Below are 121,896 nucleotides of genomic sequence, written 5' to 3' on the forward strand. Positions count from 1 at the left end.
AGGAGAAGGACCAGCAGGAAGGAAATGATGCTGCTCGTTGCCAAAGGGAATTACTCAAGGAAAGTCACCATGTGCAAAAATACCTAGATGCATGAAAAGCCACATGCTCCCAAAACAGAGAGTCCATCAGAAGTGTTGTACAAGTGCATGCTATGTGATTTACATATAAACCCAAAGAAAGTATATAGGGAAGTACTACGCATTTCTTGCTGTGTGAAAGATTAATATGAGACAGAAAAGAAGTTAGTCAGCAGTTTCACAGTGATTGCTTCTCACGACCAATCCACTTATGTGTTGCTCAACTTTTATGCTACTTTACAGCTCATACAAACCAAGAAACAGCAAAGCCCTACAGAAAGCTAAAAGTGACCTGTACATACCATTTTGTCTAAATGCTTTTAACCGTTCCAGCTGCTTTCAAGAACGTGTTTCCATGTCTGGTTTTAGTTAGCCTCCATATTTTTCCCTTTGTTCTCACAACTTGACAACAATAACAAATCTCTGAAGCCTTTTAATGACCCTCTGAACTTTGAAATTGTATTTAAATCTAATTCTCTGGCCACAATATGGTATCTTTGTCAAGGACCTTTTGTTTATCCTGCCACAACTTGTCATCATCCAAAAAAATTTCTTAAAGCAATTTTTCTTCTGGTTAAACATAGAAATGCAAAGAAAAAGCCGAATTAAGCTACTTAAAAATTAATACATTTACTTGGAATGTTATTGAATAAAAGCATTGCTAATTTTTTTGTATGTATGGTGTTCAAGTAAATTCAAAAGCTAATAGAGTAAGAATTCCTTTTTGTGATGGTAACTGTGGTGCTGGATTCCAGTGCCATGTCTCATCATATTTGTGTTTCAAGTATATGTATGTGCAGAGAAACACCTGTGGTTCTAAGGGAGAGAAAAAACACATTAAAATTACTTAATGCTTTTAATTTTAAAGAAGCCAATTGAACTAACATCCTCGTTGCGCAAAGATGTAAGTCAACAGTGCTAGCCAGTGCTGCTTTCCATGATTTCCCCACTCTGCCCAGCTCAGGCAAGACCTTCCCAAATATTCCCAAACTGGTAGCCTGGACAGCAGATGTCTATGTTGTGCTGCGTCTCTTTCAGGAATTTTATCTTTTTTTCACAGGTTAATAATCAGAAGAAACAAAGGGCCACAATGGAAAAGGCAGGATTACTGATTTTAGATTTTTTCAAAGCCCCAAGCATTTGTACCTGTCATACAAAGGTTTTGTGCCTTGATTCGTCACCTAAAGTAGAACTAGATTGTCGTTTGTATATATCATATTTTTAACACTTTCTAGTACTTTTTATTGCATTTCTTCCTTGCACTAATCAAAGATCTGAAAGGCTCAAGCAGTCTGACTTTGGAATGTGCAGTCTTAATAGTTAACATCTGCACTGAAGGAAAAATTAGCAATTAGAAAAAAAAAAATTCATATCTCTGGTCTAACACCTGGTGCAACATGGCCCAGTTTTCTGAGCTGCATGTTTGATTTTCTCTGAATCACAAATATAGCAAGATAGAATGCAAAGCACTGCATGTGCCATTTCCATTTGCTTTCTTTTTTTCCCCTATGAAACTGGGCACATAATTTCTGCCAGCATGCTTGAGGCAACAGGACCACAGTGTTTACTTAACAGATGGGCAATGACAAATATAAGTACATCTCATCTGTTCCTCCCCTACCTTCCATTATCAGGCATTATATAACAATTCATAGACAGGGGAAAGAAGTGAGTGGGTTTTGCCACACTAGATGAAATCAATTTTACACTTATATTGCTGTATTAGATATTGCACTATGTATTGACATTTAACTGGGAGCCAAGATAGCTCATTAAAATTAAATATTTGAAATAACAAAAAAACCTTGTGAACATTTAAATAAGCTATGTGCATAACTTTTCTGCTATGAATAGTCTCCCAAAATCTTTGAAAATTATTGAGATAGTTCAACATTTGTCTTAACTTCTGCAAGGTCAGGTCTCCAATACTTCTCAAAATCCACTCTGATGATATCTGCTGAAATTCTTACTGCTCAGCTGATGCACTGAGTCCATAAATTTCACAATGAAGATGCATACTGAGGGCAACATACCTCAACCTCCACATCGGAAAACTCCCAAAACCAAACCAGATTGTGCTATGCCTTTCCAGAGCCTGGCACAACCAAGGCATGACCATACCAATGCCAAGCAGTAGGTTTAGTTCTTTAGCATAAAAAGAAAGCACAGCAATGGTTTCAGGTAGTCTGAGCAAGTGATAAGGTCTGTCCAGTGGGCTCCAGGTTGTGTTTACCATTACGTAAATAATCAAGAATTAGTATAAATTTAGAGAGCCTAGAAGTTGTCTGTAGCATAAGGCATGGGCCACACTGACTGCCCAAATGCTCACAACCTGCTGAAAAGATTAAGCAAGGCTTAGCTGCCTAACCCAGCCACTCCAGACTTTGCTAGATAAGAGGAATTTTGTCTTGGTCTATTTATCTCATAAAAAAGCAGAAAGGAAAAGAGGAGAAAAGGGGTGGAGACACCCTAAAGTGAAGTGATATGTCTTCTTAGGGCTTTCACTAACATTCAGTTTTATTACTTTGATTGTAAGCTCGGTAAATATGGTCCACAAACAGTGCAGATTTATAGAAATGTTTAAAATACTGTAAAAAGCTTCTGCATTGTGTTTGCATGTTATCTGTCACAGGAATCTCATACATCTCATCCCTTGTATGACTTAAATTTTTTTCCTGAGGAGTTCACTGTGCTGCAACTGCCTTTGGCTTTGGCATTCCCTGGTTCACGTGAATACAGTAACACAATGAATCTACTCTGTCTTGTCATAAGGATGTATGTGTCATCCCCTAAAAAGACAATAGCCATTGACTTATTCCGTTGTGCCCTTTGTAGCTGTCACCCTACAGTGTAGGAAAATTGGTGTAGTTTTGAACCAAGAACCTGAGCTAAGAACAGTAATAATGTAGGCTTTTACTGAACTTCCAAGCAGCCTGGAAAGAGAAATAAATACTAACACAGGCCTTTTGAAATAAAAATTAGCAGAGGACTTAAGGAAAGAAAGATTAAAAAAAGGAAAGGTAAAAGTAGATGTCAGTTATTAGCAATCAATATTTGTATTTACTAAGACCACTTCAGTGACCTCAAATTTGAGATTTAATATATAGATGGAGGAGACTCACCATACATAACCAAGAAGTGGTGGAGAAAACTTCACACCTTAGTGCAAACATGACAGCGTAAATATCGCTATAGGAATGCTTGTATCTTTTCTATTAATTCACCAGTGTTCTACAGAGGCAGAAATTATAGAGACATTTGGGGGTTTGCTGCAATTATGTACGCTGTAGTTTCATGATAACAGAAATCTAATATAGCTGTATAGCTACTGTGCACACTTCAGTCTTAAACATCAAGTACTTGTTAATCATTAAACCTTCACCCAGTTCAGTCCTCAATCTATGTTATCTTTTAGCTTCCTTCTTCAGGTACCTTCCACTAAAACTTTTCCCCTGACTGTATGCAATTGTGTTATCACAGTGGTAATGTGATAAGTCAAAAGGCATTGAAGTCTAATCTATGTTTTTGACCTTGGGAAGTTTTGAACTTGTTCCAAACCAGGAAGCTGTAACAGTAGCTCAGTTTACTTAGTCACAGCTCCATTACACCTAAGAAAGTTAGTCACCTTCTCCAGTATCCTAAGCTTTTAAATCATAGAACCATAGAACCATTTAAGTTGGAAAAGACTTCTAAGATCATCAAGTCCAACTGTTAAACACCACTGCCAAGGCCACCGCTAACCTGTGTCCCTAACTGCCACACCTACACCCCTTTTAGACACCTCCAGGGCTGGTGACCCCACCAGCTCCCTGGGCAGCCTGTGCCAGGGCTTGCCCACCCTTTTGGTGAAGAAGAACTTTCCCTGCCACCCAACCTAACCCTCCCCTGGCGCAACTCGAGGCCGTTCCCTCTTGTCCTGTGGCTGGTTCCCTGGGAGCAGAGACCGACCCCCCCTGCCCACAGCCCCTGCCAGGGAGCTGAGAGCCATCAGGGCCCCCCGAGCCCCCTTTTCTGCAGGCTGAGCCCCCCCAGCTCCCCCAGCCGCTGCCCACCAGCCCTGTGCCCCAGCCCCCTGCCCAGCCCCCTGCCCGGCTCTGGACACGCTGCGGCCCCCCAGGGTCTGTCTGGGAGTGAGGGGCCCAGAGCTGAGCCCGGCTTCGAGGGGCGGCCTGGCCAGTGCCCAGCGCAGGGGGACGGGCGCTGCCCTGGCCCTGCTGGCCACGCTGCTTCGGCTACCAGCCAGGGTGCTGCTGGCCTTCTCGGCCCCCTGGGCACACGGGGGGCTCATGCCCAGCCGCTGCTGCCCAGCCCCCCAGCCCCTTTCCCGCCGGGCAGCTCCCAGCCCCTGCCCCAGCCCGCGGCTGCCGGGGGCGGCTGTGCCCCACGGGCAGGGCCCGGCATGGACCCGGGGTGACCCTCACACCGGTGGCCTCGGCCCCTCGGCCCGGCCTGCCCAGGTCCCTCTGCAGCCCCCTGCCCCCCGGCAGGTCAGCGCTCCCCCCGGCTGCGTGTGGGCCGGAACCTGACTGAGGGGGCACTCGATCCCCTCACCCGGGTCATCGATCAGGAGATTAAACAGAGCCGGCCCCAGCGCCGAGCCCTGGGGAGCACCACGTGTGACGGCCGCCGGCGGGGGGTGACTCCTGTCACCACCACGCTCTGGGCCTGGCCACCCACCAGGCTTGTACCCAGTGAGGGGGACACCTGCCCCCGCCAGGAGCAGCCAGCTCCTCCAGGAGATGCGGTGGGGAATGGTCAATGGCTTGGCTCACGCCTCGGCAGACAACATGCACGGCCTTTCCCTCATCCACCAAGCAGGTCACCTTGTCACAGGAGGGGGTCAGGTCAGTCGAGCAGGACCTGCCATTCACAAACCCACGCTGGCTGGGCCTGATCCCCCGGTTGTCCCGTACGTGCCGTGTGACGGCACTCGGGATGAGCTGCTCCGTAACCTTCCCCGGCACCGAGGCCAGGCTGGCAGGGCTGTAGTGCCCCGATCCTCCTCCAGCCCCTCCTGTAGACAGGCGTCACATTTGGTAACTCCCAGCCAGCTGGGCCCCCCGCTCAGCCAGGACGGGACAATGATAAATGATGGAGAGCGGCTCGGTGAGCGCTGCCGCCAGCTCCCTCCGTGCCCTCGGGTGGATCCCATCCGGCCCCATGGATGGTGTGTGTCTCAGTGGTGGAGCAGGTCACTGACCATTTCCCCTGGGGTTGTGGGGGCTTCACGCTGCTCCCCATCCCTGTCTTCCAGCTCAGGGGCTGGGTACCCTGAGAATGACCGGGTTTAACTTTTATAGACTGAGGCAAAGGCAACACTAATTACCTCAGCCTTTTTCTCATCCTCTGTCCCTATGTTTCCGCCTGCATCTAACAAAGGATGGAGATTCTCCCGAGCCCTCCTTTGGTTGCCAGTGTATTTATAGAAACATTTGGTACTGCCTTTTACAGCAGTAGGTAGATTAAGTTCTAGTTGGGCTTTGGCCCTTCTAATTTTCTCTCAGCATAACGCTGCAACTTCCTTGTAGCCATCCTGAGTTGCCTGCCCCTTCTTCCAAAGGTCATAAATATTGCAATGAAGGTACCAAAGGTCTATTGACTCAGGTGGTGCTTACCTGAAAGCAGACATTGAAGCCCATTTCCACCTGCCTTGGCCACAGTCCAGGGCTAGCCTTGATCACACACAATCTGGCTCTAAGGATTAAAATGCACTTTTCAGAGACAGCAACGAGGGCTCTGATGAAGGGGCTCCATTGAAGGCTTCGTTACCAACAGCATCATTCTCTGCCTCTACTGTGCCTTGTGTTTCACCACGGTCATCAGCGGTGCAGCAGGAGAGTAACCCAGCTCACACAGGCAGCCACAGGCAGGGGACAAGGAAACATACCACTTGTTCAAGGCACCAACTTCATCAGAGTTCTTTCTAGAAGCTGCTTGTTGATGGCCTGACAAATGAGGATCTCCCAGTATCTCGACCCAGCATATACCATCCACAATATTTATTACTGTTTTGTAAAACAGGAGGTAAAGTCTTGCGGTTGAGTTGACTGATGGTTGTGATGGGTTTTGCCTTCTGGAAGCTGCAGTCGGATAGTCAAGACTGATGCTGCGTCAATTTATACAGCAGTTTGCTCTTTTCAGAGCCAGTGATGACCAGATGTTATGTGCAACAGTTACCTGAAGGGACAAACCTTGCTAGGTCACCTCTGCAACAACTATGGCACTGACCCAGCAGAGCTGTGCATGCACTGAGGAGTCTGCAGCTCCTTTGCAGCCTGGATCAGAAGCATTGCAGCCAGGCATCTTGCAGTGATAGCCCTTTTGCCATCCTGCAATCACTAAGATTTTTGTGCCACACAGTACTCCAGGAAGGCATTATTACCCCTGGTGATGTTCACTTATTGCTGCTGGTAGCTGGTTGTTTTTTTTTTTTTCCTGCAGAAATGTAAGCAGATAAATTGACACCTTTGCCTGATATGAAGTAGAGCTATGGTATTACCTAAAAAAGTTATACTGTCACCATTTGACCTAATTTATTAACAAAAAACAAAACAAAACAAAAGCCAGAAAAACTAGACATGGGACTTTTAAGTTGTTTTCCAGAATGCTTTTGCCTGACGGTGAAGTGCTAGGTTATGATGTAGCAATAATTATACCGTTAGAGTAATAGTATAATAAGGATTTGTATAAATTTTACAGAGGTGCCTGGCTTAGGCAGCAAGTCATAGACAAACTATTATGCAGGGCTGATCTCACAGCAGATCTTGACCACAAATAAGATCTTCCTGAATTTTTCCAGAGCTCAAGTATGTGATATTCCGGTATTCTTGCAGAATAACCCCATATATGGACAACATATTGCTTGGAAAAAATTTTAATTACAGTTGATGCTCTTCAAGACAGGGAAATTTTGAGTTCAAATGCAGAGCCACTTTCAAGAATCAAGACAGAAATATCACACTAGAAATACCGTCTTCCTGGTTTTGTAATTACATAATTTATATTGGAAATCAGCCATAGATGAAAATAGCTCAATAGCTAATTTTCTCAATAAAGACCTCCCTAAAGAACAAGTCACAAAATATTCAGACATTATGACTGAGGATCCATATGTAATCAGAAGAAAAATTTTTCAGTCATGCATGGTTGTCTAGGTATTTTTAGCTACATAAAACCTTCTCTATTTGAAACATTTCATTATTTCATGCAATTTTTGTGCAAAATTTGATGTCCACCTCAGAAAATTGGAAGTGATTGATAGAAAACAGGACTTCATAAAAGGCTTATGAGAGTACAATGGTAGCACTTGCATTCCAATATTTTGCTTGCCAGCACTGACTGCAATGGAAACAGAAAACTTTACAGGGCAGTTTCAAGCCTGCTAGCCTTGCCTGAAGGGTAAATACATACATTACATCACACTGAGATTTACTGAAGCACCTTTCAGAGGTTTGCAGGTGGGCTATCACTCAGAACACATCTTGTGATGTACACACAACTTCCTACAGGAAGGAACAACTCTTCATCTTAACATACAACCGAAAAAGTGGGAAAAATCCTCATGTTTGGTGTGGAGCAAGAGCTGGCCATCTGGGTTCCCCACAACCCAGGCTGTACTTTTCACTAGCAGAGTCAAGGTAGCCGCCTTGAGAGGAGGAAGCTGATGATTCAGGCACTGTGTTAAGATCTGAAAGCATAATATTGCAGGTGGCAACTACTTTGAGGGTTGTTTTTAGGCTGTAAACTTTCCCTGGTCTTCTGGCTTCCTTCAATGCTGAGTTGTTATGTCAAGCCCACCTTTTTTTCATGACATGAGCCATCACCACTGAAAAAACCTTTCATACTTGGATTTTAATCTTGAATTGTCAATGAAATTAGTCAATGTGAGGAAATTACTCAACCCATCAAATTGCTCAACCAATGTGATCAGCTGCAGTTGTTTACCAAGGCTTACAAGATCTGATATGGAATTAGTTTTTTTGCTTTATGTTTCAAAAGAAACCCAACAAGCGTGAAAACAGCAACTGCCCGGGTCCTGACAGCAATAATGATGCATCAGAAATATCTGTTGGAGCAGGAGCTGAATTCGTGTTCTCCTGGATGACAAAAGAGTCCAGCTCTGAGAAAGATGAGAGGACCTCTTCGCATTTGATCCCTCATCTTGTTATCTCCAAAATATACAAAAATAAAAAAAAAATTAAAAAAATGGTATTCTAGATCAGATTTAAAGATTAATCAATTTCTTGTACTCTGATACATCCAAGTTCAGGTTTATAGAACTTAAACTGCAACTTAAAGATTTCAGTTTTACCATTAAGAATTTAACAAACAAAAAGCTTAGAGATTGCAAGTTGGTCGGGGAAGCTTTCAGACGCGGTAGCTACAAGTTGCAGGCAGTTGGGGACCAGCTGAGTTCCACAGAGCTGCCTGTGCCCTGTCTTACCAAACTCCCCACAGAACTGCTGAAGTGGCATTTTCGTTGTATGGGGATGAAGACAAATGATGTGAAGTGGGATTAACAGGCATAAATCAGCCAGCACATTCCTAACATTTGTTGTAGAGCTGCTGGTAATCCAGCAGCAGCATAGTTTCTTTCAGAATTAAATTGGCATTTAAAGATGCTGCCAGTCAAAGGAGGCAGTTCTATTTAAAAATCATGTGCATTCCTATTCTCAGCATCAGCTTCCTGAAGCTGTATTGGGTCAGCAACAACAGTCACACTTTCTTGGCCAGAGCTCGCTTCTCTCTTGGACCTACTAATACAGCCTTGGTAGCATCTGGAAGAATAGTCGTAGGCCCTACACACCACTAGTTCACCCTGCAGGTAAACCAGTGGATTGTAACGAATAAACTGGAAGGCATTGAATTTAAACTGAACTATGTGTCTGTAGGGTGAGTTATACATTGCATAGGTAGAATCTCAAATACACCTAAAAAGAAACAAAAAAGCTCTCATGAAGGCAGATTGCAATCAGTCATTTACATGCAATATAACACATAAAATGAAAAGTGATTTTTAAACATGATGACAGTGGTTCAGAAACCTGCAATTAGGAAAAGCAAGATGCCCTTCTTTGGCAGCATTGAGCCGTGTTACCTCCCCTCAGCCTGTCATGTGTCTGGATACCTAGCATTTGTATGTTTTTCTGAAGGTAAATTATCCTTACCTCAGATATGTCACTGTTAGCTCTTTGACAATAACAACCCACAACGAACTGGCAATAACCATTTAGTCTATTTGTCATTCCAAGCTGGGGGGTGTGTGCATGTCATATTTTGGGTCAATCCATTCCCTTTACCCCAGTAAACCCCCACATGCCCATGTTCATTAATTTGTTAGAAGCTGACATGAGTGTACGCTGTATTCACACTATTCCATTTAAAAAAAAAAAAAAAAAAAAGATGGAGGAGTTCCAAGGCGGTTCTAGCTGCAATTGTAATGCATAAGAGCTTACCCATTTCTGATTATACCACAGGTTACTGTCATAACATTGCTGGGAGTGGGAGATGCCACGCGTGTGTCCACAAATAACACCAGGTTTGGATCAGAGCTGTGCAGGTAAGCTTCAAGGAACAAATTCTGGTTGATATCAGCATAGTATGGTAAGTCATACACTGGCCGTGAGAAGGATGCAGAATGATAAAATGTGAGGTTTACATCATATCTGCCATACTGAGTCTCATTGACTTCAAAATTGTCTTCCGCAACACACATTATTTGTGCTTACGTGTTCTGGAGCATTTTGCAGTTGACATGCACGTGAAGAATTTTATTTCTTGTGATTACAGTGCCAGAAGAGGATCCTCTAATAAGGTTGGAATAGATTATTGTATTGATATTTCCCTGTTTGGCACACAAAATAAAATGCAAAATTAATTCATACAGTTAGATTTCCTATTATGCATTCTAAACTTTGCTGTATCCTTAGGGCAATGTGCACAGTAAATGCATTGTTTCCCAGAAATTCTTCCACGGAGAAGACCGAACCTTAATTTCTGTTCTCAAGATAAGAATCTATAATCTACATGTAATACTCAGTGCCTACAATGTGGGCCTAGAAAACTACTTACATTAAATGCAGACATAAAATTACAATGCTTTGAACACTAAGAGTCTGAAGGTTTGGATCAAAGTATTTAAACTGAAATCTGGCTTAAAACATGATGGGTCATACTCAGTAAAAGCTCTGAGACCTTTTCAACCACAGCACTCAGCTTGGGACCTTGAAAATGGTAAGTATTTGCTTCCTTGCACACTTTATTCCTTAGGAGAACAGTAACAGGCTATAAGTGAATATTCTGGCAGCGGATGCAGGAAATGCAAGTGCTAATAAACCTCATCCCTCAAGAGAGGGAGAGGAAGTCCATAACCACCGGGACACTTCCAGTCCCCACAGAGCCCAGTTTGTGCTGGTTTTGAAAGTGAATTCTTTGGTTTGAATTTTTACACGCTCACAATTTTTGCACTTTTTTTTTTGAAACATTTAAAGTCATACTTCTCTCACTGTGCCGCAGCGAGCGTATGGTATGTCGAATGTAACATACTCTGACGTAATGTTGGGTTTGCAATCGGGATCATTCAAGGTGAGATTCCAAGCAGAGTAGCCTCGTGGCTGAAGGTAGTCTCTACTCACAGCTGCACTTATGTAGTCTGGCAAACCCGGCAGTACTAGCAGATGGCAAAGAAAATGTCACAAGCTCATTGAAGTGACCCAAAAAGATTACAAGTTGTGACTTAAACAATATCTTTTACAGGAGCAGTGGATATTGCAGAAGGAGCTCAGAATCCAAACCATATATATTGCATGTCTATGAAATGCTACAGATTTAAATTAAAATAACATGAAATGGGTGATTCATTGAAGTGGTAAAACAGATTAACAATCAGTGAATTAGCAAATAATTGAGAAGCAGGTTTCTGCTTTAAACGTGAACTTACTACTGTTCTGATCCACTGGAGTGGAATAATAGTCAGCCTGAAACCTTCTGTATGTGTATCATGAGTTGCTGTGAAATCAGCCAGCAGGTTTGAGGAAGATGTGTATGTACAAAAAGAACCAGAACAAAATTTCCCAAGGAGAGGTGAGGTATGAAGTGGCCCATCATACACTTCCACATAGTCAGATATGCATCTGCCACCTTCCATCCTGGGGAGCAAATATGACTGCTTAGTTAAATGTTTAATTTTTATTTTATTATTTATCGTACTTTTTTTTAAACTCAGATTAACTGTTCACAGCAAAAGACTAGTAGATTTTACTGATTTGACTATCAAATCTTTGAAACAGAGAATCCAATTTCTGTGTCATTAGATGCCACCCACATTATTGCCTAAATAAACAAAAATTAACAAATATTTCATCTCAGATGTACTAAAAGCTTTGAAATAGACCCTTGAAGTCAAGCAGCTACCTGCTTAGTGAGTCAAAGATGTCAATCCCATACATTCATCTTCCCAAGTAATACATTTTTACTTACTGAACATCTCTAAACATGAGTGCGACATGAAAATTGTTTTTTACTTCTATTTCCCAGACACAGTTGGCATTGTTCAGGTAATTTCTGGTGTAAAATGGACTTTGTAATACACCAGATGGAGAAGAAAGGAACCCATCACAAGATTAATCTTCTGCGGAGGAAACTATGAGAAGAAAAATATACATATAGACCATTTAACGTTGCTTTTAGAATATGTCTAGATAGAATTTTTAAGTCTAAAATTTAGAGGCAGTAACTTCTACCAGCTTCAGTGCTCTGCTGATTCAGATTAGATTGCTATATCATCTGAATGCAGATTAGGATATGCTAAGCACACTGAATGGCTTTTATAATGCTGATCTTTGGTGTCTGCACTAGCAGGACATGAGTTTTTGTCATAGAACTGCAAAATTATTGAGGATGGACCCCTGGAGGTCAGCTGTTCCTTGAAAAAGTCACAACTGAGCTTGGTTTGCCTTTATTACAATTGCTAATGACCAAACGGAAGGGGAAAAAAAAGAGATAGTATTATTTTGTTTCTGAATTAGAGTGCTGACAAATATCCAGTTCATAAACATGACGATCTTATGTTACAGTCAAAAAATTATATGAAATTTATATATAGATCGGTTGAAACCTAATCAAGTAACAAAGGAATATCTAAGAAAGTTCAGAAGTAAAATAAAGTAATGGATTTATAGGATACTTTCCAAGGTACTTTCAAGCCCAAACTAGTCCAAGAAAAGAGAACTATGTAAATGGGCACAATCTTTTGAATTATATTCTGAATTAGAAAAAATGCACATTTACTTCTTTTAACCTAAAGAATGAACAAGAGACCTACTCAGGCCCAAGCGATCTTTTATTTTCAGCTTCTAGCAAATATGAAAAAAACCCCTTCTCTCACTGACCTAACATTTACTATGTGAACAATTGCACTATCCTCAAATGATGTGCTTGAACAAACCAAAACAGGAATTGGTGGAATAACAATGCATATGAAGTGGTCAAAAAAAATGCTTCCTACGCGCTTATAAAATTATTGCTCAACTGCAAAAAAAAATAACTACACTGGGTGTGAAATTACTTGCACTGCTATTTTTTTATTATTTCAGGTGTTGTTCTTTTCTTACTAAATGAAGAGGAGTATGCCTCAAAATTATGAGCAGTAACATTCCTCTCACTGGCTACAACCAAGACCAAGCAATTCCTCTGCCTGCACTTACACACACAGCCCCAACACAGACACAGGAACCTTTCCACCTGGGGACCCCATCTCAGATGTTCCATATATATTCGGCCTGAAGATCAGGAAACACTGTTTTACTGGGAGGGTAGCTGCGCATAATGGGTGCCGGTTGCCCACAGAGGTGGTGGATTCTCCATCCTTGGAGACAGCCAAAAGCCATCTGGACATGGTCTTGGGGAGCCAGCTCTAGGTGACCTGGCTTTAGCAGAGGGGTTGGACTAGGTGACCTCCAGAGGTCCCTTCCAACGTCAACCATCTTGTCATTCTGTGATCTGTAACTGGGAGCAGAAGTAGTCAGACCCGTCACCTCCCCTGAACCTCTGGCAGGAGGAGGGGCTGGGAACAACTGTCTCCTCCTCCCTTTCTCCATACCTCAAGAACAACAAAGCTACCCCACAAACCTAAACAGAAATGAAGATAACAGAAAACTATTTGGGGAGATGGTCAGAGCAAGGCCAGTGGCAAGGGAGGCTACGCAGCCCATTATCTTCCTTCATTCTGCACATCTGCAGGCAAGAGAGTCTTCCAAAAGCTACCCATGACAGGTTTTGCTCACATTCCCACCACATTCAAGCGACTCTCATTCCCTTCCCCTTCCAACACCACTGATTTCATCCTACCTTGCTGCTGACCACAGCTGGTGGTATGAAGTCTGGGTCAAAGAAGGGGTTTTTGTTTCGGGCTCTTGCACAGGACAGTTGATGGTAAGCCCTCCAGGTGGTACCGACAGACAGTGTTTGTGTGACCTTTTCCTTTCATCTGACCTAGAGAGTTAGGTTTTGAGATAGGGCTTTGTGGGTTATTGAAACCCGGGGAGAAGGACAGCGTGTAGACCACCATTACCCTTCTGTGTCAGGGCTGACAGCTCTCCAAATATCCTCAGAAGATTATGCAACATTCTTTTTAAGAATTGTCTCATTCAAACTCAGCTACACTCAGGCAATTACATGTCCTTGTTAAAGTGAATATGCATTTTATGTACTGGAATATTTAATGATGTATTTCGGGATGTAAGTGTCCTTTGGCAGACAGCTTGCATTGTTAAGAAAAAACGGCTTTAGCTGGGAAACTGTCCTTCCCAAAGTGCCATTCTCTCAGCACTAAGAGTGTCTATGTACATGCTACTAATCTTAACATAGGAATTGTTAAGTTTGAAGAATCAAGCAGTTATCAACTAAATACTAATTAATAATTCAGATGATTGAAGAGAAAGTGTCTGGAGACTATTATTCACATCATTGGTCACACATACCAGTGAAAGTCAACTAACATCTCCAAAAGCATAGTTATGAGTAAACTTACAAAGACAACACCAACAAACTCAGCAGGTACCTACTAAAGGTAGCTTTCTCTACTTTTGTGCATAATTTGCATATTACACTGAAATCTCACCTTTAGGAAAAAACCCTACAATTAACAGAGGAATGTTTAAAAGGATTTTAAATAGATGAGTTTGGCTGTTTACAAACTAGTTTCAAAATATAAATGGATTTGATCCAGTGTTTGACTTCCTTTAATAATTGCAGTTACTGAAACAAAACTGGTTTCTATATTGCCTCGATCACAGTGTCACTATATTACTTTGTAAGAATTGCAGTTTTGAAAAAGATGAGCCGATGGGTCTGGTGAGATGAGAGCGAGCACGGCAGAGCATGGGAAAATTAGGCTACAGGATCAGGTGATAGGATCAGTCCTATAATCTAAATGAGTTTCAGAGGGGCTGTGAGCTCCTTGCTCTGTCTCTGTATAGGTCACTGGACATACCGGTATTTGGTTAAAATCTGTCTGTTCACACTGTGGATAACTTTTCTCTGGGCTTGCAGATACTCGGAAACTGCTGCATTTATACAGGCTCTGTATTTTACGTGGCATTATTGTCGTAAGGTTTTAGCCCAAGCACTTAAGCTCTTCACTGCAGGAATGACTTGCGTGCTTTCTTGAAAAGGGGTGACATATTCAATTATTAGATGCTGCAAGCATGCGTATGCTACCGTATAGATTCTGTGTGAGTACTTTCAGTATCTAGAAGCCCAGTCTGAAGGACACTAAACCCCTGACTATACCAGTAGGTTGGCTACATGGACTACAATGGGACTAGATAAGTTTTCAAATGCAAGCATCAGCTTGGAGGGGATATTTAGCAATGCCAGCTCTATAAACAACATACATTTTTATATAACTTCTAAGCTACCTGTTGTTAGAAGCGTTTCTGTTCTAGAAGCTTTTGGTGTCCAAATTGCTGATGTCATCACAAGCAACCAAAAAAAAAAAAAAAAAAGTTGAAATAGCATTACATGAATTAAGTAAAGTGGATGGAAAGTGTGCATGTGCAGGATCCCCTGGTGACGCTGACAAAGGGATGTCTGCTGATTTACAGGGGAGCGGATTAAGTCCAGCTACTGTTGGTAAAAAAAATCCTGCTCCACGGACAGCCTGAGAGGTGGGAATATGCCTTCACTGACTAATAGATCATGTATGACAAGACTTGTACCATTGGCCCTTAAATACTCATTTTATGTATTTAAAGGAATTTCTGGATGTAGAAGATCCTAACAGGGAGATGTGTCGTTTATTCAGTGAATAGGGAACTTCCTGACACATCCCAACACACTGCTCTTCATGCATGCAAGGCTTCAAATCTAAATTAATGAGAAGATTAAACAGTAGCTCGGTATTTTCCAGCTCAATATCAACATTCCAGCTTAGTTTTCAATATCACTAATTGCACCTCAAATATTTATGGAGCAAGTAAACAATAAGAGCATTAAAAATGTGAGCCCAGAAACAGCCCTTGTACATGTTTGCGTACACGTGTGGCAGGGGGAGCACAGAAAGGGAAATCAGGTATTTTCTTTTGTTTCATTAGTCCAAGCCACGTTCATTTCAGAAGTTTACATCTGAAAGAGGAAGGGATGGAAAGACAGCAGCTATGGCAAACACTTTTGTTCTTATTCTGTTCCCTGCTCCTGCGTAAAGAACGTCATAGCAGCTGCTTATAAAAAAAAAAAGAAGAAAAAAAAAAAAAGCGCCTTGTTTCTCACAGCACCATGCTGGCACTCTGCTGAGCCAGGGAGGACTCATCTGAAAAAAGGGGAAGTGTTTTCTGAACACTGGATGAGTATTTTATCCTGTTTGAAGCATCCTCCCTCCCATCAGACCCACTGATATTTGTATGGTTCCCCCAAGGAAGAAAGCGGCTGGGCAGATCACTGCCTCTGCAACCAATTTGAATCACACTTGTAACAAGAATGATGGGAAATTAGAATCATATCAAATTCTAGTGATTTCTATTATAGTCTAACAATAAATATAATAGGAACAGAGATGTGTGCCATACTTGTTTTATCTAGGGCACTCTGTTATTAAACACCAATGTGTTAGTCACAATATACTTAATCAAATACAAAACACGTGGTTCAAAAAGCATCTCATACTCTTTAAAGTAAACATGCATTTCATCCAGAAAATACTTATTAGTCTTTAAATTCATTACTCCAATACAAAGATTCAGAAAATTGTATCATTGACTTTCGAGTATATTCATCTGAATTTCCTTTACTAGCCTTTTTACAAAAACTGGTGGGAACAAAAATTTTAATTCATTAAGCAGTTTCAATAAAAGCTTTTGCATTAATGGGTATAACGATGGATTTGATCAGCTCATAGGTTTGACCTACTCATGGTTTTCAAAAGAGCTAAGCCGTGCTGCTAAATCCTTTTACCCTTAAATCTCAGCTTTAACTTGATGTGAAATATAGCCATGAAGGTGATCAGAAGTGAGACTCTACCTGCATCCACCTGAATTTGAAGACCTGTCATTACCATCCAAGACAAGACCGCGGTGGCAGCCATCTCCCTGGAGCCCCTGGTACAGGAGGGCACCAGAATTTATAGGCAGAGATGCTAATGTAGCTCAGCAGCCTAATCTGTCCCTTCAGTAAGTCAATACAACATTCCTTCACTGCTCTTACTTCCCTAACTTGCATAACTGTATGTTTGATATGTACCCAACATTTATAGCTTCCTGGTTCCAGAAGATGACAACATCTGACATCTTCCTTAGGGAATGTAGAGCTCAAAAGTGGTTGCGATAGCTGCTATCATTCTGTCCTGTTCTTCTTTCAGCTGTGAAGTTCTGTTGCTGTCCCTAGTGTAACATGTCCCCTTCCTGGGTTTGTGTTGTATCTGAGCCAAAGCTGCTTTTGAAGCCTGTGCAGCAGAGCCTTCCTTTCTGTGACTGCAGATGTGTAAGGGTGAGAGCATGGTGGGAAACAATCAAAGGGCTTACAGAAAGCCTTCTGACTGGCCTGGACTCCCTTGGGGAGACATACCCACCAGCTGTTGGGAGGGCATCGCTCAGAGACAGCTATCATGTCTCCAGTGCCTTAAAGTTTTTCTGAAAGTAGAGTTCCAGAGACTGAGTCAAATATCACACATAACCTACTGTCACTTATTTCTCAAATATTAGTTAAGCGTTAGTTAACTTTCTGGAGGTAGAAGCATTTGGAAGCAAGATGCTGAGGTGCCTTGAAATCCCCTAGACTGCTTTTTTAAGAGTATTTCTGTCCTAATAGACATCATAAAAATATGCATTAGAAAGTGAGTACATTCTTTTTTTTCGGTTCTCCCCGTTTGTCCTTCAACATGCTATATTGTCACCAGGGTAGCAAGACTCAATATGGTGAACTTCTACAAGTCATCTACTGCAAATCTGAAACCACCAAAGTAATCTTTTGACTTTTGTCACAAACTCAAGTCAAAATTCTGTGGCCATACACCGATCACTGTTAAACTGCTCAAACCTTCCCAAAGAACAAGGAGTGTAAGTCCAGGGATAGGGGCAAGTATAGAAAATAAGGGAAAATCCCCCCCAAATTCTCTGTTTCTGAAGCTTTTAAGAACTTCCTTTTCAACACAGTCCTCCCAGTGGGATTTACAAGATATTTAAGACAACAGATAAATAATGGGATCCAATGGAACTCCATGATAGATGTTTACAAAGAGAAACTAACTCAGGTCATGGTCAGGTTTCAGCAGATCCAAGTGCCCATCAGAGAACCTGCATTTGCACAGCACTGTTAAATTTGGCAATTTTGAACAGTATATAAAACTTCAGGATCACAGGTACATTCAGCCTGGAAGGGCCCTCTGGAGGCCGTCTGGTCCTACCCCCAGTTCAGGGTTATCTTCCAAGTTCAACAAAGTGGCTCAAGGTCTGATTGGTTCCTGTAATGCAGAATTCTGTGGGGTTTTTTTCCAGACAACTGTGCAAGAACTTCTGGTAGGTAAAATTTTGGTTGTTCCTGCTGCTAGTTGTAGGTGGCTTTGGATTCATTATCGATGGGTAAATATATTACTTCTCAGGAACTCAGAAACGTGTTTCTTGTGACACATGAACCAAGCAATGCACCTGTCCTGGCCCAGGACAGCCAGCACCCAAACTCAGCCTCACGCAGCAGAGGAGGTTCAAAAGAAGACCAAAAGGAAAAAGGAATCACAAACTCCATAGTGGAAAGGGGAAAAAAGAAAGAATTACTTGTTAGACATGCAAACAGTTTGTTGACTCTGAAAACACTAGTAGTTTTCTCTTATCCTGGTTTTGCAAGCCAGATGGAAGAAGTGGTCATTTGGAGGGATTGAAGAAAGTAAGGGAGGTGGCTCGGTAAAGGGGCAGCTGTTGTATACCTGGAGAGATGAAAGAAAAGCAAAACCAGATGAACAACATTGAAAACTCAACAAAAACCTTTTAATATTTGAATGCAAAAGGAGCGCACGTAAGGCAAGCTCAGCATGGCTGGTCCACACAGACCCTAACAGGTCGCACTGGCAAGCATCACTGCATGGCCATCGTGCTCCGGGACTGGCACTCACTGCATGGAGCCCAGCATCTCAGTTCCTCTGTCCCTGGATAAAAGGAAACAAGTGTGGTGGACTGACCTTCACTAGCTGTAAGACAGCCACCCAGCCCCTCTCTCATTCCTCCTCCTCAACAGGGCAGGAGGTGAAAATAAAGTGGAAAAGGTCATGGGTCAAGATAAGGACAGGGAAATCACTTCTTGTCTCAGGGAAAACAGACTCAGCTTGAAGAAAAATAAATGTATTGCCAATTAAAATACATTTGGATAGTGAGAAATACAGACAGATTAAACCAACTCCTCCTCCACTCCCTGTTCTCCCAGGCTCAACTTCACTCCTTCATTCCTGACTCCCATACCTCCCCCCTGCCTGAGCAGTGCAGAGGGAATAAGGGGAATGGGGTGCTGCCAACAGTCCATAGCAGTCAGTCACTGCTGCTCTGCCCTCCTCGCTCTTTTCCTCTGCTCCAGCGTGGCTCCTTCCCACAGGCTGCAGTCCTTCAGGATAAACCTGCTCCAACATGAGCTCTCCGTGGCCACATCTCCTTCAGACACAGAGCAATCTCAGCTCTGGCACCTGGGGCACCTCCTTCTCCTCCATCTTCTCTAAACCTGGTTTGCAGGGCTGTTCCTCACAGTTTCCCCTCCGAGTTCTAATTCCCTGCATGGCATTTTGTTCTTTCTAAAATACATTTTCCCAGAGATGCCACCAGCGTGGTTTGGCTGTGCCCTGTGGTGAGACTGCTGCAGAGCCGGCTGGAACACAGCAAAGCGCCAGAGACGCTGGGTCAGAGATGAAGACGCTAGTTGGCACATAACAAAATCACCCCTTTCATTTACCGTACTGGATTGCAGTTGCTTAATATGCAGTCCCTCCTTAATTTGCAGGTCCCCGATACTGCAGAAAAAAACCCACAAACAAACCTCAAAGAGGCAGGAGCAAAATATTACTCTGGTACTGACCCGTCTTTTGCACAAACCAACATTTCTTCCCACCAGGTAGGATGGCTGATGGGGTGGGGGGATGTTTATTGATTCCCGGCTCATTTTGCCTGAATTGGAACTTGATGAGGTTGTGTGCAAACATTAGCTTCAGTTTGGATCCATACTTGCTTTAAAAGTCAAGTATGCGATAAAATGTTTGTCTTTTTGGGTGGGAGAAAGGATGCAAGTTGTTCGTAGTTTTTTATTTATTATTATTGATTGATTCCTACTAACTCCTTTATATTTAACTGATACTATCATTTCTGTTGCAGCATCAGCGGTGTTTCCCTAGCACAGGACACAGCAGGGACAGGAAGCACATACCACTCACTCACCCCAAGCTGAGGTGGCCTCCATGGCACACACCTTCCCCTGGTCCCCATCCTCATTCTCCATTGGTTCACTTCCCTTGCACGTCTGTCCAAACCTTTATTTACCCGAATGTTATCAAAGCAAACTGCAAGGCTGGAATGGTTTTGTTGCAAATGGAATCAAGATTTTTGATTAAGTTATGTTTGTTTGGAACAGCGAAGATTAAACGGTTCAGTCAGCAGCTGGCAAGAGCCATGCAGCTTGGCCATGGGAATGCTGTCTTCCCTCCTCGGAGAGGCCTCCCGCCATCCCTCCGTTGCACTTGCTTCCACTTGCTTTGAAACAAAGCCAAAAACAAGACCGAGAGCAGGGACCAGGACTGAGGCTCGCACGCTTTCAAGCAGCCTTTAGCAACTGCTAAAAAGCTGCTCCTTACCCTGCAATCTTTTGTGTCTGGTACCATGCAGGTAGAAGCACAGCGACGTCTCCTATCCTGGCCAACTGACAGTCAAGTGTTTAGATTGTTTTCTGGGATGAGATAGATGGATTCGACCCCTTCTCACCTTGGGCATTCCCTTGCTGAACAGACTAACTCTTAAGCCATTTTAAGATGGGAACGACCCATGCTCAGAGAGAAAACAGCTTCTACTTTCCTATCTGTAAGCAGCCTCATCCAGTCATAGCCCACATGGCACCCACCGTTTCAGACCCTTTAGGCAGATGCTCAATGTCTGAGTCCCAATAACCAAATTTAGGTATCTCCAAGGCTGGTGGCAACTGATGCCAGCAAGAGATAGGACGGGCAATTCAGCTTCCATCCGTTCAAGATCTCCCTTGAATCTTGCTTTATGCTTGTTGAACAAACCCAGCAAACCAGCAGCAGCTGAAAAGGCAAGCAGGAGAAGGATGGGTCTGAAACAATCTTACTGTTTGCTGAATGCAGAAATAAAAATAACTATTTTTTTATATATACCGATATATATCAGTAGAATGATCCGTTAAACCACAATCCCATAAAATTTTACTGAAAAATAAAAATGTTACCATAAACTTTACAGGTAAGCGGAAGCATTTGACAGATACCAGTTTGAAAATTTACATTTTCTTGCAACCAAGAACTCCAAAACCAAAGCTGGTGCTAAAGTTCACAACCCATCATGAATTGCTTCACCCCCCAAAATGCCAAACCATTTTGTTTTGTCATTAAATAAAGTTTAACACTGCTTTTAAACAAATATTGACAATCTTCCCACATTGTTTACGCAATAGGAGAGAAACTAGCAGTGCTATACATTATTAACACCTACTTTTGCCTATACAGTTTGGCCAAGTTCCTAAACAATCCATCCCATGTAGTTTTGAATTTAGGGCAACAGTTTCATGAATTCAGCTGGGCTGGGCTAGTCACTGTTAATTCTAAACTCGACAGTTATGCCTCCTTTTCCCAATATGACTTGTAACTGCATCAAATACTTCTGCCATCCTGACAAAGTAAATAAGCCCACAGCCAGACAAAAAGTCAAAGCCGAGGGCATTTCTATTAAAAAGGAGAGAGACTGTGCCCATGAAGACATTTAAAAGAAAAAAGGAAACCACAAAAATACACTGTGTGAGTGGAACAACTGTTTGACCAGCACAAACATGACTGAATTCTGCAGTTGTGCCTTTCTTCATCATTTTAACATGTTTTCCAAAATACCACATAATACTTGCCAAGTGTCCTCCAGCCCAGAGAGTACTCAGGGCAATATCCAGGGGCAAAAACGACTTCAAACAACAAGTGCCAGAAATCGAGATGTTTAAGGCTGTACCTTGGTTGCCTCCCACTCAGAGAGGTCCAAGTGCTTACCAAAGCCATGAATGACCAGCAATACCTGAAGGCAGGTCCCTGCTCCGAGGGACCAGCCACCAGCCACAGCTCCAGCCTGGCACCGGTGCTCTCAGTGAAGACAGCCCCAGCCCTTCTTACTCCTGTACTGGCCTTCTGCAGGAGGTTTAGGATCAGATTAAGGCACTTTACTTTGGGTTTCTGTGCCACTTCATATTCCTTTTTCTTTAGAGCCACTGCACAGTGTCTGGAAATATTTTTTTGTGGCCATTGTTTTAAATAAGTTGGTTATATTTCTTTGTTGAAACAGACTCTCCTGGAAACACAAATTCCCTGCTGTGGCTGAGGGTTGGCAAGGGTGTGATTCAGAAACAGAATATCCCTTAAACCAGATCCCAACCAGATTCCCTGCAGGGCAGCAGCTGTAAGAATTGCTACCACCATTTTATAAAAAACATACAGGCAGCCTATCACAATAACGAGGTGCCAGGCAAAACTTAAGAGGCAAAATCCTTCCAGAAAACCACGTTGCTTACCAACACCCAGCCCTACTGACCCTTCAAATGGGACTTTGAGTCCCAAGGGAACTCCTGGGCAGTGCCACCCCACTGCTTGCACCAGCCATCAGGCCAGCATCATGCTGAGCTACTTCACTTCCAATGACACCTGTGACAAGGCACTTTTAGCAAGTTCCCATTCAAGATCTCCAACAGGATGGCTCAAGCAAGATAAAAAGGGGGAGAGGGGGAAGTCCTAATATGATGCACTTTTATAAATACAAGGCTGTCCGCCTCCTGCAGAGCCCGCTCCAGACTTTACATTGTATGCCTTTCTGACCAAAGCCCACTTCCAAAGAAGAACCTACACATGCTTGGCTTGGACATCAGCTCATCTTAAAAGACTGTATTAACTCTTCTGAGTTCTTGTTGCCTGGGAGAAATGCAGGCAAAGAAAACAGACTTCAGGAAAAGACCTGGTATAAAACAAACGTTAAAGGTAGGCATCCCGTATCCAGGAGCTAACTGCTTCCAAAAGACTTAATTCTTGTTCAGAAGGTTAACTGTCTTGTTAAGTGCAAACGTTCGGTAGGTTGCTGGAATTGTTTTCCTGTAATGAGTGCAAATTTCAGGTTTTAGTAGTAGCACCATAGTTAACATAATATAACGTGGATGTAATTTTGACCAAAGGGGATTGCACAGGCAATTATCATATTTGAACATAATAATTAACGGTTTATTCTAAATAATAGAATTCACAATTATATAAAATAAGTGGTTAATAACATGTTATAGTTACTCGATGGTTATATGAAAGTTACATAAAGATTTCCCTATGGTAACATCTGGATCATGACATCTAGAACAAGACAGATAAAACAAATAACCCTTTCCCTTTTAGAATAAAGCTTCTACCACTTCATTTGTTCAAGCAAGTTTGGCACTTCTGTGACAAAGATGAGAAAGCACATGTTGCTTTGTTCAGTCTGGTTTATCTGATGGCCACCCACTGCATGGTATAGCTGCAGCAGGAAGCCTGTTACATATAAAAGTTTTCTAATATTGGAGATTTTGTGTGATGCCCTAACCTGTGAGGGGAACAGAGGAGGAAAAAGTGAGTCAGAGCCACAGAATACCAGTTCAGTCAGCACAGCCAGCCTGCAGAAGTACCTAAAAGCAGATAGACTACCAAGAAACAGAACTATCCCACCAGAAAAAAACATGTTATTTGTAGTAATATAGGTAATATAATTCTATATAAATATACACACCGCTTAGTATAGTGTACGTAATTTAATATGGAAGCTATGTAGGGTTGTGCAGTAAACGTAAGATGCTTTGATAACATTTTACTACTGCGGTGACGTGAACAATGAGAAATGAGACACAAAGGCCTCCCTGTTCTCATGAAATCACACGTGAAATAAAGCGTGCAATAGATCTGATTGAAAATCGATTAATAATTTATTGAAACAATTTTAAATTGTATTATGCATTCATCAACTTATTACTACATACCCACATTAGATTAAAAAAAAAACCACTAAATATTTAGCATAAACAAGATAAATCTAGTTAGTTAGTGCTAATAGTCAGTGGATGTGTTGCCACGGATAGGCAGGGTACACGAGTGCTGTGGGCAGGGGAGCCAGGGGCCAAAACCAGGCTGCATTTTCAAACCCTCACAGACTGAAGTCAGAGTTAAAGAATAAATATTACCCTGTATAACATCACTCCACTGCTAGCCACAGAGAAATGAACTGTCAATCTCTACTGAATTGCTAGAAGGTGCAGCTGGACCGCTGCATGTGGCTTTACTTCATCCCTATGGCTGCAAGCGATGCCCTTTGGCCAGGCTGGGCACTTCAAGAAGGATTTGAATCAACTGAAAAAAGCTCAGTAATGAGGACAGGTATAGAAAATGTGACCTGAGATAAAACAAGATTAAAATAATTGCTGAGGACAATTGTACTCTGTCTTCAGAGGAGGACAACCCAAAGGGAGGACACAATAGCAGTCTGCAAATACACAATAAATTCTGGAGCAGGCAACGTGCAATGTCACGCTCACAGCAGATAGGGTAAGTAGCAAAGCTTTTCAGTAACAAACTGGAAGATTTTTCAGTATTAGGAAAAACCCTAACTGAAACCTCAGACAGGATTGATTCCTGTGCAAATGACTGGACTGCACACCGGCGATGCGTCACCTCCAAACCACATATGCCGTGGAGATACTACGTGTGGTTGCGGGAATATCCCTAGCGGCTTGTCCGGCAACACTCCTGAAGTTGTTCTGCTGTACAGTAAGGACTGTGCTGGTGACATGAGGCTCCAAAAGAGAGTGAAAGCAAAGGTCAGTTAAAGTTGGTCCTGCTTCCTATCTCAGGTTGTGCCAAGAGTGGAGCTGCAGTATCTAACATGTTTAGTAACACATCAAATGACACTACGAACATCTGTGGGTTGGGATTTGCTCTTGGTTTTTTGCTGTGGTTGGGGATTTTTCTCCAGGACAGAAACAGTGTTGAGCAGAGGGCTTTGGCAGACTAGCTTTTAATTAACAAAACCAACCAACCCACCAACCCACTGCTCTGTTCTTCAGGCAATAAGGCACCCTCGCATGTGGTGGCAAGGTTTGCAGTGTCCCTCGGTGCTTGCAGGAAGTCATTGCACAGGCTGAAACCGAGCCCAGTAGAGCTCTTCCTTCAGCACAGCGCTCCTGCCTTCTCTTGGCAGGGGCTGTTTTGTAAAACAAACCAAACAAACCAAAAACCAAACAAAAAACCCCCACCACTTGAGGGTAAATGAAAGCATAACTAACAGATTGTAAGAAAGAAATAAGGTGCATATCATAGCTTTACTGTATTATTACCTTTTACGTAAGTTTGCATATGCAATTGTAACATGTACACGGTTGTAAACCCTTTTCTGTTACATCAACAAAATATTCGTCTCCCACTAACCACGCTGGTGAAACGCAGCATTCTTTTGCCAATTCCCCTTCAGAAGGAAGGTTTCCTTTCATGATCCCAACCTCCAATTCGAAGGAGACGCACTCCCTCAGCCACAGACGACCACTAACCCTGCTGCTGCCCTTCCACAAGCCCTGTCTCAGAAGCAGAAGAACAACGTTGTGACTGTGCTGCCAACAACTGCATCCAGCCATGCAAACTGCACGTCACCTCTCCGCCTCCCTCGGCCTCGGTGGTACCCTCCTCTTCAAGCAAGATACTGTCTCTGCCCCTGCTACCCATTCAGACATGAGGAAGCTTACTTTTATTCACCAGTTAATTACAGGTGTGTTTTATTACAAGTTTGGTTTGCACCAGAGGGTGACAGCTAGAGCTTCTTTTCTGCTCTACTTGCCCATTTCTTGCAGGTTTGGCGTGGTGGTTTTTTTTTTTTTTTTTTGGTTTGGTTGGTGGTTTTTTTTCCTATAAAAGCAAAGATGTACCGGATTGTAAACCAGTCACAGCATCCTGAAACGTTCTAGTTTTCCAATCCAGAATGTCAACTCTCCTTCCTTACCAGACACGGGAACTTATCCAAGATGCAGACACAATCTACTCTTTCCTCGCCAGACCTGCCCAGCTCCCTCAGAAAATCAGCATCAACTCCGTTGTAAGAACAACTTTCAGCTCTTCTTTCTGAACAGACGCTAAGTTCAGAGTTCCACGGCCATCTGCTTATCCCCCCTGCATCACCCTCCTCCTGCGAGAGGTCACCCCCACTCAGCACCGCCGGAAAGTGCTGGATCATCACAGCACCGAGGGTGGTGGTGAGTCTGTAGCTTCAATTCGCCCCCTTGTGGATTTACACACCTGACCAGAGACGTTATAAACACCTATTTCTCCTGGGGGGGTCACCCCACGGGCTGCTACTCCTCTCACAGCTTTTGGGGCTTTGGGAAAGGGAGGTAGTTTCCGTGTTTAGACATGAGGTTTTGATTAGAAAATCCTTTCTAAAAGAAAAAAATATAATTACCTGACACGGTGTTCCATAACAACTCCTCATCTTAACCTACTCTGAAAATTTTTCTTTTTGTCAGTCAGTTCTGGGATGTTGCTGCATGGAAGAGCTCCAGCATTTGAGCCATGTCTGCGCAGAGTCCAGCAACAATAAGTTCCGATCAAACCCAGCAGTAGCCATTGCCTGGTGCTCTAATCCCATAGCCCGAGGCAGTACGGTCCCTCCTTGATGCATCGATAACTTTGTCCCCATCCCCGTGGGTAAGATGATAGCTCACATCAGCAACAGTTTTCTAGCAGGTTCTGATGACTTAATTGCAACCGCTTAGAGCAACAGCCACAGAAACCTCAATACACAGATACTTACATGGCAAACTGAAAAACTCACTGCTCGCTGCATGAACACTGAGCAGAAAAGGAATGAACAGAAAAAAGATTTCATTTTCCTCTCCAGCATGTTATGCAGTATTTCCAAGCTACCAAAGTTAATTTTTTATCAAATTCTGTAAATTTGACTGCCATGCTTCAGCTCTGACTCATTTTCTCTCTAATCAATTCCTAATTAATTATCCACTTTCTCAGAGATTTTATGGGGACAGATAGCGCAGTACCATGACTACTAAACAAAACCATGAGAGTTGGAGGAAAACTTCCCAGAAAATGCAGATGTATTAAATTGATGAGCTGCTCTGGTAGCTTCTTTCCTCACTTTCTCTGTCCAGTTAGTCAAATTACATATGCATTGCTTCTACCAGTAACTTTGTGCAATATATAATACAAGCTATTTCGTATTCAAAGAATAACAGTACAAAGAGACTAGACTGGCTGAAACTCTGAGGGCCAGCGGGTCCAGCCCCAACTTCCCAGCACCTTGCAGGAGAGTATGGAGTTTGGGGGTTGAGGGCAACAAAATAGATGGTGTGTGTCAGACATCTGTACAGCACAGCTGGACCCACAGTGCCATAAGTACAGACATACAGCATACACGCATTAAGAATGTAAAACCAGCACAGCTTTCTGCTACACATTTCTATACAGTCAAGAATGACCACAGCCTTCGCGGTACGAGCGATGCTAACAATCCCTTCACCCCCAGGTAACTTTGTCAGATGCTGGTCAAGTTTTGGGGTCTGGATGGGAGGTTGCAGAGCTGAGGTTCACATCCTGAAGTCGAGGGTACAGCAAGATGAGGCAGACCTCTAGCCATCGCTTCTCTGCCTGCATCCTTCCTGGCTCTTAGGGACATTCCCGCCTCTCGGTGTGAAGAAAGCCTCATACCAGCTTGCTGACATTAACTTCAAAGTCTGACTTAAGGTCAGCCCAGGGTGTAGTTTTGGTTTCCTTTTGCTGACAGTCATCAGCAGTACTAATGGGGAGGGAGCTACAGCAAAGGAAGGGGGCAAAACGGAATAAAGGATCCCAAAGTCACATCCACATTTTCTGGGTGGAAGAGAAAACAGTGGGAAATAATACAGGAATTTAGGAGCAGCAGGAATAATCATCTCAAATATAACTCAGTCAAGGAGATCCCTGGAACCTCACCTGAACATTGCTTTATTCTCACTCTAAGGATAAAAAACTCCTGCAGTGACCTACCATTGTGTGCAAATAAATACTCGGTGGCACTCACCCTTCACTGCTTGGGTTGGTACCACCATTTCTCCTGGCTATTTGCAACTGCAGTTTTAATCACCTCTACAGTGTTTTTGTGATAGACAATAAGAACATGTATACAATCTAATGCCCTGCTAGATGCCTCTCTCACTTTAATTTGGAAAGATGTAGTTTTAAAAACATCCTCAGCTTCCTGAACAAAATAGTTACGGGGGGGGGTGGTGTGGTGGGGGGGGGGGGGGGGTGGTGGTGGTGGAAGTCCTCTGGTATTGAAACCACAGGACTTTACACTGCTTGGCATATAAGCCACAGAAACCGGACAATTGCTAGTCATGATCATTTCTTCTACACCTCGAGACATTTCCTTCATGGAATAAGTGAACCAGCTTTTCAAAAGTACCCCTGAGTGCAGCCACATGTAGCCGTCTACTCTGCATCACATACGCAGCAACTCCAGTTTCCATTTCAGACATTCCAATATAATGAAAATCAAGCCAGAATGTCTAATTTCACTGAAATTGTGTCCAACACTTGCTAAAATTTCCAGGAAACTGATATTTATACAAACTGGGCCAAAGCTATTCTATGCAAAAGTATTTTCAACTGCACTTTGGAAAGAACTGTGCGTTGAAGCAACAAAGAATAAAACCCATTCCAAACCTGTAACCAAGAAATACATCAAAAATACGTGTGATTAGTTGTGTAAAAGACAAACTTCGCTTCTGTATCTCTGCCTATCAGTAATCCTATTTTAAATGCTTAAACATGTAGAGACAATTTTGATTGCAAGAAACCATCTGGGTAGCTGCAAACATGGTTGGATACTAGAAAAGCAAATTCTAAACATTTTTCAGGATATGCATGTGGTTATGGATATCTGATGCAAAGAAATTAATTATAAACAAAAAAGATAAATCATAAACCCACTTTCAAATATATGAAGGAAAATGCCTGTCTGCAATAAGAGACCATGTCGTATCCCACTAGATGGAGCTACGGGCTCGAAATCTGGTCAAATATTTCACCATTTACAGAAATCGTTTGCCCCTTGCCTAATGCACCCGCAAAACCCGAGCCATTGTCCCGAGGCATTTCTGCCTCACAACAGTATCTACGTAAAGCACAGGCGTAAAGATGTGCTGCGCTAGCTGTCATTGCAAGGACGTCCCCGCTAAGCTTAGAGCAGCTAGCTAGAAACCATGCCAAAAAAATTAATGTTTTTGCATATTAAGAGACCACAACAACAAACAACAGGAACAAAGAGAATCAACCAGCTCTGTAAATTATGCAACCACCACTTGCCTGGAAATAAAAAGGCAGATGAAAAATAACTTCTGTTTTAAATGTAATTTCCTGACTTTGGGGCTTCAGGTTAGTTTTTACTAGTTGGGTTAGATGCAGCAGCAGAGAAGGTTTTAATTAATTTTTGCCAAGAGCTGTATGTCACCACACTACTATATAGGGCACGGATGGTCTACAAAATATAACATCGCTTCACCAGGAAGCTGAAACATTAGTCAACGTCAGTAAGATGAACTTGAGGTGCAACTGTACTACAAAGCAACTCTGCAAGACCATTCCACTTCGGATCTTTTCATGCTAGAAAGTATTGCAGACCTTGAGCACTTGGCATCGTACCTTGGCAGATTTTCAGACACGTGTAATTTACCGCAGTGATAGAACAAGTAAATCAGTAATGAGGTGTTCAATCATGTCAAGTGTCAATACACTGCATGCTGTGTAAACTTACAGTTTGAATAAGGGCAGGCACTAGCGCTCAGGGGTACAGAGGCTCCCTAAACTGGGATAAACTGGCTGAAACAGAACTGAAATACAGATGGAGGGCGGAGCAGCACTGTCAGGGATCCAGGTCTAGAGGATTTCTTGCTGTAATTGTGTGGAATGCAGCCCTTTCTTTAAAAATTGTACACTGCCAGCTACCCAGTTGAAGAGTTTTACTAAGAAGCCGTTTCCAAAAGAAAGGCATGTTTAGGAATGACGGTCACCACAATTTGTCTATAGCCCTTCGGTTTATTCTCTGAGATACATATTTCAACAGACGAAAGGAAAGGCTGCTTAGCCTATCATTTACCCAATGAGTAATTACACTGTAAATAAATTGACTTGTTGTTCTCCTTCACAGTAAGACAATCCCATTTGCTACCCAAGCTTCAAAGGGCATTCATAAATACATGTATAAAGAATAGTCACTATGGTAGAGGAATGTCCAACATCCCAGTCAAACCCAGGTCCATCATACGCACACCAGCACTCAAGAGACTGGGAATAAAACAGCCTGTTTGAAAGAGCTTAAGGCCAGATCCACAACAGTTACAAACATCCCAATATCTGAACTAGAATGGTATAGGATCTGTGATCCACAGTATCACGATTTCTACAGTGGGCAAACAGATTTCAGGTATTGGTGAAGCTGTAATTAAAACAATAAGGAAAACATATTAACATCTGGAAGACAGACAATCTGTGATAGCCAATATGACAAATTCGAGCCAGTCACACCAAGGAAAGCAGATGCACGAGAGCACAAATGCAAGCACATAGTGAAAAATAAGTGTTTCGTTATAGGATGATAAAAAGGAGACTCAGGACATCCTTTCAGGCAGCTGTGCTGTTCAAAGAAAAACACTCCACAAGGGGAAGTAAAATGAATCACTCACAAGAAGTAGTACTGTTGAATTCTTTTAATAACACTAGGAAAATATCATAGTATTAAAATCCTGCACGGGATCCTCAAAAGGTTATTTTGGTTGGGATTCCTCTGTGTTTATAAACCAAACTTTTTTTTTTTCCCCAATTATGTTTTCTTTTAAACCAACTACTCCTTTACAATGGTATTTCCAGTTAAAACACAGCTAACCTATAAATACCTGAATACCACAACACACATTGTGTGCGTGGGGTTTGTTTAAATCTTAGCGGAAATAATGGTAAATCTATTCAACACAGGGAAGCAAATGTCGATTTGTTAAGCAGGGAATGTAATAGCCAGTAAAGAATACATTGCATACATAATACAGAAGGAAAAAATTATCGTCTGGAGTATGTGAAATTACACTGATTTTGCACCTTAAACCTATCAGAAGTTACTCTGTTGGCCAATACTAATCCACTGAACAAGCAGAACGTTGGTCAGAAGTCTAACGTTTCCTGTACCAGCACAGAGAGAATATAAGCAGTCCAATGCTGTTAAAAGAAAACATGAAATCCAGCTCATGTTTCTGGTTAGGGATCAATTTCTTCAGGAACTACTGTTAACATAACATCTTCGTTGCCCCTGCGTACAACCATGTTCAATGTACTGTCCTTTTTAATAATGTCACTGACATCACTGGCTGAACTTATCGACTGTCCATTGATGCTTATAATCACATCGTTGTCCTTCAGGCCACCACTGAAAATACAAAACAGCAATGTTTTAATATAATTGCCATTTTAGTGTCTTTACAATATTGGTTAAAGAGATTGCTGGTTTGTCCTATTTCCCACCCAACGGCAGTTGCACTGAGACACAGCGGGCATGCAAAAAGCAATCAGAATTTATGAAGCGGTGAAGATTACAATAGAATGCAGAAACCTCAGAAACTGGATAGATGCACAAGTTTGATGAATCCCATATTTCACAGCCTTCAAAGGAATTCACTGTTGCAACCAGTGCCGTAATTCTGCAATAAGGATCCTAGATGCTGACTCGGTAGAAGAGATAGAGACATGTTTTTTCTTTTAAAATAATTGTGACATGGCACTGATCTTAAAGGGGAAGTCCTCCAAGCTTTTATTCATGTATCCATAGCAAAGCAACGTGAGTGGCACTACGTGTTAATCCATGAAGAACTTCAGTCCTGGATCCATGCTGTTCTCCATACATAGCTTGCTGGCAGCCTTCACCTTACCTTTGTGTTTTAAACCCGAGCAGAATAACTCACACAGCAATCCAGCCCAGTCACCAAAAAGCATGCAAGTCCTTCCTCCTGCCTGCCTGCCCACAGCCCCCAGAATCCCTTCTCCTGACCTCAGCACCGTATGCAAACTGAAAACAAAACCTTCCCGACTCAAAGCAAGATGGGGCAGAACGAGAGCCGGCACCGCAAAGCTCCCCCCTGCCCAGGGTCACGGGTCTCTCCTCGAGCTGGCTGAGACTGCTGCCGGGACCAAGAACCGGGGTGGTGAGGGATACCATTGACTACAACATCTTGCCTGGTCTTGCACAACGATCTGGCTCCAAGTTATGGAAATACTAACCAAGTAACCAGATCAGACATGATTCAACCCTTCAGCATAATCCTTGTTCACAAAACCACAGAGCAGTCATCACCCTCTTCCGCCCGCAGAAAACGTCTTACATGAGTGTCTCCTGCAAGCAGGATGTCTTGGCCAACGTTTGCAACAAATCTGGTCGCCTACCGAAGGCATGGCATAAAACATTTTCATGGGAGAAACCATTCCGGATTATCTTGGTCGCTCATGCAGCCTCTCCACGCAACTGATAGCCAGGGCCGGTCGCTGCAGAGCTGCTCTGGTCCCCTACCAGCATGGCTACATGATGCACACTGGAGAGGGTATCGGCAGAACGGGGAAAGCCATCGGCAAGGGGATCAGGAGTGGCAGAGGCAGAGCAAACATGGCCTGCATTTTAATTGCCAGGCCAGCTTTCAGGTGAAACATTCGGGTCTGAGTTTGCCTTCAAGTTATGAGGTCACACTACCTCGCATCTCTTCTACCTCTCTACCGTCCTTCTCCCACGCTTCGCTATCCATTATCCTTACCCCTACAATGATTTTTCTGCACCTTCAGATCGGACCTGTGTGTCAAGGCAGTAAGTTCAGTCCCACGCTGCAGCAGCCATGTTATTCCTACGCTAACCACAGTGTAATTTCACATGGCAGACATGCACCGGCACCCTGCGCGAACAGCACTGCCAGCAAGAATTACCTACAAAACACGGCAATAATTTAGAGAGCACACTAGACAGCTGACACTGCGTATCTTACAGTGGCGTCCGGACTGCAACAAAAAGACACAATCCAACCATCCTCACGGGCTTCCTGAGAGATAACATATGCCTGGCTCCAAGCAGCTTTCTGCCTACCTGCCTTTGGTGCTACATACACCTCTGTTGGCACAAAGATTTACTCTTCTCTTAAACGATCTGTAGTTCCAGAAAATGAATAAATGTTTCCCTGGATTACTGAGCAGTTTCAAATCAAGGAAACTCTGAAAGCGTCTCCAGCAAGAACCAGCCAGACCAGTGCTGGTGACCACAGACCAGATGCTGTACTTCAGCCAGGCATCTTGTGAAGCATGGTAGCAACCCGCAGGTAAGCTTCTGGGCAAACACTGAGTAATATGAAGAAAAAGATCAGTCATCCAAACCCAAAAGCTCTTCCCAGTAACGTGACTCCTGACAAAGTTCTCACATCAAAGAGCGTCTCCTGCCAAGAGAGGATTTCACCCCTGACGGAGGCATGCCAGGAGAGCTGGTGGGTTTGCCCAGCACTGGGCTGAGACGGACACATCTTCATGAGGAGAATGCAATGTTTCTCCCTCGCCTTCCTAAGCAGCGACCAGCAGGGCCGTGAGGAGCGTGCACAAGCAAATCACTGGCATCAGTACAACAGATGTGTTGGAAGCAATCGTTGAGAAAAATGAAAACTGAGTTTTCACGCCCACTGAATCCTTGCCCTTTCAGCTGGGAAGGCTGCAATACCCTGATGCGTTTACAGTATCGCCCATCAGGGACCAGACTAAAACCACAAACCAATTTCCAGCAGACAACCTAATAGCTATCAGATGGTTGTAATTTTGTTAATTTAGCATAATCAAGATAGCCAGTTAAGCAGGGAACATTTTCTAACATTACCCCCTTAAGTCAGTGGCAGCGGTTTTGAGAAAAAAAGCACTTCAACTTACGCTTCAGCTGGTGTTTCTGGAATAACTTCAATAACATAGGCCCCAGAGACAACATCGGGAAAGTCTTTATGGCGATCCTTCAGCTCTCTAGCTTTGCTGGAAAATGAAGAAACAGCAACAAAAAATATTTTGACAAGATGGGGAAAAAAAAATAAATCACGCATTTTTACTTAGTTAAGTCACTTAACATTCACTAACTGAGGTGTTTTACACATGTTTACGTGACACTTCACAAATCCTTTTAACCCTTACAAGTATTCCAAGAATTATTACACCTTTTTGCACTCATACAGCTTTTTAATGCCTATTACTGGTAAAGGCAATCAGTTCAATAGATACAGAGGATCAGAACTAAAACACTTCCAAACCTAGTCACGACTTTAGAACTAGCAGATCCTGAACACCTAAAAAAGGTTTCAATGCTTTGTTATACCTGTGATCTTGCACAAAGGAAAACTTCTGGTTATTTCTACACGACGTAGTATCACCTGCTCACAAGTCTCTTCTGGTTTGAGTACAAATAAGCAAGTCCACACAAAAGCTTCATTTTACATTAAGTGAGTTGTTTAATGAAAATAATTTTATAGAAATGGAAACATGCACGTAGCTGCTGCAGTTCTTGACAGCATACAACAGTAACAAAGCCCCAGGACAAATTAACAATCGCTAGCTATTCTCTTCTGAAGCATTACGGAAAAGAAAAAGCCAGGCAGTTGTTTAAAAACTAGCTCATGCAAGAGTCTACAGAAGAATTCAACCACGTAGCAGATGCAGAGAAAAAGGGAGCAGAAGTCGGCTGCGAGTTGTCACCAGCATCTACAGAGGTTCAAACCTCCTGGTTGTTTCTGCAGATCGTGAGCTTGATCCAAATGCATGCAGTGACCACACTTCGGAAAGGGGAGGAACCAACACTTTCACTTACCTAGGAGTTAGAGACATCATTCGTATGCCAATGTATTTCTTTTTGGTTACAGCTTTTCCTGCAAAAAGGAAAACGGGTCTCGATCAATCGCTTTTACCAGAAGAGCCTCAAAGGCTGTTGACTGTCTCGTTTATCGCTATTTTCATGTTTTTCTCTTTCAAAGCAGTGCAGCACAGTACCTTTAGCTTGTCTGTCATGGGATTCAGTTAGGAACTTCTTTATTTTATCCGATGGGATAGCAAATGAGATCCCTGCTGTAACTTTTAATGTGTTAATTCCAATGACTTCACCATCCTGGAGAAATATGAAACTGTTATTAGTAAATCTGAAACGTCTCAAAGAGAAATGGATGATTTCTTCCAAGCAATCACAAAGACAAAGTCACGCAACACGCTCCGTAGCTGGTTTACAGTTTTCTAAATGGTTTCTTTAAGTCTAATTTTTTGAGTCTACTGATAAAAAAAACTATTCTACAATTCTGGAAAACTGATGTGGCTATTCATCTTTCCACTAGCAAAAGAGAAATCGGAACTGGGCAGCTCTCCTGCCTGCAGCAGACAAGTAGCATATCCTCCAGCCACTTTTGGTCTGTTTATTTCAGCAGGCACCTTGCGAAGCATGGCGCCAACTGCTTGTAAGCAAATATTGCATAATAATATAAAGAAAAATGTCAGTTCACCACAAGCAAAAGCTTTTCCCAGTAATGTGACTACAAGAGGGAGTTTCAGATAAAACATCTCTGCTGTCACCCGATGATGTGAACGCTTCCGAGATCTCAGCAGCTTCCTTCCCTATGTATCCCAGACAAAAACTATCCAAACACAATGTTTTAAATGGTGCTGAAACTTGTACTGTAAGTTGGGTGAAAAAAACCTGCCAAATCTCCAAGGCAGAAACCCTGACTAGCTCTTTCTTCAAATTTGTGCCGTCCCTCACTGAGGACCACTGCCTCTCCTCTGTTCGACCCCACGTGCCCATCCAAGGGCTCTCACACAGCAGCTGGGTTTTCCAACCTGCTCTGGTTGTTCTCTCTCGGGCTTATCCACAGCTGCTGCAAGGTCAGCTCTGACTACGTTCTAAACCATCAGCAAATAAACCCTAACGTCCTGATAAATACATGGGTTTTCAAACCCCTCAGTGTGATTCAAAATAAAGGGGTAGGTATGTTTTTGAACCATTAAGCTGATATTGCTGGCTGCATGGCATATAGTGAGGGCAAACACCTCACCTTTAAAATGTGCTTTTTACTTCTTGCAAGGCATGGGCAAAAAAAAATTGGGCATTACACTTACTCAAAACTATGCAAACTGTAAACACCTTAAATATTGAAATCCAAGCGTATCTTGTCATTTGCCAACATAAATAGAGACAAGTGATTAGTAAGAACCATGTGAATTTTGTGTAGTCAGCCAGATATTGAAAGCTCTGAATCACATTTCTGGTGTGGGGTTTTGCTTGTTCATTGGTTTGGGTTTGGGTTTTTGCTTTGTTTTTAAACTAAAAAGTGAAAAGTAATAAGCTTGACACCAAGCAAACTTAAAGAAACTCTTACCAGATTTACTAGGGGTCCTCCAGAGTTTCCATACTGAAAGTAAACATAAGGCAAGAACACGTTTTAGTATCTACCTCTTCATTCATGGCAAGCAAATTTTTAAAATATCTGTAATCTTTTCATTGTCTATTAAGTATGTGCAACAGAACAGTCTTAACATCCAAACCCATTAACTACGCTTAACATCACCCCTTTTAGCTGAGCTTGGTAGGTGCTTAGTCCTTCTCTTGCCAGAGTAAGTTAAGAAAGCCAGGGTTCTTCTTTTGTTTTAATACTACCACACGAGCAACTTGGAAGGCTTTTAGGACAGCTCTGGGAGCTCTTAGTGAAGATTTCTTACAAGGCCAACAGTAGAAGTACAAAACCTATTGTTTTGCCTTAATGCAGAAACAAACTTGAACCCTTAAACTAAGCTTGGCTTCTTTTTTAGAAAACATGATGGATTTCGAAAAGATACTTATTTGCCAGAGAATATTGCCTCCTCCCTTGTAATTTGTAAGATTTTTGAAGTGAAGGCAGATATTGTACTTGGTGTGGTTCCTTGGGGGATTTTTAAATAACAATCGAGTGCTGCTGCGGCACAGATGTCCATATTTACATGGATGAAAGAAAAGCCAGCTATGCTCAATGTTCTTAAGAACTGTATCACGTGAAATTTTCAAAGCAACTATTTGAGAAATTTCAGAGCTGAAGGGAATGAGGCTCAGAGCGGGACGTACATTGATGATGGCATCTGTCTGAATATAGTCCATATCGGAGTTGCGGAGCCCCAGCTCCTTCCCTCCACGCTGAGTGGTACTAACGATCCCTGTTGTCACTGTGTTTTGAAGGGAAAATGGACTTCCAATCGCAACCACAAATTCTCCTGGTCTCAAGTCTGCAGACTGACCAAGCAGAAGAACTGGCAATTTACCCTATGAAAAAAACCAAAATTAAATTAAGAAAAAGAAGAAACAAGAAAAATTCAAATGTTAGGACACTACTACACCAGTAGAACAAACTCTACAGAAACATGAATACATTAGTAGAGCAGAAGAAAAGCGAGAGGCTTTTATCCCCTTGGCGATTTCGCTCGTTCTGTTTTCTTTGAAGATTTCATGTGGCTTGCTACAGAAACACCTCAATGAGCTTCCGCTCTAAAGAGTGGGCTCTTTGGACTGCAGGAGTACTTTTTCCACAATAGGTACCCATTAAATCAGAAACAATTAAAAGACCAAAGGAATATTTATGCTCTGCTGTACAAAGCAAACATGACACTAGGAATGAGTTGTTTCCAGCAGCTTCTTGAAATAATTGGCCAAGAGCTGCTGAAGTAACAATAACGTATTGAGAGTGAACACCAAAAAGTCATGAAAAAAACCAAAGGGTAACAAACATGCACATGTATTTTATATTTTCATAAGACACCAGCTAATGTTTCATCTTTCTTTTTTTAATTCTTCAATAGAGCATCTCTTTGAAATAATTATATTGCCACCTACATACACTGATGTCTTCTTCCGAAGATCTTTGAATTTAAAGACTTTATGGGATTTTTCTTTTATGACAGTAGGGGATACCATTACACTTCCCTTTCAAGACCTTATCTCTAAACATATTCAATGTTATTGAAGACATTCCCACTAAACACAAAACATTCTTAAAATCCAGCATCAATAGAGATCACTGCAATTTACAGCAATTAAAAAAAAAAAAAAAAAAAAAAAAAGAGGAGGGAAGGTTGAATCCCTAAACCCTTCCCAATGCAATGGATCAAGGGAACAGAGTTTCTCCAAGACTGAACTGGCTGGATAACAGAAGATTCAAGCTGGACCAATAACGCCCCCCCTGCAGCAATCAGAAAACAGCTGGGAAGTTCTTAAGGCTTCCTGCTCACCAAGTAGTCAAGAAGGGTTCTGAAACAGATCATGTTTCAAATAAATACATCGCCTTTATTTATCACCTGCCTATGAAATACACATTGAGTGCCATTTCTCCTTTTCTTCACGTTTCTACAAATCAGTCTTTACCCTCTCAGTGATGTGACATGCTTTTTAATCATTTTATGTTTAACCCGTTGACCCAACGATCCTGACCCTCCCCAGCTATTTGACTATATGTATTTAATCATGTCACTAGACTGTGTCAGTTAGCATCAATGGACCTGGACATGTATAAATTCAGGTTCTGACTTAGGGATCTGGAGGATTAGGAGGTTACTGCACCCCAACTCAAACCAGAAGTCTGAAGGGATGTATCTGCTTGGCAAACCTAACATTAACCTAGCTTTCCTCCAAGCTTGCCTCACTTCAAAATTCTTTCCTTTGCTCAACAAACCCGGTCCCAAAAGGAAAAAGGCATTAGTATAAACTTTCAAAACAGGCCAGTGATTCTAGATGCAGTGGAAGCCCCACCTAGAGACTAACTTAAACCAACTTCCAAGGAGTGCATAACATAGTCAGTTCTTCATTAAAAACCAGGGTACCTTCAAGGTATTCTTGAGCTGCACACCTGAAGTGGAGATACAAATTGGCTTAATACCCCTTCTTGTAATTCATTCCTTATGGAAAACTTGTAAAGATGCCTTTTTCATCCCACACCTGTTCCAAAGCACACAGATTTATGTTCTATACTTGAAGAGACCATAAAGCTATATACTAGGTGCTCATGCAGCAAAGAAACAAGGCGGTATTCAGTATGCCCTGATTATTTGCACCGATTCCTGAGTTAGTGATAATTTTGTTTCAGAAACTAATAGAAGCTGAATCATTACTGAATTTTGGCAAAAAGGGAAAGTATTACATGTTTAAATTGGAAATCAAGAGCTAGCTCTTTAGTGGTCTTTTATCACCAGCAGTTTGAAAGCCTGTATTGGTTAGTCACCCTTAGGGACAAAAACGCACTAATGTCAACTAACGCAAATGCCCATCACCTGGTATTTTTCACCTACAGTTTTATTTCAAATATCCTAGCAGATACACAAAGTAGAAAGTAAAAAATAAAGGCATCAGTCATCACTGTATGCTTCTGCAAATACAGAAGTTATGGTTTTAATATTTAACAAGCCTGGTCCTGTGTATCCTTTATCCAACTCCTACAATTCCACCAGCAAAATCTTATTCAGATGAACAGATTGTTTCGATAAAACTCTGCTAAATCCCAGACAGGATAAGATGCTTTATGGAAACTTTATCTTTCAGTCTCCAGACAGCAAGAAATAATTAACCAACTGCTTGTTAAACGGAATCAGTTGCAAGAACAACAGAACAGGCAACACAGTAAGGACAAAAACATTTCCCTTTCTAATTATCATTCAGAGGAAAGTTTTCACAACCAGCAATGCTATTAAATAATAATTACCCATGGCCCCTATCAGGGCCACAGCCATAAAGCCAACCAAGTCTGCGGCTTAATTCTGGGAATACCAGCATTAATACCCAGTTTCCCCATCGTGATTGCAGCATGGCAGACAAGCAGCAACATCCCAAGGCAGCACTGCTGAGCGCAGAACACAGACCTCACTCCAAGGGACCTCTCCAGCACAGAGGGAAACAGGCAGCCACAATTAGCTGTGCTGGGAAGCACGCAGCATATGCAACACAAACAGCCCCATATGGGTATTGTTTGGACAGAGCGCGCAACCCTGGCCCTGCCTTCTCTCGCCAGATGCTGTTAAGCTTACGTAGCACGTGTTTTCAAGATGTTGTTGGTCAAGAGCAGTATCTCTTTTTGGCACTGGTCTTCCTTATTTAAAAAAAAAAAAAACAAAAACAAAACCAAAAGAAAACACAAAACCCAACAAAACACAAAAAGTGGGGTTTGTTGATATCCCAGCACATGGAGAATGGATACTTTATAGAGAAAGAGGACATTTATCAGCAAATGAAACAACGGACATCTTTCTTTTTTTTCTTCATTAATAGAAAAAAAGACTGGTCGTGCACAAAGTTAAAGATTTATACAATGTTTCTGAGTTATAAAAACATCCACGAAGCCAAAATTGCGTTTGGCAGCAGAAAGAAAATACATGAACAATCTCTGACTAATACAATTACTTTTGATTGTGCTGGGTTTTCAAGCCTGTGCCTATATGAGCTAGGCTCCAGTTCAAATGCTGTATGGATTGGCTGTGGGGCAGCCCTGTGATTCAACATGCCTTCTGGAAAGAGTGGCTAACCTCTCCTTTGCTAGGAACAAAAATCCATTGCAAATATTGCCTTGTTCTGCACACATTATGAAACATAGCTTTGGGAAACATGTTCTTTATTTCTCATGATTTCGCAGCATGGTGCAGAGCACGCTAGCAGCACTGCATGTAAATACTCTCATTAGTGCCTCTACAAGTAAATGCCAGCAAACATTGGTTACAATGAATATATGTACTCTAGTGGCTTTAAATGTGGGGTTTTCTCTCTAAATAACCTTAAAAATCACATTGCCACATTCAGAACTAAACTTTCTACTATTTGAATTGCAGAGGTGGTTTCAGTGAAATCACTATACAACCAGTCAAAATCCCAGGGCATCAAGTGATCGAGTGGGAAGTACGTCCTGCCGCAGTCCGTACGAGGAGCACTGGAAATGCAAGGCAAGCACTTACAGCAGCGTTGTAACCAGAACCATTTCAGGACACCCTGCCTGTGCCCTCACACCCTTCCACTGGCAAGCTCTTGCCTAGGATGTTAAGGCAGTCCTTGTACACTAAGTTTAAGTGCTTGGGTCTAGGGCCCTTCGTAACTATATTTAATAAACGGGCACTCTTCAATTTTTACATAAGGTCTGACGGTCATCGGGATGACGTAACTACTGTTATAACTCGTGATTCTCTTTGGTTAACTATAGATTTGCCACAACAGTTAATTGAAATCCCAGGCAAACAAGCATGCCTTGCAGCACAATGAAGAGGGAGCCAGAAACACCCAGCACCTAAAACCCCAGCCTCCCCAGTGACTCACTGCACGACCTTGGGCAACACGCAGCGTCTTTTCTATCCCTCCATTTTTCATTTGATGAAGCCTCGGGGCTCTGCTGGGATCTGTGTTTACTCAATAAAACAAATCTGCAAGCAGGCATTCTGCAAGTACACAGAAATAGGACTAAACATGCAAAACCATAAGTGGCACATGACTCACTGTTTACAGCCAGCCAGAGAAGGAGCCATTAATTAGCGTTAATATTTTAAGCCTTTCTCATCCCGAAGGGCTTCAGACATTTTTATATATGGATTTGACTCAAACCCTGGATAAACAAAACTCCCACGAAATGGACAGCTGCAGACCACCACAAGAAACTGCTTCATCCAACAGTAAGACGCAGCTATCGCGGCACAAGAGGCTAGGACAAGTACAGAACAGCATCATCAGCCAGGAGCCAGCTGTTCACCTGATGTACGTTAGCAACATAGATCCAGTTAGGTAAAATAAGTGGAGCCTTGGCAAATCAGCTCTGAAACTAAAAGAAGAGACAGCACGTAACCACCACCAGGCACAGCCAGCACCACAGAGAATTAAAAGGCAGAGACAGACGGCCATAACCAGTAGGTGTTTCAGTTGGAACTTTTTCATCCATGACATAAGTGAATCTGTCTCTGTGTTGGCACAGAAAGCCAGTAAATCCCTTCTCTATTCTGTAATCCCCTTCGTTTGTGGATGGAAGATCATGAATTTGCAGGAAGCAGTTTGCAGTTCAGTAAACTGTCAAAAGAGGATACAAATGTTCTGAGTTCAATTTGCGTTAAACAGCGACAGATCTCCTTCATGCCTTTTATTTTTAGGTGGAAAAGAAACAGATGCTTGTATGGTACACTAATTCATCTGTAAGTAACTGGCAAAACATGTATCTCCTCTGGGAACTGCATTTCTGTTCTCATTAATGAAACTATTTAACTTTCAGAATACGTTATGGCAAAATAAAAACACAGGCCATAAGCATATAAAAATGTAGAGCATCATCTACAATCTAGAAACCACTTGACAAAACGCCAAGGAAAATTAAAAAACCAAACTGAACGCATTACAAGCCTCTGAAAGTATTTCATCTATAGTTACAAAAACAAAACTGCGTCTCCTTATCTAAATATGGAGCATGGGAAGCTTGCAGGAATTAAAAAAAAAAAAAAAAAAAGAGATGAAGCATTGTTTTGCTATGTCACCAGGATTTCAACTACCTGCCAAGATATTGCTGTTCTCCCTTAAAAATCAAATACCCTGGTGCTGGCAGACTTGCCCCAGAGGTGTGTGAGGATTTTCCTAAATGGGGAGCTGGACAAGCACATCATCCCTGCAGCAAGGGCTGCTAGGAGCTGAAGATGGCAGGAAACCACTGCTGCCTAAACTGCGAGTACGCCGGAGTTAATATCCAAGGTTTTTACAAGCTATTTCATTTCTATGGGTCCTGAAGACTTCTGGAAGCAATATGTGGGCTTCCTCAGGCTCTCGAGAGGAAGCAACGTAATATCCAGCAACAGATTTCAAAGTAAAATAGCATTTTAGAAAAGGCACTTACATCTGGTATTCAAGTAGTTTGTTTTTTCAAAATGCGGGCTATTAAAATATTGATACATAAACAGGAAAGTTTGCTTTCCTGCTTCCTCCAGTTTGTACACACAAGGGAAAGAAGCAAATCCCCTCTGACCACAAAGATACAGACGCTGCATTGCCTCACAAAACCACGGAGGGAATGAGGGAAGAAGGTCTTGTTGATTTAAAAGTGTCAAATTAAGTGGTTATTTGCAAGATACAAGAAAACCCTTAAGGAAAAGGGCTGAAATACCACCGCAAATTAGAGATCGGTCACAAACCCACCACTGCTGTACCATGTGGATGCCAAATCCTGCCTGGGATACAGCAGGCAGTAACTGGTCACATTGAGGAATGAAAACCTTCAGACCCTGGCATGTCCTCCATGACATAGGTGCCATTTCAGAGTGGGTGGCAAGTGTCTCACGGCCGGTTTTTAAGCACCTGGGAAGAAGATACACCTCAAAATAAAGCCATTCACCATGCTCCCTCCTTCCATACTCCCTGCCAAACCACAGGCACCTGCCACAAACGATTACTTCTGTAGGCAAAGTCCAATTTCCAGGGCTGAAAGGGGTCTCCAGACAAAAGCTGCCTCCACCTTCCACCACTCATGGCTTCCAGCTTCGATCTGGGTGAGGGCACAGGGCGCTCTTGTCATTCTGCCCTCCATTAACCCTGACACTGTCCATTAAACTACTCTACATTTTTCTTCCCTCCTCCTGGTGTTTCCAGTTTTCAGCAGCTGTATCACACATTCTCATTTAACAAGGTAGTTATTTGTCTTGAGATTAATTTCATAATCAAGCTCTCCAGCTGAAAAGCATCTGCTTGCTTTGGAGCGTTGTACGACATTTTGATGGCTTTCATGCTCACTGCGGCATCACGTGTGCCACAGAGGATGGATTATTTCACCAGCCTCTGCCTATACTGCCAAAGTCCTAATTTTCCTAGGTCAGTTTTATAAATTTTGCATGTTTCTATCCAAACCGTCTGCAGCTGCGCTGCTTCTTTCTAGTATTGCTGTCTGCTCAAAGCTGCATTAGGGAGGACAGGACAGTTACCCTGCATTCACATTTACCACCCTTGGCTCCAATCTTCCTACTTTTAGCACTTCAGCAAACTGCTGTGTGCAGCTATGGACACAAGAAATACAGTTGCTTTCTTTTATAAACTGTAAAAATAAGCATGGTTTAGGATTAGAAGAATAACTCCAAGATTTCTGTTCCTCATTGACTGCAGTATGTTTTTCCACAGAGAAGAACTTAATCAGGGAAATAGTTCATCCTTACTGGTGCTCAGATTTTACCACTCTCTTTCATTTCCTATTGCACTCAGCAAAGCCAAATTAGTTCTAGTAATGTCTTTGGCCAGATGTTCACCTTAAAGAAAAACAGCGTACAGGCGGCTGCAAAATCTTAGCAGTTTGCGGAATAGCAGCTGACAGCTTAAACTCACACTTCAAGCCCAGCTCTGTTCCTAACCACAGAGGCATTCTTCACCCTTCAGATCCTGCCTTAACATGTCACACAAAAAGAGAAGAAAAAGAAAATTTACTGCATCTTTGATGTCACCTTCCAATAATTTATTCAAAAGAAAGAACTTCACCTGTCACTTGAGAAAAATCCTTAGGGATGGTTTTCATGCCATATCCATACTTTCAAAGGGTTATTTGTACTGTCACATTGACTTCTTTAGCCATTGGATATATTTCAACTTCAACAAATTATTACCTCTGTGATTTTAAAAAGCATTTTATGAATCTGCATGATTACAAGGCATTTCAGTACAAAAATGAAAGGTCAAACACTGAACTTGACTGGTTATATAAAAAAGTCCCACGAAAGCTCAGTCTGAAAATCAACTTCTCAACTGACTGACTGTCAGTTTTAACTTTTTTGTGAACACTTACAACTTTTGTGTTTCTAATTCTCCAAGTGCAAAGCATCGCCTGTCCTGCGAACAGAGGTGTCTCAGGCCTCACCTTGGATTGAGACTTCCCAGTGCCACGTCACTAAAGCTAGCTGGAAAACTAGTCTCCCATAAAAAAAAAAAAAAAACACAAACCCCCACCACCAACAACCAATAAGCAATACAAGGTTTCCTCAATTCTCAAAATCATCCTTAGATGCAACGGGCAGGAGCCAGGGGAACAATGCACGAGGTACAGGTTGTACAGCTGATAGGACACTTACAAGATCAAGTCAGACCTGAGTTTATACCCGTATTCTGATTTAGAGCAGAGACATGAAATTTCATCTCCTGCTACCCAGATGGATGTGCTATGCTGACATTACGTGAAAGACAGCAGGGACCTGCTCACCAGCTTCTGCAAGAGCTCAGCCTCCACGCACCAACACGCTTCCCAACGCTTCATTAGAAGCAGCCCTTTTTCTCATACACAGTGGAATATTAACGGGTCAATCCCTCCCCTTTCCACCCCCCAGAAGAAAAACGTAGCTGATTCGGCTCTAGATAGTTCCAAGACAGAAGAAGTTTCCTGCCTTACAGCATTTGCAAATATATAAAAATCTATTAGGCTGCAATGCCGATATGCCATTTGCAAAGCAGGGTCACAACTATGTTCAAAAATTAAACTGATGGAAGAAGATGATGACTTATCACTTAATTACACAACAGTAATTTTTAAAAAAGAAGACTAACTGTCATCTTGCAAGTTGTAACTAGAATTGCCAACCCCAGTCCTGTTTAGCAGTGGTTTCCACTACAGGCAACTCATCTGGCTGCACTCTTTTTTCCAAGCTGCTTCCAGTCTTCCAGGTTCTCCCTTCCCGCAAGCAGCTTACTAGCAAAATTCTGGAGTCATTTCTTTAGGGTATCAAATAACATAAAACTTAATGTCTGCTCTCTTCTTAAGTCCTCAAAATGACCTGGGACATCAATGCCTTCCCTCTTTGACTCACCAGCTTCTCTCTTCCCCGAAGCTGACCATCCTATTGCTTGAAGTCCTCACCTTCCTGCCGCTGTTTTCTGATCTGCTTTCCCCACCATGCTGTGCATCCAATTCTAAGTAACTTCCAGTTGCCCTTCACTCCCTGCCATATCCTACTCAGCCTAATGCTGCCAGTTCTTATCTTGGGGATCTTTCCCTTTACTTTGTTACTGCAGCTCTGCTTTCACTTATTTTAATATAAAAATGAGAAAATAAGCAATTGGTAAATGCGTAAATAGGTTACCTCAGGGAAACAGAAAAAAAAACAATACCGCAAAAAAACATTCTTGGTATTGTTAAGGTTTTCTTCCATGTTGCTGTTAAGACGCTTTTAAATAAGAAAAAAAGAATGAGCTGTTAAATGACAAAGGTGGCAAGGGAGCAGCAGGAGCACTTCATATCTTGGGTCATCCAAGAGTTCTGCATTAGACGTCTGATTTAGTCATGAACTCTGGCACAAACACTTTTGACCTCACTGGGGAATAGGCTTGAACTCAACAGCACTGCAAGATCTACATGTTTTTGAGTCATGTGTTTCAAATGAAACATTCTCGCCTGTTAAAATTTGGAGGTCATTAACTAACAGGCCAAACAAGGGAAACCAATAGGAGCAACACCGTGAACATGTATCTAATTGCATCTACATCACACAGTATTTGACACGATATTTCACTTGTGCTGTGTTGTCGACATTAGCAGAACTGCATGACAGCTCTTCTGAAATAACGCAGAATAATGCTGGAAGCCGTGTGTTTGATATGGAGGAAGACTATGGATGGGAAGTTGCATTCCCATTTGTTCAGAAAACCGCTTGCAGTCTCAGGCCACCTTTCCAAGCTGCCTTTAATTTGCACGTTCCAGATACTTCCCAAGAGATTTTCCCATTTTAGTACCTACATCAGTGTGGTATAGCCCTTCAGAGGGACAAACGCATCCTCTGAAAGCAATTTGTGACTTCAGCATAGGCACACAAGAAGCCTCTACCAACCACAGAGGAACACCCTCGCCTCTTCTCAGAGGGAGAGTTATATTAGCCAATGTGTGTGTAAACCAGCCAGCAAATTATGATGTTGCTTTTTATTTTGAGGATGCATACAAAAGTGCTGCCTACTTGCTTCCATTACACTGAGAGGTGATAAAATTAACCACTACCAACCACAAACTTGGCTTTGAAAACATGTACCCACCCAGCTCAAATACAGTCTGTAACTCAGACCACTAAACTACTAGCCTTTCCTTCAGACAAGAAAACTAGTAATAGCTTTGGGAAAGAAAGGAGTATACTAAGCTAAGAGGAATAAAACACATCCTGCTTTAACGACTCACCTGAGAATCTATTTTAATTAGTGCAATGTCAGCTTTTTCATCAACGTCTTTAATTTTAGCTTCATATGTTTCCCCATTCTTCAGCTCCACCTTCACCCGGTTTTTATTGGTGACGACATGGGCGTTTGTCACTATCAGTCCATCTTCTGAGACAATGAACCCTGAACCACTGGCAACAGGAATCTCCCTTTTTGAATAAGGAAGTCTAAAAGACATGGAAAATAAATATTTATCGCTGCAAAAAGCTGAAAGATCACAAATCACTCCAAAGAACACACAGCTGTCGTTTTTTAATGCTTTGGGATATCTGCTGTTACTATCATTAAGAAGATAACACACATGCGTTAGTTTAACTTTTTTTTTTTTTTGCCAGGGCTCTTAAATTATCTTTAATTCTTAAGCACGACAAATTTATCATCCCAAAAACCTCTTTGCTATTACATAGCATCAATCAACATTTCTGGCACACTGGCAGCTGTTTTCAAGAATACAAAAATCAAAACTGGGTGTCTTGTTTACTTGCGAAACAATTCAATGTGAACCACAGCAGGAGCTATCTTCTCCACCACATCTGCAATAAAGTTGTATTTGTGCCGCAGGCTGTTAGGATGTTCTTGGCCTGAAACAGAAACAGAAAACATGTCATGAGTTCTTCAAGTGACAGGAGAAGGGTCATTGCAAAACACCTGAATTAAAAAAGAAGCTGCAAGGGGATATATTTCCCCTTCTTAAGAGTCAGCTGCAGCATAAGCCTTGCCCCCAGATTTCCCTTCAGCCTTTTTGCACAGAAGCGGCAGCATGCATTACCGTCAGGACAAAGGGATCCATGAAACCTTCTGGTTTCAAGTGTGCGTAACTGGGCCACGGGGCAGCAGATCCGCTCGCGGCACGGCGGCAGCGCAGAGCCCGCTCAGCACGCCCCACACGCCCCGCGGCCGGCGGCTCCCAGGCATGAGGCGCTGGAGGAGCGCAGGGCTTCGTCCATGTCGGCACCGCCCCGCTCGTTCTCGGAGGGTGGGATTTTGTACTCAGAAGCCTCCATTTCTGCTCTCACCTCTTTTCTGGATGGTCTATTTAGCTCATATGGTCCTCTCAGATTAAACAAACAGGCTCTGTTCCTCTGCAAAAATATGCCACCTTGGTGGTTTTTGAAGCCTCGTGCTGCTACATTTGCAAAACGCCGAGGACAACGAGGTCTTAACCCCAGTGTAAGCTGATGGCAGCTGCTGTGAAAGTTTAACTCAGGTACCCACTGGTCTCCCCACACAGCTCGAACCACCAGACTCTGCCTGGCACCCAAACTTGGGTGCACATCACCTGTGCTCTACACAACCACACTCAAGGCATCCTTTCCACCGATACCACCTGTGGTCCCTCAGCTCCACAGAGGAGTGGATCCCATGTACTTTGGAGTTACTGAGCCACCCTCAAGGCTATAAAACAGATACACACATGAAAACAATGGGACCACAAAGCTCCACATTCTTGGGCAGTGCTGTAACACAAAAGCTCATGGTCACTGAGTATTCAACAGAGGTCAGTGGGATTTTCAAAAGCAACTGGATACTAAACTCCCATTGTGACCAACAGAAAATCTGTCTGCACCATCAGATGCCTAAAAATCTCTGGAAAAAACTCACAATTCTGACACAGCTTCCCCTTCTCAAATAGTTCTAGGGCAAAATTATTTATTTTTTTTTAAAGTGGGAGCAACCAAGCAATTGGAACACCCCAAAAAGATACTGTGTATTTCCCTAGGGGCAAGAAACATCCTTTGCTTTCATTAGTTTTCCAGTTTTATCTGATACATCCATCTCATGATATGAAGGCACAAGCCAAATCTGTAATTGACTTTCAGATGAATATTAATGTGCTGTGCTGCTCCCTTGCCATTCCGCTTCTAAATCCATCCAGAGATTAAAGCAGTAAGCAGATTGTGGATGCTGTAAGTGCCTGTGGTGGTGTAACAGGATGATTTATTTGCAGAATTGTAGGAGAGACAGAACTATCCCATAAAATCATCCCAATACTGATACCTGAATGACCTTCGTTATCTGAAAACCAGACTGGAAAACTATGCAAATTTTTAAGTACATACTGGAGGCAAAAACCCACAGCAGGAGATTCAGAGGAAAGGTTTGGGAACAAAACATAGCTGCTTTTAATACTAACCAGATACTGGTTTGATTCAGGGATGAACAACAGGTTGCCTCACCAATGCCAACTAGCATACATTGCCCTCATCAGAGGGGCAGATGCTCAACCCAAACACTATCTGATCACTCAGGGATGTGTTTTTTCCCCATTTATAGCCTGTGAAACGTTTCAAGGGCTTTTACATGCAATCAGTCATGAACAGCAGCCACAGCACTAACCACATAATCCGCTATGCAGTTTCACATCACAGTACGGCAACGTTAATCTGCTTTATGAAGCAGGAACGTTGATCAGGGAACTTTGTGTCCTCACCTACTGTCTTCCTCAAAAGTATTCTGTGCTTTCTCTGATCTACACATAAACCATTGCCCTGGGATTTTTATGCCAGAAAGGTCTAAGGGCTTGCTGATTGACAAACATCAATTTACCAAAGGATTTATGCTCTCGTTATTAGAAATATTCAGTATCAGATGAACCATGCCATCCCTATAAAGCTGACAACTATAACGGGAGTGCTTTTGAAAACTGCTAGGAGAATGAGCACTGCAGTTTAAAAGTATTTACTCACATTAAATAGGAGCTTTGACAGATTATCAGATTGGAGTAACGTGATGTTGGGATAAAATGCTACAGGGCACCGCTGTATCCATCAATATGGTTTTTGATCATTGCTTATAAAATGATTTCATATCAGCTACATCCAAATGTAGACTTTCAAGGGCAGGATCAGACCTTTGGATAAGAGAGCTCCCATGGAGGAGGGCACTGCACGGAAACACAGAGCTTTTTTTATGCCTTCAATCTTTCTTGCACTTAGCTATTCAAGAAGAGAAAGGATGCCTAAGCTGTACATGGTGAGACTACTAATACTTCGTCTCAGAGAGCTGCCTTCACTTTGAGTCAGAGGCTACAAACGCCAGGATCTCAGAAGTGACTGCGTTCTGCATAGAATCCACCTCCTTGCACAGCCCCAGACTAAGCTGCACAGTTAAAAGGTCAAAATCCCATACCCTGAAAAAGTTAGATAATAAACACTGATTCATGGCATACTGACCTAAAAAGTTTACAACAGCTTGCCACGCCTGCCTGTTGCTTATGTATTAGGAATCTTGCATTGTGTAACACAGTTTTGCAACAGCTCTTGAACAACTGCCCATTTAAAGGCAAAACATACCTTTTTAAAGCAAATAAACAAAAGTAAATACCACTCAGATGAACTGATGAATGCTAACAAAAAAAAAAAACCTCTTATCAACAGGTCTTCACCATCATGCGATGACATAAAAGCTGAAGGCTACAGCAAAAGTATTAATATGTCAAAAATTTCTTCCATCACTGAGAAAAAGTATCCTGGGGGAGTGGAAAGAGACACCAAAACAGACATGTGTGCATGCATGCCATTTGCCCGATACGTACATACTTAATGCTCATCGTATCTAATTGCTCTTTAGGATTACTGAGCAAGGCACGTGGGAGCCGAGAGGTGCACTTATCTTTCCTATAAGCAACCACCACCACAAATTTTTATCTTAGACTTGACTCACCAGTAGTCACAGGCTACCAAGTGAAAGCCTGAATTGCCATAAAACCACCAATAACACAAACCTAGTATTAGCAGATACTCACTCCTTGACCGCCGTACAGTAGTTTGCAGCCATCACCAGCCACTGTAGAAGACATTGGTAAAAAACTTCTCAGGAGATACTTTCCAAAAGTCCCCAAAATGCAGTTTCTTCAGTTGAAAACTGCTTCTTTGGTACAGCAGTGTTGAATTCATGAGGATAAAGTTTCGCCATTTTCTGGCCTTTTTCTTTAAACCAGACTTTGTGGAATTTTGTTCTTAGTAGAGTCTTTTCATTATTTTTTTGGTTTTGTGTTTGAGGTTGGAGATTTTCTGTGGGTTTTTAATTCATTGAGAGGTGGGCTTGAATAAAGCTCTAGCTCCTAAATACCTTCAGGCTTTGATGTTCAGATCTTTGCAGACTGTTCCTCTTTCTATTTATATGCTGTGATTATTGCGTTTTATAAAGTTTTTATTGAACTACTGCACAATGCCCTAAAATGCCCATGAGCATGGTTAAGAAACCTTTATTAACGACACCATGAGGATGATTGTTGTGAATTCAGTTAATGATCAAAAACTGACTTAAAAAAACATAAATAGGTTATGGCATGAAAAATTCCCAAGGCAACTAATTCTTCCAGGACTTCAAAGGTATGCTGGCTGTCAGCCCTCAAATGAAGAGAAAAATCTCTGCCAACTGACATTAATAGGGCTCATATCAGTAAACAAACTGCTGGGAGGCAAGACAGAATACCAAGCCATACAAAAAAGCACACCCAGGTGTAAACAACTGAAATAATTTGGTTTCATAAAGATGAGCCAAAAAAGAATATTAAGATCTAGGTTCTGATTAGGTCATTACTCAAAGTAGCATCGATGCTTTCATGCTTACAACTCCAACTCGCATGTGCTGCTTTGGTAATATTTTGAGCTGAACTGAAAAGATGCTTTGGAGATAAAAATCTCATTAAAGTAACCTCTCCCCTTCAGTTATGAGAACTGTATCTGCAGTTCTGGAAGGTCTTCTCTCAGCTTAGGTCCACCTCCCATGAGAGCAGATCTTCACACAAAGCTTTAGGCACATCTTGGTCAGAAATGGCTCTTGTTTCCCCTCCAGTTTCCGTGTATTTTCCCCCTTTCAGCCAAGGTGTCCTGCTCTCATCCATCAGGACCAGCTCAGCTTGCTGCCCATCCTTTCTCCTCTGCTTCCCAACGCAGCCAGCCCATGCTCAGGCACCCCCAGCGCTCCTGTGTCTCCTTTCCGCTGTCTTTAAGTTTAAACCAGCACAATTATCTCATTCAATGGGGCTTATCTTAAATAGCCGGGGGGGGGAAGTCACTCCCCAGCAAAGCGCAGCAAGCCTCTCCCTCCCACCCTCATCACTTGGTGTGACCTCACCAGATATCCTCAAGTCCCAAATCAAAAAAGCTCAGATTCAGTCTGGAAGCGAGCCTCCCATTTCTTCAAAAACAGCAAGAAACTTCCATTCCCGTTGAGATTAAACAAACAAACAAAGAAGCTTCCTATGAAATAGTAATCATGCAAAACAGCTTCAACTACCAGGATTTGCAATTTTATAACTGTTAAAAGAGGATGTTTATATGCGAATTGCAGGGAGAATGGAGCATCATCTCCAGGCTCACCATTAAAGATGCTTCACACTGGAAAAGTGCAATGCCCCTTGTCCTTCCAGGGAACCCAAACTGTAATATCCTTTGGGTTTGCTTCATGCTAGCGCCTGAGCAGCAGCACGCTCAGCCACGAGGGCTGCTTCACCCCGACTCCGTTCATCAGACCTAGTGTTAACATCCCACCTGGTGCAGTCCCCATGGTCTGCTAGCATCAGGCCAGGACCAGGAGAAGAACATGGGGCTTGGATCCAGGGATCTACGGTCAATCTGTCTTCTCCTGTCAACTCCATAACGCTCAGAAGTGTGTCTCTGAAATCTCTGCACAGCAACAGAGAGTACGAGCAGAGCGACCGCCACCTGCTGAAGTTTATGGGCTAACTAAATGTATTAAGCTATCCAGGCTGCTGAAAACAGATGATTACTACCCTCCTGTACTCACTGCTTACTTAACGTAAATACGTTCAGCTACACAGCGCCAGGTCCATACACACACTAGGGTCTGAAAGGACAGCTTGGGTTTGGGTTTCTCTGCAGAGCAGAGCCAGAAGGGCTTAAGTACTCACGAAACCCCTGGGCTGGCAGAACCTGTGACTACTAACGCAAACCACAGGACTGTAAAGTTTAACTTGGAGGACTTCCACCCTCCCAAACAGAACTCCAGCCGCTGATGTTTGTACAAATTCCCATTCATGTCATATAGGAATACGTTAAAACCTCTGACACTACTATGGAAACAAAAACTCCAGCAAATGTGCTTAGCTCACACTGCAAATGGTGGTATCAGCAAACTCCGCTGGAGAGACACAAGGAAAAAGTGATGTATGGGAATCTGCTGCCACGCTGCTCTTTTTCTTTAAAAAATTACATAAAACTGCAAGCCTAAATACTCCCTTTCCCATTCAAGGATAAATTGCTTAATACACAAAAAAAGGATACTACACAATGAAACACTAAGAAAATAAGAAACAACATTCCACGTATCATAGATGATTTGCTAAAAAAAAACACCTTTAGATCAGTAGAGGGAATTTTGAGAGGAGGCCTAAACCGCAGTGCCTGGTAATAAAGCTACTATTACATCAGTTATTTTTTCCCTGTATAACCCAAGAAGAAACTAAAGACACTTCACAGATTTCAGAGAAGAAAATCTGTATTACCATGGCATCCCTAAAAGCAGAACTATTTTCATAGCGCTAAGTAACACAGATATTTCAAACATTTCATTCTACCAAATAGTGAACTGCACAAATCTGGTATTCACTTAAAAGGTTTCCTGCAGCAAGAACCGCTACAAGATTAAAGTGAGGATTTAAAGTAAAACTTGCGAAGAGAAATATTTCCATCATCATAATATTTAGATGATCAATTATTTCTTGGCAACCTTTAACATGGACTCTGTCACGTGCATCAGAAATCTTGCAACAGGCTTTAAAATTTATATTTTCCCTGCTAATCCAAAAGCCTGAAACCGTTCATTTTAATCACAGATATTAACCAAATAATAATTAAAAAAAAAAAAGCTGCCAAGCTAAACAAAATAGGGAATCTATACAAAGTTTGTACAACAAACCAGCTCTCTAATTAATGGTAACAGAACAGTTTTCAAACCAGCATGCAGTCACCCATACAACGTTGCAAGTTTGAGTACAAAAAAGAAGGTGAATCAATTGCACGTTTACATTGATGTTCTTGAGAACAAAAGCTGACCTTGCTGATTTTCAGGGAAAAAGGTGTGAAAGGTAGACAAACCCCACCGAGCAGCAGGATGTTCCTGCTGGTGGTGTAGGGGCTTCTGCAATGCACTGGATAGCTCGATCTCTGCCGCACCCTACTCCCCACTACCGGCCAAAAACGAATGCTTAAGACTCTGATGAGAGTTTAAGAGGGCAACTTACTGAAAATGCAAACGTATGAATAAGTGAAAGCAGATACTGGCAACACAGGAATGACTAGGCTACATGAAGACAACGACTACATACAGAGTTCTGTGTTCATAAAACAAAGAGAACAACCAAAACGAGTATTTGAAGCGAATTAAATTGTAAAGCACAGTGTCTTCAGAGAACTTTGGTCCAGCCTTTTTGGTCCAGCTTCCTTCTTAGTATGAAAAAGACCTCTTTGGCATCCAGTCCCAATGTAATTCAAGATTTTCTTGGCACTGATGACGGTCAATGGGAAACATCCTTGGGCAACACGCTGGCAGCTTTCCTGTAGCAAGTTCCTATATAACTTCAGATTTAAACGTAAATTTTTAGCCAAACAGGAACTTTTCCTACTGCTTGCCTACAAGGCAGAATACGTAGTAAACCAATCAGATGCCTTTTGTATCTTCTGTTGCAACTCCGCATAGCTAGCTAGGTGCCAAATGGCTGGCGTGTTCTGCAGAAGGAGGAACACCCAGGATGTGTGCATCCTGGTCTAAGCTGTGTTACACAGTCTCTACGCAGCTTGTGAAAAGTGATTTGAATCCTCAGTGTCTTGGATTGATCTTTAAAATGGGCATAACCCCTATTTTATCTCACAGGAATAGTCTCAGACTTTAGCAACCCTCGCAGAACCTCACAGGGAGAAAAATATGTATATGAAAACTCTCAGAAATGCCAGAAATTCCTCTATGAACTAAGTGCACTGGCTGCCCCGGCAAAAAAGATCTCGTAATTATAGTAGCAGTGAGCAAAAGCAACAGACTTCCAAGCTGATGAGGTTCAAAAGCAATTCAGCGTTAAGCAGGGAGGGCAGGAATCCAGAGTGGAGCGACAGCTCCATCTAACACAACAGGAAACTGCGATTCCTTCTGTAAACAGCAGCGGTGAGGTGGGAGGAAACCCAACTTCTGCATAAACAACCAGGCCTGGAGCCCCAGGCCGGAGGAACGCAGCCCTGCGAGGAGGAACACGCTGTTCCCGGAGCAGCATTGCCATATTAATACAATGCTGAGCCTGGGCTCATCGGAGGAGATGACAAAGTAATCGCAAGTCAGCAGCCCTCCGACGAAGATGTACGGCTCTGGGCGGCTGTGCCAGCAGCGCTCCCCACGCTTGCAGTGCCCCACACGGGCACACCGGCCCCTCCGGGGGGTGAGGAGGGAAGGCAGGGCGCAGACAGATGCTCAGACACGAAAAAAATAAAGGTGAAGAGCAATTCAGGACAAGGGTAAAGAGTGCTGAGCTCGAAAACATCGTTAACAGTAGCCCTGCCTGAACTGGAAACATTAAGAAATTATAAGTCAGGTAGTTATGGAAAAGAGTCTGCCTGATTTCCTGCAGGCAGATGAAAAGAATATTTCAGTCAACAGGTTAAAGCAGACATGGTATTCTCTTCTCTGCAGAAGGCAGAAAATATAACAGATGAGTCAGGAATAATTTCTCCTCTCCTTTTTCCAGCCCTGCTCAGTTTATGTCCCTTCCAGCTCAGGTTGTCACCCTGCTCTACCTCCCAGCTCCACTCATCGCAGGCAGAGAACCAGCAAAACAACCTCAAAACGCCTATTAAGTAACAACGATGTGGTAATTCCTATATCTACATGTAACCGACAGCTGCCTGATCTTGAAAATTCCTCTTAACATTATAAAACCATTAAGGTCGCATTTTAAGTATGTGAGAAACTTTCACACTGCATCTTTAGAAGAAATCCCTGCTTAAGAGAGACTTAGTTCAACTTCCAGGAACCCTGCTATGAAGACACCAGGGAATAAAAACAAGTTCTTGTTTTCATGCTTTTACAAGCTTTTTTTCTCTAATGAGAAACCTAAAAAAAGTCTCTTAAGACACAAGCCTAAATAAAAGCCTCCTAAGATGCTGCTTCTCTGCAGCTGGAGAAGGCACAGATTTCACCACTTTGCTGTGGCAGGACTTACAGTGACACAGAGGTGATACACAAAAAGATCAAATCTATAGGAAAAACTTCAAAACCATAGTAAAATGTACACACCCCTCCTACTCCAGGGCTTCATAACTGTACAATACATAACCACAGCATAACTGTATCACAAAAGCCACAGTATCTACATACTAAACAAATCCCTCAGCCTCTGGCAGTATTTTCTACATCTGTCTTAGGAATCACTCCAAGATTATCCATATTTATTTTAACGTAGATATCAGAAATCAATGAGCATTTGGGAAATGAACCTGGAGTAATGCAGGCCGTACTTCTGCCATCCTGTTTTGAGAACTACAGAAAGGAGGTGGCACTGCCACTGGTGAGACAGCCACTGTCCCAGTGCATGTGTAGTTTCCCCTGAAAGGCTAAAAGAAGAACAGGTTTCTGTTTCACACTCTTAAATATGTATATTTTTATGATATTTAGAGTTCTAGTTATTATATTCACTCCTCCCCTATCCACCTTGACTATTTACATAGTGGTTTTTTTATCCACACGGGTATTCTGCTTTCTTTTATGGATCATCTGAATATTTTTCCTGTTTTAATTATAAGTGGTTTCTGCTCGCCCGCTTTCACGGTCTGAATACATAAGAACACAAGGGTTAGCCAAGCTTTACCTTCAGAGAGGTCTACGTACAGATCTCTGATACAGAATGGGCAGGGATGCCAAACGGTGCATACGCTGTCCTGGAAAAAGGAACGAATCATCTCTTTACCACCCCCAATGCTGAAGTATGAGACTCCTGGGGGGTTGTGTTTATTCTGAGGGTGGGATGATGGGAGGGGAAGAGTCATCTGGGTTTCTCTTCCTTACTGGCACTCAGCCCACCCACTTCTTTCCTCCTCCAAAATTACTTTCTACAGCTGCAGATTGACAGATTATCGATGCCGTTTGCGGAACGAAGCCAAAACTGCAGCCTGCAAGTTTAAGAAATAGAGTAATGGAAAAGAAAAGTCATGGAAAATGGAGAGGCAATGCGGGCAAGGGGCAGAAAAAGGAGCAGGGACTCACAAAAGCTCAGTTTGCTCGCGGCTCTGCTACTGGCTTACTGGCTGACCTTGAGCAAAGCTCTTTATCTTCCCCTGCCCTAGATTCACTATCTGTAAAATGGGTAATGACATCGGCCTCTGGAAAAATATTGTGAGCTTCTCCTAATGCTCTGCTGGATAAAGAATTTGAAATTTTAGACCACTGGATAGCTGCTATGCACGGTTCCTAGATTTAATATGCATTATTTTATCCATCAGTTTTTTGTCAATAGAAATACGTGCAAATCCAACTGCTACCAGAAACATCAAGCATTTTTATTTCCAACCACCATAGCTGTCTCATTGGTATTTCCAGTAACAAGCCTGCAAGACTGGATATAGGAACTGTTCACTGCATATCCCTCTCTCCCACCACACCAAAAAGAAGGCTTTACAAGAGCAGGGAAATGGAAAGACTGAGAAACCCTGACAGAATTTGACACGGGATAAAAAATGCCAGACAAGAACAAGGTTTGGTTAACTACTGACGCAGAAAATTTTGCTGGGGTGCCTATAGCATAGCTGCGCCACACCACGCGGCACAGCCCCACCAGTGGTGCCATTAACACGCCAGCCTGCAGAGCTAGTGTGCAGTAACAGCAGAGGCTAATGGATCTACTCACACGTTACGCACACGTACGTATTTTTTTCGCAGCATGCGTGTGCATACGCGCGCACACTGTTATCCCTCCGCAACAAGCTCCTGGCAGAGCACTCGCAGCGCACTGCACAACGCAGCTGGCTTCCAGCCTTATCAGTGCACCAGGCTATCTGATGTGAAACCAGAAATTCAAGAGCTACTCTGTCTGGCTGCCCAGTTCATCTCATCTCTGGTCACTAAAATATGGTACACAAGATCTACTCAATTCACTAAACTTTAAAATAAAATAACTAATCTACCTGTACCCTGTCCTACAAATTTAAGATACTATAAATCTCCTGTTACCTACAGGTCAACATCATCAGTTAGTAGAAGATCGATCCATTATTTTATAGCCCTTTGAAATAGAGGAGTCGAGATTTATTTTTAGTTATATTTTTCTCTTTGAGGCAGGCAAACCAATTCGGGAATCACAATAACCCGTATCCAGAAGGCAAAGTCTTGCTTTCCCCCCTCCCCCCCACCCCCACCCCCCCCCACCCCCACCCCCCCCCACCCCCCCCCATCCTGGACACAGCCTCTAAAATAACTCTAGATATTCACTTGGGCCTGGCTACAAATGCTGTGGGACTTTCTGCCAAGTCCAGCCAGGGATCCTGGAGGCCCCAGCAGTTTATGTGAGTGAGGAATGACTTTATTTACAACAAAAGTTAAGTTTCACAGTACCCCAGTTTCTATTTCTAACATTGCTTTCTTTCACTCCAAGCACACGTAAATTCACATTTGAAAAATATTTTCCAGCTTCTCCTATTTCTTGGACAGCAGAGTCTTTCCTTTAACTGCTCAGGATATGCTGCCTCCATCACATCCAAACTCTACTTAATAAGGCTCCTGCTGCTTACTCATGGCTTTAAGTATTCCTGTCCAGTCCACAGGTACCTTTAAATTTCAAAGCCCAGAAGATGAAAGGACTGAATCTTTCCTTGTTCCAAATCTGTATTTAGTGACTCGACTGTTTGAAGTCTAGAGACTACAGAATTACTGCCGGCTCCCCGGGAAGGAAATCTAGATGTGGAGAGGGGAAAAGGTGAGCTTCTTCAGACAAACCACTTCTTACAGTTCCCTTCTCTCAGAGCTGAATACTTGGCTTTGGAAAAGCTTTTTAATCCCACACTTGGGAATTGGTTCTCTTCTGGAAATATGTTGCTATTTATTTCCATTGCCTTCAGCTGCCTCTTCCCTCCCTCCCCTTCTCCTGCAAAAGGGACTGAGGAAAGTCAGAAGATAATGACTTTCAGACCACCCAAACACAGCAACTGAGAGAGATGAAGGCAGCTAAAAATCACTAACAGCACTGGAGCGCTCACTTGTGCGCCCAGTTCCGTAGCACCTGGTCCTCCCAGGTCATTTCTAATAGACTTGACACGTGCCAAGTAACCTGCAAAGGTCTCCCAGAATTTCTTCAGTGCACTATCGTGTGCCTGTTACTCTATCTTTCGGGAAACAGCTGAAAGCCTAGTTCATAACAACAATACCAACTTTCCTCTTGATAAATATCTGGCGTAGTTCCCAACCTTCCCAGATTTCTCTGCTGAGTCGCTCTTCCTGCCCCGATTATTCATTCCTGCAAGGCTCAGCACTGCCAGCCCGGCAGCCCTATCCCTGCTGCAGGCAAAGGAATTTGGGCAGGTCCACCTACTGCTCTTTCCTGTCTTCCCCTGCATGGATCTCCTTCTCACACTGGTTTTAAAGGACTCAGTTAATGACAAACGGTTTATCGACCGTGGAGGTCCTTCCCTTCTGCCAGATAATCACACAGTCACTTGGATGCAATTTCACCCGGTGCATTTCAAAATAGAAAGTCGGCTGCTTTGCGAGAAGCTGAGTTTGAGTGATGGAATTTTTTTTTCTTCCTCCTCATCCCTGGAACTATGAAATGATAACGTGATGAAAATAAATAGCAAAGTCTCTGTCTGTTACTGATATTCACCTTTCTAGAACTGAGAGTTACCCCTCAACTCACCTCTGCCTGGCCCCAAAGCATGCAGTAATGACCTGCTTAATCTAAACCAGAAGAGCTCACATCAGCCTCCAGATCTGCTGACCATCATGGTGTGAGCACACCTGTGACAGAGAAGCATGAACCGCCTGTGACAGATGCTACTGCGCTGAGGACTGCTGAGGTTACTGGGATACCACACTAGACACAGTAAGCCTCATTAAAAAAAATGACAACATAAAAATCTGGTTTAAAAAAAGAGGCAGAGGAAAGTAAGGAACTGAGAGCAACCATGAGGAACTTTCTTATTCTTTCTCTGGTTCAAGGTGAAAGGGCTAATCCAGGTTAGTTTGTATTTTACAGTGTGAAGACAGCACGGAGAGAAGGGCACCCTGTGTTCAAACGCCTGCCAGCATTTGCTGGGAGAAGCGAGGAGGGGAAGGAAGACTGGTTTAAACTGCGTGTTGAACATCCCGTGCCTCCTTCCCTTGGTCAACTGAGGGATTTAAGAGCACCTAAAACGTATTTGCAGAAGAAAAAGAAAACATCCTCCCAGCATGCTGAACCTCATCACACTGAATACCGAGGTCTGGTTGCACTGACCTTGCTCCCAGCTGTGGGATGGTCCTTCCACAGTCATACTTTCTGCTCAGAGGACCTTCACCTTCTTTCTTCACACCTTTGTATTTTCATCGGTACCAACCCACACCACGCTGCACCGGCACATGCTTCGCAGGTCTGATGCCCTCCACCACCATCTCTCTCACGTCTTTCATGGAAAGCAGAGATTTCTTTTGCAAAAGCTGCAGCCCAGCAGCCATGCCCAGGCTGGTGCAGAAACGACTTGCTGGTGCTGCCAGCGGTACCGGTATGAAACCAGGGCTGTATCACCCGCCAGAGGCAGCGGGAAGATCTGCCCAGGGCACACTGGAGAGGCTGCTCACCGCTGGTTACGCTGCCCGTGGCCATGTTGCAGGAGGGGAGAGCTGGAATCGCCCCAGGACAGGGACACAGCAGTGATGAAAGGGCTCCACCAGCCATCGCACAGCGTGTCACCCTGCTCATCCCCTGCCTCGCCCGACGCGCTTCAGCCCTGCTCCCATCCTGTGCATTCACCATACCAGTTTAACCAATGCACGTCCTGGCTAAAGGCCCCAGCTGGGCTTTCCCCTCTCCCCTCGCTGCTCCTGGGGTTTCTCCAGATAGAGCCTGTTTTGCCCTTTCTGCATGTCTGGCTCACAAAGCGAGCTGTGGGCTGATCCTGCACCCCAGAGCACATCACCAGGGTGCAGGAGACCTGCTCAGCACCTCAGTGCCACACGGCTACACCACCAGGGTGCAGGAGACCTGCTCAGCACCTCAGTGCCACACGGCTACACCCTGCTGCCACCTGTCCCCTGAGCAGTGTTTGGGGCCAAGGCCAGAGTAAGCTCCAAGGCTTACAAAACTTTTCCTGAGTTTTTGTTAGTTTGTTTTTTGTTTTTTTGTGGTTTTTTTTTTTTTAAAGACACACAATTCCCATTTTGCATAGGGAAACCTCCCCCTTACACACAGAGACCCAGAGCAACCTTCCCCTGCCTCTCCCGCACTCTCTTGTAAACATGTTTGTTATTTGCATAGATGCACCAAGAATCACTGAAGGACAAAAAAAGCTGCACCTGGAGTGGATTGCAGTAGATGAAAATTGAGGAAGACAGAAAGTTTTACTTTATTTTATACAATATACACAATATTTTACTTGACCAGCTACTAAAGTGATGTGAAACTTAAAAAGAACAACAAAAGAGTGCTTTCTGAATACTTTCTCTACATCCCCGTTCCCTTATTTCCCTGGGCCATTGCACTGTATTCACCACGTGATTTATTTATGTTACTATGAAAGCATAAAATATTTTACCGAAAATAACTCCGTCTCTTAAGTAGCAAATGCACTCCTGAAAATGAACTCAAAATTAAAAATTAAGAGCTTTAAGGAGCCAAATATTAGGCAATGGCTTTTCAAAACAGTGGTTCATCCTGCCTCCAGGGAATAGTGCTTTACAGCCTGCTCTCCATTTCTTTATATTTTCAGTTCTTCCCATATGAAAAAAAGCTTTGCTTGTAGCAATGTTTGCTCTGTTTTAGGGATAAACGTGTGCTACTGGTTGGCTTCTCTAGCACCTTCCTTTTGTCCCTAGAGATACAGAAAATGAGCATCGCTCCAACCAGAGGTGCAACAAGGCAAAATGATTGTCTGGATGTACACATGATGTAGCTACTACAGTGGAGTTTTCCTATACAAGGTCTATATGCAGCCTATGCATTTTCTGTACAGCCTACCGGAGGCATGTATTACTCGCCAGCTCAAACACAGCCTGAATTCTGCAAACGTTCAGCAGAAAAGACTGAGAAAACAATATCGGTTTCATTAATTGAGAATAAAAATCACAAGGCATTATATTATACTGGAGATCAGGAAACTGTAGCGTGAAAGCTTTAATTGTCTCCCAGTGTCAGTAAATGCCAGCAATGTTCCACAGAGCACAACGCAGCTTTGAAACCCAGGGGAAAACCAGTGGCACAAAAAATCAGTTGTATTGATACCAGAGTTGTGAGTTTGATCTGCAAAGCAGGACCGGTGTTTTGCCCAAGCCGAGCATACAGTCGCTATGCATCAGAATATTCTGCTGGAAGAATGATGGCTACATCTCCAAAAAAGATTTGTTTTTAAAGAAAGATGTGCAGAAATGGCACAAGCTACACCAAAAGAATCAGTCCTCAGCGAAACAGCGCTGACTTACTAAAAAGTGACTACCACTGCGGAAATACAGGCTTAATTCATGCCAGTTATTACGCATTCCCGTGCTGAACGGCTTGGAAGAAATATGCAGCCTCAGTTTCCGAGGTTTAAGGCAGGTTGTATGAGAGGAGGCACCTGGTAAGGATGATCCCCAGCTCATCCCGCCCCTGCAGGACCGAGCGCTGCACCGGGCGCTCAGCCCGCCCCCGTTTCATAACCCTGCAACGTGCCCGTACACGGCTCACAGACAATTAGCATCCGTCCATCCATCCGGGGGCTCAGCTTACATCCGACTCCGCTAAAATAACTAAGTAACAGTGATGCTGAAGGAAAAACACGGCTAGCTGCAGTGTTGCTTCTCGACGGCCACTCCCATCCTCCAAAAACCAAACAAACCACCAAAGGCTAAGGTCAGCTAAACGCCCCGTCTAGTTACGAGCACCCCCCTTCCCCAGCGACTCCGTTACTGGTAGATCAGAGCGGATCTGAAGGGGCCGAGGGCAGCGGCTCTGGCTGCGCGGGGGCTCCAGCACCGCGCCGGGCTCTGCCGAAGCCGCACGATCGGCCTCAGGAGTTTTGCAACCCGTTTGCCCCAATTTTGAGCCCGGCATCACTTCTCTAGGGGGCGGGAGGAGATTTTGGGAAGTTGGGATATCAGGTTCTTTCTCCCCCGACGCTCGGCGGACAAACACTGCATTCTTGCTCTAGTTTCTCACTGAACTGGAATACCAAACGTGAGCCAAGGCCAGCCCTTTCCTCTGCTCCGCGCCTCGGGGTGCCTGCCCGCTGCCGCCGGCGGGGGACGGGGTGCCTGCCGGCTGCCGAGCCCTCCGAGAGCCCCCCGCCCCTGACAGGGCTGCCCCGCTGCAGCAGCAGCGCCCGCGGTCCTCACCCGGGCGGAGCGGGCAGAGGCAACCGCCCCTGCTGCCCCCCGGAACCCTGCCGCCCCCTCCTCACCCTGCCCGCGGGGGGCTGCCCCCCGGAACCCTGCTGCCCCCCTGAACCCTGACGCCCCCTCCTCACCCTGCCCGCGGGGGGCTGCCCCCCTGAACCCTGCCGCCCCCTCCTCACCCTGCCCGCGGGGGGCTGCCCCCCTGAACCCTGCTGATCCCCTGAACCCTGCCGCCCCCTCCTCACCCTGCCCGCGGGGGGCCGCCCCCTCCTCACCCTGCCCGCAGGCTCCGCGCTGGATGGCGATGATGGGCGGCTGGCGGAGGCGCTCGGCGCGGCGGCTGGCGGCCCGCAGCTGGCAGGGGCTGGCGTAGGTGACGGCGTCGCTGCCGCAGACGGGCTCGCTGCTGGCGCACAGGCAGCGCCCGGCGGCCGCCCGCTTGCGCACGGTGCCCGAGGCGGGCAGGCCGCCGCCCGGCGGCACGACGCACTGGAGCCCCTCACCGCAGGGCGGCCCGCCGCCGCCGGGCCCGCCGCAGGGCTCGCCCTCCTCCGCCCCGCAGACGCGGCAGCAGCCGCAGGCGTCCGGCACGGGCCCGCCGGGGCAGGAGGCGGGCAGCGGCGGGCAGCGCGACCGCTCGCAGCGCTCGGGGCAGGCGGGCGGCGGCGGCGCGGCGGCGGCGGCGGGGAGCAGGGCGGCCAGCAGCAGGCTCCAGCCCCACAGCGGCATCGCGGCGGCGGGGCGAGGGCAGGCGCGGGGCGGTGAGCGCGGCCCGCCGGGCGGGCGGCTTTAAGCGGCTGCACGGAGGAGGGGGGGGGCGGGGAGGGCGCGGGGCGGGGCAGCGGCCGCAGCCCCCCCTCCTCCCCCGGGGCCGTAACACCCCCCTCCCCGCAGCACCCCCCTCCCCCGGGGCCGTAACGCCCCGTCGTTCGGGGTCGGGCACAGGCTCCGCTGCTGCCGCGACCTGCGGCACTCGGCGCTGGGTGTCGCGGCCGCGATGCGGCACCGAAAACCCGACGGGGGACGCGAGGGCTGACAACGTGCTGCTGCCAGCGCGGGGGGGTGTGGGTGCTGAGCACCCTCCCCCCGGGGGGATTACGGGAAGGGCGGTCTGAAGCCAACGTCGGTAACGTGCTGGGCAGATAAGAGGGGGGGGGGGGGGGGGGCAGGGCCGCCAGCGGGTCCCCGAGGAGCAAGGGGAGAAGCGATCCCTGCAAGCTCGCCCCCATCTCCCGCCCTTGCCCCCGAGGGCCTCAGGGCGAGGTGGATACTTGCAATTAGCAGAAGGTTAAGTCAACCGAAAGAAGAAAGAAAGAAAAAAAACCTACCCAAACCCCAACCTCTTCCACCACCGCAGGAGCAAGCTGATCCAATTTATCTGGCAGCTGTGCGACTGCCGGACCCACGGACCCGTATGGCCTCTGCGCCACGGCCAGGGTGGTGTGAAGGGCAGTTTAAATCACACCCAAGCACCTTCCGATGGAAAAGACAATTTCCAAAGCTAGTAGGGAAAGGTATAATGAGAACTCATAGCTGGAAATTGAGCACAGCCAATATTTAATTACCAGCCGATTAAACTTTTGAACAGACTACCAACCCGTAATTATTTAAGTGTATCTATCAGACATGGGATAACCAAGGACCTAATGAACTTGACAGCATTTTGTCTTGCCTAATGGTTTGTAAACTGTTAGGCAAGCTGCAACTGAGAAATCGAGGATGCCAGCAACCACATTAATACAGAGAATACAAAGTCTTTTCTCCTACAAAAAGTGGAATAGGCTTTAACAATATGCCATCTGAGCAGGTGGAAGCAGCATCCCAAGTGCTGGAATTCAAACCTGATATGTTCCCTGGAACATCATAAAAATCTTATCAAACCATGACCACAGAACCACAGATGGGCAAAACTTACTGAACTGCTTGATTAGTAGCTGCAGATGGAAAATCACACAGACTCCAGCGTTCCCAATAAAAGCTCCAGTATGAACCCCTTAGATCTGTTGTTTTCCAGTAACTCCTATGCTGTGCAGGAAGAGAGGTTTCAGGAGAACTACTTGATTTCAGAAGTGACCAAAGTAGTAATCTGGAACAATTCACAGCAAAATGTCCTTAGTATTAAAATCATTATGGTGTTAAAAAGACTAGGAAAAAGTTTGAAAATGTTTACAAGTTTAAAAACATTTAAATATATGCATATATATATACACACATTTATATATATAAAGAATAAGGATAGAGATCATGGTAAAGTGTTATCAAATTATTGTTTATCCATTACTTATTAAAAGTAGCCGATAAGCTTCAGGGTGTGTTTTGGGGTTTGGTTTGGTTTTTTCCCTTTACTCTTAAATAAAGACAAGTCTTTAAGATGAGCAGTTTTAAGTAAATAAACAAAACAACCCCCCCCCCCAAAACCCCAAACCAACAAAAATATACAAGTTCAGAAAAGAACTTGCAAGCTCCAATTTGGAAGCAGGAGCAAAATATTCAGAGACCAGTGAATTACCGTGGGGTTCAGTCGGGCCACCCAGAAGGGCTATCTGCTTTTCTGTCACGTTGCCTTGATCAGAGAACTTAGGGTCTGAAGCCACTGGAGCCTCATCTCTGTAGGTAGGAAAAAACACACATGCGGTGGGAAAGTTCCTCGTTCAGTCTTTCCTCTCTCCATGGGTGTTGCCTAGCTTGGTGTCCTTTGATATCAGTCGTTCCAGGGAGCAAAGGCAAGGCATGAACGGAGGCTCAAAATCCATGAACAAAAGCCCTGTTGACAGAAACCCACTTGTTACAATTCCCACAAGTTACAATACCTGTTATAAGCCCACCATTATAATTCAGTCAGTGCCGTCATTCAAAGCCCAAGTAAGGTGAATGAATCCTTGCCTCAAAAAAGGAGTAATTAATGAAAATTTAGTGTTTGCTTAACTCTTGAGCTTATAAAGTTTGCAAATCTTAAGCTAAATATTTAACTACTTCAAGAACCGCTGCAAGTTTAATGTTCTCGCACAAAAAAAACCTTTGAAACATCGGTTGTGCATATTTATCTTTTCCATGATGTGTGATTCTTTTTTTGTACAATTAAGCCAGCACTATCAGCCTCAAGCTCTTTTACAGACTACTGAGAACGTATAATACACCAGCTAGTATTTTTTCTTCAATAAATCGCACAGAAATGGGATGTACATTTGCTGATAGTCAAACCCTGCAAAGGAAATAAAACACATCCCAAGGTCTCATGTGAAGACCATGAATTAGCAGTTCACTTCCAAATAAGTGGACTAGTATTGAGACCTTCTCCTGTTATGTTTTTTGTTTCTTAAACCTGGAAAGAACAGGAATTTTCTATTGAGTATTAAAAATAATGTTCTACTATATGAATTTGTTAGGTTGCACACAGTTGCACACAACTGAAAACAAACATCTCGCTTTCCAGAATAACTGCGATAAGTCTTTGGGAGTGATTTAATAGCTTTGTTTACTGAAAAATGTATTTGTTAATCTGTGCAGAAGTGCTTTACACCTGAAAGGCATCATAAACCCAGGAATTATTGTTTCTCCCCCATCATAACGTTTTTCACACGGGACAGCCACCCAAGCCAGCAGACGTTTATCCTCAGGGAGGCCAAAAATGTGGTCTGAAAAATACTTACACGTCAGAGACTTACTAGCAAAATATTCATCTCCTCCTCAAACGAACTCGATGATAGCAGGCTCCATCCAGAGATCACATGCTAGAAATTCTTCTAAAGATAGGAAAGTTTGGATGCCACTGTGGGGATTCCAGAATTTGCGGACATTCAGCCTCAGCCCTGCTGGCGGGAGGGGTTGGGACAGAGGAGATGGGCCTCCCCTGCAGTCTGACAGCACGCTCTATATTACACCTGAGTTTTCAAGTGAGTTTTCCCAGATGCCCATGAAGATGTCGCAGCGTTACCCAAGATGTATCATTTACCGCCTTTGGAATCGCCACTTTGGAAAGAGCTGCTTCCAGGGCAAAGGCGGGAGCGAGAGAAGCCAGCAGCGCTTGCTGCAGGGTTCTTGCATTACTACTGCATGTGGAAAGGGTGGGAAGCAAGGAGCAAGTAAAGGATGAAAAAAAAAAAAAAAAATGGTTGGCAGGAGAGAAAGGTGTTAACAGGACAGTCTGGGGCTACAAGTATCCTGGCCAGAAAGGAGGACGGGGAAAGTTTGAGATGGCCAGAACACCTGTATTCTGAACCAACTTAAACAGCTTGGACTTTACAGAAAGCTCTAGGTTTATTATGACTGTGTTTATCATTTTGTTTCATTCATTAATTGCTTTCTCCCACATTTTCTGTAGGAAAAAAAATTTGTCCTGCATACTTTGAGCCAGGATGTAACATCCCTACCCCATTCCCCATTCCCCAAAAACCTAGGACTTCTCTACTTTGTAGGGCTTCTCTATTTTGTTAAACAAAGATTTACTTAAAGAAAAAATATCCAACAAACCCCAACAACTTTTAAAAAAAACATACGCTGGAATCATAGCTACATACAGGAAAAAAATGCTGATAATTTGAAAGAGAATCAAAGCCAGGGAATTTAAAACTACTTTTTTCTTCCAGATGTGAATTCAGCCCCACTGCTTGACAAGCATAGCTGCTGGCATAATTTACAAAATAAACGATCAGGGTGTCTTTTGTAAAGCCTCAGGAGAAAAGAGGCCACCTACCCCAAGAAACAATTGCTAATCTGAACAAATTAAGTATGTATTGGTGTACACCTGTTTTTTCCTTGATGTCAGAGGGCAATCCTACAACCAGGAGTACAAGTATTACACTACAGGCAGGGTCTGTAAAACAAGCGTTGGAATTTCCCAGTTAAACTCGCAGAAAACAAACGCGCTGCTATGCAAACATGCAGCTGACACTCACCTACTGGGAACAGAGTTACTGAGGTGTTGTGATGCTCTCAGTTATCATTAGGAAAATGGGGGCAATAGGAATGCAGTGTGACAGAGTGGTTTAAATTCTTCCGAGATGTGTTCACTGTGCATATTGATATGCAAAATCACAGTGCCAACAGTAATTTTAAATGCAAATCCCTAATTACAGTGTCAAAGGTACCACTTTGAAGAGCTATGTTCAAGTACACCATTCCATAGTACCTTTACAAATGACTATTAGTTTCTTTTTCTCAGAGAGGCTGCACAGAAAAACTGAAGTGAAAACCCAAGGCAGACATGTGGACGCGATGCAGTTACAGAGGACTCATGCTTAACTTTTATAGAGTTGCCTTCATTACTTCAGTGGAAGATCTCAGAAGTACTTTAGCAACTTACCGGCTTGGAGCATCAAATAGTTACATGGGTTGTGCTGCAACATTAAGACATTAAATAAAACTGATAAAAGGTACAACTACATATAGTACAGAGGGCTTTTTTTTTTTTTAATTATTTTAACCATTAGACTAAAAGTGCCCTGTCTTAATTTCCCCTCCTTTCATTTCTTCCCTCTCTCCCACCTCAAATTAACATGGAGTCTTCATAAGAACAGTGATATTTGTCCCACATCTTCAGGGTGCACCTTTTTGGTGTGCTCCTTAATTTCTCCATCCATTTAAAATATAAACTTCTTACAAAGCCTAAACGATCTGCCTTTGAATATCAACATTTTCTACTAATACAGACATTTTTAGGATAGGAGATACTCTATGATGCCATATGCACTTTTAACTCATTTCTGTATAGTGTTTTGACTTCTGAATATGTAATTGCAAAGCCTCGGAGTCAAAAAGTAAAGTTATTAAAGTAGCAGCTCAGTTACTAAAGAATGAAGGCGCAAACTGGTTAGGTCCCCTCCTTCAACCTGCAGCTGTGATTAACTCTGGTCTACCTCCAAACAGTGTCTTTTGTCGCATTACTTTGCCTACCAGGTGCAGCAGAGATGCTTCCCTTCCAGTCCCGTGGCTGCCGAGACTGTACTCAGATGAGGTATTTTAAAGGCCCCTCTGACCAGCAGCATTGCTGTAGACAGCCAGTTTCCCAGGTACCTTCCTGAAATTTTAAACTGCAGTAATTGACAGTCAACTAGCCCAGCTCAAGACCTCTTAGTACAGAAAGTTACTGCTTTATGGTGCTAGATATATGCATGTCATTCAAGCAATAATTGTTTTGAGCCTGCACATTTTATACAAACACCTAAGATACATATGTGTGGTTGTTTTTTTTTAAAAAAAAAAAAGGCTACTCTTAGGGGACTGAATTACCACCTAGCTCTGAGCAATGTTTCTTCTTGTGTTGGCTTATCACAGTTCTTTTAACATCGATATATTTCATTACTGTTGCAGCTTGGGTTTTGCTACTTTGGAGAATCTGCTGTTTCATACTACAGAGTGCCAGTTCTTCAATTTCTTCTGTTTCAACTATTTTTTACTATCCTCCGATTGCCTGTAATTGCTTTCCACAGTCAGCAGTATCACAAGAAACCTCACACTTTCATTATTCACTGGGCAAGTTAACAAATTATTCGCTCTTTTCCTGTAGCATCATAGCTTCCTTGAGAGTAAAGCTGTATTGTAAGCAAAAGCAACCGGGAGAAAGGGATGTTTTCTCTTCAACCCATTTGCTGTCATTGCTATTCAAAGCTTACAAGGAGCAAGAGGTTTTTTTTAAAAAACAAACCAAAACACACAACCAACTTCCGAGTACTCCAGTGACTTGACTTAAATGGAGTTTCAAGATGGATTTCTTAAGACTCAAATATACTTAAAAAGTAAATGCCTGAATTGGAGTAGTTTTTAGAGTGTGACCTCTAGATGGTGCTGACAGCCCATCATCCCATGAGGTTAAAGGATATGCCAGCTCATAAGCTGCATGTCAGACCATTACCCCTTTGGCAGTTACCTGCAGGCACATGGATTGCAGATTTAGCTGTTACCATTCCTGCAAACTTCTTATTGTAACACAGTGGGTTTACATCTATAACCATGAAGAAAAAAAAATCAGTTCCTTCTTCAGTAAGGGGCAACAGCAAGGACACAAACGGAAACACACAAGACAGCACGTAGTAAGGATAGCCAAGTCATTTCAGTGACCACAGTTCAGGTCGCAACAGGCTGTGAAAGATAACTAAGATTTTTTACAAAAATAAGAGGATAAAAAAGTTGAAAGCTAAACAACAGATGCACGCGATAAGACAGGTGAACTAGAAATCGTATTGTCGGCTCCTTTAAAGGAGTTTGAGTTGTAACCAGTAATTTCATTTCATTCTGGCAGTTCTTGCTAGGAAGAATAAGCTCTATAGCTGATCATGGGTCAGTATCTAACATGGTGTACTAAGGACCTTACCGAAGCATAACTCCATACTGCTGCAGTCAAGCCGCTTTTGGAACTTCGTGATGCTACGACAAAGCTGAAAACGCCTACTGTGAACTGAGATGGGCTACCAGAGGTACAGTTACATACACGTTTCATGCCAACTCTGGTAGTGACGTAACTGGTTAAAATGGAAGCTTCAAGGCGCTCAGTGCAGCGACTCCTCTAGAAATCATATGTTAGAGTAAAATGTATCAAAATGTGTGTGCCGTTGCCCCCAACTAGTGTAACTGCAGATGTGTACATACCTGAAACAATTAAGTCACAGAAGATGTCACAGTCAAACTGGAATTTGGGTAACTGTATACAGCCTAGATAAAATCTTTTATTCAATTACCATTCTTTATCTGAAGCTAGCATGCTGTTGAGACAAGACCTATGAAGTGTGGCACTTAAAAGGGAAAAACAGACTTGAGAAATGCAGTCACCCAAGTATGACTGGGTCAGACTGTCTACTGCACAGACAGCGAGGTGCTTCCAGATGTCATATACATGCTGTTATTTCAGAAAAGCATTTTTGATTTTGCAATTGCTTAATGCAATGACAAACCCAAAAAACCTCGCATGTTACGTTTTGTTCTCCTGGGATTCTTTTTTTCCCCTCTTTCAGATGGTGCCTGACTGTTTCCAAATGGTTAACTTGACACTGCTACGTATCATTTCTTCCCTTCCATGGATGGAAAAGAAACCTGATCAATTCCCTTTGCGTAACATGTAAAAATTCCACAAAAAAAACTTGGAACAGCGAAAGAAAAACAGCTCATTCTGTTCAATTTCTTTAACTACACAGCCTGACCAGATTTGAAGAATTAAAAAGATGTTCTAGCTAGATAAAAGAATCTGAGCTCTTACATGCTAAAAAGGAACATATTGTTCTGAAAAAATATTTAATACAGTGCAAGGAAACTCAGTCAGATGTTACTTTAAGTTATCCAAACTGATTTATTGACAATTTAAATGTGACATATTTACAGCACTGTTTCTAAAATAATTTAACATTTTTCATAGATTTATAAAAGTACTGATAAATAGGAGACCCTGACAATTACCAACCACAAATATTTCCCTATGCTACTGAACTACAACAGTAGTTCTTTACTTTTTTCTTTTTTCTCCTCCCCCCCCCCCCCCCCCCTCCTTTTTACAAGTCCCATAATGGAGCTGCTTTACCTCCACCCAATGTGTAAAATTGCCAATACCAAAATATAATAAAATGAACATGCAGTGTGAAAGCTGTACCAGAGCAAGTGATTTCAGATGTTAGACTACAGTAAAAATATTTCAATGCAAAGTGTCTTCCACACAGAATGTACTTGTGAAAAAATAAGCCTTTAAAGAGCTATTGTTTTATCTTTATAGAAGTTAAAACCTACAATACTAGTACAGACATTTACAGTAACTTTCAACTCTGTGCTAGTTTTCACATATATCTAAAGAGTCAAACAAAACCAGTAATTTACAAACACCACTGCCTTAAGACTGTGGTTAGTTAGCTTATGGATAAAAAACATGAAGGTGCTGATACAATTTAAGGTTTTGAAATTGTATTTCACTCTTACATGACACCAATCATTCTATCCTTGGATCAACAAATTATTGCGGTAAAGCCATCCGTATCTCTCAAGCAGGAAGTCAGTTTGGAAGTTGGAGAGAAGATGGACTTGTACGATATGTATCTTAGGTTCTAGCAGACGAAAGTATCACGAAGCTGGACAATCTGAATCACAATAAGCAGCAGCACGAGATATTTGTGGGGGTTTGATTAAAGCAAGTATTTCTCAAAAATTATGAAAATTACACAATCTAATCCAATACTTGAAATGTAAAGGTTCTTTTCATTTGCATCACTGAAGCCCCATAACAGTGTACACAAACAACAAATACTCTTTTTTTAAAAAACACACACATATTGCACAGCTAGTGGGTGTGCTACCAGAAAACTGGTATCCCTAGCATAAGTTTTCTATTTTACATAGCTGTTTCAAACTATGCTAATTCAGAGCAACTCCAAGCCAACGGTCAAAACCATTAAGAATGGTTTGTGTACACAACTAACCCAGAAGTGTTTCAACAATGTGAGAAAAAACACAGGCACTTAAGATTATTAGTGCACCAAAAAGTTACAGGCCACAACTGCATGACTATGAACAGTTCAGTACCAATAATGACAAAATGAGGAGGTTTTCCACTAATTCATACAGAAACAAGAACTGTTCACAAAGCACTGGTAAGGAAACCATTCTCAAAACAGTAATTAAACAATACATTTGGAGATCTAAGAAAAATAATTGCTGCAAAGCCTAATGTAACACAATAAAAACTCTACACTCAGTTCAAAAGATCTAAAGTGTCCAAATTCAGAAGCCAAATTTCTCTTCTCCCCCCTCCAAAACACCATTACATGCAGTCCATTAAAATCCAAATGTGCAAAAAGTTATAACCCACCTTTATGAGTGCATCAAAAATAGGCTGACTATTCAAAGGACTATTTTAGTGGAAATTTTACAGCACCATAATTAGAATTCCAAGGGAGTTCAGAATTCATGTTCTGCTAACAAATCGGTTGACACTGTTGATCCTAAAGAACAGAAGAAACATTTTGTGCATTTCCTGGTATCTGAAAGTCATGGAGAGAAACAGTTCTCAGCTATGCCTAAAATCTTACTGTAGTTCAAAATGAAATTAAATAATCACATTTGTAAATAATCGCATCTGTTGGCATTAAGTTCTCTGCAATATAGCATTAGTTGTAAATTTAGTAGTAAATTTGCCAGCTTAGGAATGAAAAGTTGCTGGTACCTTGCTTACTTGCAGAAGTACTTCTTTGTTTTTGTCTTTTTTTTTTGTGGGGGTTTTTTTTCTTTTAAATTGTGCAGTTTGGCCCTTCCCAAGTAAGTGATTTACTATCAGGCTTTGAGAAAATGCCTAAGGCCTATTTCTGACCCTCAGCTGAAAGGCAATATACAAAGACATTATATATACACATGTGTGCACAGAAACACACACATACATATATATATAAAAAAAAAAATCAGTGTTCCGGTTTTTTGTTCTCATTTCCTATAATTTTCTTTGGTTAGAAGTCCAAGCAAGGAAATTAGAGGACCGAACAAATGGATCATTCTCCAAACACTTCCATTGCTACACATCACTAACTGGAAGGCTTGCATCATCCAGATCCACAAGACCAGGATCCTGTTCCTGAGTGCCATTTTTACTTTGGGGTTCTGAGAGGCCCCATTCAGTCACTTTGGAAGCTGATTCTCTTGGAGCGACAACCTGGATCTTGTAGCTCCCTGGCTTGGCCTTGGTAAAAGATTCGTGAAATCCTCGCTTCTCCAAGGCAGGGTATTTGGTGTGAGGGTTTGGGACCAGAGGGCTGCCGTGAGCGGCTGTGGAATGTGAGGTGGCTGGGGCTGGGATGGCAGAACGGACAGCATGGTTGGGTTCGGAAGAAGACTCTGTATGCTCCTGGAAAAGAAGAGCATGTGTGAGATGAAGTCATTGACATCTTGTTGGAAAGATTTCATGTTTCAGATTTCACTCTCCAGAAAAAAAAAATCAAGACAGAAAATACACAAAGTGAAGCATCAGCCACAGCAGCAGAAGGCAGGTGTTTTCTCAAGGCGGTATATTATTAAATGTGAGCTTACAGCAGTATGTGACAGCAACATCAGTTTCTTTATTTGAAGAAACGGAATTTCACAAATCAAGCTCAGCAGCTCTTTAGACTTTATAATATAGTCCAGAAAATTGAGGCTTCTCGTTTTACTAATAAGTAACCCTTTGAAGATACACACTTTAAAGGCCATTGAAAGTGACATCTTTCCAAGAGAAATGTATTCGAACATGTTCACATACATTAGGATTTAGGCTATGAGTACCTGAAGTAATGCACATTTTACTGTTCCCTCTTCTTAGACTACTAATCTCTCCTATTTGTTATGGGGATCAAACAAAAAATAGTAACTATTCTATGCTATCAAGTCTCTGTAACAGTTTCCAAAGTTAATGGACCCAGAACAGAAGCTGATCTTCAAGCTGCTCCTTTAAATTGACAAGCTTTTTTTTGTGTTTATTATTAACTGCCATTCTTCTGACCTTTACATAACTATCAGACCGATACAGTGAAAATAATCTTCCAGTATTTACTTTCGGATAGAAATAAGTTCCCTAACTACCTAGGAATGATTTAGATGTCTAAAGCATAAGCACAGAGTGCCATTTTAGATGTCCTAGGGTATTCTGCTTAACCTACAGCTATAGCTCCAGAATAAAAAATTGCTCAGGCTCTGGACTGTTGCTCTCAGTTCTGTAAGGATGTCTCAAATACCTAGGGATACCTGTAACAGCGCTGGATACAGTGTTAAATGGTATGGTCAAAATGACGTGCGATGATGCAGTGACTACTGCACTCTGCATGCATTAGGAGCTGCAGCTGCTGCCACTTCTGCCATCACCAGGGTTAGTGCATGGACTACAGGAATCTGCAAACCCGTGCGTGTACACAAATCAAGTCACTTTTCAAGCACGTTTGTTAGCCAAAAAACCATCACAGATGTGTGTCCAAGATGCAAATATAGAACCTCAATGAAAAACTTTTCACGGCAGTTTTCCAAGTTTCTTTTAGAATGCTATGACATGACTTCATAAATGCATATCATAATGGATTCTGCCAAGCACTACTCTATTTTTTACCAATTAATATTATTGTGTGAAGGAGCTGTGCAACTTTTTCGGAATTCAGTTTTGCATTCATTTTCAGTGAATTATTTCACCTTATTTACAGTGGCTTATTTCATACTTGACTTGATACTCCACTTTAAGAAAAACATCTGCTTTAGGAGAACATATGATTCAGTGATTTATCTACTGTTCTTCTCATTAAGAATTTTAGTTCAACAAATAGGACAGAAGCAAGGGATATTAGAACAAGATCTTTTTGCTAAATTGAACTGAAGGATGCTCAGGTTTTACTACCCACACTGGCTGTAATTTCACAGTTAAGAGACTATGCTGCTGTATTACTCCTAAGGTGTACTGCTTTGAACAGTGTACTGATTATACATTATAATGCTTCTACATTTGAACTAATAATTTCATGCAGAGACTTACAAGCCATGCAAATCAGGCTACAATATTATCCTTCCAATTACTAGAGTTACAACGTGCATTTTTTCGTGTGCACGCATCTGTATTAGTTTGTGGGTAGCTTAAATTTCATTTTGCTTTTGCGCAGTTTCAAAAAAATGTAAAGTAAATGGAAATATGAACTCTCATGCAAATTAGTTTTAATACTTTCCTATTTAAATTACATCACAGAACTTACATTTAAATATATACTATGCTTTGAAGTATAAATACATGTTTTTGCCAATTTCCAATTATTTTAAAAGTAAGAAAAAATAGTGAAAACCTGTAAGTGAATGACATAATTTATGAGTTAGTTTTCAGTAATAGTAATGACAACAGGTAGCATTATTTTTAGGGTTTTATAGTGCAAATTAGTCTTTAGTCCTAGCCCTCTGTTAAGAAGGCAAGTTTACATGAGAGCCCACATACGTGCTGCATTCACCAGTTCTTGATGTATACCTCTGTATACAAGGATTCGACAGCCTTCTGGCCTGCCGCATCTGGAACACAGTGCAAAGCTAAGATTAGAGTAACCTATACTTGGGGAAAGAAGAGAAGAGAGGGAAAAAGAAAGAAGTGATGCAGACACTAATAGCTAGATTGCTCCATTAGCCCCACACACACAAAAAAAAGCATATCTGTATATTTTCATTCCCCCCAAAAGAAACAAAATTTATGACAGAAGTTCTATTTAAAAGCATGAAGCAGCTCCCAGCTGCAAAAAATAATTGAGAACTTAGATTGAGTTAATAGAAATACAGTATCAATGCAAACGTGTAGTCAAAAGCCAGATTTACATCATTTCGGATTATGGGGGTAATGATATATTCAGCTTATTACAAAACATCCCACAGCCAGAAAGTTAAAACCACAGCTTGCAACATCTGAACTGTGAAGTAGTCCATTTGTTAAATCTGGATGTACATACTCGGAGACACTGTGACACCGCAGTAATCTTCACTACTTTTCACAAGCTACTGTACTTTGTACTGAACATCAAGTACAGTTTAAATGCAAGTATGTATGAAATGTTGGTATCCACAGGGCTTCACAAATGTTAAGATTTGTCACAGTGCCTCAGTTCAGTAATGCTAGATGGTGTTCACACTAAAATTCCAACAGTAAAAACTAATTCATGCGAGCAGAGATCTCTTAAAAGAAGTTACTTTAAATTTGAATCTCTGTATCTGCATATACAATAAACTATCAACAATGGAGAATGACAACTTAGCAGTGAGTTGTTAAAAACCAATTAGAATATTGCCATTTGATTGCAACATTCAGCGATTAGCAGGAACACCTCACAGGAATTAGTTTCAATTTTACTTCCAAACTAGTAGTAGTGACAAAGATCACACTGAACTTAGGAGAATTTTTTTAAGTTAGCACTTGCATTATCTACATGTTCAAGACAATACAATGCACAAAGTTACATACAGGCAAGACTAAGGTAAGCGCTCCATTAAAAATGCCAGTCTGTATGAAAGTTCATGCAAAGATGCCACATTACTACAGGACAGGATAGAGGACAGGCAAAAGGAAAAAACAACTAGAACTTCATGTGCACAAGTGAACATCAGCTAATCACATTTTCTCTGAAGTTCAGAATAACATACGGAAGCTGCTGATCTTCCAGGTCCCCGTTGTGCTACAATGGCCCCAGAAATTGCTTTTATCCAACTGTGCATGTCTTCTGGACTGTCCGCCTGGATCAAACGATATGCATTAAATTTAACATAATGAACTCTCAACTTTCCTGTTCTCCTCACCACCTGCATTAAAACGAGAGCCTTAACCTACTTTAGTTATTTAAAGCCACAGAGACTTCCATTTCTTAACTCAGGCATTTCTTAACATCTTACCCCGAATTTACTATTACATGTACATTATTTAAAGTAGTAGGCAAGAAGTAAGTATTTTTATACTATTTGAATACTCTAGACTCAAATATTTACTACCAGCAAGCAAAAAAATTAAAGCACCCACAGAAATTCTTACAGGAGATATGCTGACCCCTCTTAGCAGACTCTGGCCAATGACACAACTTCTATACTTTTCAGTCACTGTTGCACTTCTATGATGTATTTACTGAAGAGTTGCAGTCAAAAATAAGTCACTGTCGGGGGTCAGCTGTACATCTACTTAGAACAATAATCCAACAAAGATGCAAAAGATTAACAGTGAATACCAAGGGTGTACATACCCAGGATAAATACAGATAAAAAGCTAAAGCCATCTCCTAATTAGGTTGCAGCTTTAAGCCAGCACTTCGACCCAGCAAGAAACATCTCCAACATGTCACTTAATTAAGTTCAGCTACAGGACAGCTCATAACTCAACATCTGGCATCACTGCCTGTATTAGACTATATAGGCCTTTCTGATCCGACATGTGAAACTCAAAGATTACTTCCAGTACTACAAGCATCACATTCCTACACAGCTAGGAAAAGCATGTCTTTGATTTTTATTAGTTCCAAACATTTAGAAGGTGACATGGTAAGGGTGCAGTGAATAAGTGCATGTGGATACACGTTACCAAATCTGTACTGAAATCTGAATGTTGCTGTTAGTGGGTATTTTAATGTGGCAACTAAGTTGAATCTGAGAATTCAATTAATACACATAAAAATTCAGTACTTCAAAATGAAAGATTTATTATATTGAGTTCATCCCAATAAAAAGCACATTAGGATTTATTGTTTATTATTTTCATATGCTACCAACATCACACTTGCTGTTGCGTGGAATATTTCTTATATGCACATTTCTGAAATACAAAGACCACATTCCCTCTGAAAATCATGGCATAGTTAAATACAACTTTAAAAGCAAAACAGCAGTGCTTCTTTGCTTTGCCTATGGTAGTTTCTTGGTTTTGCCCAAAGTTTAAAAAGAGAAATTACCTGTACATAAAAGGTTCGAGAAGTTGTTACAATTTCAAAGAGATTGTCTCTCATCATTATATCACTGTAAATGAAACAAAAATATTTCAACAGCAAGTACAACTTTCCCACTTACTCTATTTGAAAAAAGACTCTAGGATGTGCAGAGAATCAGAGCATTTGTTGTCTGAAGACCTTTGCATTTCTTTATCACTCTATATTTACAAAAAAGCCTCCAATAAAGTAGGAAAAGAAAATCAGCATGTGTTACTCATTTTATTGCTAAGACACTTTAGTTTGTGGTATGTGTGCTACTACATATATTTTTAATTGGAACATTCTAAAGCATATGTTAAGTTTAAAAACTGTTCTAGTCAAATTTCTGTAAAATTTTACATTTATATTTTGTTAGGTCTTTGCAAAGTAGTAGTCCTAAACAGTAGCCTGCTAAAAAGGAAATTGAATATCCATCATAACTACTAAAAAAGCAATTATTTCCTTAGTAGATTGCCATTTGGTGGGAGGGAAGCAGCAGGAGGAAGAGTATTCTCATCTTCATTCAGACATGTAACATAAGGTAATGTTCTCTAAAGGTTTAGAGATTGTATGAGCAGAATACAGACTCCTAAAATCGCTGCCAGCACCCATGCATCTCTAACTCATGATTACATGATATTCCTGAACCACCCTTGTCCAATGCATTTACATTCTACTGAATGTTACAAGTTTGAAACACACCAATACAGAACCCTCAAAACTAGTTTTACACACAAAGCTACCTGCTGTCCTTTAAAGAAAGGATATCACATCACATACATAAACCAGAGTTATTAGAAAGTTCTCCACTGTTTCCAGCAAGCAGTCCAGCCATGACAAAGCAGTGTACTACAGCCCATGTAACAGCATCAGTGCTTCTCTCCTCACCTTTGTTTGCATTCCTGAACTTTGTGGACCTCCTTAAGTGGTATAACCCTGAGAGGTTCCTTTTCCTGAAAACAAGGCAAAAATATTTCAGTAGAATCTATCTAAACTAGATTACAGTCAGAAAGTCAGGGGTCAGGACAGTTGACAGCAGCAGATGTACATAAATGAGACTTTCAAGGCAGTTGCTTATGCAAAAGGTGGCGTCAACCAGAATTTAATTTGCTTTTGTAAGTAATTAAACCAACCATGAAATTTGCAATGAAAAGGACGCCAAATCAAGAAGGAAAACACCCCAAAACATTCACTCATCTTACCATAATGGAGATAACCACCCCTTGTCCCCTTCTTCTAACCTGATCAGAAAACTGAATCTGGCCTCAAGCAGCTTATTTCAGTAAAATTATGACTATATTCATTTGCTATGAAATGCTGTAGGATGCCTTGTTAATCGTATTGCATGAAATGATTTAAAATAAAATTGTACCCTATACTCACTACAACCAAAAATAATCCAAAGAAATCAGTCATACCACAACCTGTAAAAAAGTATTCCTAGAGCACACAAAAATTCTGTTACTGTAACAAAATAAGCGTCAATTCTGTAAAAATTTTACACAACAGGAAAAAGCGAGAACATTCATACAGAAATACTTTCACTTTTGCCAAAAACGTAGTATCATAGATACTATTGTTTTCCTGTGGTTGTTGCAGTAAAACACAAACATACAAGTTATTTTACTTCCTAATGTGTTTTCTTTAAGCAATGTTACAATGGACTTCAGTTAGCTTCAGCTTATAGACAAAACAAAAACTGTCAGCTGTGGAATGACTACTTTGCCTACACTCTCTATTACACATATACTTAAGTGTTATGTTGTTATAACAAACAGTACATGCCACCCAAATATAACCATCCTCAGATGTCAGATTTTATCAGATCACTTGTCTCTATATGAGATCAAACATAGGGAGTTTAAAACTCAGTGTTTTCAGTTATTTTGCCCCTCCTGTAACACCTGCTGCAGGGAAGATCTCAGCTCAGAAACTGTAATTTTCCTAATTTGATATTGCCTCGGTTTCACTATGCTTCACCTGAAGGCTGACACGGGCTCTTCCTCAAACTGAAAAGGAGATCACTGTGGGGGGAAGACACACAGTACCAAATCACCACAACAAAAAAATCTCCAGGATCTACATTTTTTCAATTAAAACAACCCCCGAACATTTTTTTTTTTTACATTTTTGAGAACAGAGAACTTAGATCTACTCCTACAGATGCAAAACAATTCCACCTCAATATCCAGTAACTCATCTGAAGTACTGGTGAGCAGGCTGGCTGACAAGGCAAACTAGCTTCAAGCAAAAGCCATAGCTGACTGAAGATTGCAGCTATTGGGAACTGAAGTCCAATTGAAAGAAGTGCTCCAGAAGCAGAAGCCTGATGCTACACGACCTCCATCCCACAGCCTTCTTAACCACAAAGGCATGAAAAACAATCGCTACTGAACTTTTCCTGTCTTTGTATTACTCTCATTAGGAACAGATTATTAGGGAAACTGAGATCACACACGCTGCTGAAAGAAATTCAGCACCTGAGATCCTCAGAAGAGAGCACTGCCCTTTCTGTGTTTGTAGGACATATGGTTAAGTCATTGCAGGTGTTTTCTTCTTGGTGGGCTGCGCTCCATGAAAGTTTCACTCTTTCCAGTATAGATTAAGTGTCCCTCCAACATGTTTCAGACAAGGCAGGTCCTTATTGTTTAAAAAACTGTATGAAACATTCTTATCTTGATTAGGTCTCCTAACAATAGAATTCTTTGATTAACCACTGTAGTCCAAGGAAAAGACACTAAATTCTCTGTCTATTCAGTGCTTCCTGATGTCTATTCATACCTCCCTGAAGGATGACTCTCATAGCGGAACCCCCCCCCCCCCTAATTTCAGTAAAAATTGTGAAGCAGGATCTACTTCCCCATTGTCTGGCTGCTGGTCAAACCAGTACCTTCCTCACACTGCAGCCAGGGGATATTAGCCTAAAGAACAGAGGACACTATTCTAGGCTCAAAGTAGTTGGAAAGGAGCATGATGAAACTCTAGAAGTCTATGCATTTCTACCATCTTCCTAGTATACTCTCACACAGTACAATTCTTCACTGAGTTAGAATTTACTTGTGAGCAATCTGCACTCAAGACTTTAAAATAAAAATAGAGGGTTTATTATAGACAATGAGTCAGATTTGTGTTATGCTGACAGTTTAACAAAGATAATTATGCAAGATCAAACTCCTGCTGATGCTGTATACTCCCTCATTAAAAGTAAAGTAGAAGTTCTCTTCAGAAACACCCTGAAATTCAGGTTCCTGACATTTCACTTCTTACAGTTGGCCTGTAAACTCAATTTTCCATGATTTATAGAGCTCTACACACAGGCTTCATTCCTTAGGTAGAGATTTTCTCATGTTTAGTAAGTGTGGGACTGCCTTTCAGGAAAAACAGACTGTCTCCTGCACCAGCCACTTCATTTTTAAATGAAGCCTGAAGGCGCTCAACATTTGGTCAAAATGTTGAAAAGTGATGAGTGAGGAAGAAACATCATGAAACCGAAATTCTGTAAGCATTGCTTCTGAACAGCAGAGCTCTTTGCCTCTCTTGGCTGCCCTGTTGAAAGAAGTACCCATCATTTGTGTGATAAAATGCTCTGTAATTCTTAAAGTTAGAATTGCAAGGTTACAGCTTTGTCTCTCCACATAATGTTCAGCTATTTCAAGACAACTGATCATTTGCAAGTACAAAGTGGGATACTAATACAAAAATCAGAGTGATTGCAGAATATAGCCTATTGCTGTTCTTCAGTGCCCTACAGACAGGCTCCCGAACAGAAGACTGAAGTCCGAGTTAACAGCCACCCTGCTCATCTTTTTGTTCTTCTTAATCATGAAAAGTTATTACAGTACAGAGTTGAGAGCTGCAGGAGCAGCACAGCACATTTTTCAAATACAGGCATATTTCTCCAGATTTTCTTGCAATTAGCACTAGAAAATAACACACAATGGGAACTTACCAGTTCAGACTTGAAATAGCCTATTGTGTTTTCATCTAACTGAAAGTATCTTCTCTTCCAGTTCTTCATCTGTTGAAGGAAAAGACATCAGTATTTATATATTTTATATAAAAAAACCACACACTTGTTACATGTACTCATAAATATATGAATAATATAACATGTAAGTCTAGTTTCTAATATGTGATATTGTATAATTCATTTGTTTATAACTATATATTTAGAAATTTTATTACATACATTTATATATAGGTCTGTTGTGTATATATATAGCGCCTCCAAAATAATTCTACAAGACACTGCCCAATTATGGTTTTGAAAACTGCAAAACCTAAAAATTCTGGAAGCTACTATTTTGTATTATAAGATTTTTTTTTCTCAACAATTTCTACTGAAACTGCAACAACTTATCAGCACACCGCAAGAAATGGTAAAAGACACAACATTAAAGGTTTCTAGCTTATTTTTAACAAAAAAAAAGAATGTTACAAAAAACCTTTGTAATCCAAGATAAAATGAGTCTGAGAACCCACAAAGTGCATCTTGCTTAATCTGAAAGATCTGTTCCTTTTTTAGCAAGGCGTCATGTGAATAGTTGCACTTGTGTTAGTCTGACAATTGTACAATTCTTCCTCTGAACTGAAAAATTAACTTTTTATACATTTCAGTGATTTTAAAAGCATGCATGAACTTCTGTCTTAATTTAGATGCTTCTAGCAAGCAAAATGAGCATCTCTACGTAATCGTGGAACAGAATTCCTAGCTGCGTGCACTAACCATAACGTGAAAGTCTCTGTGCACACACTTTTCTTCTCCAAAACACCTCCAACACTGTAACACTGAAGAAAGTAATGAAAAGTAGTAGTAATACAGACATTTTACATGCTAGTGGCAGACAAGTTTTATCTTTAGCCAGCCTTAATATTGTCAGCAGTGGTAAATTTACTGGTAATTATGTCTTTTTTTTTTTAATCATCTACTTGATAAGTAGAACTACCACCTTAGGACCTTTGTTATCGATTACGAAACACACTGATCTCAAATACTTACCACTGCTCCTTGTTTTACACAGTAGCCAGCTTTGATAATAGCATTATCTGGGGGATGCTTAGCAGTAAAATAAGGAAGGTGACTTTGTGACCGTTTCAAGTAATTCCTGTCACCCCCTTCACTGCACTCACTGATTTCTTCTTTCTAGAAAAAAGTAGGAAAGTTCAGAATAATCTCAGTGTTTTTTAAAGGTCAAGGAGTAACTATACTAGTTATAATAGGAAACAATTGTATCATCCCATGCTCACAAATTCATTTCCAATTTGTTTGAAAAGAGAAAATACTTCAACTGATTTCTAGAGAAAAAGAATGAGACTCTCCCAGGGCTCTGGTTGAGTACTTGCAAGCTCTGTCGATAAACTGAGCTACGAAAGTGCCGAGTATTCTCAAACAGTATTGACAGACAATTAAGAAAGCTGCAGACCTAAACCCAAGGTACGTGCACGCATTCAGTGCCAACTCGTGACTTTAAAGGCCAAAACACTAGAGGTGGCTACTGCAAAGAAAAGGCTATTTCTAGGATGGTAAGATACATTAGAATTCACCAACTTTTTAAATGCAGTTCAGCTGTATACATACATTTACAGGATATTAACCCAATCTGTAACTCTTTTCAGCTCAAGGAACTGCCAGAAACAGATACAGGTGTATATCTTTAACATTACATAGGTACTTCTTCCACAAGCTTGTTCAGTCTTTCAAATTCAGGAGAGTTTCTTGCATCTGTACCATCTTTTGGCAAGAAGTACCTTATGTTTTATTACTCACTGAAAGAGCTCCTCCTTCCCCTTTGTTTCACCCTAGTTACACCATTAGCTTTGTTTAAAAGCCCACAGGTCTCATACTGGAAAAGACAGTTTGCACCATCCGCTCCTGCCAATCGTGATTCTGCAGAGCCCTTACATCCCCCTTTAGTTACTACGTTTGTACGTGGAAGAGCGTTCCTTTGTTCCCCACATGGAGATCATTCCACATAGACCAATCATCCCTGAAACCTTTCTCTGAACTTTTCTGGTCCTAGTTTTTAAGATGAGAACAAAACTGGACACAGGTCTGACAGGATTTATACAGCAACAAAGATGTTTTCTGTTTTGCTCCTTATTCTTTTTCTAGTAACCCGTAATATTTGTGGGTTTTTTCCTTTACTGTTACTGAACAGTAAGATGATGTTTTCATAGTATGACTGTAACTCTTACTCCTCACTCAAAAGGAAGTGGCTATTTCACAATCTAGTGTTTTCTATAAAAACCAGGATTGTTTTTCCCAGAATCCCTTACACCACACACCGAATTTCACTCGGTATTTTATTTGTCCACACACACCATTTCATAAGTCCCTTCTGCAATAATTTAATCTGCTATCACCCCCACTACCTCTAGTAACACAGTGTAAATATAAACAGCTGTTTTTCAGGCAGTTGAAGAACCACAAACTTTGCTTTGTTAACACCAATTTCACACACACACAATGTTTTCAGCATACTAACCAGCATCTGTGAGCAAACAATCGATACTCAAGTAATTCTTTAGTCTACTATAATTCTCTATAATCTTGTATAAAGGGAATAAAATCCTCAAAAAAAACCCCGAGTCAGTATTAATAAAAGGTACATATCAAAGTAAAGTCCTCTGAGCAAGGCATGAGGCTGACAGCTATATTATGATACATGTTTTCTCATCTGTCAAACAACAAAGCTTCCTCTATCAAATAGCAGCCCGCTTGTTCTAAGGGTATTACCTGGGTAGGTGTAATGATAGGAACACCACCAACTATTTCTGTCCTGTAAGAGACTTGTTTCTTTCCACCTGGGCTTTCAGCTTGACGATTTGCATTGTCCATTTGACAGAGAGGATCAGACTGCTTTGGTACCTGAAAGTGGAATATGATAAATAATGTACGTTTTATGAAGACCTCAAAAAAGCCCTAATCATCACTCAGGAATTTCTGTCCTCAGCAGGATTTAACCAATGTTCTCTAATTGTAAAAGGCTAGACATAGCTTACACGCACATTTGCTGCAACGGCTATGCTTCAGTTCTCAAAAGAATACTGGTGCCGATGAAGACATTTCACCAGGCGTCTTGAAATCTAAAAGTCAATTCCCAGCTTTGCCATAAGCACTATACTTTGTCTTCAAGAAACACTGCTAGTGTGTAGAACTGGTTCTTTACTTTTCACTTGATTCAGTTTTAGTAGTAAGCGCTTTAGACTGGAGACATCCCAGCACCTGTAGAGCTAGCACAGGCAGAGCATAAACACAGGGCTACAGTGAGACTTCTGTCAAATAGGATGCCTTACCAGAAATTTGCACTTACACTCCAATATTTGAGAAGACTCCCTACTGCCTCCATTAATCCTACATACATTGCTAAATTCTGTCCAAAATGACCCTAACTACCTATTTCTAACCATCATTAACTGTTAGATAATTCTCTCAAATGTGCAACTGAAGCAATCAAAACATCACAGGAATTTAATTTCCTCAATAAATGTTTACTCAAATTTCTGAGTTTGTGCAAGTAGTAAACAAAAAAAGCAGCACTAACTGGCTACCTAAAACATTGTCATTTATAATCTCCTTTTACCTCCAATATTAATACAGTAAATTTGAAGTGACTTCAACAAGAAGAGATCACGGGTCTCACACCAAAAATATCCTAATCAGCAACCTATTGGATATTTACATAGGACATTCAAATTACTTCAGAAAGAAGGGGCATGCAAATTTGTCTTCACACACTGAATTACCACCCGAGACTATGGCACATTCAAAACTTGAAATTGAACTCATCCATAAAGTAGTTTTGTTTTTGTCTAGTTTGCTGTGATCCTAGTTCCTATGCCCAGGACTGCTTACTTAAAAAAAAAAAAACAACACACAACCACCCACACCAGCTTGCAAAGTAGTGCAAACAGTCCCGAGAGCACAAATTCCTCCTGGGCCAGCGAAGGTGGCACTCAGCAGCTTGCTCAGCTGCAGTGTCAGGCTCATTCTCCCACTTCCATCCTCCCCTCAGCCTTGCGCAAGGCCCAGCTTTGCTAGCACAGGTGAAAGGTGACCCCCGTCACAGACAGGCCTGGCACTGAAGGGTAAGACATTCGCCTAGTGCATGCGGATCATGGGCCTCAGACTTTCAAGAGAAGGGGCCTGTCGCTACAAGCTTTATGGGTTAAGTGCTTGAGCCAACAACTCCTACTTAAAATGTTACAGACCAAACCTACAACCACCACCTGATACAAATGTACAAACAGTACTCAAACAGGTACACAATGTGCTGGTCTGCAAAGATTCGGAGTTATTTTGAAATTATCAGCACTCAGTACTAAAAAAAATGCAATGAATCTTGGACCATTACAGTGAGTAATGCTTATATGAAAATTAATAACCGAATTATCTTCATTGATTAAATAATTAGCCATACTAAATAACCTCTGAACAGATTAACAGTTCAAAGCCTTGTTCCTTCAAAGACAAAAAAAATACTAATGACTTCACCAGCCATTTAGAATGCAAGTTAAACATGTGACTAACAGCTTCCAGACTAGATTCTAATTTGATGCAATTAAATTTTTTATTCATTCTATTTCTTGACCTGGAAACAATTCAAGCTGGCTGTGGTGCATCCTCCTTGTGAAAAACCCAAGTAAGAAGGCTTTGCATTTCTGGAATTTTTTTATTTATTAGTAGTTGTAATGGTTTTATAACTCCAAAGAAAAGGCTACATTAAAACAATGCAAACAACTCATGAAAGCATCCTTAGATAACCTAAAACCGAGAAAGTTATCGACGATAAATATGAATGTGCACACCCATGCTCAGAACCCCAAAGGGTAATGCCTCTCAAAACAGTTGATATCATCGCTTCCCCAAAACTGGAGAGAAAACAAACCCTTAACTTCTGCCTCCTGAAAAGACGGAGGTAATACGTGGGGTTTTCCAGTATGTGATAAAAAGCTGTCCTGGTACAAACCACAGAAGTAATTTAACACTCATCAGAAGAATGCATTAATGGCTTTTTCAATGGATGTCACCTAAAATCAGGAGAGCACCTTTGGAACATGGCATGTTGTCTTTGCTCATTATTTTAGCAATACTTTACAAAATACAAACTTTTGACACCAGCCAAATGTATGTGTATCTCTTCATTGCTTGCAAGTGTCTTCTGGATATCTCAATTAATATTAAATGTGTATGGTTAATTTTAAATTACTAGAAACAATCATATGCTTTAATGAAAGCATCACATTTTTGGCCAATTTCCAAAGCAAAAAGTAAAATAAACTCAAGTTTAGGGCAAGCTCTGTAGGGTTTCTCCAAGTCTTGGAAAGCCAAACCAAGACTAGTTTGTAGAGATACCAGGACTACTCTAGTACAAAAACTGGAGGCAAAGTTTAAGCATCTTGAGACAGTCACCATTTGAAAGCATTGCTAAATATCAACTAAACCACTTACTGTGATTTTGGTAGCTTTGTTCAGAACATTTACCCATTCAACTAGGTCCTGCTGATCATTGGCTTGTAGAAAGTATTTTCTCATCCCTGCATTCATAACTGTTAAAAAACATTATGAAAAGTTAACAACACTGAAATTTAAGAGCAAACTTAACACCATCATAGAAAGATTTGATTTCAGATGGAAAATCCAGTTTAATTATTTAAGCTGTCTGCTACATTTCTTTTTAGAAAATCATCTTAAGACACATACACACACTTGACAGGCTTATTTAATTCTTTAAAAAAGCTTATTTTTAAGCTTTCCACTTAAAACAGCACCTTACAGAAATTGTTAAATGAATTTTATGACATAAAAATAAAGCCTTGAATTTTATCAGAATTTTCTACAGTTCAATTTCCCCTTTTCTCAATTTCCCCAAGCAACAGAGTTTTATACCTGGGGATTTCTACAATTTCTCCTTTTAATCTTCTGAGCAGTATCTGCCATCCTTTGCAACCAATTCATTAACATGATTATGATCAATGATTTTTTAGCAAAACAGATTTGTGGAAAAATCAGTATTAATAAGTATAGAATGCTCAGGAACAAAGAACTTGTAAAATAAAGTTTTATGGTCTGGCTATTTTATTCAGTGACTTGGCAGAGAAAGCATATTTTCAGTAAGTTCATATATCTACCCCACAACACCTAGCATACCTTTATCCAAAAAGGACAAAAATATTATTTCTATGTAACAGTCAAAATAATCACAGCTAGTTTTCTCAAATTCTAAGAATTTATCTTGAAATTAGTTTTAAGGTGAACAGTGACTAAACCCTTCCTAGAAGTTCGAAGCACTGCTGCTAAAGTCCGAACAGATTTTGCTGCTCTGCCTCTAACATTACAGTTCTTCAGGTCCTCGCTAACAGCAAACACATACTAAAAACAGATAACTTTGTACTCTTCCATCTTTCACCCCAAAGTGAATGGTTTGAAGCAAACACTATTAGAAGCAAATATAAATTCAAAATACAGAACTGTATAATAGGGTGACTGAAACAACAACTCCTGGTATTTAAAAAACAAAAATGTAAATGTTTCTTCTAAGAAGTAGCAAAACCATTTTAAATAAATCAGAAATACTAAAAGCTTTCAGCCAGCATCTTTGATCTTTTTATCTATCTATCTTTTTATCATCTAAGGCTTTTTAGAGTGGCCCAATGTCAAGAGCAACTTTACAACTGGTAAAGACAAACACCTCTACACATGCATGTGCAGAAGAATCTGTAGATGGCACCGAACTGACACACTAGGCACTAGTCTAGAATCCTTGAGGCCTTACACACAGGGGTGATTTACCAAGTGTTTCACAAGCTCCAACACAGAAACTGCACAAATTTGCTGGAGCTGCCTTCTCCAGGCCTGTACAACACTGCACATGGCAAAGGACACCTTAACTAACTGTCAGAAAACCTGCAGGCATTTTCGGTACCTTCATCTGAGCTAAAACTCTTACAAGAATGCAGCCATAAATAATGTTTATTCATAAACAGAGCAGAGGCTGATTTCTGTGTCTAACACATTTTGTGTATGCCAATTATTTGCAAAAAATATATCTGGAATTATGGTAAGTTCTGGACAAATTACTTACAAGAAAAATATAAAAAGAGACTGACCATAAGGGGCTTTTATGATTACCTAAAGCTTTATTCAAGTTTAAGTATCAATAACCCTAGAAGGTATCCCAAGCAAATTCTTTCTCTTTGGTACAGCAATAGAGGCTGAAATTTAACATCAGAGCATTGGCTGACCGTATTTTTAGATCAACCAGATCAACTCTTATCAGTAATGCAGATTAAAATAGTTAAATTACTTGTCTTCATAGCTGACAGGCATGCCATGTTTCTGAAAACACCCATCATTTTTCATTAACTTACTAATGCCTCAAATTCCACGTCTGAAAAACTGCTCACTTACTCCTCATTAAGCTGCAATATGAAAAGTCACAAAATATCCTTATGAAGAAACCAGCATACTAAAAAAAGTAATACAAGCTTTTTTGAAAAAACACACTACCAGCTGTATCTAGTAACAGAATTGCAGATCATCTCTGTTACCAATTTCTGAAGAATATACTTTATGCACATGCTGCACACAAGAACTTACCAAAACAGAATTCTGCCTTTGGCCTTAGCTTAGTTGCATCGCTAACCTAGTAGGGAAATTAAGACTGTAAATATCACTGTGCATACAAAATATATATCAGCTATCACTTTTTTCTTTCATGTAGCTAAATCCAAAGATTAGTAGCATAGTAAGCCTGTTTGTTCCATCTGTATATTTTTATACCTAAAAATACTATATAAAAACCAATTCAGGATGTGCAACCTATGGTTGCTTAAGCCATATGTTCCCGTTCCTTAAGTTTAAGGATTTTTTACCAGACAGATGTTGAAAACTGAAAGCATAACTATTCTACTTGCATTTTGAAGTTCTACATCTCAACTGAACTAAAAATTCAAGCACATTTTGTAATGACAAGGACATCGGTTGTATTTTGTTCACTAACATAAAAAGAGTAATAGCCACTTCAGCAGTCTCTAAAATGTTGCAGTGTTGGGGCAGGAAAGTAGTAGTTGTTCTGTTGCGAGAGGTGCTGACATTTTTACATTATAGAGCACTTCTATCAAGGGCAGGGTAGAAGGCAGGCAACATCTCACATCAAAACCCTTTTTTTGGCCAGAAAAACCCCACAGGTACTGCACAACTAGAACTATGGAAAGTTAGGCAGAACATCTGCACAGGACGCCCACATGAGCTGCCTTCAAAGGTGCACACAGGTGCAAAGGCACAGGGGACCACCCCTGTTCCCATTAAAAGTCAGATGCAAGATTTCAGATTTCTTAAGGTGACAACTGTGAGGTTTGGAGCAAAGTAAGCACAGGAGGAGGAAACCAGGAAGGACATAAGCAGGTCTCCATAGGCATTTTCATACTCATGATATAACTGGCATCAATGGTGTATTTTACAAGAATACAAAAATACCAAAAAAGGTGGGAAGATGCAGTATGACAAGAAAAGCAAAGGAAGGATGAGAAATGAGCAGAAAGACAGGGAGGTCAATTATTTTTCTCCATTTCTTTGTTAATGTGTTATATGCTACAAATTTAACCATGAAGACTTTCTTACTTCAGTTTTCTGTCAGACATATTTGGAAGTGAGTGTATAGAGTATAACAAACAGGGCGTTTTGTAGAAATTTTTCTATTCTATCTATTTAAAACCATAATTACTTGCAAACTAGCACACCCAGAGACTTATCTTCCACTTTATAAATGATGTGTCTCTTCCTCAAGACTATTTGGAATTCAAAGACTTACAAAGAACTGAAAGATACAGTTCAGAAATATTAATTCTATGCAGCACGAAGACCTGCCATTTGAAATCACAAAACAAACCTAGACAACACGATAATTAGTCTGTTCTTATTTTAACCTGATACTATAGAAGCATTTGTTATCACTTCTCTAAAACTCACAAGCAGCACATTCCCATGCCCTACATAGTGGGCATTTAACATTGTCTAAAGTTGAGGCCCTCAGAAAAGGCCCTTGGCAGTTACCACCGAAAAATTAACAACAAGTGTCTTACATTATTATCTTACCTTTGAAATATAGGTAAGTTTAATGACTCCAACAGGTGGAGATCCAGAAGGAAGATTCTGAAACAAATCGTATGTTATAAAGTGAAACTAGTTTATTCTTATATCACAGTGTTTATGCATAAAAAGCAAATAATTCCACAAACAACAAGAAAATTCTACTTGTTTTTATAGACAATACACAATGTATGTTTGAAACCGGATCTAAACTACTTGTTTATTATACACACATCTGTTAATCAACTAAAAACAGAAAGACTGCTAGAAACAATACAAATAGTGATTGTTTCAGAGGTTTATACTAGAGGAAAAAGGATTTTTGCAGGTCTGCATCCAGGAAATACGGAAAGAATACTTTTTCCTTAACAGATGTTGGTGTTTTATGTATTTTGACCAGGGCAGACTGAAGGAACAAGAAGTGACATTCATGTATTACGTCAGATACTTCAAAGGCCATGTCACGTATTTCCAAAATGGATGGAAAAATCATAGTCTTTTCATATTAAAGTTACTGCAGGGAAAGGCCATGACACTTAATTTACAATCTCTATTACAAAGATCCCTAAAATATATTTACAATCCAAAAAGGAGCTGTCCATTGTTTTTATCTCTTGCTTAACATACTAGTCTTAACATTTATATTACTGTCCACAATTAATTAGCAGCCTAGAAATACAAGTTAAAGAACTGAGCCTCATAAAACACTGTTAACTTTTATTAACTGTTTCTAATGAAACAGTCTTCCTAATTTTATGCCTTTGAATAGAGCATCGTTTTCCATATGCTTTTTTCCATTACAATTTTTACTTTCAGAATGACCCCTTATGTTACAGTATCATTCTTCCCACTACAGGCCTCCCTGGAGACCATACTGCATCTGCTTGCTGATCCTTTCCGCAGCTAAAGTGCTCTCCATTACACCATAGTGCCTTATGAACTTCTACATCACAAAGAAAAGCCTAATGCTACCCACAAGATCAGACAGGCAAAGAATTGCTTTATATTGCATTCATATTTCAAAGGTAAGAAGTAGGTTAGCTTTACTAGAGACTGGTAACACTGAAATTAAAGTCTGCCCATCCTGCCCAAATAAATAAATTTTACTTTATCAGCACAATTTTGATCCCAGCATACATCAGTTTTATAATCTTTATATTAGGATAATAATGTGTTGTTAATGATGGACTTAAACTATTTCTTTGAACAGATGAACTGATGTTCACAAATACAAATAGAGCACTTTATCAGCAACAAAGGGCCCAGTGAAGTTTTGTACATACTGTAGACTCATCCTATAGGAAGTTTCATCACTTCAAGATTAAGAACGGTCTCCACATAGTGGCTTTACAAAAACCCTGTTGTTCTTCAAAACTAAAGCAGCAGACCACGAAAATCAAGAACTCTCAACTTGCCTCTTGCAAGGCATGCTTTCATTTGTGCATGAATGCTAACATCAGAAAAAAAATAAGGAAGTCTAAACTAAAGACTCTAAGAGATATGCACTCCAAATGTCATTAGTCTTGAAATACTGTAGAAATTGCAATTATTCAGAAGTTTTAAGTTTTGCCCACATGCCCTGGTTATATCACAGGAGAAACTGAAAAACAGAATTGCTTTGTATCACTCATCGAGATCAAACGTTTGAAGTCTCTCTTACTTCCAGAAATGGTCTTTTTTCTCCTCTTCAAAAACTGCTAAATGCTTCAGTCACAAGTCACTTTCATCAAGCTGCACATAGTTCGATTTTTTTCGTTGGTTCCTTTGAACACTAGACTTGTACGGCATTTTAACTCTGGGCTCCCCAGCAGAGCAGTACATGAAAATTCTTCTGGCAGACAATTGTCAGCTGACCTAGATCCTATGCTTTCACTGTCTTTGTACCCAAACCGTAAGCAGTTATCTGTTCTCCCCTTTGCTAGAAAACACACTGATGTGTGTACAATGTGAAAGCAGCTTTTATACAAAGCACACTCTCTTTATTCCTATACCACTCATGCTGTATTGAAATGGCAAGCATCGTTAGAAATTGCTTTTCAGTGACTGATTCTGTTGAGGCAAAATAATATGAAACAGCTAACTGACCCACGCAATGCCACAATAACGAAATCCTTCCATGTAAGGTTAAAGGTGAATTAGAAGACCTGTGTAGTGAAACTAGCATTTGATTTGGCTCACCTGGTTATATTATATAGCACTACCTAGTACCTGCAAGAACTTGTAATGCACACTCACAACACTTAATAGAAAATATAGCGCATCATGATTCAAGAACTAATGACCGATTTATAAGTGGGATCAAATTCAGATTCCCATCTGATCCCTAAACTTCCTCTCAATACTTAAGATTCTATATATTGGCAATTCACTGACGTTCAGGTTGCTTTTAATGTTTTACTATTAAGTGCAATGGATAATGTTTTAAATAGAATACGAACTCTATTTTTTCCTTTAGAAGACTGCTCATATCAGCAAAGAAGAAACACTGATTTACAATTATCTCACTTATGTAAGTAATTTTTTCCCCTAGCTTCCAGGTCCATAAACTAATACTAAATCCCATTTTTCTTAAGTAAATTTGTTCAAAAAACATCTGAAAGTGGAAATTGACAGGAGCCAGGGAACTATTGCCAAGAACATCTCACCTGTGGGTTATCCATGTACCACACCAGACTGTCTTCTCGTGTGTCCAGAATGAAGTACCGCCGCAGAAACTTGCCACTATTCTCATTTTCTTCAATATCTAGGAAACCACAAATGCGATTCTGACGATCCACATAAGGCATTTCTGACCCTGAACATCACACTGCAGAACAAGAAGCATAGAAGTTAAGCAAAGTTCCTTGTTACTAATTTTAAGACTGCTCCGTGCCTACCCACAACATTTTGAGCAGTTTCAACCAGTAGCTTAAATAAGTTTCTACAGAAGACTGAGGCATAGCTGTTTCCCCCCACTACCACCACTGAACTTTTAGCTAGGTCTTTCTTACTACTTTGAAGCATATACTTGGGATACCTGATACCCTAAGTGCAAAGATACAAGTGGTAAATAGATGAGCACCAAGGATAGCTTGTACAAGATCACTAAAGAATAATCAAAGAATCTCCCTCGCAACTTGCGCAAAGTTAAAATAATGCTAGGTTTATACTTCCTCCTTTGACATTGCCTTTCATGGTCAAAAAAGGATCTTTGTCAGCAACTCTACTGTCCAACGTGATTTTTCACATTTTGCTTAAGCAAATTCAACAAAAAGGCTTTCAGAAACATTGTTCACATTTTTCTTTTCTCCTACAAAAAAGCACTTCATGTCCAACAATATCTAAGAGCAGACACCTTTTCATCTTTATACATTAAATAGCCAAATTGAAGTTGTATGCGCAGCAGAGATGTGAACAAACTTGCTAGTCCAAAACCGAAATCCTAAATATCCATGCGGTACTAAGTTTGAGGCTGGCAGGCTTTTTTAAATCTTGGGTTGAGGGATTTTTTTTTTTTTTTGCCTTTTTTTGTTTTGCTTTAATAAATGAAGAACTGTACTGCTGACCACCTATACCCACTTTGCCTGCTTCACCTTTTATGGTTCTGTCTTAGTGCAGGCTATTGCATCATTTATTTTTTTTTTTGATTCCCTTTATTTTATGGGACATTCATTTTACCTTAAGAGCCAGCCTTGTAAGACCAAAGACAAATCTGCATGCTCATCTAAAAATGGCAATAAACATTATTTTAAGTATGAACAAAATCAGGTCGATGCTGATCTTTCCAGAGCAGGAAAGAAACAATTCAGTCTTCTTTATGCTTTGTTACAAAACTCAGAAATAGCACATATCCAAAAATATTAACATGAGACATAGAAGGTTTAAGCACTTCATACTTGCTCTTTCCGTAACATCTTCCAGGTTTCACTGTGTAATATGGAAGCTTCTTTTTAATATTTCTTGAAGTTGCTTACCTTTACTATTTCCTTAAAGTTATTTTATTTAAATATAGTTATATACACACACAATGAGGCAGACCCCTGACAACCATCTGTAGCTAGCTGTTGATAAATCACAGTAAAACCTGATATATGGTTACATTTTAAAGTGTTTATTTTGGGGAAGCAGATATACAGGTAAGCCTACATTTATTTTGGGGGGTCACATATTCAAACATGTATATATAAGCTTGTATTTACAGCTGTAATTTTACATGATTAGAATATTAGTCAAATTTTGCTTCCATCACTGAGAAACATTTTTTTTTAAATTATCCTTATTTTGATACCATACTAGAAGAATTTCTAGTAAACAGTTTTAAGCCATTTAGCTCAATCTGTAAAATAACTAACCGTTTTTGTGCCCAACGCCAAACTAATTCTCTGGTGCAAACCTAAGTCTGATTCATTAAGTCTGGCATGACAGACCAGATCTAACAATCTCAATTCAGCAGCATTTGCAAAAAAATGAAGAGATTGCAATATCATAGTGATGACAGACTATTTAAAATGTTATTTTTTTAACTATAAGAGACTAAGTTATAAAGTTAAATGCATTTGTGTGTATAACAACATTAACACACTTTTGTTTGGGGTGCAAGATATTTTCTATATAGCTACAAGGACTTTAATGTAAATAAGCCTTCCATTAAGTCCTTGACCAATTTGGTTTTCTTTCTGCCTCCAAAGGTAAGTCTCCATATTTAAGTTATACAACAATGGTTTAAATCTTCAAAAACATACATTTGTTCCTCAATAAATTAACAAAATTTACTAAGGCAACCTAAATTTTATTATTATGTTCCTCAAAATTTAAATATCACAGATCTAAAACAAGTTCTGTAACGAAGTTACAGAGTAAAACCAAACACTTGAGTACTCTTAAGACAATGTCATAATCATAACAAACATTCATCAGTAATTCACATGCTGACTCTTGGGATCACTTTACACTGAAACAACATCTCACTATAAACACATCTGCAGCTAGGGGCAAGCTTAAGAGTAGTTGTTCTCTAAATTATACCTCTAAGTTCGCAGAACTCTGCATCACCCACACCTTGTTTTCATTTAAATGAACATATAAGCTGTCATTTACTGGTATTGTCTTAAATTGTGCCAGGTGGTCCTTCAATAAAATATGCAGCCCTTCTGGGACTCCACTTTATTTTAATATCAACAGTTTATGAAGCCCAGAAAAGCTTTGTGCCTTAAAAAAAGCAAATACTGGTGGCTGGTTTCCTGTCTGAGCAGGCTTAAGCCGTGTTCTCTGCAGATGTGAAGAAAATGAAACAAGGAAAACTTGTTTTTGAAACAAGATACAAATTGATTAAGAATCCTTGCATAAACCCAACTGACTTCTCAACACACTTTTCCCCCTATAGAAGAATCTAAGTTTCAAAAAACCTTTTAAGAAAAGTGGAGAATACTCATAATGCTCCATTATGACCATACAATTAGCTAAAGCTGAACTACCCCAATACTTTTAATTTTTTTCTCCCAGGGCAAAAGACAAAACTCAGCAGCTTTCTCTTATTTGTCAATAAATCAACTTTCATAGGAAAAGAAAAATCCCTCAATTCATACAGATATTCTATTTCTAAGTACTACTAGTTAATTTCTAGCCTACAAAATGATATTATTTACAGTTCCTTTGTCCTCTGATGAAAACACAGGATAAACTATCACTAATTTAAAACTTAGATTGTGTGACTACATTTTTCTTCACATTAGTTCAAAATTTCTCATGGGCTTACTGACCTCCACCAGAGCGATGCTCTTAGAATAACAGATAAAAAATTCTTTATTATAAAATTGAAATCAAACAAAATCATCCAACTGTTTTTTCCCATTTTAAAAGTCTGCTTCCACCATATTACACCCTGGCAAGATTCCACCATAAATTAATACCAATTCTATTCATCATTGATTAATGAACCACAATTTGTAGTGCACGTTAAAAAAAAATACCAATTTGTGCCTTTCTTCCAGTTACTAAAGCAACTGAACGCACACAACAAAACCACCACCACGATACCCTTCCTGGTAACTCCAGACAGACCAGAACAGCAACCATGACAGAATTACCACATTACTTCTAAAGATTCATAAAAAGAACTGCAGAATTCCAACATCAATTCCACAATGTAGGAGATGTGGCTGAAAGGCCACCAGCCTAACAATTCACTAGAACCTCAACTTAAAATTGTCTTCAGAATATGGATCTTGCCTTACAGAAATATGATTTACTTTTCATTATTATTTCAGATTATTATAAAAAATCTCTAACTCTGTACATTTTATAACTCTATTACACGCAGACTTGGTGATTTTCTACAGCAGAATCTGCAGCACAATCTAATAACTCTTCTTCCCACTTTTAGAATCAAATATTATAAAAAGATTACAAGCTCTGAAGAGAGAAAAGCTGAAGGCATCAAACCTGTAACAGATCACATACAACTGCATTTTATTTTGCCTTCCTTCCCGGGGGGGGGGGGGTGCGGCGCGGGGCAGGAGAGGGAGGAGACAGGTCAATGACATAGCACTACTTCAGAAAATTTACCCCCATGGCCCATTTCCTTTGGTTCTCGCCATAATCCCCCAGAAGCTAAAATATTTTTGAAAACCTGTTTTGTGGCAATATTGATACTCATATGTAAGAATTTAGAAAACTCTCAGCTCCTTAAAATTTCCTCTTGGAGGGCTGTGTTACAATCCAAACAAGAGGTCTCACTTATTTTTGAAGTCTTGCATCCCTCTTTCCAGTGGCAGCGTACTAATTTAAGTAGGTACATACACCTCATCAGCCCAGCTTCTCTCAGATTTCCCCTCTCACCGCTCTTTTCCTCTGAGGTATACCATATACCAACATTCCTCAACATTTATATCACAAACTGAAAGCTGCCTGGCCTCCCGGCCACCACTATAAATAATAACAAAAAAAAAAAAAAATCACAGATCAGTCTCCCAGTCTACAACTGTAAATGCATGACTGCACAACTAGAACCTGCAGAAGCACACAAGCATCTTGTTTTCACCATCTGTAACAGATTGCTTAAACTCTCCTACATGAGTTTCTATTTTTGGTTTCACAGCAGCACCTGTTCTTGAGTTCACCTCTTCTACAGTTTGGTTGCAGCCTTCATGACTTCAAGTACAAAGTCTATACAACACTACTAGAGTGGTATGCAAGGCAATGTATATGTGTAGTGTTATATTTCTACAGCCCAGCCTCTCCTTTGACAGAATGTTTGATTTCCACAAGTAGGCATAAACCACAGACCGCCGCCTTACTAGAGAAAGTAGAATTTCATATGAATAAAAGGACTATGCAATAGGCTTTGCACTGTCCACGTGAAAGCCTGATTAAGAAATCCAGCAAGATAAGCACTTCTCCTTAATACCTTTTAGCTTTATTTTACATGTGTTTTCCCCAAGTTTTGTGTATAATTATTATTCTTATTTCTTTAATTTAAACTAACACTTCTACTTCCTGCTTTATTAGTGTATGGACAGTTTAAACCTTGGATTTAACTTACCACAGGAGATGACTTTGGGGTTCTTTTCCTATTAGTAAGAAGATTAAGAAACATACATTACCTACTTACTCATCTCGATCAAACAGTGAACAACATTCATAAAGCTACACTTGATAAATATAAAATGATGCTATGAGTCATGCCCATACCTCCTCCCCACCCCCGTTTTTAAGCTTTACTAATAACACTAGCTCCATCGCCGCAAAGGGAGTGTAAGCAGCATCCCCAGCGAGCTCCAGTCTTTTCCGCAGTTCCAGGGACAGCTTCATTACTGAGTGCTCTTGGCTTTTGCCTAGGCAATTACTATCAGCTTCCTGTTGTAAATCAGCTCCTCTCCAGTTGGTTGTCTCTTTTGCTGGCCATTTACTCCATTTACTGATTCCCAAGGGTAAGGGATGAGTTCAGAGTTCAGGCTGTCCTGCTTATACCCTGGAGGACCCAGCAATGAAAACCTTCCTTCTTGCATACGTGCAAGACGGCAAGCAAAGGTGGTGGGGTAGGGGGAACCCCTACTCTGACACAACGTTTTCAGACACTGTTCTGAACTTAAATCACAAATTTTCAGGAAAGTTGTTCAAACTTCTTTATTTTCAACACTTTGAAAACCTTCCAGTAGAGGCAGAACACCATATAGATAATTTAAACTGAGCAGATTAAACTCTGCTCATCTTTCATAAACCCCTTAAAGCCACGATTTCCTAAGTACCCAAAACGTGACAGAAAAACCCTAATCCAGGAGCTAGACAGATTACTTGGGTATGATTCTGATGACAACCAGTAAGATAATTTAGGATTGACTGTTTTAAAATTACACGTTGAGCTTTTCTGTTTCCCAAAGAACCTTCACTAATTCATTTTTGTTCTGGAGGGCACATGCATGCTTCTGTTGAACAGAGAAGACACGACTACAATTTGGGTATGAAGCTATTAGTAATATTTTAACTACATGTACAAATAAGAACAGGAAGTCTCCAGAATATGCTGCTCCCTAAATTTAGATTCCTCCTCTAAAGCAGTCAAGCAAAAGGAAAAAAGCAGATCCAAAAGGCCACTATTCACCTGGAAGAGAATTCCTAAGCATAAGCAGTTAGTCTTTGAAATTAAAAAAAAAATCTGAAAATAGCAGCAGCAGCATCGACCTCTCCTATGCCTGAACAAGCTACAAGGCATCTCAAACACCACATCCCTCCCCCAGCACCTAATCCAACTTCCAACCAGGCCACAATAGACAAGAATCATCATTTGCATTGATGAATCATCCAACAACACAGCAGTCTTATCTTGCATTTTTAAGTCTTACTCAGTCAACATTCTGTCTTCAAAATGCATCTGATCTGCTGTTTTCCAGGAAGACTTGTTAAATCAGGGTAAACAGACTATTCCCTTCCTTTGCAGTGTACCTCAGCAAGTCAAATGACTATAATTTTATTCCATACTATCTACTAAAGTACTACAGCATTAATCCCAGGTGTTTTCAACATCCATATATAATCAACACTTATTAAAATATACATTTTACAACCAAAATGCAAAGCATGCACCCTCTCTCAGTACAGATTGAATCAGGTAAAACCTGCTACACCTCAAGACCCTTGATATAATAGTATGTGGAAGAGCAACAGTTTGCTCAAACTGACATGTGAAACAACTGAGATGAAGTTAACCACAAAAGATGCATGCAATTAAAGAACACAGACCACCACCTGCCTGCCTCCTTCCCTGCTACACTGGCAATTAAGGTTTTCCACAGCCATTCTGGTCTTCCTCCCAACTCCAGACACACTGCTCACCAGAAAAGCACAATCATTCACCACAGACAACACCACCAATCCATGCATAAGCTCTTCTAGGCTAAACTGCAGTAATGTTACTTTTGTCTGGGTAAGAATTTCAGTATGTTTTAGGGTGAAGACTGGAGTTCTAAGGAAAATGTTTGGAAGTTACCCGAATCCATCATGCACTTGCCTACTTCAAATAGTGATCGATCTGTTCCATGATGGAACAGATTGGTACTTCCACAAAAACTTTTGCAGGAATTTCTGTAAGTGATGTTTCATGCTCTTAATATAGCGTTTTCCTCCATTTTAAGGTATTTACAATAGCAGCCAAAGGCTTTGGGATATGATGAAATGAGGAAATGCATTGTACAGGATACAAAATTCCTCTCTGTTACTGATCTCTTAAGACAGCCAAAACAAAAAGCTGCACCTATTAATCATTTTTTCCTAGCTAAAACAAGTATTTTAATTGTTCCTCTAAATACATTGAGCTAATACAAATAAAAGGAAGCATTCTGTGCAATGAGGCCAAGACACTCTTGAAATTCACCTATTAATAACTTAGGAGTGATGACTCGCCTAGAAAGAAATATAGCAAAATTCACAAAGTTAAAAGACAGTGAAAGAATATGTTCAATAACACTAAGTTTTTACAACAGTCAGAAGTACAGTTTTCATCACTTCACATAAAGTCTAGGTAATACAAAGTTACTCAAAATGAGACATAACCAGAGAAAAACAAAATATAGTTATACTAATTCACTTTAACTTATCTCATACAATCCTCAAAACAATTTTTTAAAAGCTTATTTGTGTCAGTTAGACTAGTTAAAATGCTTAATAATGCAGATTCAGAGTTGATTTTTTACAATTATTTGTCATGTTACTATGGGCCTTCTCAATTTTACGTGCTCTATGTAAAACTCCAAATATGGCATATTAGGTTCTTGTTCTTGAAAATGCTTACATGCATTGGTCTATAGATTTTTCCCCATTAATGACACCTAAACCAAATTAAAAATTAAGAAATAAGCACATTACTTATTAGGATTACTTATCATTACTAAAAAAGCTGTTTAATTTCAATTCCTAGTAACTGTTCCATCTAGGGCAGCCACTCCAAGAACTCCAATTCCACACACTGCCAGCTGTTTCAAACTCAACCCAAATTAGTCTTCAAATACGAAAGGGCAAGAGTCTCAAAAGCATCACAATGACTTTGGAGCACAAAGATTATCCCCATCAAACCACAAATTCTGGTGAAGCTTATTTGACCTCATGAAGTTCAATACAAAAAGGTGAGGCTATTAAAAAAAAAAAAACAGCTTGCCATTTTTGAGCCAGTGTTGCTGATTTTCACTGTAAACCCTTGGTACAAACTCACCAGCACAAACACAGACCCTCCTCCTGTGAAGTACCCAAAAACAAAAATCAAAAGGCCAGGTGCTTAGGAAACTAACAAGTTGAAAATATCTTCAGTTTTTGCAGAGTATTGTTACATTGTTAAAGAAATACCAGCATGTACATACCAGAGTGTTAAATTAATTTTGAAAGTACTGCTTAAAAATTATCTGCCTCAGTAGCACCAAAACATTGTGCTGAAAACACTGGGGAGAAGCCAGAGGGCAACTTCAGAAAGTATTGCAGGAGTAAATAGATCCAAAGACAAGTTCCAAATTTAAATGCAAGAATATCATACTCAGACTAATTCCATTAAACTGTACATATTTAAGACACTCTAAAGCCAGCTCTAAACAGCTGAATACCTGTGAATTGTGATTTCACATTACTTACTTCTACTAGTAGCACAGCATATTACAGGCCATCTGAACACAAGTTTGAAACAACATTTAATAATTTTGTCTACAGTGAGCTCAGAACAAAACAAGCAAGCATATTTTTCAACACTTGTAACTAACTGGAGTCTAACAGGGTCATTGAAGTATCAAAGTATCAAATAATGAAATGAACACCATCAGATGAGTATCTGGTTTGACCTTTTTTAAAAACTTGAAAGGATTTAATGAAACCAAAGCATAAAAAGTAACAGATTATCAAATTTGGGTTTATAGATCCAATTTAGCAAATTCAGTGCAATATAAAAAAATGCAATGATTCATCTACATTAATACTCTGGGAAGGAAAACCTGTCACCGTTAAGATTTCACCTTACTGTTACCTTAATACTGTGGGGCTTTATGGTACAGACTACATTCACTTCACTGCGTAAGACACCACGCAGGCCAAAATGCCCACTACTGCAAAGATTAGACACCTTCTCCAGATTCTAGTTCACCTGTCAATCATATTAGCACTGTACAAGGATTCACAGCGATTACGACTAATCTCAGAGCTTTTCGGTATGCGCAAGTTTAGTGAAAGTTCTTTAGGAAGAATAAGGCTTTGTCTGTCTCATGTAAGCAAACCCACACTCATGGACAGAACACATGCCTGCTCCTGCTTAACATGGTGGAAGGAGAAAATTAAGCTCCCATCAAATGGCAGGGTTTTCAGGTTATTACCTTTCCCCCTTCTGTTTCTTTGTACTTCTTAAATAAAGAAAATTAAATCCCACTCTGGTATATTCAATAGAAGTCTCACCTGACACAGAGAGAAACCTCATAAAATAAAAGCTTAACTGCAATAATAGGTTTTGTAGCACAGTACCAACACAGCAACACTTCACTTACAGCACGTACATCACTAACTTCTCACACCATTTCCAGCAGCCTTCCTCCTTGGAAAAAAACCTGTGAGCCCAAGGAAACCTCACATCAGGTACAGCCCATGTCTGGTTGCTGACCTTTTTCCTTACCTTCTTACTTGTGCAATACCACTAACACCAGTTTACTGCACAGCTGTTCTGCACTGACACTGGTGCTTCCCAAAACACAAATTACAACGCATATGGAGAATAACCATGCTCCACCTACAGAGTAATCCCAGGACTACCAGGAAGTCTTCAGGCTCCTGGCACTTTGGAAGATTACTGCCTGACCTATACACAGCAAAACTGGGGAAAAAAAAAAATAATCACAAGTCTTGTGTATGTGCAACAACATGCCTGGAAATCCTGAACTTATCCGGAGTATGCAACAGACTGGTTTTCAACCTGTTGTACTACAGCCTTCCCCCAACAAGGGAACAAATGGACCTCCCTAAGAAATCCTGCTTCTCCACCCAAAAAAACCAAGGCAACAGCATAAATTAGCAAAACAGTATAAAAAAAGTGACAGCACCTACAGTGAACTTGATTAACGAAAGAAGTTAACTAGAAAATAAATAACCCAAGCCTGAAGTCCTGAATAAGCAGGAACGCATCTGAAGCCAGAACATCCTTGAAGCACTGCTACCTAACTTTGCAGCACTAGTGCACATACAGGCACTGAGTCTACTAGCTATAGAAATAACTTGCCAGATGAATTATTAGTACAGCCTAAGCTTCCCCTTGTTATTATAAGCCTCCCTAAAGAGTTAACCAATTTATTTAACGACATCTTTTGAAGTGCAGTTTTAAGAGGACTGTTCGCTCTTGCAACAAACCTGACATGTAACTGTTTTAGTGCTTAACAGAAGAACACTTAATTAAATCACTAGTCTGAACAAGTTCAAACACATTTTCTTGGACATGGGATGTAAATGTGGTGGGTACCAAAGCACCCATGGAGAGCATACACATCAAAACAATTACATATTAAGCTAATGAATTTATCACTTGTCAGTATACAGAGACTGTTCCTGGGAGTGCTGACGCTTAGCAATAAAAACACATTTGCAAAGCTTTAGAATTGTTGTCTAGTCTATGTTTTCAGTTTACAGCAGTAACCATCTCATATTTCCACCAGAAAGATCCAAAGTACTTTTAGCTCTATAAAGTTATAAAGACCCTGCTCTTTAAAGGTGCATGCAAATTCTTTTCCCCATTGGGGAAGTGGGAAGGTAGAGAAGCTATCTTCTCTAAACCTCTTTCACATGAAAAGTCAATAAATCAGAGTGAATTTTAAGAGATTCTGAATATCATGCCAACAGAAAGAATTAACAAAACTCACAGCTAAAACATTGGGAGGTAATGGTTACCTAGAATTAAAAGCGTTTTCCAAAGAACAGTCGACAGAAGAACAGAGACAGCTTTGCCATTGTTCCCTGTGTGGCAGTATCATAATAAAAAAAGATCTGCCTGGTTCATTCAGGTATCCTAAGCATTGTTTTTTATGCTTTGTTAAACAAAGGAAGCAATGCAGTACTCCTTAAAGTTTTAAGGACTTGCTTTCTTTTTTTAACTGGTCCAAGACATCTCCAGTGAAAACTTCCACCCCCACCCCCTTATTTTTTTGATTTTACTCCTTCAGCCTGGAGCTCATCCCCAGCTTTTAACTTTGGCAGTCTCCTGAACCTCTCCCACTCAGCACAATGGAGCTCTATGTGGCACATTAGTACTGCACCTGAACACATCAAAACCTGACTGACATACCCTTGCAACACTTCTGCGATGCAGAGAGCCACCAGATGCAGGAGCAGTTTCAGTAGAAGAGCGGAGGGACAGAGAAGCAGCTTGTCCCAGGCCACACAGGAAGCTTTTGGCAACACAGTGAGCTGAACCTGTTTCCCAAGTTCCAGAGCAGCAACCTCACCATCGAACCACCTTTCTTCTACATAAAATACCTGAAACTATTCAGATTTTCAATGCAAAGGCGTATGTTTAAACCTGAAAACTGTTTATAAACTGTTGAATGCCACAAATGTCTACCAGACCTGCAACTCCCTTACGCGTGCAGATAACATCTGTTAAAAGTAAGTGGCTCAGAGTTCTGCACCAGAAAGCTTAATAAGTTCCTTCTCCAAGATTAAAGAAACACCTACACATTCTAGATGCTTCTGCAAGTCCCTGGAGGGAGAAAATGCTGCTTAGTGCTGAGACAATGAACCAAGCTTCCTTCCTCAACAGCAACAAGCCCCTGCTACTTTACCTAGCACTAAGAGGAAAGTGTTATTTATAGAATTGAGCCATATACGAATACGTATCTATGTGTTTCTAAAAGACAGACTAGAACATATATCAAGATTACCTTAGACTCAAATTTTCAAAGTCCTAATTTGAGACATGAGTGTAAGAGCAGAAAAAATTTTGAAACAGGTCAGTTATATCTCCCATTCCAATCCATTACAGTCATTCCGTGCATTAAAGTGTAACTTCAAAACCTGAACTTGAACCATACTTGTACTCTGACCTCTTCAGCGGGCAATTTTTTTAAAGCAGCTACGTTATTTCTACATGTCAGATAAGCTCACTGGAATTTTGATATTTATGTTTCTTATATAATTTTATAGAGCATTGAAAGCAACGCTTCCAGCCATGTTTTATTTCATTTAGACTCAAAAACAAAGGAGTATGTGTACTGACTGTTGTATTTCTTGGATCATTTGTTTCCTGGTGACATCTACAAAACTCTCCCCACTTTGTGTTTTAGGCTAAAGCCAGTTACCTAAATTCCCATGGTTTGGCACTGAATTTACTATCCTGTATTTTCATGCAATTATACCACTGCACAAAGGTTTATTTGGCTCCAAATCCCAGTAAGTATTTTCTAAGAATGTTTCTACTGTTCATAATTATCAGGAAAAGAAGAACAAAAGCAATAAACCATCTTGCAAGAACCATCTTGCTCTTGTATCACAAGCCATTATTTAGACAAACACCGACGTACAGCAGGATACAAGAAAGCGCACAGCACAGCATGCGAGGAAACCTCTCATAACATGCACTCACCAGTGGTGCTGGTTTGCTGCATTTTGAAGGAACTACGTTTACTACGATAACTGTCAGCTTAAATAACCAGGAACACTTAGTAATAAAGACATGGATGGAATTCTAAATCTACTAAAACAGATAAGAATTTTGCAGGCCAGGCAGTTTGGGCTATGTCCAACACTACACTGGAGACTGTATTACAAGTAGAGATCTGTTCACATTTCAGTAATGCCCTCAAGTTCTTTCTAATCTGTTACAGTCAATAAAAACTGACTTTTGCACTTCCCCTCTTCTACACTAACTCTGACGTACAAGTCAGCCTTTATTATTTCTGCCAATATAGCTCCCTTGTCTTCTGAAATAAGCCACAGCTACCTGAAAAAAAACAAGGCCTTTTCCTGCATTCATGTCTTTTCCTTACATACGCAACTTCCATATTCCCCAGGTGCGTGCTTGTCTCCTGTCACTCAGTTACTAGTCCTGAGGAAGAATAAATACAGGGGGAGAGGACAAAAAGGAAACTCACTAAGACGCTTCCTATTTTCTTTGTACACTGGTTCTTCTTTGTCTATTCTCTAATTTACATGAAAGCATCCGCTCCTCTGAAAACACTTAAACACTGCAATATGCCTGGCAGTGACCTACTGTGCATCTTTTTATTTCTGCCCTTGAAATGCATAGCTATACAATGCAACATAAGGCCAATCATAGATATAAAACACAGAAAGAGCTTAAGAAAATAGATTTCATCTTCACAATTTACTAACTAGAAAATAATTTTTCTACACTAACCAAATAAAAATTGCATTTTTAATAACTGCAAAAAGAACAGAAGAGTCACACAGTTCTATTTTTTTATGTGAAGCTCTCTCCAGCAGTCTAGTTATTTGGTGATATCTGTGATACACAAAACCCCTATGTATTATCTCTTGAATTATCACTTTTTCCAACATCAGTGCTTATTTATGCCTGAATTAAAAGGCTCTCCTCCAAATATCAACCAGGCTAAGATTCTCTACTATGAGAGATTTCAGCCCACTTTTAACACTTACTCATGTGACAAACAGGAAAACAGCACTTCTACACTTCTCTGCTTTACCTACCCGACAAGTTTATGTATTGTCACCTGTGTGACTCAAGTGAAAATAACAACCAGAAGTTGGAGACAAGACTGAAGGGACTCTTCGAAACTCCCTGTTAAAACTTACTAGAATGCAGTGAGCGTCCTGTGAATTTATCCAGCATGGAGCCTCATGAGAACTAAAGAAATCTTCTTCTACATAACTGGATGCATAAGACCTTCTCAAGGACTACTGAAATTGCTTTAAAGTTGCACCTGTAAGTCAGCTGTGAAATATATCGATACAAGACTATCATACTTCCTAACTACTTTCAAATCAGAAGTACTAAAAATCCCCACCCTTAAAAGGGCAGTGTAGTAAATTCATTAACACAGAGCAACTCATCATAGTGCAATCTGCCAAAGTTGCCAGGCACAACTCCATCTCAGTAAAGATTGTGTTTGTGCTGCATCATAATGAACACAGCCCAAGCATAAAAAGGAAGTGGACAAATAAAGAAAAAAAAACAACAAAAAGCAAACTCTGCTGGATTCAACAGTAGGAAGCTATTCCTGGAACCTTATAGGCCCAAACCGTATGATCAAATATGGCTCTGTCTTCCAGTGTCATGTGTGGGATTATGGAACGGGAAGAGAACAGAAAAATGTACCTTTAGACATTATGGCCTCTTTTAGTAAAGTAAGCAATTTGTCAGAAGGCAACAAAAAGCTGATGCTGTTCAGCTTACTATATGCAGGAATGCCTAGTAGCCTCTTTAAAAGTATTCCGCTTTTGTAAGAATGTGAAGCATGGAGAGATCTAGCTCTTAAGAATCTAAAAAACCAGTCATTCTTTCTCTCAGTTTTACTCAGATAAGCAACAGAATTCTGCTCAAGTATAATTCACAATGTTCAGCCTTAACAAATTAATAACCACTTCCCGCTTCCCCACTTGATGATAAACTGTTCTTTTTCCTTCTTTGTTAACTTAGCACACTGGTTGGTGAAAGTTAAGACTTTTTTTTTCCCCCGAAGGCCCCAAAACAGGAGCCTGCTCCCCAAAAAGAAACTCCTGTCCTCTTGAGGTTACTTTGCAAACATTTTAAGCAATAATATAATGCCTTTTATGAAGGTTACACATTAGTTACAGCTAAGGGAACTGCACAATACATACAGTATTTAAGTCTGTGTTAAGTCAGTAGCAAGTCAAATGCCTATCTGGAATTTTACATGTGTTAAAACTGCCCAATATGACAATATTAGTTACAGTTTAACATTCATTTATAGCCAAGTTACCCATTTAAAGACACTTTGCTTCAGTAAATAGCCAGCCCAGGTTACAACTCGGCTACAACACAACGCGGAGGCGCAGGCTTGCATTACTAGTACAGGCAACAGCTTTCCAAAACAGCCCTCCTCAGAACTAGCGCCTTCGGAAGCCGAAAACAAAGTAGCCACTAAATGCTGGCTGTCCCGAGCACACTCAGCTCTCCTTGAAGCTGTAGCCTGGGATTTCAACACCGAAGGCGAGCAGGAGCGAGGCCCGGGCCCGGCCGAGCGGGCGGGTGCCGGGGAGCCCACACCCGCCCAGGCACCATCACTGCAGGCTCGGCCCAGATAAGATCGCTCCTTCCCAGCATGCCCACGGACCGAAGTTGAGAAGGAGAGGTGAGGGGGGGGGGGGGGGGGGGGAGAAATATTACGGGTAATGAGATCATCATCTTACCTCTGGGGATGTAACAGAGCCTTGACGGCGTTAGCAGCGCAATTATGGCACGGCCTCCTATGCGCTGCCCCCGAGGTGAAACACGGAGAGAGCCACCCCCCAACACCCCCCCCCCTAAGGCGGCGGCTTCGAGGGAAAACCGAAGGGGAGAAACGGGAGCGGGACGAGGGAAGGGGAAGGCACGAAGCGGTTAGGGCCAAGGAGCTGCACAACAGCAGAGGCGCCGAGGGCACAGGACAGTGCCCTGCCCGGCCGAACAGCAGGCGAGCGCGGAAGGAAGAGCATCAACCGGGCGCCTTCCCCATGGGGCCGGGCCGGGCCGCCCCGCCGCCTCAGCCCCCGGCCCCGCCTCAGCGCCCCCGCCCCGGGCCGAGGCACTTACTGGAGTCCAGGGCAGTCCGGGAGCCCCCTGAGGGGAGCCGGGCCGCGCGGGGCCCCGCCGCCTCCTGCCGCGCTCCCGGCCCGAGGCGGCGCGGCGGGCAGCGCTGTCTCCTCCCGCCCCCCGCTCCCTCCGAAGAAACTTCGCCGCCGGCCGCCGCCACCGACCGCGGCGACACCGCCGAGACCCCCACCGCGCACGCGCCGCAGCCCCACCCCCTGGGCGGTGCGGGGTACGGAGCCTTCTGGGATATGTAGTGCGGCGGGGCGGCGCAAGGCCTGACGGGAGTTGTAGTGCGGGCGGGGCCCGGCGGGCGGCCCGGCTGCGGCGGGGGCGGGGCCGGGCGGGGCGCGGCGCCTCAGGCAGGGCAGCCCCGGCCCCCGGCCCCTGCGCGCCGGCGGGCAGCTCTGTGCTCTGCATCTCTGAACGTGCCGTTGCTTTGATTTTAATATTAATTAAATTCAGTGGAGAGGGAGCAGCATTAAGGGTTTGGACCCGTGGAGGTTTTTCCCCTAGGCTTCTCACAGGCGGCTTGTCACCTCAGGTGCTACCTCAGAGCTTTTGGTGGCAGTCACCGTGGCCCTGGGGGCAAATAACGATTTCCAGTAGTATTTAACCAGTTTTAATAAGCAGTTAACTCTCTTCTGGGCGCATACTAAATTTATACTGAAACACTTAAGTGTTTTCTGAAATAGTAATGTATTTTTTTCCCCCTAGCTTAAGGCAGTGATATCTCTAAAAATAGAAATCATTTGAACTCAGCCATTGCCTGTAAATACATCTTTTGTTTCGGGCTGGCATTTAACAGCCATACTTCACAGCGAAACAAAAGCTGTAATCAGGGCACAACAATAAAAGCTGAAGTCAGCCGCAAACAATGCCGCGCCATTCCCATGGCAACTTTTCCCTATCCATCCCTGGCTGGGTCACGCGCCTTGCAGCTGCACCAGCCAGAAGCTTTCCAATATGGACTTCATTCACAATTATTCATACATTTTCTTTCACGATTTTCACTTAACAGTGCTTTACTGGAGTTAATGTCAGGCAATTAACAGTAGCCAGCACCGTGTCCCTCGCCCGCTGACGTTTCTGGTGCTGACAGGACTATGGTGGCTGCAGGATGCGGCCTGCCACTGCCCTGCACACGGAAGGGCCCTTCGCACAATCGGTTTGCACTTTTTGCCACCAGAAGGCCTTGTGATCAAAAGCAGTTTCATAAGACACGTGCAGAAGGTGCCGTAATGAAAACTAGGGCAGTCTGCAGTCTGATAGATCTTAACTTTCAAATACTTTCTCCAGCCTCCCAAACGTGGTTTGGATAACCATGCGTTGTGATAATAGGACTCAGGAAAGGAAAAAAAGATAACTACATTTAAAAGGGGAAATATATTTGACTGGAATGAAGGTGCAAACCTCGTATTGTAGTTTACCGTCATTTCCATCGTGGAGGACTGCTGCAACCTTCCTTTTGAGATAGCCTCATTCTTCCCATGTTTGCAATTTAGTGAGGAGACAATCAGGTACATGAAGAACTGTCTTTGCTGAAGCTGAGATACAAACCTTTTAAAACTGCCAAATTCTGCAAGTTGCACTATTCACAAAAGTATATTCATTAAATATACATGTGGGGAACCAAAAGGCAAAGAGCTCAGCCACTGACGAGTGTGAGAAGGATGCCACCAATGCAGCTTTTCCTCTGTGAATTGCACTTACAGTGCAGGTGAGCTCAGCAGGGTACATCTTCACCCTAAACCATTTAGGTATCAATCTTTGACATCCAAGACAACCTTATGTGTATAGAAACATAAATGTAGTCATCTCTAATGTCTTGATGTAAAGCAAAACTTACTTTCAGCAGGAGGCTGCTCATAGTTTTAGTGTTTTGATACTGTGCCAGTACACAGGCTACTTAAAGCTCAGCTGAGCTTACTGACTTGGAAGTGATTCAGTATTTTCAGTATTCTGTTCTGTGAAGTGTGCAAATGTAACAATTGAAAGAAATTGTGGTCACAAACAGGTAGACTTCAGATCTGAAGTGATTAGATCATGCAAATACTTTCCCATTCTTCTGAAATACAAAGTAAGTGTGCAAAGATCATGAAGGACAACATGTATTTTTTATATACCCTGCAATGTCTAAAAATTTTCAAGAGTAAAGTCTGCACTGGCTTCTGCTCCATGCAGTGCCACTGGCTTCAATTTAGGAATTGGCTTGGAGCCCAGTATATTCCAGCAGAATTATGAGACAGGCACTTACTTCCTTTCCAGTTGTCTCTATTCATAGTTTTCAAAAGCTGGCAGGTATTCTCACAACAGTCTTCATGCCTGGCAAAAAATATTGGCAGGCCGCTTCTGTACTGATCCTTTACTTAGGAGCTGCTTGTGATTCTCATCACTGAAACGAGTAAGAGAGTTTGGGCATCAATTCCTGCTGGGATTCCAGTTACTCAAAACACGGTCGATAACAAATAACATTTGGTGGGTGGCCTGTGGCAATATGCACCTTTAAGAACAAGTGTTTATTTCACAAGCTATGGAAGCTGTCAGTAGAACGTACGTGTATAACAGTAATACCCAAAGGAGTAATATGTATCTATCTATATGTATCTGTATGCAAATATACAAATATATCACACATGCACATCACATATATGCCCTGCATATACAAATACGTATCTTGCATGTCTCAGCAATGAAGCAGAAATATTCGACAATTCCAAAATATCCCAGTCCTTAACTTTTCTAATTGTATTTTCATGACGCATAATTTTGTCCAGCAGAGAAAGTTCAGCAACTTATACATACACAGAAATAAAGAACTGTGAACAAAACCTCGCTTCATTGCTCTAAAGAAATTAATTCTGTCTTCGACAAAACGGTTTTGTTAAAACTAACAGTTATGTTACAGTGGAAAACAGGAAAAAGCCTGGCCAGTGAATTACTAAGTGTAGAGCAAAATGCTCTCACTATATTCTTTTTTTTATGGGTTCAATATTGCAAATTCCATCCACATGCAGTATGCCTCCTGTGCACTATTTTAAGAGAGGCGTTACTGAGCTCAATGGGACTGCTTTTCTTAGAGGCTATGATCAGGCGAGGTCATTACTCTGCTGACACCTTCAGTGCTGGCAACCAGGGAAAGCTTTTCAGTCATTAAACTTAATTCCAGAGGATGAATGTCTGAGCTTTCTGCAGTGGCATGGGATTGAGTAGGTAATATCTATTACCTAATTAAATTATTTGCCATGACATATAGACAAAAATTCTCCAAGGTTCCTGTCAGTATGACCTGGGGAAGAACCACCCTTTGTAGCTCAGGGTTGCCGGCTGCTGTGACTTCAAACACATGAGCAAGATGGACTCTAAGAAGCAAGGCTGTCTTCTCCACCTCAGGTGTACACCCTCTGCCTTCAGTTATGGACAGTTTCTGGAGCTTGAGAAGAGAACACCACTGTTCCCCAAGCTATCACTAGCTAAGTAGTGAAGGAAAAAACATCCTTTCCATCCCTGCAGGGAATTAGCTGAAGCGCCGAAGAAGGAGGTTTCCCTACAGTCATTTCCTTACAGCAAAACTGCGTAAGTGATGGGCACCTTGGGGGCAACCAGCGCAGACAAACCTCTTCCCTCCATGTCTCCCACGGTGAGGAAAGGAGCAGAAACATTAAAATCCCTGCACGTACAAGCAGACAGTTTAATTCAAAAGCTTCTTTAAAGCGTACTTACAATATGCATTTTAAAGGCTCTAAGTGAGAGCCAAAACTTATTCTGACGAAATTATGTTGACAGAGCTTGGAAATTTAGTCTCACATGGAGGCTGAATTCATTCAGCTTCAGCTGCCAGTTGTTGGATCTTGTTATTAATTTGATACTGAGGTAGGAAAGCGCCCCAATGTAACTGCTGTGTGTAAGTACAGATACACTGTGATAAAGTAATTTCTCAGCCTTTTAAGTACTTCATTTCCCAGAAAGTCATATTTAAGCACTATGAGTTAGTTAGCACGAGGACTGTAATATCTTCATGCTGCAGTTGCTTTCCTCATTCCTATGTGCATAGCATTATACCAAAATGCATATGAAGATTCTTCATTTTCTATCAAACAGTGCATTTTTATTTTTCTTCTGACATTTTTAGAGATAAAGTTTATTAATGGAAAACAAAACACCCTTTCCCCCCTCTTATTCTACTTTAGCCCGAAGCCATTCCACAAAAAAAAAGATGTGAATTGTCTTTAATAGTGTCTCTGCAACAAGAAGTTTGAAATGTTTTCTTCAGCTGGGTACTATCTCTTTCATTCCAAAGCTGAGAGAGCTTAATCTTCTTTAAAATCTTTAAAAAGGGGCCTATTCTGCACTGAAATATATGCAAACTGCCTGGAGGGCTTTCGACTTGCAGGGTTGTTGCAGTCACTTACCCAGCTCAGGACTGTGCTTTGCTTCTGTCTGTTGCTGGGCCCAGCAGCGGCATTCCCTAGAGAAAAGCCAGCATGCAATGCTTTAATTAATGGTCTTGGGATGACGATGGAAGGTCAGGACGCCTGACTTTGCTTCCGGGCAGTGTCACAGATATGGTGCTGTGCCTTCAGCAGATATCCTTCACCAGATGCTGGTCAGCAATGTACACCTCCTCTAGTGAAGGGTTTGAGGTCTCCATATGCAAGTCTACAACAATGTAAACATGATTTATTACTAGAAAAAGTGATACTCTATCGGAGCACACAGAATCAGAGACAGAGGCAATGAGATACGCTATTTTATTTATTTAACTTTTCACTATGCACTATATTGCAGAGAAAATTTACATTTATATTTGATAGTCTAGTGCGGAGCAGAACAGATAGTTGAAGCTGCTTTCACTTGTACTTTTACCTGGAGCCATAACATTATACTTTGCCGTAACCACTCAGAGTCTCAGAGTGACAGTTTAAATTGCAGTCCACGATGGGTGGAAGTAAGAAGGTTTTCATTCAGTTATAGCAAGATCCCAAAGTACATTGCAATGCCCTGCCCTCGGCACACCCTTCTGACAGCGTTGGCTAGTATTTCCCATGCTGAGGAATCCCTGGGTGATGGCACTCTGGGTTTCTCCATCTGGCCATGCCAGGCAGCGAGTGTCCCAGTGCTGGTACCCACTTACGGATGTGCTCCTCCAGGACGGAGCAGCCCACACTTGAACGCCCACATAAGTGGCAGAGCCTTCAACCAAGGTTTTTAATAGGCAGAACAGCTCTGCAGGTGGGGTTCCAAGCAGCAGTATCTAAAAATGTACTGTTTAACGTTAGAGGAGTAACTACAGGGGATCCCAGTTACAGGGTCAAGAATGCCTCAGCCCTGTAACATGCAGCAGAGCACCAGCCTAAGCTCATTTGGTAATTTCAGATACGGTCTGCGTTTTTCCCAGCTTACTCTAGCCCTGGCAGGCGCCGTGCCAGATCAGGTGTCACCCGGCACTCTGCAGCTGGCACGGAGGCCGTGTCAAAGCTGATAGCTGACGCGAGCTCCAGAGCACACGCCGTGGCTCATGTGGCTGCCATGTGATTGTGCGCCCACACAGCCTAATCCTGACCCAGTCTGTGCTGGCGGGGGACGTGGAGCTCAGCCTGAGGAGCACCTCCCCAGCAGGGCTCGGTCCTGCTCTCAGGGCAGCTGGAGAGGAGCCACCCTTTGACATCCCTGGGGCTGGGCTGCACACGTGGGTCATCTCTGCATGCACCCAAATGAACATTAGCCTTGCTCAGGGAGCAGTAAGTGTCAAGAGAAAGGCTGCTCTGGCTTCTCACACCGGGGCAGGTTAAGGCACTGCAGGAGCCATTCTCCTTTGGGAGCAAAAAATCCAGTGTTGCTTTCCGTGTGGAGGACAGCTCTTTCTGGTTCTAGGCTGATGTGCCAGTTTCATAAGCCTTAAGGATATGTGCTCAAAACATATTTAACTTTGTAAAAGCAAAGAGCTTTCTTGTTTTCTGTATAGTCAGGGAACATTTTTCAGGGCTGGGAAGCAACTGATATTAGTGACCATTAAAAAATCCACAAGAACTGAAGTGTGTGGGGATCCTGGCTAACAATTAACATTGCAACTTTACAGCTCATAAAATAAAATGAAAGAAGTAATTATTAAATATTTATTAAAAGATAAAGATATCTGTATAAAATCTACCATATTGCGTTACACATCTTCAAATAGATAACAAAAATAACAGCTGTGTGCCTACACTTAAAAAGGAAAAGAAACATTGGTTACCATTGCAGAGTATCTAGAAGGCATGCAAAAATCTTGGGATGTTCAGATTCAGAAAACGTGTGAAATCATGAGGTTCCGGTGACGTTTCCAGATCCCAGGTTTTTAGCCCATTGGTATCTCCTTCCCAGGTTGTTCCTTGAGTGCTGTTTTACACATCCTTCAGAAAAAATATTTTGTCATGTCTTAGGTTGATTTCTGAGCAGAAGAACCGAGCCCACTTCATCCCTAATCACTCCTGTAACTTATTTGGGTGAAATGCCTGTCAACCTTCTAGGACAATCCCCATTTTCCCTACCTCATTGCATCCGAGGAGCTCCCAGTGTCTCCACACAGATCAAAGCGTGATTTGCTTTTTATACTTCCCTTTATATCATCCTGCAAGCTGCTGCCTTCAGTAATGTCACTTTTTATTTACATTGTAGGACTAAAATTGACCATTGGGGTTAAAGCAGTTAGAAATCTGTCCCAAACTCAACCAAATTTCAGTGGTTGTAACTCCCAGCTGCTCTAATTTTTAATATAGGAAGCCAAAGTCTTTGTACAATGTGCACATTATTCAATGGGTTACGGATGTAAACTGAATATTTTGTCATCAAAAGCTGCCCAACTTGAGTCTTACCAATTTACAATACTTGTGTCTTTATTCCATCCTCTGTAGGATTTACACTTTATTGAAGTCAGTGCAAGAATAAGGCTTTTCCAGTATGTTCTTATGGTAATGGATGCAGTTATGCCATTGTCTGTAAAATCTCCTGTTGCCAGCGGTACCTACCCAGAAGTCACCCTGAACTGATAACTGCTGATGGGGGAGAGACCTGGAGCCAGAGCCAGCCCCAGCCCCGGGGCTGGGTGGTGGGGAATGGGGTGTTGCACCGAGCTAGCAACCCCTGTGCCTGGGGCACAGCAAATGCCACAGGGCACAGAGGCAATTGGTCTCTCCTTCTTGGCCCCCAAGGATGCTTTAGGAGATTACAGTTTTTCTCTGGAGTCCTTCTTGTAAGCCCTGTTGCCATCATCAAGTACACCCTGGGCTGAACATGGATGAAATTGAACTGCTGCTGAAAATTATTTAACTGACAATGCGCCCAGCACCACTCCAGATATTACTCTAGCTTGTCTGGCTTTTCAGCATTTCCTTTCTCTCCACAGATTTTCCACTCTTGCTAAAACCAGCTCCACAGGTTGTGGCAATAGCTTCAAGGGGTTATGTAAACAGCAGCATTGCCAGGTCATCTGCACCTCTGCTCAGCCGGTGGCAACACTGGAGTCTCTGCTCCCTGCCATCCATCATCCTAAAGCAGACAGATGTTGACAGCTGTTCTCATGCTGAATACTACCTTTGCCATCAAGCTACTGTGCTCGTCCAGCCATAATATATCTAAGTTTCCCAGGTGGCTTTATATTTCAAATTTAGAGACCTTTTTTCCGTGGTAAGTGGATTGTATGTTTCTTTCTCCTGATATCTGGAATGGCAACATTTCCAGAAGGTGTATTGTGACATTTTAGGATTTTTTTATTATTATTCCTAGACAGCTGGGCTATGAAATGCATCAATATTTTTTTTCTTTTTTTCTGCAGAGTGCCAGCTGATACCTGATTTCTAATATCAGAATTGAGTGCAATTCCGATATTAATGATGAAAAGATGACTGGTTCTGTCAGTCCTGTTTTGTCTTGGGGAAAAGAAAACAGAAATGACTTATCCTTTGGATCAGTTGGTAGGCTTATTGTACCTTAGAAACATTTAAAAGCAACTGTAATGTCATGGGCCACATGGCTGACTGGGGATGACTTCACTACTATGAAAACACCTCTGCAGATGTTAAATAATGTCTTATGAACCACTAATGCAAGGCTGAGTTAATATTAGAAAGGAGTAAGGTAGAGCTGATGCAAGGGAAAAAAGAGAAAATAAATATTTGATGGCAATTAAGATGCATATCTTTCTCTTTACAGAGATTAATTGAGTTACAGTTTGTTAAAAGCATCTTTCAGTTTTGTTAAAAGCAATAAGAACCCAACAGAAGTATCTTATGGTCCTGTTTTGAATTAATTATTAACCAGCAAGAGTAATCAAAATCATTATAGAAAATTGGCTCTCTCCGTTAAGAATGTAGCAGTGTGGTTCGCAGTGGCAGACCATGGCCAGATCTGACATTTTTAAGGGCAAAAAGGGTGTGCAAAATAGAGAAGCTGGGTGGTTGTGGCACATGCTGGGAGAGAGAAGAGGTGAACCTGTGCTGGGGGGCAGCCCTAGCCGCACTGGGGCACAAAGCTGCCCCTTAGGGAACGGCCCCATGGGGTTGCCTTATGTAGTTGCAATTAATGGCACGCTTATCTACCAACCTTCGAGTCCATAAATTGTTTTACAGTTTGAGGCTAGCAGATAAAACCATGTCCTATTTGCTTAACAGCAAATGCTTCCCTTGTTTGGAGTTCTACTGTCGTTTATTCCTTTTGCACCTCTTCCATGTGAGAAAGAGGCAACCATCACCACCAGAGACTGGGGAATTTCAGCGCTGCTTCTTCTGGGCGAAGGCTGGGAGCACAGTATGGAGCTGGCTCCTTGAGCTGCAGAAGTGGTGGTGCTCACAGTGATGGGCGCCAGCCTGGACTGGTGCCTGTCTGCCGGGGAAGCATCCTTCTCCTTTGAGCTTAGGCAGCCATCTAAGTGCCAACAGCCCCTGACTCCTGTGCCCTTAATTTATTTAGATGAAGAGACACCTGTGAATGCCATAAATCTGCAGTTTACTGAGAAACCAAGGACCAGTGGGCTTTGATAGGAAGCCCATTTAGTTCACAAAATGCAAGAGCCGCGATAAGGAAGAACAAAGAACAAAAGGAAAAAAGGCAGAAATCATGGCTAACAATTACATGACTAACCCACTCACTCCTCTGCGACGATTAAACATTAAACTCCCACAAGCTAAGTAAACAACAAAAAAATACCCTCTGAATTCCCCCAGGGCTTTGTCTTCATAGCAAGGTCTGAACTTGAGGGACGAGTGCAGCTGCATCCTCCGCCGAGCTCCCCTCCACCCTGGAGGGTGTCTGTAACGGGGGTGCCTCTGTCCGGGCTAGCCTCAGCTTGGGGTGCTGAGCATGCTGTGCATATAGCTCCCATACCATCTCTATAGGTGCAGCAGGGTGTCAGAAGCTCTGTCCCTTTGCAGAGCAAGGGCCTCCCCCTTATCTGCACGGGTTCTAGCCCAAAAAGGCAAAGTGGTACCTCTTTTTTTTTTTCCTACAAAGGAACAATTTGGGTTTACCTTTCCTTAGCTGTTGCAACCCTACTAGCTTGTGCTCCTTTAGCTTCACTTTATTTGTCAGGCGGATCCCAGGCACATACAAATTGCCTGTAGCCTGAAATTTGGCTTTTGCTACTTATCGCCTCCCTAGTTTGCCAGCACAACTTAATTATTCTGACTGACTTCAAAAAGAAGAAAGAGATTTTAAATCATCCCAGATTACAAGGCAAGGAACTGCATTTACTTCTACAAGAGCAGCTTTGCCAAAACAAAGACCTCAAAAGTGGTTCTCTCATAGGTGGACTCAACCACCACTTTATCAAAGAAAGGAGCAGAGCAGCCGGTTTCCCACGAGGCTCCTGTCCCGGCTCCTGTCCCCGCAGAAACCCAGCTTCCCTGGGGAATGCAGCGCAAACATGCATAGGCATGCTGGAGCGAGCAGCACGCAAACGAATCTTCCTTTGCAGGGTCCCACAACGTGCTTGCTTAATGAAAAGCTCGGCTTTCCACCTCCGCTTTGGTCTGCCGCCTGTGTTTGTGTTGCAGGCTGTAAATGGGGTCAGCAGAAGCTGCTGAGATTGTGATTCATTTTTTTCCTATGGACAGCAGTGAGTCACTGCAAGGAGGCTAGGGGATGGCGTGCTGGCACGGAAGGCTCTGAGATGGTGTTATCCCAGAGGCAGGTGTCTGGGAGCAGCTGGAGAAAGGGGATTGAATGTCCCCAGTTGCTGACAATGAAGGCTTTCCCACTGGAGCATCTCCACCACTGTCTGAGCAGTGGTGCAGCAGGCAGGTACCCAGGAAGGTCTGGGACCATGGTGACACTCTGCGACAGACCTGCAATATGATTCCAAGTTACCACTTTTAGGCATGTAGAACAGGTCAACAGAGCTGCCTTGGCTGCACGCTTGTTCACAAATACACCAACTTTTTTTAAAAAATCACCTTGATAAATCCAGATGCACAAAAGGCCAGCTGTGCAAAAAGGACTTCTCTTTGCAAAACCTAAAAATATCCCACTCCTGAAGCTCACCTCTGAATGCCGTCACTTGGAAGGGAACCAGCCTATGATTCTGTTCTATGAAATCTAAATTAGAAGTATGTTATCATAAGTGTTTATTTCTTCAGTGCTGTGGCCAAACCCATGTGGCACCTACAGTCTATGGCTGGCTGATATAAACGGGGCTGTAGTGTAATGGGACTAGTCCTCAGTAGAACTGAAAGGCAAATAAGGCTAGGCAATCACAACTGGTTGCATTACCATGTCTAACAAGTTAATTCAGCCACATGAAAGCCTAGCTTAAAATACCTATTTTTTTAACGTTTGCAAGAGGCTATGGGCCTGTTTGCAGCTGGGGAATATGATTCAGTGAATGAGAAGTGGTGTATTAAGTTCAACTGCTTGAACAAATGTGTGTGCAAATAGCAGTGGTGGATTAAGGGCTTAATTTTAAGGAGTAAAAATGTAGGGCTCTAAGGGAGTTAGAGCTGAACAGAGGAAAAGTAAATGGAAATGGTAAGATAGGTGAGGAAGGGAAGAGAACAGGAAGAAGTAAAAATAAAAAAAGAAAGGAAATTATGGAGCAAATATAAAACCAGAGGAGATTACCAGGAAGAAAACAAAACCAAATGGAGACTGGGTTGTACCCTTTCAGATGGCGACAGTGAAATGAAAAAACCTCACTGGAACCTAAGGCAGTCACTGCAGTTCATCTCCCCTGGATCCAGAGCCTCGTAAAACCAGCACAACGTACCCAAAGATATGAAAAACGGCAGGTACTGCTGTTGTGTAATCTGTTTTCTTTCATTTGAAGGAGGTCATGACTTTGATATTTTCCACAAGACTGGCCCAATTTGGGTGTCGGGCTGTTTGTTTGTTTACAAATAGAGAAACGTCTCTGACATCTGTCTGCATTCTCCTAGCAGCTACCTCATGTTTCTTGCAACTTCCCACCCTTGCCCACGGACCTTTCTTGGAAGGTTAGTTTAGTTTGTGTTCATTAAAAAACCCCTTAGCTGAACTCACTTAACACCAAAATGACAAAATCGCAATGGATGGAAACTGTCTTAGACTTGATGTAATGTTTTGCTAAATTTAACAAACAGGTTGAGTGGTAGGAACCGGTGGGGATGCTGAAGAGCCACGAAG

The 121,896-nt window shown here is 41.6% G+C and overlaps 2 protein-coding genes across 12 annotated transcripts; both read right to left on the reverse strand.

Annotated features, from left to right (window-relative positions):
* Window positions 1-30,546: 30,546 nt before the first annotated feature.
* On the reverse strand, window positions 30,547-64,336 carry HTRA1 (HtrA serine peptidase 1). The gene is made up of 9 exons (XM_037399911.1): window positions 63,851-64,336; window positions 47,557-47,656; window positions 47,038-47,242; window positions 36,981-37,175; window positions 36,262-36,294; window positions 34,889-35,003; window positions 34,710-34,767; window positions 33,788-33,883; window positions 30,547-31,271 (listed from the first exon to the last, which is right to left on the reverse strand). Exons 1-9 carry the CDS (start codon window positions 64,302-64,304, stop codon window positions 31,103-31,105), a joined length of 1,425 nt encoding a protein of 474 aa, XP_037255808.1. The 5' UTR covers window positions 64,305-64,336; the 3' UTR covers window positions 30,547-31,102.
* A 7,497-nt stretch (window positions 64,337-71,833) lies between these two features.
* PLEKHA1 (pleckstrin homology domain containing A1) lies at window positions 71,834-110,413 on the reverse strand. 11 transcript variants are annotated; one of them, XM_037399778.1, is made up of 13 exons: window positions 110,269-110,413; window positions 94,700-94,860; window positions 92,061-92,117; window positions 90,564-90,609; window positions 88,416-88,513; window positions 85,701-85,832; window positions 83,964-84,107; window positions 82,914-82,982; window positions 79,853-79,917; window positions 78,950-79,013; window positions 77,661-77,750; window positions 76,504-76,578; window positions 71,834-74,382 (listed from the first exon to the last, which is right to left on the reverse strand). In XM_037399778.1, the coding sequence occupies exons 2-13, from the start codon at window positions 94,838-94,840 to the stop codon at window positions 74,053-74,055; spliced, it is 1,311 nt and encodes a 436-aa protein (XP_037255675.1). In that variant the 5' UTR covers window positions 94,841-94,860; window positions 110,269-110,413; the 3' UTR covers window positions 71,834-74,052. The 11 variants fall into 11 exon arrangements, 10 of the variants coding, with proteins under 10 accessions (XP_037255675.1, XP_037255677.1, XP_037255679.1 ...); XM_037399780.1 differs by having other exon boundaries at window positions 76,504-76,544; window positions 77,633-77,750; XM_037399782.1 differs by having other exon boundaries at window positions 76,474-76,544; window positions 110,269-110,412.
* Window positions 110,414-121,896: the final 11,483 nt, after the last annotated feature.

The sequence above is a fragment of the Falco rusticolus genome, chromosome 9 (assembly GCF_015220075.1).
Source record: "Falco rusticolus isolate bFalRus1 chromosome 9, bFalRus1.pri, whole genome shotgun sequence".
NCBI lineage: Eukaryota > Metazoa > Chordata > Aves > Falconiformes > Falconidae > Falco > Falco rusticolus.

Coding starts and splice junctions, on each gene's coding strand:
- HTRA1 (XM_037399911.1), bottom strand. CDS start 64,304: ATGCCGCTGTGGGGCTGGAGCCTGCTGCTGGCCGCCCTGCTCCCCGCC. Junction 47,657..63,850: donor GCGCGGAGCCTGCGGGCAGG/GTGAGGAGGGGG, acceptor TTTCTGTTTCAG/GCCAAGAACATCCTAACAGC. Junction 47,243..47,556: donor CACATTGAATTGTTTCGCAA/GTAAACAAGACA, acceptor CATGTCTTTTAG/ACTTCCTTATTCAAAAAGGG.
- PLEKHA1 (XM_037399778.1), bottom strand. CDS start 94,840: ATGCCTTATGTGGATCGTCAGAATCGCATTTGTGGTTTCCTAGATATT. Junction 82,983..83,963: donor GTGTAAAACAAGGAGCAGTG/GTAAGTATTTGA, acceptor TTCCTTCAACAG/ATGAAGAACTGGAAGAGAAG. Junction 77,751..78,949: donor CTCGAACCTTTTATGTACAG/GTAATTTCTCTT, acceptor CGTTTGATCCAG/GCGGACAGTCCAGAAGACAT.